We start from the raw sequence: 127,754 nt of genomic DNA on the forward strand, positions 1-127,754 counted from the left end.
GCAACTTGCCCCTTCCGGGGCCTTGTAGACGCCAGTGCGTTGGCGCGACGGTGCAGACGTTTAATTGTGCAAATGCAACAAACTAGGTAAAATGCACTTGCTAGCCATGTATGCTAACCTGATAGTGCCAGTGATCGAAAATTACAATGTTATCAAATACCAGGTGTGTTGCCGAGTGACTGTCAGATTTATCCCTTTTGATTTGGAGGAAACTGTCAAATGTTAACTTGTTTCATCCTTATATTCGCAAAAAAAAAAAACTTGTTTCATCCTTTGATTGATAGCTAACGAGTAATACTTAGAAAAAAAGAACGGTCCGAGATCGATAACAACCTAGTGGCATAGTGACAGTGGCATCTATGGTTTTCCTCGAGATCCATAAGCGGGCTATATAACTCGTAAGGGAACGTATCTAGTGTAAACCATCTACCCACGCAACCTTGGAATCTATGAATTAAGATCACAAGATGCTGATTCAATGGATAGGGTTAGTGAAGGGATTATTTTGCAGTTAAACCCCCTCCCCCGCCGACCACTTTTGCAGGTAAGAGGCGAAGGGGCAGGGGGGATTCGCAAAAGTGGCCGGTGGATGGGGGGCTTAACTGTAAAATAATCCCACCACTAATCCTATCCATTGGATTAGCATCTTGTGACCTTGATTCATAGTTTTCAAGGTTGCACGGGGTAGATGGCTTGCACAAGATACATTCCCAACTTGTAAGGCCCAACAAAAACTGAACCCACTTGCTGACTTGCAGACCTCAACAATTCGGCCCATACAAACCTTGGTGCCAACAAAACGTTGGAGGAAGTCATGAGGCTGTTTCGTAGTCTCCCGTGGAAACATCGCTTTGTCCGTCCTTCATCGTTGGTCCGTGCTCTGTGCATAGGATCCCTGCACTTGTGGATTGGCGAATGGTGATTGGCCCGCGCCTTGATATTGATGTACCATTGAAGAATTGTACTACTCCTTCCGTTCCAAAATGTTACGTCGTTTTGGCTTTTCTAGTTACATAGATTTTGTTATGTATCTAGACATAACTCTATATTTATGTGCATAGCAAAATCTATACAACTAGAAAATACAAAACGACCTACATTTTGGAATGGAGGGAGTAGAATATCCACCGCCTTGATTGACTGATTTTTAGGTTATTAGGCTTCCGCGGTAGGAGATCTCGTGGAATTTGAGAAAATTCAGCCAATCCGGCTCAGCAGCCACCGCCCACCAGCCCTAGCCGAAGTCATACAAATTACAAAATGCTTTCATAGGTCACGTGTTGGTGTATACTTGTAAAATAGATGATTTGTAGGGACTAAAATGTAAAGTATCAAGACTCAATAGATACAACCAGAGAAGGATTGAGAGGGATATCGATCCATTCAGAGTTCCCAAAATGTCACTTTTCATCCGCTTCTCCTCCTTACCCTAAATCCAAAATTCCTCTCGAATCCACAGATTAATCTTCAAGATGGTATCAAGAGCGGGTCAATCCTGTGATTCATACTCTGTTAGTTGTTGATTGGTTGCTAAAAATTCGCGTCGTCACCGTGGATTAGATTGCCATCGCTCACCGACGCTTAGTATGGCAAGCTCGCTGGCTCTGTTGTTTGTGGCCGTTGTGATTAAGGGCTGGCCGCAGTGATTAAGTGGCAGCAAGTAGCAGCTACGTGCTTGGCTGCAGGCATCCCTCGGCTGCCCGTCCAAGATTGGGGAAGCAGAAGCCCGCTGTGCTGAAGGAAACAGTAAGGTGTGTATATTTGCTCTATCTGTGGCTGCAGATTCTGTCATGTTCTAAAAAATGGGTACTAGCGGAGAGAAGGATGTTGATTCTAGTATTGGGAAATTATGTGAGATTCTTAGCAAAGTGATAAAATAACCGAAGGTGATTTCAGAGGCTGTCAAGTATGCCCTTGAGCCTAATCCAATAAAATTGATGGGATCAGAAAACTATGTAAGTTAGGCTCGTCATGCTCGGTTGATCTTGAGCTCTCAAGGGTATGAGACTCTGCTGGCTGCTAGTGATGGTGAGATTAAGGAAGAAATGGAAGCTCAGGCCAAACAAATTATGATAGAGTGCTTGTGTGGCTGTTGGGCAGTATGTAACACGTGGTTGGAGAACAAGTAGAAACAATGGTCACAGTTGCAGAAGTGTGGGGTGCTCTAAAGAATCAATTTACAGGTAAATCAAACAAGATGCAGGCTGCCCGTATCATGCATGAGTTGCTACACTTGAAGTAAGGCACAAAATCTGTGACTGGGTATGCTGGCGAAATAAAGAAGCTATACAGAGATTTACATTATTATCATCCATTTGAGCTTGTTGACCAAAAGGATATGACCATTCATCATACATGGTTCCAATCATTTGTGAGCAAATTTTTTCTTGATGGTTTGAATCAAGAATTTGACCTCCGTCGGCAGCTTATCTTCTCTACTTTTTCTTGATGGTTTGAATCAAGAATTTGACCTCCGTCAGCAGCTTATCTTCTCTAAGTCTGAATGGCCTACTCTTGATGAGATAATTTCCAACATCATAGAAGAGGAAACCAGACTGTCACATCCCAAAGTGGATGACTATAAAGTAGTTGATGCTAGTGCTTCCTTATCTATAAAGAAGAGCTGCACATCTGTTCCCGAGGGGACCAAGAAAGAAATAAGGTAATTTGTGATCATTGTGGATAAGGGGCATCCTATAGAGAGGTGCTTTAAACTGCATGGTTTTCCATTTAGCAAAGTGATTTGTAATCATTGTGGTGACAAGGGACATGCCATAGAGAAGTGTTTAAGCTACATGGTTTTCCACTTGGGTGGAAAACGGGAGGAAAATCTCAACCAAGGGGAGTTCAAGGTGCTAACTAGAATCGAGCCAATCATACTACATTTGAAAAGGAGCTTCCGGTGGTAGATGCTCAAGCTCTTGAGAAATACAACTCCAAGCTCAAGCTCTCTGAAGGCTCATCTTCCACTCAAGGTTCCTCTACTAATTCCAGTTACCATACTACTTACCAAGGTATAAAACTTGTTTAAGCCTACACACATAAAACTTGGATTATTGATTTTGAAGCTACTGGAGCATCCAATCTTTTCACTTCATATACTCCTTGTTCAGGTAAGGATAAGGTGCGTGTAATAGATGGATCTATGGTTCCTATAACAGGACGTGGATCTATCCGGCGCACCAAAACCCTATTCCTATCACCAGTTTTGCACGTTCCTGATTTTCCTATTAACTTATTATCAATTAGCTCTATCACAAAATCTCTCAATTGTAGAGGTTGGTTTGATCCTTCTCATTGTGCTTTTCAGGAGCTTAGGATAGAGAGAATTCTTGGGACTGGGACTGTGCATAATAGACTCTATTATCTTGATGAAGGGAGTGATGAAGTTGCTTTTGCATCCAAGATGTCTCCATGTCAAGAATTATTATTACTCCATCGCAGGCTTGGACACCCCTTTTTTGCTGCCATGTCTCGTTGTTATTCTTCACTTTTTAATGCATGTTCTAGGGAATCTCTTATATGTGATGCATGTGAGTTTGCTAAACATACAAGAGTTTCCTATCATAGTTTGGGTCTAAGAAGTAATAAACCATTTGATGTGATTCATTCTAATATTTGGGGACCATGTGAGGTGCACTCTATTTCTGGACATAGATGGTTTGTGACTTTTATTGATGGTTTTAGTAGGTATACTTGGCTTTATCTGTTGAAACACAAAAGTGATATTTTTGTTATTTTCAAAGATTTGTATGCCCTCATTAAAAATAAGTTTGGCAACACTATTAAGATCTTATGCTCAGAAAATGGTATGGAGTATGTTAACTAGGAGTTTGAACAGTTCCTTGTTTCTAATGGGATTGAACATCAAACAACATGTGTTAACACTCCAGAGCAAAATAGTGTTGCTAAATAGAAAAATAGACATTTACTTGAGGTTGCTCATTCTCTTATATTTACAAAGAATGTTCCTAAGTTTCTTTAGGGGGAAGTAGTGAAGACTACAACATATTTAATTAATTGCATGCCTCTTTGAGTTCTTGACAATAAATCTCCTGTTGAGCTACTTTTGAATTCGAATGAATTTGTTGTTGCTCCAAAGGTCTTTGGATGTGTTTGCTTTGTTCATGACTATAGAAATGATGTTATAAAACTTGACCCTCATGCTATTAAATGCGTGTTTGTTGGTTACTCTCCTACTAAAAAAGGTTATCGTTGCTGGTGTCCATCTGAACATCGTTTCTTTGTAAGTATGGATGTGATATTTTGTGAATATGAACATTATTATGAGCCAACCAATGATACTAGAATTACTCTTTCTGCACCTGAAGGGCTACAAGAGGGGGAGATTAATAGTGGAGGTATTCATATGGGCTCTATTCTTGTTCCTCCTTCAGTTGGTTCCTATGGGGATAATTCGGTTCATAGTCGGGGGGAGGAAATTAATAATCATAGTAAGAGTGGCAGTAATAATAATTCTTGCCATGAAGATATATAGAGTACTTTGCCTTCTCAAAATAAAGAGTCTCTTATGCACAAGGACCCAAGCACCAACTCACACTCTCTTAGTCCTAATGCTTCATCTAGCACTCTAAAGCTAGGAGATAATCAACCGTCTACTCGGCTTCCTCCTGAAAATGATCCACCTATAGCCGTAAGAAAGCCAACTAGATCCTCTAGATCCTCCAATATTCGAGCATACCTTAAAGATTATGTTGGGTACAAACATGACATTTCCAATTTTATCTCCTACAAGTGTTGTAGCCCATCCTTCCAGAATTTTGTTGCATCTCTTGATTCTGTGTCCATACCCACTAACTAGAAATTAGCTAAAGAGGATCCTAAGTGGAAGGAGGCAATGCTTGAAGAGATGAGAGCTTTGGAGAAGAATAGAACTTGGGAGCTTGTGGATCTACCGCAAGGTAAGCAAGGTGCAAGTGGGTTTTCACCATTAAACATACACCTGAAGGGAAGGTTGAAAGGTACAAAGGCCATCTTGTGGCAAAAGGATACACTCAAACTTATGGGATTGACTATGATGAGACTTTTGCACCTGTTGCCAAGATGATTTCAGTGAGAACACTTATATCTTGTGCTGTCAACATGGAATGGGATATATATTAGATGGATGTAAAAATACTTTTCTTCATGGTGATCTGCATGAGGAGGTATATATGCATATACCACATGGCTTTGAAACATGCCAAATGAAGGAGAAGGTGCTTCGTTTACATTGATCTCTATATGGACTAAAGCAATTTCCAAGGGCTTGGCTTGATCATTTTAGACAATCGATGCTTAAAAGAGGCTATCTTCAAAGCAATGCTGATCATACACTATTCTATAAGCATGCTACAACTAAGATAGCAATCTTAATAGTGTACGTGGATGATATTGTGAATACTGAGGATGATTCTACTGGATTTCTAATCTAAAAAGGTATCTTGCACAAGAATTTGAAGTAAAATATTTAGGCCAGTTGAGATATTTTCTTGGAATTGAAATCTCCCAGGGACCCAAGGGGATGTTTCTCTCATAAAGAAAATATGTTTTGGATCTACTAAAGGAGACAGGTATGCTTGGATGTCATCCTGCAGCCACACCTATTGAGCAAAATCATCGCTTAAGTAACGATGCAGGGACTCCCGTGGATAGAGAGTCATATCAAAGACTTGTTATAAGGCTTATATCTCTCTCTCACACTCGTCCTGATATTGCCTTTACAGTAAGTGTTGTGAGACAATTTATGCATGATCCTAAATCATCATATGGATGTTGTATATCGCATCTTGAGGTATCTTAAGAGTTGCCCAGGGAAGGGACTTCTATACACTCGCCAAGGAGATTTACAAGTGGAGTGTTATACTGATGCTGATTGGGCTGGATCTTTGGATGATAGACGGTCAACCTCTGGATATTGTACCTTTGTTGGCAATAATCTAGTTGCTTGGCGAAGTAAGAAGCAGAGTGTTGTAGCACATTCTACTGCTGAGGCTGAATTTCGTGCTATGGCTCATGCAGCGTGTGAGCTCTTATGGCTGCAGATCCTCTTGACAGAGTTGAAGTTATTTAAGTGCAAGCCCTTGATGTTGTATTGCGACAACAAAGCGGCTATCGATATAGCCAACAATCCAATTCATCATGGGATCGATCGTCACTTATTAAAGAGAAGTTGGATGGAGGAGCAGTTTGTCTACCATATGTAAAGTCAACTAGTCAGGTGGCTGATGTATTAACGAAGGGATTGCCAGAAAAGATGTTTTCTGTGTTCTGTAGCAAGATGGGTCTATATGATGTCTTTGCTCCATCTTAAGGGGGAGTGTTGGTGTATACTTGTAAAGTAGATGTTTTGTAGGGACTAAAATGTAAAGTATCAAGACTTAATAGATACAACTAGAGAAGGATCGACAGGGATATCGATCCATTTAGAGTTCCCCAAAATGTCATTGTTCATCCGCTTCTCCTTCTTATCTTAAATCTAAAATTCCTCTCGAATCCACAGATTAATCTTCAAGATCACGAAACAGCGTTGCTCATGACATTGACAGGGTCTTTTTCATAATGTATGGTGGCGGATCAGCGATCCTGTTACTAGTAATTCTACACGTGGGACTCAATAAATGTAAGATTATTTTCAAGGTCAATTAACATGTGGTTTCCGTTCTTTAAAACACATGTAAATGTGCATATACATGCACACATCCTCACCCATACAAGTGCATATATCATATATATTCACGCTATGCCTACAAGAAAATAGACCTGCAATCTTGCACCAAGCTGTTGATGTGCACATCATCTACAATGGAGAAAATAATAAATTAGCCAAATGCGCAAACATACTTGGGTGTCAAGGTTCTGCCAATAGAACCTAATCCGAGCCATGATTCTCATATGTTCACTCTCAAAATCATAAAATGCTACTAAGGGCTTGTTGGGGGGGGGGATTTAAACCCCTCAATCTCATCAAATCCTCTTCAATCCACAAACCCAAGAAAGCGTTAATGGAGTTAGCTATATTTTTCCTTATCATGAGGGATTTGTGATGAGTGGCCAGGTGAGGCACGCTACATGTGGAGGCACGACCCACAACATTGAACATCCCTTGGGCAAGCGCTCACTTCGCAATCGCTCTTGAAGCTGTAAATTTGGGTCACAATTGGAGGTGGGAAATCAGAAAGAAGATGTTTTTTAGAGAATTCTGAGTCCACTTCAAAATTTCTTACTTAAGATCGATCATGGACCAACATGGATGTTTTTTAAGTCATGTGAAACAAGAAATTAGTACTCCCTACGTGGACAAAAGGTTGACGTTTTAAGGGGTGTTTGGATCCTCGGGCTAAACTTTAGTCCCTGTCACATCGAATGTTTAGATACTAATTAGGAGTATTAAACTTAGACTATTTACAAAACTCATTGCACATATGGAGGCTAAACAGCGAACGATTTATTAAGCCTAATTAGGAGGTGTTTGGATACTAGGTGCTAAACTTTAGCAGTATCACATCAGATATTCGGATGCTAATTAGGAGGACTAAACATGAGTTAATTATAAAACTAATTGCAGAACCCCTATGCTAATTCGCGAGACAAATCTATTAAGCGTAATTAATTCATCATTAGCAAATGGTTACTGTAGCATCACATTGTCAAATCATGGACTAATTAGACTTAATAGATTCGTTTCACGAATTAGACTCCATCTGTGCAATTAATTTTGTTATTAGTCTATGTTTAATACTTCTAATTAGCATCCAAACATCCGATGTGATAGGTGCTAAACTTTAGCACGAGGTGTCCAAACACCCCCTTAGTCCATGATTTAACAATGCGCTGCTACAGTAACCATTTACTAATGATGGATTAATTAGGCTTAATGGATTCGTCTCGTCGTTTAGCCTCCATCTGTGTAATTAGTTTTATAATTAACTCATATTTAGTCCTTCTAATTAGTCTCAAATATTCGATGTGATACGGACTAAACTTTAGCTTACAAACACCCCTTAGGTTGTCTGCATTGCACAGTTTCACATAAACAAAATAGCACGAAGTTTTAGGTTGCGGGCACATTTAGACAATTGGACTGGTGTGAGTAGATTTATCAAGATCAGTTTCATGTTCAGAGTTGTGTATAGAACCATGTCAAATTCACCTGCTTGTGACAAATGGAGGGAGCACGAGTTCTCAAGGATCTGTTTCATGCCCCCCGTCCAAGCTCCCGGGATGCAACCTTGCTTTGATGGGTTAATTGCTTTGATTGGTTACTTGGACAAGCGCTTGGACCAGGCTCCGGTCATGCATCCCTACAGCTCGAGCCAGGCCCGCGGGAAACGTAGGAAGAATCGGGCATTTCTCGCGAGCATGCATGCGTGAGAAATGAAAGGCTATCGATGCAAGAAACGAGGAATTAGAGATGCGGGGCAGGCCGGGGACGCCCAGCCATCCAATCACGCCCTACATTCTCGGCAAGTCGGCATGACGGCATTGAACATTCCAAGTCAAAAGGCAGGTAAGGACAGGTAAGGACATCTGGACATACTTCAACTTTGAATAAAGCAACACATCGCAATCAAACTGGCGGTTACAAAAAAAAAAGATCGTACTAGATTATGGCTATCTTTTTCTTCTCCAGCTTTGCTCGCAAGTTGCAAATCTGCGGTTGATTCATTTGATTCGGTGCGCGGCCATGCGTCAGCGTGGGGCCCTTGCTCCAACGGCGGCCGCCAGCTCATCCAGCCCCACCGGCGAGCACGCGAGGATGGCGCGGCCTAGCGGCTCGGCCTGCACGGCGGGCGCGCACGGCACCCACTCCCACCGCGCCACGGCGGTGGCCTTCCCTTCCTCCTCCCGCAGCTCGTAGAGCACCGCGCCGTGCGACGGCTCGGCCGCATTGAACACGTACCCGCCCGCGGCGTTGCCGCAAACCCCGATGGACAACCGCTCGGGGTCGATGTCGTCAAGATCATCTTCGTCGTCGGTGTCGTCGCGAGGGAACAGCCTCTCCGACAACTCGGGCGGCATTGCATCGCTCGACGCGGAAGGGATGGGCTCCAGAGTTTCGCCGTCCACCTCCCATGCCTGGATGACGACCGTGCACTCTGCTTCCTTGTCCGCCCGATTCGCGCCGAACAGGACGAGCCGCTCGTCGGCGCCGGCGCGGCCTGGCGCGACGCCCCACGTGGTGACGGCGGGGTCGGGCCCAAGGCGGCGGGTGGGGCCCCACCGCCGCTTCGCCGGGTCGAACCAGCTCGCCCATCCGGTGGCCCTCTCCACCAGATACACCCGCTGGTCCGTGGCCGCCGCCGAGAGCCACGTCGCGGACGCCGAGTCCCTGAGCGCGTCGGGCATGGGGTCGCAGGCCGTCCACCCGCCGCCCTCGTGGACCTCCACCGCCCCTTCGTCCTCGCCCTCGGCCAGCGCGAGGCGGCACGCGCCGCCGAGCGCGACGACGCGGTCGCCCACCGCGGCGAACACCGGGTCGACGCGCCACACGCGGGGGGCCGCCACGGCGACGCACGCGGCCGCCCCGAGCGGGTCGCCCGCGACGGCGAGGCCCGAGAGCGAGAGAGCGCAGACGCGGTCCCCGCGCGCCCCGCGCACGAGGCGCACGTGCGACGGCGTGGCGTGGCGCGGCGGCGCCGGGACGGCGAGCCAGGCGCCAGAGCAAGGGTCGTACGCCGCGGCGCGCCGGCTACCCCCGCGGCCCTGGACGTGGGCCACGAGCCAGGGCAGCCGGCGCGGGCGGCGGCGCAGCGCGGCGCGCACCGCGCGGAGCCATTCCCGCGACACCCGCGCCGCGACGGCGAGGTCCGGCGCGGGCACCCGCTCCACCACGGACTCGAGCACGTCGCCGTAGAGGTACGCCGCCGCGAGCGACGCGGCGTCGGGCTCGCACCCGTCGTCCTGGTGCCGCCGGTGCTTCAGATCGTGAGCTCGAACGCCGGCGCCCATTTCCCTTCCCGCAAAGGCTTCGCAAGCACGGAGAGGTCAGCAGTGAGCGCAGCAAGTTTCGCTTCTTCTGTGTGTGGGCTGTGGCGAGTGGCGTGATCGATTCCGATCTGGGCCCAGGGGTGGCAGGCTAAATAGAGAGAGAGGAGCGGGGCCTTTGGAAAACCACGAGCGGACGAGTGGCGCCGCGGGGTCAATGGCTCAAAGGAGATAGGGCCCAGGGTGAAGCTCAAGCTGTGCTATCGGGCGAAATCAGCAGACGTCGGCAATTGGATAACAGCTACAGCAAAAACGACGTCAAGGCTTATCGTCTTGCCAGAGAATTGAGAGAAATGGAGCGGAACTTTCGGCGTTCGTTCATCACACTGACTGATAGTGCTCGCACATAGTGTAAATAATTATTCCACTACTACGCAGTCGGTTCAGCTTAGCTCGTCGTAGGAACTGTTCGCTTCAGTTTATAAGCCGGCTGAAAAGTTGAAACGACTGATTTATTGTGAGAGAAAAATACTGTTTGATGGCTGATAAGCCGGCTGAATAAGCTGAAGCGAACCGACCGATACCTCGCGAACAGCGGAACAGGCGCACTCTAATTAATGAATAATCTACTGCTGCTAAACTACTCCCTCTATTCTTTTGCGTATGTTCTTTTATGTTTGACGTTGATTACCATAACTTTGAACTAACGAGTGTCATCGTATATAAAAAGAATGGAGGCAGTATATAGCAGCCGTGTGTTTATTTGAAGAAAATATATTGCAGCCGTGCGACTCACGATGCGTAAATGCAAATATTGTCCATCGCTCGTTATAGCTAGATAAGCACCACCGGTTTTATGATCGACAGTAGGTGGTATCAGCTACTAAACGATGAGGACGATAAGATATTTTGAGTGCAGTAATGATCATAGTTGTTTGACGAAGAGCCAAGCCAGACACTCGTTAGGCCATCAAACCACAGCCCTGGCGAGCTAAACAGTTCCGGTGAAGCGGCAGATGGCTTGTCCTGTTTCCCCAACAGTGTGATCCACCCAATAAATCAGAGACTAATCTCCCACGGTGCCCGTCGCCGTCGGTGCCAGGCACTACGGGAGACAAGAACCACCCAAGTTCTCTAGAAGGATTCCATGCGCAGACGAACCTGTCGCTCTCAGGTATTGGTTGGCGCGCGCATCTTTTCCTTTCTCTTCTTAGTTTTTCCTTCAAAATTTTCGAAGCTGTGCCGCCACAATTTCCGCAATAAACATGCGTCGTTCCTGAATTTAGATAAGTGTCTGCACTGCACTTATCTAATGGATAACATGTAGAGCCGCCACATGGACTAACGGTTCAGGAGAGCGTGCTGGCGACCACCGGCTTGTTCGCTTCAGCTTATTCAGTTGGCTTATCAGCTATCAAATAGTATTTTCCTCTCACAACAAATCAGCCGTTTCAGCTTTTCAGCCACCTTATAAGCTGAAGCGAACAAACCGCATGTGTTTAGGCGACTTCGTCCATGGGGCGGGACGGCGGGTGGTTGAAGCCGCCAAACTTTTGACCACGTTCATCGTCGAGCAAAGCCTCTGGAGTTGCTGGGCTGGTGAGTGGTGGCCGCGTGCTTGCCTTGGTCAGGCCGGCAGGCCGAAAACGAAGTCAGATCGATCGATCCAATTATGCAATGCAGAGCACCTACTCGATCGCTGCAGCTTCCTAGTCTTCTTCGTCCATCGCTTGTCCGTGCCATAGTTACATTGTGTAGTTCCTGGGCAGTGCAACAAGGGCTACTACCAGGGGGGAAATTAACATCGCTATGAAAATTACACTTTGGGAACAATCAATCAAATCCGGCCGGCGGCGCCTTGTCGCTTCAGGAAAAACACAACTTTTCCCCTCCTCAAAATGAGGTCTACAAATCGAATAATTACTTCCGATCGAGTAAGTATCTTCCGAAACAAGAGTTAACTAGTAGCGCTCGCTACTTGCGCTTGTTCTTGGAGGCGAAGCGGAGGATGAGGTAGAAGAGGACGCGGTAGAAGACGGCCCATCCGAGGAGGTAGAGCACCATCCACCACTTGCGCCCGTCCACGGTGCTGATGCCCAGCTGCCGGAGGATGTCGTCGCCGGTGAGCGTGATGGGGGCCGTGGCGAACACCCGGCCCCCGTCGAACTCGTTCATCAGCAGGCCCTCGTACGGGTACTTCATCGTCGAGATGGTGTTCATCCACTTCCACGCCAGCGGGATGCTGTGGCTGCTCAGGAAGTAGCCGCAGAAGAGGAAGAAGAGCGCCGTGAAGGCGATCACCGCCGCGTACCTGCATTGTTGTTGACCCACAACAGAGAGACTCGCACGGTCACACACACATGACAAACGTCGTCGTGCATCGGACACATGGGGCTGTTGCCAAAGTATAGCTGGGCCGTTGTTTGGAATAGCCATGGGCTGGGCTCTCTAAAATGTTTTTTGAGGTCTGGCCCATAAAACCTTATGAAGCTAAGCTTGCTGGGCTTAGGAGAGGGCTAATATGATGAATTTGGCGAACACGTGAGATCCTGAATTTTTAATGTCGGTTTTGCTAGATTTTTGGATCAAAATCGAAACAGTAGTGTACTTACCCAAGGATAAAGTTTGGCACGACGGAGCTGATGAAGACGACGAAGGAGTTGGTGGAGAGGAGGGACGCGTAGAGCATGACGAGGAAGTAGAGAAACTGGCCGTGGAGCTTGAGCGCGAACCAGACGATGCCGGCGTATGCGGCCGACTGGAGCAGGAGGAACGGGAGGTAGGTGATGACCCCGGCCACGACGTAGGCGGAGGCGCGGTACGCGTTGTGCGAGGTCTCCCTGATGAATATGAATCGCTCCTGGATGAAGGCCGGCACGGCGTCGTTGGAGGAGAAGAAGAAGACGCAGACGGTGAAGATGAAGAAGCTGAGGCGGTTGGTGATGCCCTGCGGGTCGTCCTTGGGCTTGGTGAACATGGTGGCCATCAGGAACCCCATCACCGTGAGCACCATCAGCCGCGACAGGAACAGCTCCGGCGTGCGCCAGATGTTGGTGAAGTTGCGCCGCATCAGCACCCACACCTCCCGGAGGTACGAGTTGGCGAACTTGCCGCGGTGGCCCAGCGTGTTGATGCCCACGCCGGGGGCGCCCGTCGCGTTCGGCGCCGCCGCGCGGTGCGTCGGCGTCAGGTAGTCGTCCTCGTTCACCGTGTACGCGCTGCTCAGCGGCGTCGGCGTGCCCATCACGATCTCCGGCGTGTACCTGTGCTGGTCCTTGTGCTTGGGGCGCCGGGACGGCGTGAGCTGCACGCCGTTCCACGGGGACCTGGAGTGCTGGCTCCTCCGGCTGTGGTCGAAGCCCTCGTCGCCGGGGCCCGATAGCGGCGTCTGAGCGATGCTGGACACGGTGGAGAGCCCCTCTGCGCCGTAGGTTGCGGTGATCTTGGGCGGCTTGAGGCCGGTGAGGCAGAACTCGGCGAGCGCCTTGACGCCGAACTCCGACTGTTCGTACTCCTGGATGACGTCGAGGAGATGCTCGATGGAGTTCTCCCCCTTGGGCACCTTGCGCCCCATGCGGGCGAGGTGCGCCGTCACCTCCTTGGGCCCGCCACTGTACATGAGCTGCCCGCGCGCCAGGATGACGAGGTGGTCCAGCAGGAGCAGGATGCGCGACGACGGCTGGTGGATGGTGAGCACCACGGTGCTCCCGCCGCACGCGATGTCGTGCACCTTCTCGATCACGCTGTGCGCGCTCGTCGAGTCCAGCCCCGACGTCGGCTCGTCCAGGAACAGCAGCGCCGGCCCGTGGATGATGTCCACGCCGATCGAGACGCGCCGGCGCTCGCCGCCGGAGACACCCCTCGTGCCCTCATCCCCGATGTACGTGTTCCTTGATGACTGCACCGTGTACCGTTGATGTTCATGCGTGCTCTGTTTCGAAGCAGAGTGTATTCGTGATTATTAGTAGGGAACTTACGGTGAGGCCGAGCTGCTCGATGAGGTTCTCGACGCGGAGCTTCTTGTCGGAGGCGGAGACGGAGGAGCCGAGGCGGAAGTCGGCGGCGAACATGAGCGTCTCGAAGACGGTGAGCATCGGGAAGAGGCGGTCGTCCTGCATGACGTAGGCCGAGGAGCGCTTGATGAGGCTGGGGCTCATCTCGACGCCGTCCAGCGCCACGCGGCCGTCGAGGCTGGCGATGCGCCCCGCCAGCGCGTCCAGGAACGTGGACTTGCCGGCGCCGCTGGGGCCCATGACGGCTGTGACGCAGCCCTTGGGCGCGTACCCGGTGATCTCGTGCAGCAGGTCCACGTCCTTCTTCTCCCACTCCCCGCCGGCGCCGCGCTGCTTCTTGACCACGGTGTACGTGAGGCTGGTGAACTCCAGCCCGCCCGTGAACCCGAACCGGCCACCGCCCGCCTTCTCCGGCGCGTGCTGCGCCATGTCGATCACCGTCTCCAGGCGGTGGCCGCCGTGCCGGCCATTGTGCTGGTGCTGATGATGCGCCATGCTGTGCACCGTGCACGCACCGGTCTGGTCGCCTATGGATTTTGTTGCCATTCAGCTTGTGTACGCATATAAAAGCGCTAGCTTCTTGCCTGCGTGTCACTACCAGCTTCGTTAATTTGTCCGGTTGGTAGATACCTGGTTGTCGGGCGACAGAAATGAGGGCGGGCAATGCAGCGTGTCATCGGAGTGAACGTTTGTTACGGTCAGTTTATTTGGCCCGTCGATGGTGATCGGGGGCAACTTGTCCTCGACAGACGACAGTATCATGGCGAGGTCGAAACAAAAGTGGCGTAGCAAGGCTTATAGAAATGGTGGTCTTTTGGGGTTATAAGATTATATTTCTGCGAGCAAGAGAGGTGTTCTATGCTTTCTATGTTCTGTTCTTCTGAAATTACAGCACCAGTCAAGAGCACTTCTGATTAAAGGGGTGTTTGGTTTCAAGTACTAAAGTTTAGTCTATGTCACATTACATATTTAGATACTAATTAGGAGTATTAAATATATCTTAATTACCAAGGCAATCGCATAAAAGTGTTGCTATTGCTGTTCACTGAAAAAACTGAACAGAGAGGTTGCACCCTGAAGGTCGTCAACCTGTCACACTGAATTTGTAGACAAATTCGATCTGACTGTCAAACTAAAGTATACTGAAAAGGAAGCACAAGTAGATGAGCGAAAATTCTGTCCATTGTTCTCTGGGTTCGAAACTTCAACGAAGATCGTTCAAGTGAACCTCAGGTTCATTTCATCCCTCTCGGCGGACCGGTCAAAGTTCAGAGACTGCCGGCCTGCCGGGCGACACCAGAGTCCATAACGTATCCCCTCTTCCAAAAAGGCCCAGCCCAATTCCGCTCCGTGCGGTAGGGGAGAAAGAGGAAGCCGAGAGGATAACGGGACACGTCGCGGATTCACGGCCACCTCAGAAAACAAGCGAGGAAAAACGGCTCCCTCCGTCCGGAAAGGTCAGAACTCGGTGGCCCAGCCCAATTCCGCTCCGTGCGGTAGGAGGGAGAAAGAGGGAGCCGAGAGGATAACGGGACACGTCGCGGATTCACGGCCACCGCAGAAAACGAGCGAGAAAAAACGGCTCCCTCCGTCCGGTAAGGTCGGAACTCGGAGAGTCGGAGGCGCTCGCTTGGCCTGCGAGCCGTTTCTGCTCCGCCTCCTTTGCCTTCGCAAGCCTGCGCTCAAATCACGAGATGAGATAGCCGGTGAACGATCGGAGCCCCCATGGCGCCATCCGCAGCCCCCTCCTCCTCCTCCGCACGGCTCCTCCTCGCCTCGCCCCAGTCCCCGCCCACTCTCCTCCGGCTCCGCCGCGGCGGTCGCCGCACCGTGGGGCTGCCGCGCCGAGGCGGCGGCGGGTGCGCGCGCCTGCAGCTTGTTCGACGCGGCGCGGCGGACGAGGAGGCCGGGGCCGCTGCGCGGGGTCAGCAGGCGGTGGAGGACCCGGTGCCCGGCCGCGACCTCGTCACGCTCGCCGCCTGCCTCGTCGGCCTCCTCACTGGAGTCTCCGTCGTGCTCTTCAACCTCTCGGTACGGTAGCCACCTCGCGTGCTCAACTCTGGTTTGATCATTGGGTTTGGTATTCAGACTTGCGTGAGACGGTAGCCGTACTACTGTGGTACTAGGTTTGACATTTTGAACTATGGAGTTGAATTGGTTTGAGGCAACTGAACAGTGATTTGATCGTGTATATCGTGATTCCGACTTCTTAATCCAGTGTTGCTGAATCAGTTCGCCATGCTATCCAGTCATTTAGTGTTAAGTACCTCGTGCTACATCCTGTGACAGTGTGACTTAAGATGCACATTTTTTTGGCTATAGGTTCATGAAATACGTGACATATTTTGGGATGGCATTCCCTTGCGAGGGGCTTCGTGGCTGAGGGAAGAGCCGATCGGTGAAGTCTGGCAGAGAGTGATATTTGTTCCAGTCAGTGGTGGTGTTGTAGTAGGAGGATTGAACGCATTAAGAAGTTCTATCAAAACCAACTCAAATGGCCATGTGTCCAAGATACAGAGTGCAGTTAGACCATTCTTGAAAGCTGTGGCAGCATCTTTCACACTTGGAACTGGCAATTCATTGGGTCCTGAGGGCCCCAGTGTGGAGATTGGTTCTTCGATAGCCAAAGGATTTGGAAATGTGTTTGACTGGGAGGGTGGGAAAAGGCTGTCTCTTGTGGCAGCTGGATCAGCTGCTGGAATTTCGTCAGGTAAATTTTACCATCTAGAGCATTCTATGTTGTATAGATTTGTGCCACAGATATAATAAGTTTAAAATGCTGTGAACGTTCTCTGGATTTCTTCATGTCCATGTCAAGTTATTGTCACCAACCAAACATCTCAACACCAATATTTTTTTTTAGCAGACAACATCAATATTCCATGTCCTTGACCTATTGTAGATTATTTCCCCTAAATTTGAAAAATTGTGATGCTGGTTTATGATAATTTTTGAATCACCGATTATGAATAGATTGGTATGCTGGTAGCTATACATGATGTATCGGTTCATTGGTTATAATATATGGGGCATTTACCCTGTAGCTTGCATTGGATTCACCTTCCATGGACATTTAAAATGTTCCACAAATCAACATGTCTATGCGGCTTTCTGTCTTCTTTCTGATTTCATTTTACTTATATTTTCAGGTGATTGCCTTGTATTTTAGGTTTTAATGCTGCTGTTGCTGGGTGCTTTTTCGCGGTGGAATCTGTTTTGTGGCCTTCTTCTACGGATTCCTCATCCCTTGCCAACTCGACACCTATGGTGATACTCAGTTCAGTGATAGCATCTGTTGTTTCAGAGATTGGTCTAGGTTCCGATCCTGCTTTCACTGTCCCAGAATATGATTTTCGCTCCCCAACAGGTACTTTGATAATTGAGATTTCCAGCACTGATGATCCACTTATATTTTACAAAACCTCTAATGATTAAGATGTTTTAACCTGTTGCTGTTTCATAGCACTCTCTAAATAACTTTAGATGTCAAATAAAGTAGGTATGTCCAGCTGCTGATGTCAAAAGTTACTGAAACATGACACAAAATGTAATATTGCCGTAAGCTAGCTAAATTTTGGATTACTTTGTTTCAAAATGCATATGCTCTTGTCCTCCTCTTCTCTGAGAGTATATTGTCTCTGAGAGCACACAAACCCCCTCTTCTCTGAGGGCACTCAAACAGTCAAACCCCCTCTATCAGTCCAAATTTCCCAAAATGTCCCTTACAGTCGTAGAATTCCTTTACAATCCTCCTGATGGTAGGTTAGTTATGGTGTCTATTTTATGATATCCTCTTTTTACATTTTGTTTCTCGTGCTCCAGAGATTGAAAGTATGAGGATATTTACATGACTTCATAAATGTCAGAACTTCCCCTATATCTTTTGCTGGGTGTCTTCTGTGGATTGGTGTCAATCACATTATCAAAATGTACATCACTTGCTATGGAAACAGTTGAGAGATTACAAATGGCAACAGGATTACCAAATGCTGCATCGCCTGCACTAGGTGGCCTTATTGTTGGTCTTCTAGCACTTATGTACCCTGAAGTATTGTACTGGGGCTTTGAAAATGTTGATATCTTGCTGGAATCACGACCATTTACAAGCGGCCTCTCTGCGACTATATTGGTTCAGCTCATTGGAGTCAAAATATTAGCAACATCTATATGCAGGGCTTCTGGATTGGTTGGTGGTTACTATGCACCATCTCTTTTTATTGGTGCAGCTACAGGGATGGCATATGGCAAGTTCATGAGATTCACATTTACCTGTCCTGAACCACTCTTGCATGTCCCATTCCTAGATGTGGCATCACCTCAAGCATATGGCCTGGTAACATGTCTGCATTTTTTTCCTTCTTCTCAACTACCTTAATAACTGTCTCTTTATAGTGCTATGGTATTATTGTTATGTAGTTACTTTTCCTTCTCTGAAAGAATGTCCGTATGTTAACTAGTATTCCACTCCCTGTCTCAACTTACACATTATAATCTTTGATAACAATATTAGACAGTGTTAAGGAAAGAATATGATCATTTCTTATGTTTTCTTCCTTTTTGTATAATCTTCACAGGTAGGTATGGCAGCTACCCTTGCTGGTGTATGCAAGGTGCCTCTGACATCAGTCCTCCTACTTTTTGAGCTTACACATGACTATCGCATAGTTCTACCTCTGCTTGGGGCTGTTGGGGTATCATCTTGGATTGCTTCTCCTCAAAGGTTCTCTAAAAGCATCAGGAGTAAGCTGGATTCTCTGGAGGAGAAATCAAGTATTGCTCAACAGACAGACAGCATGCCCACTGAAAACAAACAAGTCAATTCCATGGATATAGCTGATTCATCTCAAGAATTATGTAAAGTTGAAAGCTCCCTTTGTGTATATGATGCAAACAATGATAATATGTTCGAGAATCTTACTGTTGCAGAGGCCATGAAAACTAACTATTTTTCTGTCTCAATGACAACCCCGTTAGTTGAGGCACTGGATCTTATGGTTGCAGAGAAGCAGCCCTTTGTTATGGTAACTGAGAGTAACTCATCTGTAATATGCTTGCTAGCACTAAAAAATATCCAAGATTTCTGCAGAGCTGCAAAAACTACAAGGGCACAAGCTGAGGTGAGATGTGATTTGGAGTTTTCCATAGTACATAGGTTATGCAAGCTGTCCAGTTCTATAGATCTTTTCGCAATGATGATGCATTGTCGTTTTACTTATGAACCTTCACCGGTTTTGTTAGATATAACCAACTTACACAGTAATTGCATCCATGCCAATTCTGGATTGTAGCTAGCATCTAGTTGGGAGTTGAGCATTCTAAGCCACATTACGACCCAGATGCACCAACCAAATACCTATGGAATAAATTATAGCTGATACATATGTTTTATATTCAGAAGTATCAAACAAAAAATCCCAAGTTTGGTTAGTTTTTGGGAGCACGATGATCTTTGGTCTCTCCTAGTTTCTCTAGTTTATGCATACTTCCAAGTTTTTCTTAAAAAAATAGAATGGATTTCTTGTTTGTTTGGTGACATCAAATGGTGAGTTAGAGGATATCTAAGTTTAGGTAACATTTATCGCCAGATGGTCATATTTGCTAACATCTTGGTAGCTTGCTCAATCTTGGTGCAGGTAAAGGAATTCCTGGTATGTCATGTTTACCAAGCAGGGAAGTGTAAATCATGCTCTGTGACTCCTCAGATGCCACTTACTGCTGCAGAGAAGATTATGGATTCTCATGGTGTGGATCACCTTCCTGTAGTCTCTGAACATGCTAATCTTCAGGACAGTGGACTTTTGATAGGTTTTGTAGACAGAGAATGCATCGCCATTGCTCGAAGGTAATTGTAGAATTCTTCTAAATTGAACATTGTATTGCTTGTATTCCAATTGCCAGTTTATACTCAGTGTTCCTATGTCTTCTGTGTTGTGTTCTCATTCAGAGCCATGGCAGTGAAAGAATTTTTCATTTCTACATATGAGATCAGAAAGGAAGAGAGACCTAGCACGGAAGGGAGATGACACAATTCAGGAAGACTTGTTACTTTGCAAGCTGTATGATATTTTTTAGCTTGGATAATGGCTGGTGAAGCAAGCAAACCTGGCCTGAGTTCATGTGGCATCTATTCTATAACTGGTGAAGACTCAAGAGCTAAGGCTTTATCACGTTGGTTTGCTAACTTCAGAGTGTGATTCAGATGTGTGGTTAAGGAGGGCCTCTATTTTTCTGAAAGCATCTCCCTTACCACCTTCTGTGTGTGCAGACATGAGTTTTTGTCACACGTGTGCTGCAAATTCCCGATCATTGTATCTTTGCAATTGATAAATTTGAACAATGAGATGCTGGGAAGTGGAAAGATTAGCAACAAGGTTAGGCTTTGTTACATTTCTATTCTTCTTTCCACTTTTTGAATAAGAACATAAATCAGAAATACTGGAGAGGTTGAAAAGCATTCACGTTCTTGATTTGCTGTCTATATCCTGTTCTCAGTGAGCCATTGGTTGTGCTCTTGTGCAATTACACGAGGTAAAATGGAAACCACAAAATGCGGTGCTATGGTCAAAATTAATACAGACCGACGGACTTACTATATAATTGAATATACAATTTTTTGCAAATTAAATTAGAATACTCGAAGTACAAGAAATTGCTGGTTCAATAGTTAAAACGTATGACCAGTGATGGTCTTAAAATCAACTCGACTCTGTAGGCTTTCTAAAGCGACATTTCAATTACATTTATTTTCCTGGCAAGTTGAGGGCAAGCTGCTGCCGTATGAATGGGAGAACTTTTTTGTTCCGCATGGTTGAATAAGAGTTGCAGAGTCTGAACTGTCAGGGGATTGCAGTCCAGTCCAACCTTGTTACAATTATTATCTCCGGAGAAATGTAGCTAATCATATTACGTGCGAATGCCGTGGAGTCGAAGAATAAACATGCAGCTGATTCGTTCCATACGTACGAATAAGAAAAATGAAGCAACACGAAAGGGACATGATGATACGTACAGTTTATATCACTATCAGGATTACAATTTTTTTCACAAAGAAATAGTGCTGCAGGACATACATGTCATCAAGTTCTGGTTAGTACTACACAGGCGAGTACTCTAAAGCTACCAGAACAAAAGAAAGATTCAAGTTAGAATGTTCAGAATGATTCAGCAAAAGTGGCCATCAGTACGTCGCCTAAACTTTAAGTACATGCGCGACCAGGCGATTGATTTCCTATGATGGAATCCAAGCATAAAACCACTTTGCATTGCCATAAGAGAACTGGGAAGAACAGTGCACAACGCGATCCATTTTGTACGAACACAAATACAAAACTTGAACTCTGCGATCTCTGATCATGCATGTATCCTATAACATGCTATCACGACAAGACCGAAGCTACTACCAGAGTAGCAGGTAGCAGCAACCAGCAAGAAGCTAACAGTAACTGGAGGGAGTATAGTTTGCATAGCCAGAGCTTGCTTGCACGCCCGCCAGGCCGAAGCTCGTCAGCGGCGCCGGCCCTTGCCGCCGGCGCCGCGGGCCGGCAGCTGCTTGTCCTTGCCGAAGATGCTGCAGAAGCCGCAGGCGGCGACGCGCGGGGACGGCGGGTCCAGCGCCGGCTGCACGTGGCCGGTCCTGTACCCGCCGTGGCCGCTGGATCCGCTCCGCCGCTGCTGTTGCCGCGCGGCCGGCGCCTCCTTATTGGCGCTCCGGGCCGGCCTGGCGAGCTCCCCCGACGCCGACTGGTGCTTGTCCTCCCACACCGTCCCCGACGACCCCGACCGCCGGAACGTCTCGCTCGACCGCTGCAGCCCCGCCATGGACGCGCGCGCGCGGGCGGCTGAGCAGTGCGTGCCTCTTCCTCCCACCGGGCCGGCTCGTGTGACCTTTTCTGCTCGTTGTTGCCGTCCCGTCCTCGCGGCGTCCGGTGCGGCGCCTATATACGACTGCACGCGCGGACGGGAGCTGGAGGAGTCAAATCAATCATGTGCGTCAGTGCGGGTGTGTACGGCAGGGGAGAACGCAATGGCCGTCCCTTCTCGCTCCGAGAGAGGCTGTGTTGGGCCGTGAACTGAGATCAGGACTGCGGGCGCATTAAGGGGGTGTTTGGTTCAAGCGACTTATTTTTAGCATTTGGAATGTTTAGATACTAATTAGGAGTATTAAATGTAGATTATTTATAAAACTCATTACACAAATGGAGGCTAAACGGCGAGACGAATCTATTAAGTCTAATTGATCCATCATTAGTAAATGTTTACTGTAGCAGCACACTGTCAAATCATGAACTAATTAGGTTTAATAGATTCGTCTCGCCGTTTAGCCTACATCTGTGCAATTAGTTTTATAATTAACTCATATTTAATCCTCCTATTAGCCTCCGAATATTTGATGTGACACGGACTAAACTTTAGCTCGAGAAAACAAACACCCCCTAAATTAAAAAATGAAAAGAAATGATTATTGGACTTGGACCGCAGAAACGAGATAAGGGTAGGAAGGATCAATGGAGCTGAAGCCTGAAGCTGAAGGAATGTGGCTTAAGTTTCCGCTTCGCCTGCGGCTGACCGACCTGCAATGGACTGACTGAACTGAACAGGTGGAGACGCGTTCAGGAGATGTGTGACTGTGGCCTGCTTCTCTCGCGCAAGCTTGCATTGGGTTGCTTAGCCTCATCAAGTTCCTGAGTCATGGCTACTACTCAACTCAGGTGGACTTTGAATTGGTTTATCATCTTCAGGAGGAGCCGGTCGTGATGGTTTCTGCTTATTCAAACCGCGCATGTACGGCATTAGTTGCCTCTCCTTATAGTTTATCCTTTTAAGAAAAAAAAACAAATGCTTACTTGATGACTGAAGTTGTGGTATGGAATGATTGATACATGCAAAGACGAGCGTGACACTGATTGCTACAGTAAATGCCACGACAAGCGGGCGAACTTCGGGAAGAGTATAGGAGCGTCAGAATGGAATAATCGTGCTTACGCAACAACACTAATCACATACGTAGGCATGACGCCAATTGGAAGCCTTAAATTGATTTTCATTTTTCGCATTGTTTGTTTGAATCGTTGCATGCTGTCTAAGCGCGGGCACCACCGTAGGACGTGAAATCGGCGGCAGGAATAGGATCCGCGATTTCCCGCTCCGGACTGCCTTGCGTAAAGCGTCAGAACTGAACACACAGAAATCGCACTTTGGTCGTTTTTTTTTTTTTTGGGGGGGGGGGGGGGGGGGGGGTGGATGAAGGAATTGTGCGTTGGGGAAAAAATTGCACGTTGTTGGACTCTCCGGAGGCCCCAGCACGGCCCGCTGCCATGTTGTACTTCGGTGGCATGACAAGAGGGCCTTTTTTCAGTCCAAATGAGGCCCAATCTTTTTCCTAAATTGGAACACCAATATCCAACAACATCCACATGAACTGTGTCGGGCCCCAACCCAAAGATCGTGCGCTCCCTGTGTCACGCCCACACGCAGCAGCTCCCGAAATTGCAGATCCCCGCACCTGCCGCCGGCCGGACTCAAACCCGTTCAACTCTCCTGCGAATCCAAATGGAAACGATACAAGTATACAACGAGATGGCGACAGATACCACCAGCGCCAAAACAATCACGACGAGCAGAGCAGCACGACCACCAGTTCACCACTGATTTGGGAAAACAATCCTTTGCTCACCAGCTCGTGCGCATCATCGTTCGTGCACGCGCTTTGCGACCTAGTAGCCACCATATGCCGCCTACCGCCTGCACTCCCGGGCGTCAGCATCCACATCAACTCCACCCGCGCACGCACTTCTCTGCCTCCTTCCTTCCTGTATATATTGCACACGACCTGCGATCGCTCAACGACACAACCCAAGACAAGGAACCAAGAACAGTTAGCGTATCAGTCCACGTCGTGCAATCTGATCGGCGACCCGATGGCTTCATCAGCTGTTCGTTCGCTTGTGCTCCTGCTGACGATCGCGGCGGCCATCGCCGGCGCCCTCTCGGACCCGACGCCGCTCCAGGACTTCTGCGTGGCGGACCTGCAGGCCGCGACGCCGGTCGACGGGTTCGTGTGCAAGCCGCCGGCGTCCGTGGAGGACGACGACTTCTTCTCCCGTGCCATCGCCGCCGCGGGCAGCACCAGCAACCCGTTCGGTGTCAACTCCACGCGCGCCACCGTGTCCACGTTCCCGGGCCTCAACACGCTGGGCGTCTCCATCACGCGCGTCGACCTCGCGCCGGGCGGGCTCAACCCGCCGCACTCGCACCCGCGCGCATCCGAGCTCGTCATGGTACTCAAGGGCGAGGTCATGGTCGGGTTCACGACCGCGGTCAACCGCCTCTTCTCAAAGGTGGTCAGGGAGAACGAGCTCTTCGTCGTGCCCCGCGGGCTGCAGCACTTCCAGCTCAACGCCGGCGCCGGGGACGCGGTGTTCGTGGCCATGTTCGACAGCCAGTCGCCCGGATTGGTCACGCCCACGTTCGCCATGTTCGCGACCAAGCCGGCCATGCCGATGGAGGTGCTCACCAAGACGTTCCTCATGGGCGAGGACGAGGTCAGCGCCATGAAATCCAAGTTCGCCGCCTTCTGATCACATTCAATATCACCAGGCCAGCAGCAGCTCATCTGCTAATTTATCCCATTCAGTCACGTCAGTACATGTATTCATTTGTTTTTCTTAAATAATTTTCTTTTCTTTTCTAAATTCGGTTTTTATATGTATTTGTGTTTCCGCCAAATTAAGTGTAACCCGAATGTAAATGTGAGGAGTGTGTCAATATACTACTGCCGTGCCCCGTGAGCACCAAACGATTATATATAAAAAAGGCAACAGCTACCTTCAACGTGCGCGCGCCCCTGGTCTTGCACGCTAGGTACGGGCCGGAGCTGGAGGCCTGGAGCTCCCACCGGCCACCGCAGGCCAACCCTGGCCAGTAGCAGTAGCACTGCAGCAGCCGACAGACGGAAGAAAAAGAGCTTCAAAACAAGAGTTGCCAGATCAATAGATCATCGACTCCACTGACTGAGGAATTATCACAGGCGCCTCTAGCTCCATCTCTTGCTTCCAATCAGTACGTTCCAGTGACTAATCTATAAATTACCTCCTTGGTGCTTACTTCCCCCGGTCACAAATAGAAGATATCAACATGATGTCTAACTTGACATTTTAATTGATACTAGCAACTATGCCCGTGAAATGCAACGGGAGAAAACATTGCTCGCCTCGCCGTCGTCCGCCCCGACCGCGCCGTCACCCCGCTGCCCCGCAGCTCCCCGACCTCGCCGTCGTCCCCGTCGTGCCCGCGCCGCCCTAACCTCGCCCGCCGTCGTCCATGCCTCCCGAACCTCACCATCGTCTGCCCCGGCCTCGCCGTCGTCTGCCTACCTCGCCTTCCCCGGCCGCGCCGTCGTTCCCATCGCGCACGCGCCACCCCGACCTCGCCCGCCGTCGTCCGCGCCTCCCCAGCCTCGCCGTCATCCCCGCCTCCCCGGCCTCACCGTCGCGCCCGCGCCACCCCGACCTCGCCCGCCGTCGTCCGCCCCGACCGCGCCGTCACCCTGCCGCCCCTGCACCTCCCCGACCTCGCCGTCGTCCCCGTCGCGCCCGCGCCACCCTAACTTCGCCCGCTGTTGTCCGTGCCTCCCGAACCTCGCCGTCGTCTGCCCGACCTCGCCTTCCCCGGCCGCGCCGTCGTTCCCATTGTGCACGCGCCACCCCGACCTCTCCCGCCATCGTCCGCGCCTCCCAGCCTCGCCGTCGTCCGCCCCGGCCGCGCTGTCATCCCCGCCTCCCCGTCCTCACCGTCAAGCCTGTGCCACCCCGACCTCGCTCGCCGTCGTCCGCCCCGGCCTCGCCTTCCACGGCCGCGTCGTCATCCCCACTGTCCACGCGCCTCCCCAGCATAAACGGACCGAGATAACTCTACGTATCAATGGCATGTGACACATCAAACGTTAATGTACTGCTGCTTGAGGGCCCACCTGTCAATGACATACGGGTTGATTATGGAAAAGGCGAGGGACTTTTTTGCAAAATAACTACGTTGGAAAAAAATAATGGCACTTTAATATTAGGTATATATAGAGAGAGAGTACAGATATAAAAATATTTTTTATTGTGAAAGTGTATTTTTCATAATAGATTTACTAATGAATTTTTTTGTTGTCAACATATATAAATATTTAGATACAAATAATAGTAGTCAAAGCAAAATGTAGTATACGACAACTATATTGGAGAGTTGGGCACCGCCACGTACGTATATCGGTATATGCATATGCATCGCATCTATATCAGTAACATTTAAACAAATGAACACTTTACACACAATCCTCGATATTCATGCGTGAAAGAAAAGGTCTCCGTCCGCTAGACCGCTACCAATCCGATCCAAACTGCGCCTTAGGTCATGTTTGTATACGTTTTTTCTAGTCACGCTTAGATTATAATCTAAGCGAAGATTTTCTCGCTTCTCGCTTTTCGCTTCTCGTAGTTCAAATCGTTGAAGCGGCTTACCACATAAGCGAGAATCGGTGGAAATAAGCAAAGCGTTTGGCGGGATTCTCGCTTATTTCCACCGTTAAGCCGCTTATAAGCGGATACAAACGGGGCCTTAGTCACCCCCAACTCCCAACTTTAACACTATGCAAAAAGAAGATTCCCCATCACATTAAATTTGCGGTATATGCATGGAGTACTAAATGTAGACGAAATTAAAAACTAATTGCACAGTTTTGTTGTACTCTGCGAGACGAATCTTTTGAGTCTAATTAGTCAATGTTTGGACAATAATTCATAAATACAAACGAAACGCTACAGTGTGCTACAGTGCTGTAACAGTAATTTGGCACCTCCAAACTTTGGCAACTAGGGTGTTTGAATCCCCGAGCTAAACTTTAGCCCCTGTCACATCGAATGTTTGGACATTAATTAGGAGTATTAAACATAGACTAATTACAAAACCAATTTCACAACCATTAGGCTAAATTGCGAGACGAATCCATTAAGTCTAATTAATTCATGATTTGATAATATGGTGCTACAGTAAACATTCACTAATGATGAATTAATTAGGCTTAATAGATTCGTCTCGTGATTTAGTCTAGGGGTTCTGCAATTATTTTTGTAATTAGCTCATGTTTAATCCTTCTAATTAGCATCCGAATATTCGATGTGACACGGACTAAACTTGCTCAGGATCCAAACACCCCCTAGGGCCTCCATATAAAATCTATCGCCTTTCTCTGTTTGGCATCTTCCCAGGCGCCCTCTCTGAAACTACACAAGTCGACGTACGTTACGCTACATCGCTAGTTACCCACGTCGCCAAAAAGGTACTGTACCTACAAGGCCGCGCTCCCGCTGCGCGCCTCCTGGTCTCCACCACCTTCGGCCGTCGGCCCCGCGCCCCGTAGCGTGCGGCCGATTCGCGGGGTCACGCAGCATGTACTCCCTCTGGGCGGTCGAGGCCCCTTGCCGGCTCCGATTAGGATGCAGTTGAAACGGTACTGCATAGCATTATATTTCAAACATAATAACATGATATTGAATTTTCGGTGGCACGCCTCTTTAAATAAGTACTCCCTCCGTTCCAAATTGTAGGTTATTTTGACTTTTCTAGGTCCATAGATATTATTATGCACCTAGACATATAGATGCATAATAATATCTATGAACCTAAAAAAGCTAAAATAATCTACAATTTGGAACGAAGGAGTACTCTATATATTTTGAGATGCAAATAACCTCTTACCTATACTGAGCTAAGAGGAGTACCATAGAAAAGGTGGTTGGAGCTTTGGCACACTGATTGAAAAAATGTAAGTTTTTGTTGATTGTGCAAGGATATTATGATTTGACTATTTTTATTGTTACTCAGGCAAATAAGGTTTGGTCGGTTGCTAAGAAATCATTGCTTGTTTGTCATAAAATTTTTCAGTTCTTTTATTGCATGGCACCAATTGGGTTAAACTTGAATCCAGTGGAACCTTTGTAAATTCCTACTTAAATTGCTGTTGTTGTTTTTAACAAAATATTCCAATAAGCTTTATGTACTGTTTTCAAAACATATGAAGGAGAAGGCTTAACTATTTGTGAACAACTTTTAATATTTATTAGTTGTAATTTGGTTCACTTATTAATTTTTGTTGCTTTTCAAAGAGTGTGGCCCCTGATATGTTTATTAAGGAGAAGAGCCAAGTTTCTAACATCATGATAGAAATGTCTTCTTTGCGTGTTGACATTCTGGTGAGTCTCCCTTTTTTTTTTTACATTGGCAACCTGCTTGAAAAGTTCTGTATGCACAAACTATTTGATGCTAACACAAAACTTGCTGATAATTAAATATATTTTCAATTTTATAATTAATTTGTTTGAAATGGGTATGTTGTTTCACATTTATGAATAAAGTTTGATAAGCCACTAGACAAAACAAAGTATTTAGGTGGACGCTAGTGCGTGCAGTAGGAGCACAGGTTTCTCCCACACTTACCAGGTTACCACCTGACGAAGATTTCTATACTACTACTAATCCGGTCTTAACCCTGCAAACAAATATACCCCAAAAGTTTTCCTTTGCCTCTTCAATCTTTTAGTTTAGTTATCTTTCTTTCTCATTGTTGGTTTGTCCATGTCTACATGCAACACAACCTGTCTCTTTAGTTCATATATTAATCATGCAATTTCTTATAGCAAGGTTTTCAAAAAGGATATACATTTGACATGTTTTTATTTTCACCTTGAACTGATGGAATATAACAAAAGAATCATTTTAGCACCAGACTACAAAATAATGAATACTATAATGGAGCATCACTGGCCCCAAATTAACTGAGTATTATTGCTGATCTTGTGCAACACTTTCTTTGAATTGTATACTGGCGGAGCTCGCCTGGAAGTAGTGTATCTTCGATGATCAACTAGTTGAATATTATCTGACTTAGTTGAAACTGCCACTAAACTAGCAGTAAAACATGGCTCCCAAACTAGCGAAATATCTTGAACAATGAAAGCTGAACGGTATATGTTGATTGCTCCTACAAACTTTTCTGATTGTTCCCAGCTGTTAACTATATTGATTATTTCCATACTAAATACCGAGCACTCATTTGATAATGTACTTGAGGTGTTCCAGACTTCCTGCAGTATATTGTCTTGTTCATATGTAACGTTATTTTTTATTTCCCTACATGCTGTCATCTTACGTCGAAATGATGCGATATTGGTTACTTTAAGTAGATCTGCATTGATCATAATGAACTTAATATTTAAACGGATTGAAATCGTTCACCAGATATGTCTCAATTTGATTTTCAAACATCATCTCAATGTGCACGAAAAGCAGAGGTAGCTTCTTATTAGTGTCCTCTTTCTTGTATCATGAGTAAGTTCAATAATACCCAAGCTCACTTTTCTCTCTCTTGTTTGGTGATTCTAGAATGTAAACGCCACAGAATTGGCACAATTGATCTGTGCAAGATCACAAAACGCTCTGGATTTAGCTTCCAAGGTCATGGTAAGTGACTGCAGCTACAATATTTCCCTCCTTTATTCCATGTGTTATCTATTTATTTACTTATGTTGCTTTTTGAACTTGCAACTTGAATTTTGTTGAAACAATTCGTCAGGATATTGCAGGCTTAGGCCTTCATGCTACAGAAATTTCTCAACATACAACAAACCAAGTAAGTTTATATCACTATCAGGTTCATGTCACTTTTCAATTGAATTAAAATGGTGACATGTTCATTTCTTCTTTAAATATAGATGGTTCGGGCATGCACATCTGTCTTCTGTAATGTTGCTGCGGATGCATACCATAAGAGAGTTAAGATGGAAACAATCATTTCATTTCTTGATGCTCTTAGAGGCTTAGGGGCAGTCTGTCATATTTTGGTAGAAGGTATAGTGGCTAAGCTCGAAGATGGACCTATAAGAAACATTATAACCTCTTATATGGATAAACATTCCCAAGAGTTTGATAACAAGGTGAATAACTTAAAAGATGAATTCAAGTTGGCTACCGAAATTCATGCACACAAGGTACACTCTTTTGCTCAATGGGTTTACTTGTGGTCACTTAATGCTAATTTTCCTTAATGATATGATACACATCCCTTTACCAATGTTTTAACGTGTTAGTGTACATAAATACCTCCAACAGATAGTGACAGAGATACTCTTCATAGGGACAACACATGCAGAATCATATGTTCGCCAAATGATCAAATGTCACAAGATAGCATTGCATCGCATTACAGGTTAATAAAATTACTTTATATACATTTTATTTCTTATTGCACTTATATTAAAACATGATTTGGTTCATTCTGCACTTTGATGATGATCACATTTAGTGCCTAATTGATGCAGGAATATCATATCCATGAGGCTCGCCTATTGCTGCGGGGATATGATGTCCAGGAAAAGTCTCACTTTGTTTCGTGTGAAGTGTTTCAGGATTAGAATGAAAAGCTTTGGCTAGAAGACTAATAAAATGCTCCACATTTTACACTTACGGATAATGTTCCATGCTCATATATATATATATATATATATATAGTTTTAGTAATCTTCGCTCATAAATTTACTTCATTGGTCCCTTCTTTTAAAAATATTATGTGAATGAGGGGTGGACCTAGCCTAAAAAATGAGTGGCGGCCTGCAAATGAAAACCCTAAAGCTTCATCATCTAGTCAAATGGGAAATCATTTGCAAGAGCAAAAGGAAGGGTGGTTTGGGGGTAAAAGATATAAAGAAACTGAACACAGGATTGTTGTGTAAATGGTGGTGGTGTCCTGACACACAGAGGAGGGGATCTGGCAAGACATTATCAGGGCTAAATACATTAAGGAGGGTACCATTAGCTCTGTGAAACACAGGCTAAAAGTAAGAAATATCTATTTAAGAGGGAGAGTTATTAAAGTAAAAAATGGCAAAAGATCCTCTTCTGGAAAGATAGATGGTTGGTAAAGATCCTTTTTGTATAATGTTTCCTATTATTTGATCTGTGCAATGAAAAGGATGTTACTGTGTTTGATTTCTTGTTGACACATGGTCAACTAACTTTTACTCGTTGGCTATCTAACTTCCTCTTTGAACAATGGATTGGGGTGGTTAGCTTACTCCTTCCAGTATGAAAATTCTAATGATGTTATCTTGTGGAAATGGACAAAAGGGGGCAAGTTTACTACCAAATCAGTGTATGAGTATTTGACAGAAGATGATTCAGGAGTTAATTTTAAACACATCTGGGAGGCTAAGATTCCATACTTATCTTGACTAAAGATAATATAATTAGGAGGAAGTGGGTGGGAGACCCATCTTGCTACTTCTGTTGTCAAGATGAAAAAGCTGACCACTTATTCTTTCAATGCCCCATAGCTAAAGTAGTATGGAGTGTTGTAGCCATGTGTTTGGGTGCAGACAATATTCCCTAGAACACCCAACAGTGCAGAATTTGGGTGAAGAAGTGTTTGCCTGGAGGCGAAGCGGCCTACACTTTTGGTTTTGCTGCAATATGTTGGGCCATCTGAAAGTGTAGAAACAAAGCCTGCTTTGATAAAAAGATGCTGAGAAACCCATCTGAAAATTCTGATCCATGGCTGTGCCTTTATAAACTATTGGGCAGCTTTGTACAACTCTGAATTTCAAGGCAAGCTATTGGAAGACGTCAAGACTCTGGTGGCATGCGCGTACAAGGTGATGGCGCAACACGCTCCTTCTCGAGCGAGGCTGCTACCAGCTGAACCACCGGAACAGCGTGAGGAGGGCGATGGGAATGGAGGAGCAGGAGCTCGAAGCATCAACAATTGTCTTCATCTCCTTTGCAGTTTGGGGCGACGAAAAAGAGCTTAGGGAGAATTGTACCTCTAGGAAACCTAGGGGTTTAGTGTATCTTGCCTGAATTAGGTAGACTAGCTCTCTCTTAAACCTCTTTCCTGTAACAGACAAGTGGAACTTGTCTTTCCGTTCTTTGAATGGAAATGGGGATGAGAAAAAAAAATTGCAATGTGTCTCGTCGCTAAGAGTATATTCGGGCTAAGTGTTCCATGTTGGTCCATCGGCTATCTGTCGTACTGTACTACTGGAGAATTTGGCCCTTGGTTAAGCAGACTGCTTTTGTTTGTTTCATGCGGTACCAGTGTTGTTCACTGCTGGGATTCATTCATATCATTGCTGAAATCAGTGTTATCATATACTTCATTGCTGAAATCAGTGTTATCATATACTTCAGTTTTTTCTGCAATGTCTGTCTGTTTATCTGAGACGGTACCATTTCTTGCGCATGCACCCGCGGATCTGCATTCTGTCTGTGAATTGTAGTTTGCAGTATGCTCTGCGCCGCCCCGAGTGCAGTCCCCGGCTTGTTTCCTCTCGATATTGAACAAAAGATCATTGTTTGTTTAGCATTCCAGTTTCATGCTTCCACTTCGATTGTGCTGGCATTTAGTTGGTACTTGGTAAGAAGTCTGTGTCGCGTCGCCTTGTTTTTACAGTGAATCATCTGTGTGCGCTCATTTGTGCTTATCTGTGTAAACTGAATATTCAATTTGCTGTTAGTGTCGTGCTGCCATACAATGAGGATGCTGATAGCTGCTAGCACCAAAATGCAAGGCAGCAAAGCAAACTTACAAAATCACAGACAGGGCTCAAACATAAACATTGCTAAACGGAAACAAAACACAAGCTTTTGCAACTTTATTATTTAGAAGGTCATGAAACGAAAACACAAGAGGCGTCCGGTTAGACATTGCCCCCTACATCACCTCTGTTCTAATAAAAAAGTTACAGACCTCCACACAGAACCGGGGAGTAAACACGGGTTGAAATCAAAGCAAAGTGAAACGCACACGTAGATATGTAACTGAAATTACTTTGAACCTAAACAAGATACACAGTTTGGCACCAGCACGGTTGCTATACCAAAAGCAGCACACGAGCATCTTAGTAGTCCCTGCCAGTGCCAGGCTTGTAGGTACTGGTGTCCTTGCGGGCATTGGTGGTGCCGTCGTTGTTCTCGCCGGCCATCCCAAGCGAGTTCACCACGGCGTCCTTCGCCCCAACGGCGGCGCTCACCACCTTGTCCTTGGCGCCCACGGCCGTGCTCATCACCGTCTCCCCTGCCTGCACAGCCGGAAAATATTTCAGACTTCACAATGCGCCATGCAGTAGTTTACACTATCGATGCGGTCAATTAGTAGCGTGTGCCACAGTGTCACCTGCTGCAGGATGGCGCCGGTCTTGTCCTTGCCGGCGACCACGGTCTCCTTGGCGTACTGCGCGGCGCCGGCGGCCTTCTGCTTCGCCGCCTCGGCGGTCTGCGAGACGTATCCCCCGGCCTGCTGCGCGCCGCCGCGGGCGCGGTCCCCTGCGGCGCCGGCCGACTCGGACGCATTGTCCCTGGCCTCGCGGCCCTTGTCCATGGCGCGGCCCGCGGTGTCGGAGGCCGCGTCCTTGGCCTGGTAGGCCTTGTCCCTGGTGGCCTCCTTGGCGTCGTGGCCCATCCCCATGGTGCGGTCCGCGGCCTCCCGCGCCTTGTCCCTGGTCGCCTCCTTGGCGTCGTGGCCCCTGCCCATGGCGCGGTCGGCGGCGTTGAACGCCTTGGACTTGGCCTCGCGCCCTTTCTCCTGCGCCGCGCCCATCACGTGCCCCGTCTTCTCCTGCAATGTGCCAGAGCAGAGAACACCATTGGTGAGTCTTGAGCAGATCTAAGAACCGTGGATCAAACCGCAGAGTGTTGTCTCTGCATGCGGTGTGCCAAGCAAGCGCTCACCTCGGCACGGGCCTTGGTCTCGCCGGCGTGGTAGCTAGCCTGCTCCTGACGAGAAGCCATCGCGAACTAGGACGAAAGCTAAAACTAGAGTGGTGGATCGAACGGAACTGGAAGCCTTGCTTAGCTCGAACGCTTCAAGACTGGAAGTAAACGGTTCTTGTTAACTTGTTGCTGTGTCTGTGACGAGCTGCTTTGGGTTCGGTAACATTTATACGGTGGAGCGGCGAGGCAGAGGATGGTTGGATGGGGTACGTGTCCTGCATGGGCAAGCGCTGGGTGCCACGTTGAGGGGACACGCGTTGCCACCGGCAGGGGCTCTCCAGGTGTCCGCCTCGGGCTGGCGCGACCGATACGGGACGGACAAAAAAAAACTGCACGACCAGGGATGCTGCGCGTCGCCGACCCAAATGGAAAGGGCGACGGGGCGGAGAGAGCTCGGGACTCGAGGGCGGGTGCACGTTATCCGCACCCTCCCAGCTCGCCAGCTCGGCGGCTTCCCCTCCTGATTCCTGAATCCTATGGGCTATGGACCCGGCTGTGGCCTGTGCTACATGCGGCTGTGGGTTTGCCACGTCGAGCCGTTTCCGCCGGGTTACGCGCGCGTGCCGCCGACCTGCCGCGGTGCTGCCTTCTTGGGCTCTTCTGCTCGGGCCCAGAAGCAAGACGGGCTGACGGCATTAACCTGCCGGCTGCGTGGTGGCCTGGTGGGTGCCTGCTTGGGCTCTTCTCTTCTGCGGGTCTGTCTGCTCGGGCAGCAAAGACGCGGCACGGATCTCCACTCTTCTGTCTTCGCGCACGGCGAGCGCCGAGGTCTGCAACGAAGAATTCTTTCCATTTCTTTAAAGTAGGAAGAAACTGCGAAGATTTTTTCTTTTGGGTACTAGGAGTCCCATCGAATACCCATCGGATATTCGGACGTTACCCTCCGGATATTCGGACGTTAATTAGTGAACTAATTATTTTATAACTGCAGAACCCTGTACTAATTCGCGAGACAAGACGAATCTATTAAACTTAATTAATCCATCATACGAATCTATTAAACCTAATTAATCCATCATATCATTAGCAAATAGTTACTGCAACATCACATTAAGTTTAATAGAGTCGCGGTTTAATAGATTCGTCTCGCGACTCCACCAGTTTTATAATTAGATTATATTTAATACTTCTAATTAATACTTCTAATTAGCATCCCGACATGGACGCCGCCAGTTTTATAATTAAATTATATTTAAAATATCTAATTAATACTTCTAATTAGTATCCAGACATGGACGCCGCCAGTTTTATAATTAAATTATATTTAAAATATCTAATTAATACTTCTAATTAGTATCCAGACATGGACGCCGCCGCCGGATGCAAACAAACCCTAAACCACGAAGATCTTCTAGCACCGGAATGTGGGCACCCGCGGGGCCGTTATGCTCTCGTAGGAGAGAGAGAGGGGGGGTAAGAGAGAGAATGTGCTCTCGCTTAACCAGCAACACTCTGTAACACGCAATTCAACGCTCGTGGGCCCGACAACGCCGTTCTCATCCCTTCATCTCTCTTTGCCTCAATCCGCTAGGATATCGTCGCCATGGCACCTGCGTCGCTGCTCGTCGGACGGCTTGGGGAGAGGAGCTAGCGCCGGGACGAGGGCGGGCGGGCGGGCACCGGGAGGACGGCCGGCGGGCGGGGGCAGGGCGGAGCACGGCCACTGCTGTCAAGGCGCGGGGGCAAGGGTGGGGCGTGGCCGGTGGCGCACAGTCGCCGACCGCGGACGGCGTGGAGCTGGGCCGCCGCTGCTGGAGCCGAGGATGTTGAAGGAAGATGAAGGTGGGGAGCGGGGCGAGGTGGCGCACGGTCGCCGGCCTCGAGCTGGGCGGAGCATGGTGGGGAGGAGCGCGCTGCCGGGAGCAGGGCGGGGCGGGCGTCGGCGAGCGGAAGAAGAAGAACCGTGCTGTGCTGGCCTGCCGGGACGCATGGCGGCGTGGCGCTCGGTCCAAACACGGTGGGCGGCGGCGGTGCTAGTGGAGATATTCTGATGGTGGGAACGAGGAAGAGATTTTTGCTCTCCCGTATGAGATGGGAACGGGGGAGTAAAATAGTCAAGACGTTAGGCCCACAATTTTCTTGGGCAGTGTTGTTAGAGATGAACCGATAGCGGTTGCCGCTTGTGCTATCTGCAAGTTGAGGTGGCAGGGACACGTAGATACTGTAGAGAGCAGTTGCCGATAATTGTTGCGGGTGCCCTAAGGTGTCAGGTGCATTTTGAGGGCTTGTACCCGCTCTGGCTTTATCTCTTTTGGTAGTTTGGTAAATCGAGATACTTTACGGTGAAGTTGTTTCACAAAACGAAAAAAAAATATTTTTTTGTTTTAACTTCACTTGTGAAGCCATAAATTCTTCTTAAGCGTTCGATCGTGTCTCCCATTTGAGCCAAAGCGGGTAACGGATGACAAGTCATGGTGAGCAGCAGGCAGCGTTTGTTGCAGAGCACAGCTGTACAAGGTTTAGGCCCTGTTTCGAACCTATCTAATTGCGCACTCCAAACACGCGGCGCGCTTGTTTGCTCCGGAACTTTTACATGACACAACAGGAGTGCACCCAGCACCCTTTACCTTTTTTTTTTGGAGGGCAACCCTGCGAACCCAGCACCCTTTACTTGATCAGCTTATCAAAAGCTAAAGACTTTAGAATACGATTTGTTTCATAGAGTAGAAGCAAACCTTCACTGCGTACATTCCTGCCAGCTCGTAGCAGTAGTCCCGAGGCGAATCCATTGAAATATCGTTACAACATGTCATGGGAACAACAGCATGGACCAAATGGACCCTATGATTTATCATGTCCTGATGAGGAAATGCCGAGCTGCTTTCACATTGTTTTGCACTTCAGATCATCATTCTGCTTGCTTGAGCAATATGGCTTCCTGTCAGCACCGAAGCAACAGACAGCCGCCCAAACAGAAAAGGAAGGCTCATTCACCTAGAGATGTTCTTGCGATGCTTCAGAGATTTGGCATCTTAACTTTGAGTTTTCCGAGCATTTTCTTACGGAATATATTGCAGAGAATTCTTGATTTACAGAATGACCAAAAGCCCTCCGATCCCAGGGCCGCTTCTATCTGAAAAAAGAGGCTCCCAGATTGTGCATCCTGCACACGCATAAATGTAATGACGAAAAATTAGAAGCCATAAGCATGACTACTGCATTAGGATGTAGCTTTGCTCCTCCACTTCACCCAATGATTTCTTGTAAACAAAGAAATTCCAAAAAAGTAATACCACAAACAGCATTAACAACAACATACGAATATCATCCTCACTCACTATCAGAAATACAGGAGATACAGAAAGTCAAGCACCATCAAGGAACTGCCTGAAGGCAACAAAAGCTATAAACTACTTTTCACAGCCTGAGCTGCAAGAACTACAAGTTTGCACCTCACAGGAAGTCTAAAAATAAAAAGTATGCGTCTAAAACCAACAGGTGTTCCAGTTAGAATTGACAGCAAAACCATTTTCGGAAGTTGGTTTGCACTAGGACAAAATGCTTTGAACTCCGGAAACACAAATTTTGCCCAAAACATGTTGTGTAACAAACATATGAGAAAGAAAGTTGCCTCACTGCTCAAAAGAAGGCTTCTAAATTTAACAATTGACAAGTAACCACTGATAGTGTTTCTGATTGTTCTTATCTAATTAACGCTATACAACTCGTGTAGGAAACAACTGTGCACTATTACGCGATTATCACCATGCTTTTACCTGGTGTCAACAAGAAAGTAATCATTTGTTCATGCACCACCTCCTTCCTAACCTGTTTGAAGTTCCTTATCTTCCCAAGTAAAGAGCTGCGGTCAGGTTCAAAAGTGTTGGTCAACGTCTAACCCTATAGTTTGAAATGGAACTTGTCTAAAGTGGCGACTTAATCATTTTCATGCAGTCTAAGTCTAATACTTGCATGCTGACATGTGCATCCTCACATACGTAACACCAATCAGGATACGATATGATGCTGAAATTTTCAGGTCATGATATAGCCTCTTTACATGTGCAGTCATGTTGTTCAAGAAAGACCTTTGTACGTGGTGTCACACACCAAGACAGCAAGGTAGTGGGGTTTCCAATTTCTAGAATCCAGCTGCACCTGAGGCTGTGAACAACCAGTGGCTAGAGTCAATAGTAAAGTGGTGACTCTGAAATTGGTCTCCTGTAGCATGCATTTTACTCTCGCAAAAATCTAGCTAGTGAACAAATAGATGGTCAACTAAGTAGAGGTGCTCGCTGCCTAGGATGACATAATGAGCGGCCAACAACACACCTGCATCTTGGTCGTGATCTTCCTAATTTGCACATATCGGAGAACAGTGGATATATGCGTGGTTAGGTCATAAAATCTCCCATAAAAAGAAGGTGCATGTGGCATGTAGCAGAAAGACAACCTAGACATATAACAAGACAAATCCACAGAATATGTGCATATGTCAATGCTATGAATAGCACTTGATAGGGAAGATCTCAAACAGGATCCCCCACAACACAATAAACCAGTAATTTTTTCTTTGATGGCGGGCCTTTTTTCTTAGGATGGAAGGGCTATTGGAGGGTACTATTGCACTTGCACTTGCAGTTCCCTCCATTTCCATTATGTTCCCTCACTCCACTATCCTCTTACACACTGTGGCATAGCAGTCAGTGTGCACTCACTCCACAAACAGTTCCTGACCCTTTAGTTATGCATTCACCATGCAATAGTGAGTGATTGTATGCTTTTTTGGTTATTTGATATGTTGTCACTCCTTAAAACAGATGCTCTGACTTTATACTAGTATATCAACATTTTGGTTATTTGACACATTTTCACTCTTACAATGGATGCTCCGAATTTATACTGGTATCACAAATATTTGGTTATTTGATAATTGATACAGTTTTAACTTATTAACATGGATGTGCTGATCGTATAATAGTATTTTTTAACTACTGAAAAAAATATGACTCAATATGGTCCTTATAATATGAACAGAATTATGCCACAACAATGACTAGGGACCTACTATGTAACCAACGTGCATCATCATCATTACATAAAATACTCTTTGCTCAAGAAATAATAGAGGTCTTTTAGAAGTTAGTATAATCGTGAGTTCATGAGCAAAGAATTCCAAGCATGCCTGATGCTATATAACATTCCAATATTAAAGTGTCATTTCATAATCTGGTACAGATTAGAAAAGAAGAATGCAAAAGGCACAGGAAATGCATCAACTACTAAAACAGGCTGGGTTGTAGTTTACTTTGGCCTTAGTTACTAGATGGCAGTACAACTTCTAAAGTAGCTTCTGCCAAATGTAGTTGACCTTGAGCTGTGGGATAATGTGTTTCATCATAACCCTGTAGAGCAATCATTACTAGAAGACCGTATCTAAAGTTACAGGTTCTTTCCTTTCTAGCTGCCGGACCCAGCATCCATGTATAAAAGGGGCAGAGGTGTAGTAGCTCCTCCCCAGGAATCCTCCTAAGGCAATAACATATTAGTAGAAGAGAAAAATATGCCTAAACACACTTTTGCACTCAGCGTCATCCTTTTAATCCTTCTATTCAATGCATCTGCAGGTATGGGATTTTCTCTTCCTTCTGAGCAATATATTATTTGCTAAATCATCAATTACACCTGAACATGTTCTTTTCTACTAATGCAGGCCAAACCATTGCAGTTGAAAATGATAATGCTGCTACTGCAAAGCTGATAAAGGTCTGTCAATTGTCTCCTCTGTTTGTATTTAAATTTGAGATGATTAGTTATTTGAGTTCCGAAACTCTTGACTTTTCACCTTAGCTATACATAATCATGCCTGAAACAGTCATATAACAATATCTTATAAACTGAAAATAATGATGGAGCCTGCTGAACCCTAAAATCATGTCAACAAATATCAGAATTGTTACTTTTAGATTTTGTTTCCCATTAGCTTAATCAAGGTATGTTTTTATCCTCTAAATACAGGGCCGTAGCAGAAAGATTCTTACAGAGGTTCAGGATTATGATTACGGAGGAGCAAACTCTAGGCATGATCCTCGCAGAAGGTCTGGGATTGGGGGCAGGAATGGCTAGACCACTATCTGCATATGGTCATGTGAAGATGCTACTACATGAATGGGGTTATATGAGGGAGAGTAGTCTCTTACTGCAGCTAACCTGCTACATGAATATTTGAACCCCTGTTGTGTGTTCCAATTGGATCAATGAGCCATATAGATACTCTTATCTGATAAACAGTCTAGCGGGATGAAGTTGAGACTAGCTCATATTAAATGGCACCTATATGTACTTTTTTGAGATACCCAACTATGTGTGCTGCTAAAGCATACGTGAGGCAGTGGACCATCTACGAGCCATTTTATGAGGTGATAAGTGTAGCACTGTACTTGTGAGTTCATTCAGTTTTCTTCAAATTTTGACTAAAACCAACCGTCTATCCTTTCACTGCATCTTGCATGTTAATTGCCAGCGAACCCATCACAGGTACAGCTGATGAAACAGACAGACTGAAAAGCAAGGGAAAAACTGTACAACTGATAATAAATGTCAAATGTGCTTACCAAGTAACATGTAATCTAACTCAGTGTCCCTCCTCTTTAATGAAATAAGGACCGGGCTTGATAGGATAAGGATAAAGATAACCCTCTGGCCGAGAAAACCCAGCTTCATTCATGCGGTCACTGAGAACATGCAGTATAGGTTTCTTCAACCCATACTCATGCCTGTTCTTCTCAAGATATGCATTAGCTTCTTCAGCCACCTCCATGGTGAAAGCGAATCTATTCTCTTGAGATAACATCAGCTGATTAATGTCCAAGCATACGATCTTCCCATTCTCCCTTACTTTTCTCACCTTCTCTTCTAAGAAAGGGATACGATCCAACTTGTAACGCAACATGTCATCCTCTTTGGTCTGCAAGGATGATACGTATTAAGTGTCAATGCATACAGGAAGATCAGGAAGCATTGCGAATTCAAAAGTGTGACAATAATTTCTCCCAAGCGCATAACCAAAAACAGATGTGACTGCTACTGAAAATTACGTTCCAATTTGCATTCCCTTGTTTGTATTAAATAAGTATGGCATGCCATAGTAGTGCCTGCTTGCCAACTTAACTGAAAGAATTGGAGAAATACGGCTGCATGGTTAACGAAAAACAGAAGTGGACCTAAAACTCGGTAGCAACCTAATACTGATGATCATGGAACTACAGCACCTATGATTCTTCTCAGACCTCTTAGACACCCCATCCATAGTTGCGAAGCAAAATCCTAATACTACAGTCCAGAGAGAATGTCGCCCTTCTAGACTTCTAGTTTTGCACATTACAGGACAGGGGTAATTGCGAAATTCGATAGGAAACGTATCTTTCCATAGCATCCTAATTGGATACCATCCCGAGTGCAACAATCACGAGAGGAGAGGAAACAGACTCCGTCATTGTTTGGTTACTGGCTTGCTGCACATACCAATTTCCGACGACGCCACACTCGCCGCCCGCTGCTGGCCCGCCCGTCCCCGCCTCCGCCTCCCCCTCCACCTCCGCTGCTACTCGCAGAGTCACCACTGCTCTTCTTCTTCTGCGAGAGAATCGAACAGAACAAAAGACAGACAACAGTGTGTGAATTGGGGGAGGAGTGGGAGGAGAAATAAAGAGAGAGGGAAGTTAGCTCAGTTGTGCGTCCACCTGGGCTCTCATGGAGATGGTGACGCCGCTGCGACCGACCCTACCGCGGTCTCGCGGGGAGGAGGGGAAGCCTGCGGCCAGGTGGCCGCCGCGGTGGTGAGAAGCGACGGGGAAGGAAGCCATTGCCATAGCCATTTTGCAGCGCAGGTCCCCAAGCCGCTGGAGTCCTCTCCCTCACCTAATCCGGTTTACGAGCCGTTGGCGTTGGCTGGAGATGGAACGGGCCGTTGGGCCAAAAGTAACGCGAGTTTTACTTGGGTCAGCCCACAATGGTCGAGGTGCGCGCTCGGATCATGGGCCGGACACTGCACAGGGAAATGGGCTACCAACAGCGAGGGGTCCCATGAATTGACGACGGAAGAGAAGAAACAGGCGACCCCCAATTCCCCATTCCCACCCCCATCGCATCGGCGGCGAAGAGGAGGAGCAATTGCAGCAGCAGCAGCGATGGCCGTGATGGGGAGGCTCAGGATCTTCGTGGTGCAGGAGCCGGTCGTCGCTGCATCCTGCCTCATCGCCGGATTTGGTACCTTCTGTTCCCCGTCAGGCCTTCCGCTCGAATCCTTCGGCCTCTACTCTGTAGTGTACGCATACGTACTGGGACCTGACCTCCCGGTCCCGGACGCAGGTTGCGCTTGTATTTTTCTACCATCCAATCCTATTTCGTCCAAGTTGCTTCTAGTTATCTGAGCTTGGGGTGCTTCTCGTTAATTAATTAATTATGCATCTGCGAAATGCTGGATTTACTTTAGTAGCATCAAGCGAGGAGCCTTGGACTGGGTCATGAATACTGAAAATGAACAGGATTTTTTATCTAAACTTGAAAATTGGTTAGCCAAACACCATCTTCTGTGTTCTCGTCAGGTCCTTAAGTCCTTTATAGGTCATAACACTTCTAGTGGCTCTCAGCGTGGTAGGTGTTCTACCATGGCTACATATGCTGTCGTCAGTGGTATTTGAAGCATGTTCTTGTTTAAGGATTAGGTACTAGATGCAGTTTTTACTTGTATCATGGTTACATACAGTCCAATAGTCCATAAGTGTAGGATACCGCGATTAATTGGTGTGCTCTCAATCAATTTCTTTCAGATGTTTTATGTTTCAGATGAACATATACCTTTTGCTCCCTCAACTGGCAAGATGATATTTCTTCCTTCTTCATACATTCTAAAGTGCTTGTCCGGTAGCTCTAGGTGCATTATGTGATCTGAAGTGAGTACCTGTGCAGTTGCTAGTTAAGGTTGTAGCATGTTACTGTTTAGAAATTAGGACCTTGAAAATTATTCGTATCAAAGTTGTGTCAAGTATTAGTTCCTTGTACAGTTTATAATTGCAAGGTGGCAAAGTCATATTGATGTGCTCTCAGCTAATTTCTTTCTGATGGTTATTTTTTCATATGGACCAGCCATTCTTCTTTGCTGTCTTAATTGACACAATACTTCTTCTTTCTTTGTCCGTTTCTAGCAAACTCTTAGCAAAGCTCAAGAATGGAATCTTTTTTCCTTTAAAGGCTATGGCAGTTAACTAGTCGAATTTGAATTTGAATGTTATGTCATCCACCATTACCTTTCTTTTAGGTATTCTGTGACAACTTTGGCAGCCTTGTTATTTCAGTGCTTTCATGCTAAGTCAATTGGTACCTTTCATTCTGATGTTTGCCCTCCTTCCTCCTATGCTAGTTAGCCAGTTTAGCATGCATTATTTTTAATATGTGATGATATGGATATACGCTTATTCGTTCTAAGATATTTTATAAACAGCTACCTTTATTCGAATGAAATGATCTGAAATGCAAATTGTAGTGCTTAGAGGTCTTATGCGTCAGGCTTCCTACCTTAGGCTAAGTACCAGATCACCAGATCATCTGGTCGTTGTCTTGCTTAGAGGTCTTACTCTGCTCTCCACAATGACTGGGTACTAGCTGTCTGGCTCCCGCTGCTCTCCCATTGAATTTCATGAGAAGTTTTCATTCTCTATGTTTATTTGCTTATGCGTCAATGTTAATGTATATTTTTGGGATATGTGATGAGAAGCATGTATAGAATCTCCAAGGCAAATATATATACAAGTATTGAAGGTTCAATTGGATTAATGTTTGGATGCAGTATTTAAAGACCTGTGGGAGTGTATTCTTGATCACTTGGTACGGTCCAAAGATATTGTCGTGTTTCTGTCCTATAAGACTTAAAAAGAATCACAAGTTTTATGCATAAAAGCTACAGATTGTCAGGGAATTTGGATTTATCTATCATGTAAAAAAGTTTAAGTTATATCTGGTTTGTGTATGGGTTGTGACTTGTGAATATGTTTGTTTGTACAACCGTTCTATCTGTCAAACTGATATATTTGAGGCGCTTACGATTCTTTTGATTTTCCCTTTGATTTCAGGTCTTTTTCTTCCAGCTGTTGTCAGGCCCATCTTGGATTCTTTTGAGACTGCCAAACAAGTTCCCCAACCAGCTCCGAGCGATGTATGCACCTTTGTCTTTAACACATTCAATTTGTCACATTATATTGATCCAAATTCTTTGAAAATGATGTATTGTTTTATCTTGAATTACCAAAATAATGCCATAAGGCCACCATCTTTTAATGAGAGCAAGTAGTGTAATACAAGACGTTTCCCAATTTCATCATGTGTCATCAAACATCTTCCTAGGAGGAACTCTACTATACAATGCCAGTGAAATATTCATTGACTGGAGCTCAAAGCATATGGCAAGCAGCTTCAATTGAAGTACCTGTAGTTATCTTCAGGACTTAATTCTACTTAACTGCTTTGTTTGTCTGAGCTTAGAATTGGGCTCACTATCATAATTCACATGTTTTCTGCATTTGCTACTGCTACTCAAGCATCATGGCATAAGCTGAATTGTTCTTCCTTTGCATCGTTTCTAGGGTACCCTGATGGCCTGATCTATCTGAGACTGCCATTTTTGTTGTTCCAATAATAACGATTTGCCTTTTGCTACTGCTGCAGGTGGTTGCTGGTGTCACTAGCAAGAAATAAGAGTTATTTTATTTTATTTCTTTTCTTTTGTTTGTGTGCGTTGGACTTGTGATGGTTTTACACCTAGGTGATAAGGCTCCTAGACTATTGCCACGTGCATTCGATATTTTTCAGAAGTTCAAAAGCCAGCACGAGTCCTCATGTTTGTCAAAGTAATGGTGGCAGCTGTTTTTTTCCCGCTGCGGTCTGGGAAAATTACAGAAAAAATGATGAACATCAATTGTCCTCTGAATACTGTGGTGTTTTGTCCGTTTAAGGTAATTTGAGAAAACGGTCGGCAGTGTGATAGATAGGTGGAAGAGATGCTTTTGTCCGCTTTGAAGTTTGAATCGTTGAAAAGTATATGTTGGTGTTGGTCCTGTTCTACCTTTAGACCTGATTGTTTGAAAACCCAGTCTCTAACATTGCATCTCAATCAGTCCTGGATTCTGCATTTCTTGAAAACTTTGGGCTTTGACTGCTCTATCTGCTGTATAAAAGCTGATCAGCTTTAAATTCCAGTTCTTCGTTCTTTTTTTCTATCGAAATTTCTCTGACCTGTTTTCTATCGAAATTTATCCGACCTGCAATTCTTTTCCATCCAAATTTCTCCGTAGCTCAAGGTCCCTTATCAACCAGGCGACAAAGTAAGACGTATAGAGCTAATGGTAGAACCGCAATCTCCTGCGGTGACAAGGAACACCGTAGATGTCATTAATTTGAGGAGCATGGCAAGAGTCAACGGTACAAGAGTATACAAGCTTTGCATAGGCTTGGACTTTCATATCCTGAGATTGTGGCGTCAACCGAGTGACAAAGTAACAGTACAACACAGACGTTCACACACTCGTTCCTACGAATACACGCACGCAACCTTACTCCTATGAGCACCTTTAGAAAACTGAGCCGGCAAATCCTCAAAATTGAGAAAGTCACCACTGACGTCTCGCGGGCACGTTGCCTACCATAGAAAGAATAGTGTCGGTTAAATTATGAAATAAATCTAAAAAATGCAAGCATCAGTACTGAGTCGAGGACTCGAACCCTGGTGGACAGGTTCCACCACAAGGAACCTTACCGGCCGAGCAGTTTGCCACTGCTTGTAATGATTTGAAACCATTGTTTTGAGATTGAGATGGGCGGATTTGGGCCCCGAGCTGCAGCCTGGGGTGAGGCCCAAGAAAATAGGAACAAGTTTCATAAAAATAGCATAAAAAGGCCAGGCAGCCCATTAGCCCACCCCGACGCGAAGTAAACCCAGCAAGCTAGAACCCTAGCCCTGGCCGCATGCCTCCTGTCCGCCCGCACTCGTCACGTCGCGCGCCTCCCGTTCCCGTGCGTTGTGCACTCGTCACGCCGCGCTGCCTCCTGCCCCTCCCCTGCGGCCTCGTGCCCCCGCCGGCCTCGCCAGTCGCCTTCACGGCTTCACGCCCCGGCCCCTGCGGTCCCGCGCCGCCGCTAGGTCGCCGCCTTACCGGTCGCCCTCGCCCTCACCACCCGACCCCCGCGGCCCCGCTGCCACGCGCCCATGCCCCCGCCGAACGCCAGCTGAGCGGCAACGCGCTAGCTCGCTAGGCGTCGGCCGCCGGCTGCCTAGCTGAGCGGCACTAGCGCACTGTGGCAGCACGCCAGGCGCCAGCGGCTGAGCCAAGCAGCAGCCAAGGAGGCAAGGAGCGGCAGGCAAGTGACTAGGTGTGATATTATGGAGGAGAGATATTCATTACTTTGCAATATTCATTACTTCATTGAGTATTTGAGTCTTACTTTGCAATAGCAACATTTCATACCTTAGAATGGAGAGATATTATGCTAAAAAAAGATGCGTCAAAGAGTAGTGCCGAAATTATAGAGAGCCGGGTTGAACCAAAAAGACCACGGATTGAACTTGATACGAGAGATATAGTTGCTGATCCAGGAGACAGGAAGCTAATTGATGATTTTCATCATGATATTAGGGATGAGGCTAGGAGATCATATCTACAAATAGGTCCATATAGGCCAGTTGGACATAAGTTTGCAAAAACAAAAAAAGATGGTAAAGGCCAATCAAGAGGATTTGTTGGGTCATGGTTTGATCAATATGATTGGTTAGAGTATAGTGTAGCTAAGGATGCAGCTTATTGCTTTTATTGCTATCTCTTTAAGCCATAACAAACTGGGTTTCATAGTAATGATACATTCACCAAACTTGGGTTCAGAAATTGGAAGAATGCAAAGGATTCTTTCAAGAAGCATGCTCAATCAATTGATGGCTTTCATAGTAATGCAAGAAAGCGTGCACTTGATTTCAAACATCAGAGGCAAAGTGTTCAACATGTGTGGACTGTTACAAGTGCAACAGAAGAGGAGGCATATAAAGCTTGTTTAACTATCATGTTAGGCATTGCTAGATTTCTCCTTTTGCAAGCTCTAGCCTTTCGTGGATATGATGAATCTAAAACATCAATAAATAAAGAGAACTTTATGGAGATGCTTGAATGGTATCGAAAGAAGGATCCTAAGGCTGCACTTGTGACCGGTGAAAATGCTCCATGGAATAATCAAATGAGTAGTCCAATGGTTCAGAAAGATTTGGCTAGGGCTTGTGCAGAGGAGACAAGTGAGTTAATTAAAAGTGAAATAGGAGATTATTGGTTTTTGGTGCTTTTTGATGAGGCTCATGATGCATCTATTAAGGAACAAATGGTTGTGATTGTGAGGTATATATCTTCTCTCCATTTGGTTATTTCGTTGGTTTTGATTTGTTTCTTTCAAATAACACTATTTTCTCTTTTCTCTTGTAGGTTTGTCAATAATAAAGGAAGTGTGATTGAGAGGTTTCTTGGCATTGAACATGTTTCTGACACCACATCACCTTTACTAAAAGAAGCATTGGATACTATGCTTAGAAGATATGGTCTATCTATTTCCAAGATTAGAGGGCAACGATATGATGGAGCTTCAAATATGAGAGGACAGTTTCATGGGTTACAAAGACTGGTATTGAATGAAAACCCATATGCCTTTTACCTCCACTATTTTTCTCATCACTTGCAGGTCGTGTAGTTTCTGTAGCCAAGTGTTGTGATTCAACTTTTGATTTCTTCAATTATGTCACTTCAATTGTCAATGTTGTTACTCCTTCTTGCAAGAGGAAAGATCAAGTCCTTCAAAGTCACCATGATAAGATTGTTGAGCAGTTAGATAGTAGTGCTATTTTTTCTGGGAGAGGATAAAACGAAGAAAATAGTCTTGCTAGGCCTGGTGATACACGGTGGGGTACACATCACAAAATATTGGCACGTCTTATAATCATGTGGTCCTCTATGCTGAAGGTGTTAGAGAATATTAGTGAAGATGGAACTGATAGGGAAAAGAAAACTGCAGCCTCTGGATTGATTCAAAAAATAAAGTCATTTGAATTTGTGTTCATATTACCTCTTATGATTAAAGTATTGGGGATGACTCAAGACATGTAACAATATTTGCAAAAAAAATCAAACCGTTGTTCGTGTAATATGATCAATTAACTCTGTGATGACAAATATGAATGAAATGAGGAAAAATGGTTGGGATGATCTTTTTGAAGAGGTAAACAATCGATTATGACATCAATTATGTCACTTCAATTTTTAATGTTGTGATTGATCAAGTTTATTGTGAGTTAAACAATCGATTTTTAGAAACATCAACTCAACTCTTGAGATGTGTTGCTTGTCTTGATCCAAGGGATTCTTTTGCCAACTTTGAGGTAGAGAAGTTAGTTGAGCTTGCTAAGATTTATAAAGATGACTTCTCTGATTATGATTGTATAAAGCCTGCGGGTGACCTTCCTATATTCATTAATGAAGTCACAAATGATAATATTTTGGCACTTGTACTGATCTTGGTAATCTTGCTGAGAAGATGGTTCAGACTGATAGACATACAACTTTTCCTTTGATGTATCGTCTCGTTAAACTTGCATTGATTTTACCAGTGGCAACAACAACAGTTGAAAGAGCCTTGTCTGGTATGAATATTATCAAGACCGAACCAAGAAATAAAATAAATAATGATTGGATGAATAATAGCATGATATGCTATATTGAGCGGGATTTGTTTGCATCAATTGAAGATGAAAAAATTCTAAATCGCTTTCAAGGCTTAAGAAACCGTAAGATGAATTTGCCAATCAAGGGCTCAAGGTGCGTGTCGAACTTGTATTAGTCTATTTCAATACATAATGTTATCTTGCTTTATAAAGAGCTGAGATTTTTAAAATTTTTATGTAGAATTGAGGATGTTGGTACAAGTGGTGTTAAATCATGAAGACATGTATGGGTTTTTTTTGTCATGGAAGACTCTTAATTTTGTACTTTTGAATATCTTCAATGTTTTACGTATTGTTTGAGTCTATTGGTTGAACACCTGGAATCAATATAATTATATAATTATTTGTGTTCTTTGAAAAATATGTTATATCTAATAGTTTATGGCTAGTAAGATTTTAAGTCTTATATTGGTTAGCCCGGGGCGGAGCCCGTTTCTGGATCCGCCACTGCTCGTCCGCCATGCGGCCCCTCCACCCCGTCGCCGTTGGGCACGGCAGCGGCCGCCCTGTCCACCGCGCGCCGCCAGAGCTCGCTCGACCTTGTCTCCGCGGTCCGCACCCGCGGTCGGGTGGCGGCAACCCCTCGCGAGAGCACGCAAGCAGTCAGGTCAGGGTGGGCAAGCCAGGGGTGGGCAGTTGCGGTAGGACGAGGTCGAGGCACCCTCTCTAGGCTCGATGGTGGCCGGGGCTGCTTCGTTTTGTGCGTGAGCAAGCCAGAGCGGAAGAGCGTCTAGGAGCAAACTCCGATGGCGCCATGGTCAGTGATGGTGCGATTCTAACAAACAGGATTGTGAATCGGGCTAGCGGCCAAGCTTAAGCGGGGAACGGGGACGATGCAAGCAGCAACGGCAAATTAAGGCAAGGAGCTCGCAGGTCACAAACAGTGGGAGAGGGTGGGGGCGAGCGGCGTGCGGCCGCCGTCCAGGCAAGATCTGTCACGGTAGAGTTGGAGGTGGAGGGGCCAACAGCGACGGCGTAGACATGTGGGCCCCACGGGTCGGCAACGGTGATTTGAACCTTGTGCGTGCAAATTAATTAAAGTCAAAATAGTTGTTTTGGTCCATGAACTCTACCAAAGGTCAAATTTGTCCCTCAACTTTCATATCGGCCAACCTAATCCCTCAACTTCCATATTTTGATCAAACTCATCCTTATGCTAGTGTAGTGCTCCATGCTGGTGGGAGACTAACCCTTGCTCCTCCTCAATTTCTGCTGGCACGTAGTGTGCAACTCTGGGTGCACTACATTTAGCGACTAACGGATGAATAAGAACATAATCTAGCTTGTACGTCCAAGGGAAAAATTATTGCAGTTGATTAAACAGCTACTAACGGGCCACTTGATTATCATGGTGCTTGTTTATTATACACTATATGGGAAGTGCATGCAAACCGTGTGCGTATGCACATCCATCATTAGATTGTAGCCCTGAGATAAATTGTATCTATATTTGCAACAGTTTATGTTCTACGAGTAGCCCACCAATTTTAGTGTTTTTTGTTTTTTCTCTCTCAAGTGGCCGACATTATTTCCAGCATAATTTACATCTTTCTCAACAATTTTATTAAATTACCAAAAAAAATTCCAATGTTGACAGAAATAGGAGAGAAGGGGAAGAAGAAACCAAGGATAAAAAGGGGGATAAAAAGGGCATTCCGTATATAGTCTCGCACTACACCAGTAAAAGATGAGTTTGACCTAAAAATACTGAAAGTTGAGGGACGAACTTGACCCTCGAGATAAAATTAAAAACTAAAATACCTATTTTACCTTAATTAAATAATAGTGATTTGGACCTCCCGTGAATAAAATCACTTCCCGTGAATAGATTAGCAAGTTAAGGATTTAAATGTGTATTTTGAGAATTCAAAAACTTAGATGGCACTCCGAGCTTGCTTCGAGACCGCTGATGCATTTTACTCTGAATATAATAACCTGTGGACTAGGTACTGATCGTTCGTGCACAGTTGCACACCAGATGCGAGGACTAATATCGGCAAGCAGCTGCTGCTGCGGCAGCTGCTTGGCCGGGCAGCCGAGTGGCTGGGCTACCAGCCGCAGCAGCTGTCGCATCCGGTGTGCAACTGTGCACGAACAAGGCTATATATTTTTTTTTAACTTATCTACATGCCACGAAAAAAAAGGAAAATATTTTTATAGTCCATGAAACATTCAAGGCCTTTACATGCACATCAAAGAAAATATTTATTTTGTTTTTCAGGCGGGACGATGGAACATCCACGGAAATACCATCACAACAGTTACATGTTTTTTCATTCAAATACATGAACAAAAATTAATGTAGATCTTTAAAAAAAATAACACACAACAAAATTGCCTATATTTCCAACTACTTGAAACGCAGAAATTTGATCTTACAAAAATCAAGCAAATTACAAATTGTTGCATAAGCAATGCCATACAAACTTCGTACAAACTTCGATTACAAATGTTACATATGCAACGCCATACAAATTTCGATTACACATTGGTATCTCTACACAAGGATTGACAAGTTCCAGCATGGAACCTCCTGCATTCAAAGCTACAAATCTCACACTGCAAAGATGGAATACACGGTTGCTAGCACTATTGCTCTATGAAAAAGGAAAGAAAACAGATAATAAGAAAATGAATCAACAGATGAACCATGCGTCTTGATTGATAAAATATTGAATCTTGGCAACATCCATGCGTCTTTGCAAAGAAAAAACAAAAAACAAAAAGGAATAATCAAATGCAGTGCATGTTGCCGGCCCTTTCTTCCCAATATATTTAAAAAAAGAAGAAAGGAGGAGAAAGCAATGGAAGCAACAGGAAGATTACCATTCAAGGCTGCAATCTGATCAAAGGGAGGAGAAGGCGAGATCGACCTGGTAAGAGAGGAAGATGAAATCCGCCCGATGATGAGCAACCTGGCATGTGGTGCCGCCGGATCTGGCCTCCTCCTCTGGAGATCGGGCATCCTCCTTCAACAAGGTGGAGGATGATCTCTCGCGGCCTCCATGGATCCCGCCGGGAAAGGTTGGGGAATCGCGTTGGATCTTGCCGGATGCGGACTCCGAGCGCGTGGCCTCCTCGGCGACCTCATCACTGTAGTTGCTCGACGCGCGGGGAGTACTGCTCCATAGAGACCAGCGGCAGCCGAGGGGATCCGGCCGGCTGCTCCATGGATCTGTCGCCGGTGAAAGGAAGAGACGAGAGAGAGACGAAGAGGAAAAGGCGAGGGGAGAGACTACCAGGTGTGGTAAATGGCGCCGGCTCCTTAATTACTTCCATAATTGCTCCTCTAATCAAGTGCTATCTCTCCAAGTAGCATGGTCGTTGATATTTGATCCTACGGCAGTAGGAAACCGCCTACGGGGTAGGCAAGCTCCGGAAGGGATTTTCGGGGCCCTCGTGCAATGGAAGCCGACGCCGAACCAGTTCGGCACGCATGGCGATTCCGGAGGGACAGAGCAGAGTGGCCAGTAGGTCACCGGCGTGTAGCCTTGGCCAGGCCATGGCCAGCCTTGTCTCCGCCACATGCGCACGTACACTGCACACTGGTACGTTTAATCTGTACAGAGTAGCGGTGCATGAGACCAAGAGTAGTACAGCGATCGAGCGAGCTCTCAGCTCAGCTGGGATCCGAGTGACCACCCGCCTAACTTCTCACGTGCCCCGTCCTGGCCACTTCGTCGTGTACGTACGCGCCAAACAGCGTCGCCGCGCATGCGAGCGTGACGTGCGCGGACGAATCGGAGTCATCGGAGTGTATAATCATCCACATCCATGATCCATCCCCTCCGGTCGTAGTATCAGTACCGGCGTACCAAGCAAGCTATGCGCTGTTGGCGATGGCACACGCGTTCCCTTTTTTTCTCTCGGGTACGGTGTACAATGCACAGGGCCACTTGGTCCCGTGGCGTGGCGCACGGTTACGGGCTACCACTAGATTCCTCGTCTCAGCAGTCACCGCGTGCAAGGATAGCACCAGGAATGGGGAAGAATGTTGCGACCGGACGGGGCTGCCGCTTCTCCGATCGCTTCGCCTGTTGGCTCCCACTGTACACGTCCCACTAGGAGAATAGAGTGCAGTGCACGTGCAACGCGACGTACGTACGTGCGCGTCCCTTTGGGCGTCGCCTGTTTCCTTCTCGAGCATAGTACTACTCCGTATGATCGTATCCACTACTAGTAGTAGTAAACAGTAGGCACCACCGCATATACACTGTTACGGGACGGTCCCCCCGGGCCAATAATCTCTCGAAGAACGCTTCATCAACGGAACCGCCGCACAGCTGGGTACTGTAGCCCGAAACCGATCCGGCGCGTTCCCGTTTTCAATTCCTGCGGCGACCGTGAGCCCGCCCGTGACTTCTCTGTCGACGACACGCATGTAGCGCTGCGCCGTCACGCGACAGTTCAACCCACTTGCGCTGCGCCCGCCGGTGGTTTCGCTTAACTTAGAGCCGGACACGCGTCAGCATGCGAAAGTCAGGGAGGCGCGTCTTTCTTTCGACCTCGCGGCGGCAGTTGGACACATCAAACCTACGACACGCACGCGAACAGACCAGACCAGACCGACCCCCCTGAAAGGCTGCCTGTTTAAGGTTTGTTCGCTGGCACGTAACATCCGATGGATCCATCCGCATCGGCCCGCGGCCGGCCGGCCGGCGCCTTCCGTTTCATCCCGCTGATCCCCACCCCGACCCCCCTGCTCCCACCGGTCCGTACGAGCGCGGGTAGGGTAGGGGGCCCCGCGCGGCGGCGCTGCTGTCCCGCGCCCATTCGCCCGGCGTCGCTTTGCTCGGAAGCTGCGATACGGCCGGGCCGCCCGGCCAAAGCGTTCGCGTCTTGCGTGGATCACGGCCGCCAGGGACCCGCGTCCGATCGGGCCGAGCGGGTCGTGGCTTTGCGGCGAACGACGACCAATTTGCTGGAGTTCTTGCTTGGCGATGCGATGCGGGATTGGAGCCGGAGGGTGGGTGACGCGATCTCTTTCACGGGAGGACGCGGTGCGTGACGCATTGGACGCTGTGGCTGGCTTGACCTCCACGCGCGGACGGCGCGCGGGTTTTCCTAGGGGAGGACGGAAACTTTCGGACCGGCCGCGATGTGAAACGCAGAAACGCGGCTGCCGGTCAGCCGGTAATCATCGGTTCGTCAAAGTAAACGGCACGCGTGAGCCTGATGTGCCTGAAACTCCACGGTTGCTTCCCGCGGAGCTTGAATCGACAGGCAAGGAACGCTCATACAGTGACAGTGTGACACGCCCATATACGTGCAAACCAAATGGAGCAGATTTAATCAAACATACACGACAGCTACAGGTGAAAACAACATCACTGTCAGACCTCTGCACACATACTATAAGTTAGCTACGAGAGGTTGGACAAACAGCGTCCAAGAAACAAAAAGTACTAGGAAATGCTGGCTTGAATTGTATACGTACGCATCTCATCTAAACATGTGGTGAAAGAAAAACTAGGGAAAGGAACAGTAAATCTGTGCCCCATTGGCCACTGCGTTGTCTGGGGGCTTTTACTACGTGGCCGGCATGCAGTCACAAGTTGAGAAGCTAGCACTAACGCAGTAAAGGTTGGCAGTTGCACGCACGAGACGCGCACGGTTACGACTTGCGGGCTACAGCTAGCGCGGTCACGGGGACGGGGTGGCGCTGGTCATCCCCCGTGACATGGCGGCGAGCACCGTCTCCGCGGTCAGCTGCTCTGGCCCGGCCGACCGCAGCACCAGCGTGTGCGTCACGGCGTCGTCCGCCACCGCCACGTCCGACGCCGCCACGCTCAGCTGGGCGTCCCTGATGGCGTGGAACACCCGGGAGACGGGGTGCGCGTACAGGGGCGTCGTCACGCGCAGCACCACCTCGTCCTGCATTGCCTTCACCTCCACGGCCGGGCTCTCCGCGCGCGCCGCCGGAGCGACGCCGCCGCCGCCGCGGAGCCGGTCCTCCAGCTCCTGGATGTAGGCGATGGCGTCGCTGAGCAGGGACGCCTTGTCCATCTTGGAGATCTTGGGGACCACCGCGCGCAGGGCGTAGAACCGCTGGTTCAGCTTCTCGCGCCGCTGCCGCTCCGCCTCCACGTGGTTCAGCGGCTCCTCCCGCCCGTTCGCCGGCTTCCGCCCGCGCTTCCGCGGCCTACGCTCCTCGCCACCGGCCTGCCCCGGCTTTCCCGCCTTGCTGAAGTCTATGCTCTTGGGTGGCTCCGGAGGTTTGGGCTTCGCGGCTTCCGTCTTGTCTGGGGGTGTGGACGCCGTGGCGTGGCCGCCGGGCTGTGGAGCCCAATTGTCGCCGGTGACGCTGAGCCCCATGGTCAGCGGCCGCGGCGTTCGGCTGCTGGGAGAGAGGTCCTTGCCGAAGATCCTCATGCATTCCTCACGTGGTGCGGGCGCAACGGCGAGGGCGGACTGGATGGCGCGCAGGGCCTCGGGGGTCTCGCGGACGGCCACGTCGGAGCCGAGCTCGAGGACGCCGCCCTTGCACGGGAGGAAGACGACGGTGCGGAGCCCCGCGGACTGGGCGAGGGACGCGCGGACGTACCACCCGGGAGCGGCGCCGGCTCCGCGCGGGTGGGGGTCGACGGCGGCCCAGGCGTGGCGGCCGGAGGCCAGCGCGTGGCCCGGCCCTCCCGCGCCCTCCGGGAAGGAGAAGTACATGGACGCCAGGAAGTACATCTCGGCGCCGGTGACCCGGTCGAGGCGGAGCGCGTAGTCGGCGCCCTCGTCGTCGTCCCCGCCGCCGTAGAGCGCGTGGAGCCGCAGCAGCGCGCGCTTCCGCGCCAAGCTCCTCTCCTCCCCTGCGGCGGCGGCGTCGTGCGGGGCGCCGCCGTCGCGGCAGTGGCCGTCGCCCCAGCCGAGCACGACGCGGCCGCCGGCGCCGCGGGACTCCTGCCAGAAGATGCCGTACGTCCACACGCCGCCGCCCCTCTCGACGAGGTCCTGCAGGCGCGCCTGGAGCTCGGGCGCCGCCGACGCCGGGGGTCCGTCCAGGTGCGGTGGCGTGGTGGCCAGGTGGTGCGCCGCGTCCCGCCCCAGCACCGCCGCGAACAGCGCGGCGTCCGTCTCCGACCACGCCATGCCTTGCTTCGAGCCCACTGCTACGCTCTCGCCAGACAAGTAAACTAGCCCCCGACTGGCCGACTCCTCCTCCTCACCGAGAAAACGCGTGGGTGACTTGGCTTGGCTACCAACGACACAATCTACGCTCATCTGCAGCTTGCGCTTTTATATATGCGAAAAAGTTGTGTGCGCTTGGTTGAGCGGCGCCCGCGAGCGTAGGAGCCTAGCGGTGGCCGTGCGCTCTGTGATTTGTGAATGCGATACGAGGTGAGTGAGGAGCGAACGCGAGCGAGAGGCCTCGTTAAAATACGGGGCGCGCGTACGGCCGGTACCGGGGTCCCTGAGGGTCAGGATGGGTTCGGTGTACCGGGACCGGGGGGAGTGGGGGGAATCGGACAGTCTTTGGAGCGACGCGTCGGCTCGCTCGCATGTGAATCATGCCGGCCCCCCTGTGCTGGATGCGATTTGCCAAAGAGGGGAAGGGGCGAGGAAGGAATTTGGGGAGCTGAGGGCTCGCTCGCATCAGTATAGATGCATGCAGTGCCGTCAGGGGACTGAGGGGGCGCTAGCATTCAAGTCAGCAGTTGTTTGTTCACTTCGTTTCGTCGCGTGATGATTTTTTTTTTGGGGTGCGTGTGTGTGTGTGTGTGTGGGGGGGGGGGGGGGGGGGGGGGGGGGGGGGGGGGGGGTGTTGCGGGCGGCGGGCAGGTTAGTTGGGGCGATGCACAAAAGGCCTGGCGTGCACTGGACCTCAGACAGAACCCACGAACCACACCCTAACCAGATCGACCAAGGGCCCTATTTAGTTGCCCAACTTTGAAGATGCAAAATCACTGTTGTAGTACTGTAGCACACTGTAGTGTTTTATTTGTATTTATTAATTATTGTCCAAATGTTGACTAATTAGGCTCAAAAGATTCGTCTCGCAAAGTACAACAAAACTGTATAATTAGTTTTTGATTTCGTCTACATTTAGTACTTCATGCATGTACTGCAAGTTTGATGTGATGGGAAATCTTCTTTTTACATAGTGTCAAAGTTGGGAGTTTGGGGAACTAAGGGCCCAAATATACTAACTTTGAAAGGAACCTCGATCCATTTTTGTATCAGAATGCCAACTACGAAGACTGTGGTCTACTAACTATGTGTTTGGTTGCATGCACAACATGATATATGTATGGATGATCATGTACGGTGGGGTTTGCTCATACCATGGTTTATTCCTACAAGTACAATAATAAGGGGGTGTTTGGGAACACCCTATTAAAGTTTTAACACTTGTCACATCGGATGATTGGATGCTAATTAGGAGTACTAAACATAAGCTAATTACAAAACTAATTGCACAGATAGAGTATAATTCGCGAGACGAATCTATTAAGCCTAATTAGTCCATGATTTGACAATGTGGTGCTACAGTAACCATTTGCTAATGATAGATTAATTAGGCTTAATAGATTCGTCTCGCGAATTAGCATAAGGTTCTGCAATTAGTTTTATAATTAGCTCATGTTTAGTCCTCCTAATTAGCATCCGAACATCCGATGTGACACTGTTAAAATTTAGCACGTCGTATCCAAACAGGCCCTAAATTAAGTAGAATGGCTTTATCCTGGATGAGTTGGTAGAATCCCCTCAAATTATTATTATTTTGAACCATTTTATACATGAACCAAATAATACAAATGACCAAACACATCATAAAAGTATTATACAGTTGAGGTGAAGACCTTATAGATATAGCCGTTGGAAATCCTAGCTGCAACCTGCTCAAGGAACCGAATCATAAGACGATCTGCGGTTACTAGCCAGCTGACAGGGGGGCTCGGCTCGATCCATGGACCACGCCACCGCTGGCATCATTGCTCAGCAGGGCACGGGTGATGCACGCCCACGTACGCCAGTCGCTACTGCCGGCCTCTGCTTTGACACACGCCTGCGCCGAACGAACGAGACGCAGCGCATGGCCGGCGGCACGCGCGGGCGGGCGGGCCAGCCAGAGCGAGGGGCATCATCGCTGCCGCCGCCTCCGGGGGCGAGAAGTCCAAGCTCCTGAAGCGCCCCCCGTACGGCGAGGACTCGCTGCACGTCCTCCTCGATCGGCGTTCGCCAGTGAGGACGCGATCGGGCAGACCGGACCTGATGATGGTAAACCCATGCATGTGTCTTGCTTTGGCGCGCAGCTTTTGCACGCGCGCGCGGGGGCGCGCTGGGGGGTTTCGATTCGACCTTTTGCGACTGGATCCTCGGCCAATCGGCCTGTGGTTGTGGTGGGTCAGGCCTCCTCGCCCAGATCTGAGCTCAGATCCGAGGTCTTGAGTTTTGATCATGGCTTTGCTTCTAGAGTTTGTACCTTTTGTTTTTTTGTGATTCGTACGTACCAAAGATTATGGGTTCTACCGACCGAAGTGTGGTAGGCGATGATACCACCCGGGATGGCTCTCTTTTCTCGTCGACTCGATCAAGCAAGTACCATCATTCACGTCATTATCTTTTTAGATTTACTCCTCGTTTGAAATCTCGTATCCGTTAACCATCCAAATTTATATAAAAAATGAATGGGGATGGGGATTTGGTTAAAGTTTGTAGGGCTTGGGCATACCTCAGTTATAGAGGAGCTCTGGTGGTGGCTTGCTGGCCAGCTGTGGATCGGAGTAGAGACGACGAGGACGTCACTGAAGCGATCCCCGATGATGCTGGAGGCGGGTGGGGATGTCTGAACCAAACAAATTAGCGTCGGATGGTGGAGGAGGGCAGTGGCGGAGGTGTGCGAAGGCTGTTGGATCCGGATGGGAGGCGGGGCAACGTCTTTGCGACGAGCAGCAGCGGGGGATTGCGAGGAAGAACCAGGTATCATTATCAGTTGGATCTAAATCCAACAGTAATGGATGGTGATTGATGGAAAATCAATTGATGAGGAGATAGATTCTTTTTTTTAGCATTGAGTTTGCTATTTTTCTCACACTACAAATGTCTTCATCGATTTTCAGTGAGACTGCAAGACTCCAAGGTCCAAGCCACTCTCCTTTCTCGTTTACATGGCTTACATCTAGATTCCGTGCTCCCTTACTACCGATCCCACCCAGCTTAAAAAGCCAACCTACAATCTCAAATCCTAACTCGAACCTCATACCTCGTGTCCTCGTCGGATAAAGATGAGGTGCACGCCATCCGAATAGAAAAGGAGTACGAGTATTCAAGCAAATCGAATTGTAGAAATTCGATGAGGTTCAGTCGTCACTGATTGTTGCTACTGCGCGGCAAACTTCCTCAAGGAGCAACAGTAATCACGTAAAGGGCCAGGCATGCAGTCTTAGATCTAACTACAACATCATTGGACCGATGTGGGTCACCGTTTCTGAGACCACGCACCAAGCTGTGGAGCAAAGAGCGAGCGAGCAAGGTCACGGTTTCATCCTCGTACCTTCTTTTTGAGAATGAGAATGAGATGATTCCTCGTGCCCCTTAAATCACCGGCGCGCAGGCGTCCTCGATCTGACGTCAGCACGGGACGGTGCGCTTACACAATCGAGCGTGGCGAAGGTGCCTGCACTGCACGCACCTCGTTCCTGCACCGATCGCGAGAAAAGGCCAGTGTGGCCCTCCAGCAGCGGCAGGTCCCCAGCTAGCAAGCAGGGCCGCCCCTTTGGGTGGGGTGGGGGTGGGGTTGGTTCCAAATCATAGGAGTGCAGTAATGTTAATATAATTCTTAGAGTAAGAACAATGCTTATGTTTCAAATAGTATTAAGGTGGAGGTTCAGAAAAAGGTAGTCTTTGTTATTGCCCTGCCCACAATAGTTCACAGTAAAAAGGTGACATTAAGGTGGGCCCACTTCATGGTTCAAAAAAGACCCAATTCATCTACCGCACCCCCTCATCCCTATCGTCTCATCTTGCCGCTGGTCCTCTCTCCCGCTCGCATCGCGTGCCCGCCGCCCCTCGGCAGAACGGCGGACGGGCGGAGATCAGATAGGAGATCGTCGATTCACTTATGTGATCAGGTGATTCAATTGCCAATTTTCCAATTCTCCATACCATTAATTATTAATTTACTATCACAAGTTATTTAATCTCAACTAATTTATAACTATTATATATTTATAATAATTTCAGCACTGTGGGATATCATGTCGTCTAGAAAATATGAATCAGGTAACAAGAAAAGGAAAAGAAAAGGACGTGTGAATGAGTTGATAGAATCAGGAGCTATGGATAAATTTTGCAAGAGTAATCACGGCCATGAGAGTAATACGGTAATATGTATAAATAATTTGATATGAATATTGCTTTTAGATATATTTAAGTATTTATTGGTAATATTTCATATATATTTATTATAATATTTATATTAAAAGGCTTCGCGTTTTACTTTTGCCCGAGCCTCCCAAATCTCAGGACCGGCCCGCTAGCAAGCCGGAGACGCAAAAATCACAAATAGCCACACGTGCCTCCCGTCCCGGTCGGATATGCACGAGTCATACGGGCGCATGGTGTGCAATGCATCCGGTCACGAAACGTGGAGACCGGCGGAGCCGGGGTGGTGGCCGGCCCACGGACGGCATGTGTGAGCTTTCGGTGTTTGGATACGAGGTGCTAAACTTTAGCATGATCACAGATGTTCGGATGCTAATTAGGAGGATTAAATATGAGCTAACTACAAAACTAATTACACAGATGGAGTCTAATTCGCGAGACGAATCTATTAAGACTAATTAATCCATCATTAGCAAATGGTTACTATAGCACCACATTATCAAATCATGAATTAATTAGGCTTAATAGATTCATCTCGCGAATTAGACTTCATCTGTACAATTAATTTTATAATTAGATTATGTTTAATACTTCTAATTAGTATCAAACATCCGATGGGATAGGTGCTGCAGTTAGTGAGGTATCCTAACACACCCGAACTCGCGGCAAGGAGGCGATAGGCGTCCATAACTGGAGGTGGCAGCGACGTCTAGAGCGAGCGGAATCGTCCCCATGCGGCCCGACAGCGCCTCGTGCCCAACCGGGGTCGCGTTCGGCAACGCGAGACCACACCCGGCGGCGGGTCACATGCGGGCGGGCGCGGACACGGACCGTGATCGTGGGGGGCCATGTAGACTGTGGACGCGCGCACGCGGGCATTGAAGGCGCAGCGGCGGCCAACAGCGAGTCAGACGACAGCGGAAAGCTACAGCTGTTTCGCTGCTGAGAGGAAACGGGTCATACTCCACAACACTACAACAGTATGTGTGCGCTACGCAATCCGAATATCTGATCTGGCCTTCTTGCTCTCGCCAGTCCCTCCACCACGTACTGGTTCAGTGAAAAAGGAAGCCCATGTTCCGAGCTGTTGTCAAGGTGAACACGGTGCGTTTCTTTCCCTTTCAGTGTCTCCGTGTTTCATGCACACCGTGTAACTCCTACTAGCTCTGCGATGACGTGTGCCGTGAAGTGGGATGAGGGCAACTCCAGCAGCGACAGGTAGTAGCCTCACACGCCCGCAGTACATCTCACATAGCCTTCTTGGGTCGGTTTCCTATCTACTCTAGGATATCACAGTAGGTCGTTTCATTCATAGAACCATCCATATTTGGTGTTGCTGTATTTCAGTCCCATCCGATTGTGGCCAACGCTTTTCCGCGCGCGCTCATTTCTAATTCTTCCACCAGGCGCATCTGCATCTGGATTATCCATCCCTGTGGCGCACGTGAAATCTGTGGCTTGAAGACTAGAGCGTCTGGATGCATGGTACCAAATCTGTTGGTGGATGCATGCATGGATCTAACGACCATCTTTGTGAATGAAGGATAAAAAAAATCAGAAAGAAACCGTGTCTCGGACTTTCTGTACATGACGGATCTACGAACATCTTTCAGCTTTGAGAACGCAGAAACCTTTAATAAAATTAAATCAGAGGTCTAGTAAATAAATTATAAGGAAACGGATTAAAAACGAGAACGACCTTTACACACTATATGTATAAAACAGAAATTAGTGGATTCACCCACGCAATTGGGAGACTAGTATGCTGTCAACCCTAATGCAGCTTACATATTCCTTCCATACCCATTTCAGCCTACTATGTCTCAATCCAGTGGCCGATCCAGAAACCGGTTTCGCCCCGGGCTAATAGCCATACACTATTAAATATAATATATTTTTTAAAGAACACAAATAATTATATAATTATATTAATTCCAAGTGTTCAACCAATAGACTCAAATAATACGTAGAACATTGAAGATAGAAAAGTACCAAATTAAGAGTCTTCCATGACAAAATAAAATCATACATGTCTTCATGATTTAACACCACTTGTACCGACATCCTCAATTCTACATAAAAATTTTAAAAATCTTAGCTCTTTATAAAGCAAGATAACATTATATATTGAATAGACTAATACAAGTAAATGACACGCACCTTGAGCCCTCGATTGGCAAATTCATCTTACGGTTTCTTAGCCTTGAAAGCGCTTTAGAATTTTTTCATCTTCCATCGATGCAAACAAATCCCGCTCAATATAGCATATCATGCTACTATTCATCCTATCATCATTCATTTTATTTCTTCGTTCGGTCTTGATAATATTCATAGCAGAGAAGGCTCTTTCAATTGATGATGTTGCCACCGGCAAAATCAATGCAAGTTCAATGAGACGATGCACCAAAGAAAAAGTTGTGTGTCTATCAGTCTGAACTATCTTCTCAGCAAGGTTACCAAGATCACTACAAGTGCCAAAATTATTATCATTTGTGACTTCATCAATGAATATAGGAAGGTCACCCGCAAGCTTTATGCAATCATAATCAGAGAAGTCATCTTTATAAATCTTAGCAAGCTCAACTAACTTCTCTACCTCAAAGTTGGCAAAAGAATCCCTTGGATCAAGACAAGCAACACATCTCAAGAGTTGATTTGATCTTTCTCGAAATCGATTTTTTAACTCACAATAACTTGATCAATCACGACATTGAAAATTTCATGATGAAAATGATAGTAGTAAGTCACTAATTTAGCACCACAACATCTCGAACGACCTCTAACTGGTATCATATCTTCCATATTAGGAATGTCTATGTTGTTGAGGAGGCAAAACTCCTTTACCTCTTCAAAAAGAGCATCCCAACCATTTTCCCTCATTTCATTCATATTTCTCATCACAGAGCCAATTAATCCTATTGCACGAACAATATTTTGATTTTTTTTTGCAAACATTGTTACAGGTCTTGAGTCATCCCTAATACTTTGATCGTAAGATGTAATATGAACACAAATTCAAATGACTTCATTCTTTGAATCAATCCAGCTGCTGTAGTTTTTTCCCCCATCAGTTCCATCTTCACTAATATTCTCTAACACCTCCAGTAAAGAGGACCGCATGATCATAAGATGTGCCAATGTTTTGTGACGTGTACCCCACCGTGTATCACCAGGCCTAGCAAGACTATTTTCTTGGTTTTATCCTCTCCCAAAAAAAATAGCACTACTATCTAAATGCTCAACAAGCTTATCATGATGACTTTGAAAAATTTGATCTTTCCTCTTGCAAGAAGCAATAACAACATTGACAATTGAAGTGACATAATTGAAGAAATCAAAAGTTGAACCACAACACTTGGCTACAGAAACTACCACGAGCTGCAATTGATGAGCAAAACAGTGGAGGTAAAAGGCATATGGGTTTTCATTCAATACCAATTTTTGTAACCCATGAAACTGTCCTCTCATATTTGAAGCTCCATCATATCCTTGCCCTCTAATCTTGTAAATATATAGACCATATCTTCTAAGCATAGCATCCAATGCTTCTTTTAGTGAAGTTGATGTGGTGTTAAACATGTTTAATGCAAAGAAACCTCTCAATCACACTTCCTTTATCATCGACAAACCTACAAGAGAAAAGAGAAAATAGTGTTACTTGAAAGCAACAAAACAAAACTAACAAAATAACCAAATGTAGAGGAGATATATACCTCACAACCACAACCATTTGTTCCTAAATAGATGCATCACGAGCCTCATCAACAAGTACCGAAAACCAACGATCTCCTATTTCACTTTTAATTAACTCACTTGTCTCCTCTGCACAAGCCCTAGCTAAATCTTTCTGAACCATTGGACTAGTCATTTGATTATTCCCTGGAGCATTTTCACCGGTCACAACTGCAGCCTTATGATCCTTCTTTCGGTACCATTCAAGTATCTTCATAAAGTTCTCATGTTTAGATTCATCATGTCCATGAAAGTCTAGAGCTTGCAAAAGGAGAAATCTAGCAATGCCTAACATGACAGTTAAATGAGCTTTATATGCTTCCTCTTCTGTTGCACTTGTAACAGTCCACACATGTTGAACACTTTACCTCTGATTTTTGAAATCAATTGCGCGCTTTCTTGCATTACTATGAAAGCCATCAATTGATGGATCATGCTCCTTGAAAGAATCCTTTGCATTCTTCCGATTTCTAAACCTAACTTTGGTGAATGTATCATTACTATGAAACCCAGTTTGTTGTGGCTTAAAGAGATAGCAATAAAAGCAATAAGCTACATCCTTGGCTACCCTATACTTAACCAATCAAATTGATCAAACCATGATCCAACAAATTCTCTTGATTGACCTTTACCATCTTTTTTCATTTTTAGAAACTTATGTCTAGCTGGCCTATACGGACCTATTTGTAGATATGCTATCCTTGCCTCATCCCTAATGTCATGATGAAAATCATCAATTGGCTTCTTGTCTCCTGGATCAACAAATATATCTCTCATATCAAGTTTAATTCGTGGTCTTTTTTCTCAACCCGGCTCTCTATAGTTTTAGCACTACTCTTTGATGCATCTTTTGTAGCATAGTGTCTCTCCATTCTAAGGTATGAAATGTTGCAATTGCAAAGTAAGACTCAAATACTCAATGAAGTAATGCATATTGCAAAGTAATGAATATCTCTCCAGTATAGTATCTCACCTAGTCACCTGCCTGCTGCTCCTTGCCTCTTTGGCTCCTGCTTGGCTGCTGCTTGGCTCAGCTTCTGGCGCCTGGCGCGCTGCCGCAGTGCGCTAGTGTCGCTCAGCCGGACAGCCGGCGGCCAGCGCTGGGCGAGCTAGCGCACTGCCGCTCAGCTGGCGGTCGGCGAGGGCGCGGGCGCGTGGCGGCATGGGGGCGGGCACGCGCGGTCGGTGGCGGCCGGCGAGGGCGATGGGCGGGGGCGGTGGGCGGGACACGGCCGACGAGGGCGCGGGCCTGCGGCGGCCGGGGGGTGAAGCTGTGAAGGCGACCGGAGAGGTCGGCGGGGGCACAGGGCTGCAGGGGAGGGGCAGGAGACAGCGCAGCGTGACGAGTGCGCAGCGCACGGGAACGGGAGGCGCACAACGTGATGAGTGCGGGCGGACGGGAGGCGCGTGGCCAGGGCTAGGGTTCCGGCCTGCTGGGCATACTTCGCGTCGCGGTGGACTAATGGGCAGCCTGGCCTTTTTATGCTATTTTTATGAAACTTGTTCCCACTGTTCTTGGGCCTCACCCTGGGCTACAGCCCGGGCAGCCTGGGGCCCAAATCCACCCCTGTGGACGAGGGCGTATGGACACCGTCGCCGTATGGACCACGGCCACCGCGCCCATCGACCCGCGCCGGCCACTCGTGAAGGCTTTAGCCGTCGTCCGCCTAAACATGCCGCGACTGCCGCCGCGCATCAAACCGCGACCACCGGCGCCGTCCGCCCACGCTGCGCTGCTACCTCGAAGGCCGTTTTCTCGGGCCGGGCTGCCCCTACGGGGTCGCCGTATGTGTAGGGCCGTGGCTACCGTTGTGGTCCGCCTGCGTTGTGGCATGGCCCTAGCCGCCCGCTTCTTCCCCAACTGTGGTGGCCGGACCATCAAATGCTCGGGGAGATGGCCCCCAGGGATGCTCGGTCGCACCTGCACTCTCCTCTGCCTGCTGCTTGTGGGGCTGCCGCCGTGCTGCTGCTACTGTGCTGCCTGAGGAAGAGACGAAGACCGAGACAAGGGAGAAAGAAAGGGAGCGAAATAAAGAGAGATGGGTCCACTTGGGTGCACGTCAGCGTACACGTGGCCTATTTAATCTAAACAACTGTGATTTAGACTTCGCGTGAACCGATTAACAAGTTTAAGAACTCGGATGTGTATGTTTGGAGTCTAGAGACTTGGATGGCACACCAAGCTAAGTTCGAGATCTGGCGATACATTTTACTCTTTATTCATAAGCAAATCCATTAACTTTGGTAACCACTCCTACACCAATCTCAAAGTGGAAATCTGACGGTGGCTGAAATGCCTACCCCGGCACACAAGCTCCAAATTGCCTTGTCCCTGCAGCCCTGCTTCTGATCACTCGCTAGCATCCTAGGGGTATTTGGATACTATATGCTAAACTTTAGCAGTGTCACATCGGATGTTCGAATGCTAATTAGGAGGACTAAATATGAGCTAACTATAAAACTAATTGCAAAATCCCTGGACTAATTCGCGAGACAAATCTATTAAGCCTAATTATTCCATCATTAGCAAATGGTTACTGTAGCACCGTATTATCAAATCATGAACTAATTAGGCTTTTTTTAAATAGATTTATCTTGCGAATTAGACTCCATCTGTGCTATTAGTTTTGTTATTAGCCTATGTTTAATACTCCTAACTAATATCAAACATCCGATGTGACGGGTGCTAAACTTTAGCGGGTGGTATCCAAACACCTCCTAAGGTGCGGTAAAGTTTCTCAGGTCACATCGGATGTTTGGATATATGAGTATTAAACATACGCTAATGATAAAAATAATTGCATAAATGAGGGCTAATTGGCGAGACGAATCCATTAAGCCTAATTAGTCAATGATTAGCACATGTGATGCTACGGTAAACATGTGCTAATCATGGATTAATTAGGCTTGATATATTCATCTTGTGAATTAACCCGATTTATGCAATTATTTTTATTATTAGCCTCTGTTTAATACTCCTAATTAGCGTCCAAACATCCGATGTGACCCGAACTAAACTTTAGCCAAAGATCCAAACACCCCTTGAAAGAACTAAGGGGGTGTTTGAATACCCCCGGTTAAACTTTAGCACCTGTCACATCAGATGTTTGAATACTAATTAGGAGTATTAAATATAGTCTAATTACAAAACTAATTGCACAGATGGAGTCTAATTCGCAAGACGAATCTATTAAGCCGAATTAGTCCATGATATGATAATGTGGTGCTACAGTAACCATTTGCTAATGATGAATTAATTAGTCTTAATAGATTCGTGTCACGAATTAGACTCCATCTGTGCAATTTGTTTTGTAATTAGCTCATCTTTAGTCCTCTTAATTAGTATTCGAATATTCGATATGACCTGCTAAAGTTTAGCCCCTCGTATCCAAAAACTGCTCCGTTTTCCGTCGACTCCTTTCCCCCTATCGAACAAGATATTGTTCGTATCATTCATACTTTGGTGGCTCATGCAACCACCGTATTAGAATCTTTTATTGATCGTCATCCCTAAGCGTGCATCCATGATAATTTGAGGATAGCGCCGAGGACATGGGACATGTGATGGGATCAGATCAGGAACCAAATACACAGTACCCATGATTGCTTTTGGTGGCTCATAATAACCGGATTAACAGTACCATTATTAGGTGGCACAGGCGCAGCGAAATGAGGTCGCTTCGCTTCGCCACCTAGCCTACGTGCGCATTGCGAGTTCGCTGTCCATGAACAATCTATGTCCCGGTGCAACAGATCGATCAGACGACGGTACAGGCTAGGCATATGCATGCATCTCGATGCTGCGATGGGCCTGTGCACGGGTTCATTTCTGCATATGCAATGCGTGCCTCAAGAATCTTCTCTTTATCCATCCACATCTGGAAGCATGGAATGGTTAAAAACATAAACTGATGACGTCATAGTTAGTTGGCCACCGGTGCCACCACGCACGCATGAACTTCTAGAGAGCGTTGAAACGTTTCGTCCTCGTCCCTGTGCAGCAGCAGGCTCCCAGCCGTAACTGAAGACTGAAGTGCTGCAGGGCAGGCGTACTTACAGGCACGATGCAAAATGAATCAGAGATGTACAGTAGACTGCTTTGGTGCCACAACTCCTTCGTTCGCTGGATAATGTCTCATGTGGGTCAGGCAGGTGCTTGTATCAGCCATGCTCGAGGCATGTAAATATCACGTGTCTAATAAAGGTGGATTATATTCCTGAGTATTTTAATCACCAGTGTCCTTGTCAGAATGCGCTTTGCTGCCTGCACTGCGCGCACGCCCTTGGAGATGTTTGTTAATCCTTGACATGACACGGGGGCGGCGGTTTTATTATTCGCTCGATCAGCAACGTGCAACTTGTGTGGCGTGTTTGTAAACAAATGGAAAGATACGTGCGGGCATTTTAGTCTTTGTTCTTCACTTCTGTCCTTGTCTCTTGCGGAATAGTCTGTGGCTTCTGCTTGTTGGCTCGCGATTGGCAGATTAGTGTTCCAGCACCCCGCACGTATTGAAGGAATAGTTTGATTCGATTCTTTTTCTCTACTCGTGCGGAAATTGTCCAATTTTATGTGAAGCGCATAGGACATTACCGTGGTCTTCCAAACCGGACGTGAGTGCCAACAACTCATTTTTTTTTAAAAAAAAAGGTGCCAACAACTCACACGATGAACACAGGGGATGTAAAGATAATCGTTTTGATATAATTAGGCCTGCAAGCTCTTGTGGGAAAAATAAGTTCATAAACAAAATAAGTTCATCAAAATGCTGCAGACTAGGAGGGTATTTGTTTGGACAAAGCCGACCTTCCATCCAACTTCAGGATGTGAGTCACTCTCCCGAGCCCCATCTTTATGAAGAAACTATTCCATCAACCCGTGCTTTCGAACGAGCCAATATTTTTAAAAGGTATCACATTTAAAAATTATTTAGAAATTAAACTTCTAACTAATAATTAAAAAATTTACCTACTACTCCCATATTTTTTCAATACTTCAACATAATACTCATATAGATGTGCACTTATCTTTATCCAGTTGTGATAGATTTTTATGTAGTAATTACTCTTCACACTTTTTTCATCCACATTCATACTTTTTTTATTTTTTATTGCACCTCCACACTGTATATTGTGTTTATCATAAAAATCAATATCTTTCATCACTTCCCCACATACATGTATAAATGGTCTACATGGTCACACTCATTATATCTATATACCTTAACTTAGTATTTCTATATTAACAATGACATAAATAGGTAATTTAGAATCATGTATTAGTTTACTTTTGGACATTTCTGTGTGATGCATGAAGATAATTAAATCAAGATTTAGGTGTTTACTTAATTTTTAATAACACCATACGTGGGCAACTTAGATACAAATCTATAATGATATTTTAAGTTATGCTTTATAATCATATGCATGAGTAAATTGGATAAAAATTATGGGATTACTTTAGATTATTTTTATAGGCAATGCTCGGTAATTTAGATATAGGTTTAGTGTATATTTTAGAATATTTTTATAATGATGGTGGAGGGTAAATTTTTGGAAAATATAATAGACCGATGACTATGATTATTAGAGTTTACAAGATTGAGAATTTCTAAGATGTGTCTTTTTTTTTCTAGCATGTCTCATGTGAACAAATGTGGAGTCTTCAATGGAAAAAAAAATGAGGCCACATTGCTACAAAAAGTTAAAACTATTACCCCGAGCAACTTCTCATTTGTTAAATATTTGAAGACAATACTTATATATATATACTTATTATCTTCGTCCAATTATGATAGATTTTATGTAGTACTCTACAATATTTTCATCCACATTTATAACCATTAACTTTTCATTTTGCATCGCAAATATGCGCTTGAATTCGTTTAACGGATCCTATGTTTGATCTATAATTTTAACATAGAATTCTGTTTGGACAGCACGAATGAAACAACTTTACATTCCCATCACTTCCTCTATATCTTTATAAATAGTAACACATATCGTGCCTATATACCTTAATTATTATATCATATACAAATAGTGTAAGATATAGATGATTTAGAATTATATTGGTGTATTTTTTCAATTAAGGTGATTTGGATTCAAATGTATGGTTAGCTTATGTTATTTTTAATAATAGCATACGTGGCCACGTGGGTAATATAGATGTAAATTTAAGCGTTACTTTAAGTTATTTTTTAAGTATTAGTGGTGGGAAATTTAGTTGCAAATTTAGAGGTTTATTTTAAATATTATTTATAATAGCATAAGTGGGTAATTTTGATGAAGATTTGGGGGTTACTTTAGTTTATTTTATATAATGGCAGAGGTAGGTAATTTAGATATAAATTTAGAGGGTTACTTTAGACTATTTTCATAATGTCATAGGTGAGTAATTTTTTAGAAAATATAATAGATCCAATGGATATGATGACTTGAGTCTAGCGATTGATGGCTGGATGTTTTGTTTTTTGAGAGAATTTCTAGAATTTCTCTCTTTTTCTAGAGTGTTTACGTAGGAATCCTAGTTGGTTTCACCTGGAAGCATTAGAAGGAGCCTCAGATTCAATTATGAAGGCAGGATGGATAACAACCACCCACATGACTGATAGTGATATGTAAACTTTCAAAAAGACAGATAGTGGTATGTGGCGGCGCAAGGCCCTGAAGCGAACTATGGGCAAAAGATCCAAATTTTCAGTACCTAGTAGCTATCATAATTTCGCATCACGGTCCGGTGATTCAATTCGTACGCAAGTAATTGATGGTTGTTTGTTTGTTTCCTCCGATAATCTCTTGTGGTCAAGGAGGCAGTTCAAACCAGGCAAAAAAAAATCTCGGTGTCTCTGCGGCCTAGAGGCCCTAGACCGATTTTTTTTTTACACTCTCTTATTTTCACAGAACTACTACCTGACTACTTTCCTAGCGCTCATGTTTGGGACGCAGAATTTCACATCAAACAATAATGTTCTCCTAGAAATTAGGAAGCTATATATATGTTCCAGGGATTTCACGTGAAGCGTAATACAGCGCTCTAGAAGAGACATAGGACCAAACACACAGTGCTTCGGTCCTTGGCTAGTGGCTACACAAGTTCACATCGCGGAGTCCCTGTAATTCGTACGCAACTAATTGATGGCCCCTTTTGTTTGTTTCCTCTGATAAGCTCTTGTGGTCAAGGGGCCAGTTCAAATCAAAAGGCATGGGTGGTTTCCATGCGTTTATCCTGTACACCCTAATAATACACCCCTCGTACGTTCTGGGTCAGAAAGAGAGTGAACAACACAAAAGCTTTCGCCTGCTTCCCCAGACGTGCAAGCAGAGTGCAGAACTGTATCAACTCATGGGAGCCCAAGATGCCATTTCTTGTTGTCACTTGTCAGGGACTGAAGCCCAGGACAACTACTTCCAGCAGGTAGCAGGGAGCTTGTCCCTAGCACGATGTCATCGCAGAGTACTCCTTGCGTCCCTAAATATTGTCATTTTCGCTTCCCAAGAAACAACTTTAACTAAATATATATAAAAATATTAATATTTATGATACAAAATTAATATCATTAGATGGATATTTGAATCTAGATTTTTAATAAATTTATTTGAAGATACAAATGGTGCACGTAATTTTTACAAATCCAGTCAAATTTACGGAAACCAAAAGCGACGGTTATTTAGGGATGAAGGATGAACCTTGGATGTTCTATGTGCATGGACCTTGGAGAATACGAAGCTCAGTCTAAGCATTTGGACAATGTAACAGCCATACGACAGTTATTTAGGGACGAAGGACACGTCTAGTCACGCATCTTGCTAAATGCTAATCTCCTTTTTAAACAGAACATGATTGCTTAGAGCTAAACAAACTAGTGGTATGATCCCCCGGATAAAACTAGCTGGAGGCTGCCATTGCTGACGCAACATGAACTTGAAGCTCATATGATGACAAGAGACTTTACGAATAAGATAGTCCGTTGATCATTAATGCAATCCACGAGAGATTATGTACCCGACACCTGTGACTCAAGTGTGATAGAGACTCATAGCACATGCAACACGAACGGGAAAGGTGGGTTTAACTTTCGCCTGTGCCTTTGTGTGGTGGATTGTGTTGACTTGCTGACTTGCTGTGTGCCTCTGTTTCCTTTGCCAGATGAGCCGGAGTACATGTCAATTTCTCTCTCAAGACCCTTTGCGATTACTAGATTCCAGAACATTGTAGAAGTGCTGACTGGGAACACTATCGAACGCGTTTATAATTCAGAAAGCCCCTGGAACCTCGAGCTATGTACATCACGTCCAACTATGGGGCCGCTTGGAACTTTTGCCCGCTTGCCTCGCCTCGACTCGCTGGGCAAGGTTAGCCTTGCCAGCCGAGGAGAGCCGAATCAGCTAGCTTGCTCGAGCAAGGAAAAAAGCGCAGGTAACGAGGAGAGCAGCAAAAGATCCAAACGCTGCTAACTTTGCTGGACCAGGCGAGGCGAGCGCTGGCGATCGAACCAAGCATCCCCTATCTTCATCGAGACCCTCCACAATTCATCGGCGTCCAATGCGGAGCCCGGCCGGCTACCGCTACGAAGGGCTATTTTGGAACTTTGCATGATCATAAAACAATAGGACGGAAAGAACTGGATTGAAACTTCACAAGCTTGCTAGCACACATTCCAAACTCTTTACACAATACTGGTGGATTACTCGTTAGCAAATATTTCCGAACTGTCTACAGTCTACCCTACAGATGGCACTAGGCAGTTTGACCGAGCGAAACCTTTTACAGAAGTTCATAGGAGCTCTATAGCTCCATGCGGCACTTTCAAACCGCGTATGGCCCTTATCAGGGGCCAGAATGGGCCTTTTGATTTGGTACAGGCAAAAGAAGAGGCTTGCAAAACATGTTCAGTCTGAATCTTCAAGCTTCTTTATGGCATCCTCTATCGCAGGTACAGCATTGCGAAATGCTTCCCACTGCTCAACTGTCATACTTATGCCTGCACTATGTGGAGAATGTTAGTAAAGAAATGAAAACAATGAATGAAACACTATACAATGGGATGAAAAAACGAAAAATGCCACAACTAAAACCAAGAAGAAATCACAGATATATAAAACATCGGCATAACTAATAACCACATAATTCCTGTTAAGATGATATAACATGCACCTACCAAGCTCTTCATCTGTTTAGAAACATAAATTGTAGCAATGTGACAAATGGGAATTGTATTTAGTCTAATTTTAACAAGGAGAGTCAAAACACACTAAAAAAACTACAAAAATCTGGCGCAGTACATAGCAGAATTGTTGCCCCTGATATGGAATGTGAAGATAATATGAAACAATAACCAGAATCTGACATCACCATAAGGAACACAACTGATAACTGCTTGCTCTTAATTACAGAATGCCACGCAGATAAGACTGACAGCTTTAGTTTCAAAATAGGTGTTAAAACTAAAAAAATAACATACCATTTCCACCAATAGAAATAAAGGAAGCAATACAAGTTGTAACATAACAAAAGGGAGAATTATCAACTGGTTTGTGAACCAAATATTACAGTAGAGGTAAATGCGGTGCTTATCAACTGACAACTGGTTTGCAAACAAATATTATAGTGCAGCTTTGGTTGTGGGAAGATACTTATTAAAATCAGTAGCTAGACTTCTCAGGTTCTTCAGTTAATCAGCCAAATTTAGGAGTAGACAAACATCATTGGTTCTTAGTAAACTGAACTTAATGTTGCATTAAGATGTCATTTAACTCGTATTCAAACAACTCACAAAGCCATTAAAACCTAATCCCGGCAATTTTCTTGCTTACTAATTGTGTTCTGCTAGACATCAGAGGAGAAAGGAACTTCTCCAATAACTTTGTAACTGTGCTAAAAATTTTGAAGATAGAGGACCGACAGCCTACGAAGAAAGTCGATATCAATAAATCATAATAGAGACCATAATGATAACTAGATACTGCTGCTGCAGCAGGACAGGCACCCTAACTGCAATTATGCGGTGACAGATGGAAAACCCAATTGTGGTATTTGCAACGTCTCTATAATATAAGGAAAAGAGTTTATGGAAATATGGACAACTGATAACCTCAGGTATTGACAAATAGGTATGCTGGCTTTGAAAAAGAATGCTGTCAACGAAATTAGATGAGAAATTTTGCAGAAAAAATAGTGGTTAAATGGTTACATAAATTGGAAGACCATTAATCATCTTAACGCTGTATATCACAATTCATGCATTGCCTATTATCGTCCCTTTGCTTATGCAGCAATCCTCACTTGTCATTACTTTGGCACAAACCATAACTAAGATTTTCTAAATATAAGCAAGACTCAAACCAGACACATTCTGAACCCGGAAATAACACTGAAAATGACCACACAAGGCTTTCCTATCCAGTTCTGAGTTCTGAGACAAATTAGTCATGTGGGATTCCGTTTCAGGAAAACTGAGGGATTCCATTACACTAAGAGTGCAAAGGGCTAAAGGTGGGGCAGGATCTAGCTGACATTGCAGAATGCAGCAAGCTTGCTAACACTAGGTATAGTGGCGTTCAAATGTTGAAAGACACCAAAATTGCGCTATGCTCAATACTCGAGTTCGCAATAAGCATGAATATATTAAGGTCCATTTTGAGTGGAGGGCATCACAACTATCATTCGAGCAATAATCGAAGGTTGCAGCTCGAGGAAGATCTGAGTCACCTTTACTGCTCGGCAGCTCCTTGCCGTCCTTCAGGTAGAACTCCCGGATGGACACCAGCGTCCTGCCCTTGAACTCCGACAGCGTAACCCTCCTCTTGGACGAAAGCTGCACGCGCAAACCCACATCACGCCACAAAACCCTAGCACCCGGATCGATCGAACAAAGGGCGAAGGAGAAGAGCCTGAGCGTTCGAGGCACGGGAGGAACAACTCACGCGGCAGAGGATAAGGTCCCCCTGGTCGTCGTATTCCCTCTTCCGCGCACCTCCCTCTTCCTCCTCCTCCTCCTCCTCTTCCTCTTCCTCCCCCTCATCCCCCTTCGCCTCCTCGCCGTCGCCGCCCTGCTGCTGCTGCTCTTCCTCCGCCTCCTGGGAGGAGAGGGAGGTGAGGTACCCCTCCACGACGCCGCGGACGAAGAGCTTGCGGTCAGGGGCGGAGAGGTCGATGCCGAGGCGGGCGGCGGCGGCGGAGCGGACCTTGTACTCCGTGACGGACTCCATGTCGGAGCCCCGCAGGATCCCCAGCACCGTCTCCTCCACCTTCTTCTTCGTCGCCTCGTCCATCCCGACGCCGCCCAACTGACGCCGACGGTTCGGAGCCTTCGCCGGAGTTCGAGAGAAGCCTGCCGCAGTTCAACTCAGGTCTCTCTGCGCGACGCCACGACACGAGAGAGAAACCGCCGTTGGTTGGGGGAAGACGAGCGGACTCGTGGGCCACGTGCCGAGGTTTGGGCCGCGCGATTGCAAATCATGGGCCGTAAGGATTCCAACCCATCCATTTCGATGTGTTGGGCTTTTGTTATCATTGTGTTTGTTGGGGATAGATCTCAATACCCCGCAGGAAGGAAAAAGATAGTTACGGACTTGGTACACCGAATTAGGGGACAGATTCCAGTACTGCAGGAAGGAAAACGATAATTATGGGCTTGGTACACCGAATTATAGAAACTATAGCTACGAATTTTGTGCACGGAGTTCCGGAAGCTCCGCCACACGCTTGTGTTGGCGCTAGAAATCGACTGACCGAATCCCCAGCGTCTGACACACGACCCGGGAGAATCTGCTTAACTCCTGTTCGGGTGATCGCCCTGGTGCGGTTCGCGCGGCGTGCCAGCCAATCTGACCTGTTGATTGGCAAGGAAAAAGACGTGTCAGATTCCAGAGGTCGCGATCGGCTAAGGTTCCGATCTCGAGAAAGCTTATCAGCGAATCGGCCAATTTGCCGTAATAAAGAAATCGGCTATGAAGCAGCTGATCACCGGGCAGCGTTAATAAAAACTGCTGGAGCAATCTATACAACGCTACAGTAGCAACACTAGGAACAGATCTAATCGGTATCCACAAAATAAGTAAATTAAATGACGAAGTACAAAGAAAACCCAAATTGCCGATTCCTAGCTGGATAACTGGTGATAAAACTAGAACAACAGGTAAAACCTAGAAGTCTAGTAAATATCGATAACTGATGAATTAATCTAAACGAAACGACAGCGATACGCCCGAAGTTAAAGCTTAGAATTTACTCGATAAGCGGAATTTACAAGATCGGCCGGAGATCAAGTTGATGCAGCCCCGCCAACCCGTACGAACTCGAGAAAAGAAGAAAAAAGTGTTGGCGAAGTCGCCTGCTTGAAAGTAAGTACGAGGAAATAGTAATTTGTTGTATTGAATTGATAATCATTACAAATCTACAAGGGTGGCTATTTATAGCCCCGTACAAACGACTTCTTATCCGACTAGAACTCTATCCCTAATTTAAACAGAAAACGAATATTTACAAGTACGATTCGTACTAGGTTGATTATCACGCGCTTCATGGGCTGATTCCCTCTTCATCTTCATAATCCTTTTTAAGCCCACACCAGCCCAACTATTCCAACCTCCTAATCGGCTGATCACCTCATCGGCAAGGGGTAACCGATCAAGACCCACATGTCGATGGCTCAGACTTACTCCGAGGCAGAGATCCAAGGGTCAATCGATCGATCTTCGACTGTAGCATTAATCGGCCGATCCTCGACTGTAGCACCAATCAACCGATCCTTGACTGTAGCATCAACCAACCGATCTTTGACTGTAGCACCAACCAACCGATCTTTGACTGTAGCACCAATCGGCCGATTTCCAATCGTCGCCCTTGTATCTCGCCATATCTTCTAATTTCTTCCTCTCCTAACGCCGATTTCACTCGTGTCGAAATCTGGCGTCAACAGCTTGGTACACCGAATTAGGAGGCTCTACCATGAAGTTTGGTGCACTAAGCGCTGAAGGCTCACAACGGCTATACCCTAGGCATAAATCCTATGCGCGACAAACGCGTGCTCTCCTCCTCGAAAGGTAGAGAAGTTTCAAAGACTACTTTATGCGCAATCACGCAGTCTTTTTTGTCGCAATACCGATTCCTTATTTCCACTATCTTCCCTTAGTGGTCACTAATATCCTCAAGTAGAACACCCGTGAAAGTCTCGGATCTTCTAATGCTAGGACATGTACACGAGACAAAGATCTCAAACGCGTAGCAACAGTGTCAGTATGCGTACACAAGACAAAGATCTCACACATAGTGACAATGGCTAAATAGGGATAGAGAGTCTAAACATAACTACTTGGGAAAATATAGCCGAAACAATAGCATGACACACAACATTTACATTATATTCATCACTGAATAAATTTCATAATATATGCATTTTTTTCAGGTCAAGTTTCGACGACAACTCTCCAGGACGCTTAGCGTACCTCCAATGGCTCAGTTAGTTCCCAAACTCAGGGGCTAAGCATCAATTAGTACTCGTAATATTTCCAATGGCTCAACTAGCTTCCAAGCTCGGGAGCTAAGCACCAAATAACTACTCGATATGGCTCCTACGGCTCACCTGACGCATAAGCTCGAGGGCTTGACGCCATGAAACTACTCAAATGATAATTTTGTGAGGACTGAATACCCTCGGATTGATTATTTAATCATTCCAAGGTTTGAGGATCGATAAGCTACACCCAACAGTTGATTTTTTCAAGATGAAAGAAAAAGATTCAGGATTTTATTGACCCTCAGCCTAATTCTTCGATTCAACCTAAGACTCGGGAGCTACTCTATATGGAGTGCAACTTTCGCCGCCCTCCATATCTTAATGAAGATTACAAAATTAAGATGATCAAGGGTTTTGAGCACACCATAGCCTCATGGAGCTTTGAAGAACTTTGAAGATTCAGCCAGACAAAGTACTGAGAAGCACTAGACTACTCGGTGAGGATTTGAAAAATACTCGAAGACTGTTGCATTCGACTATGAAGCGCTTGGGGTCTTGTCAGGGATAGATCCCCAGTACGCGTAAGGAAGGATGAAGACAGACTCTTAGGCCCTGTTTGGCAACATACCCATAAACTTTAGTACCTGTCACATCGGATGTTTGGATACTAATTAGGAGTATTAAATATAGTCTAATTACAAAACTAATTGCACAGATAGAATCTAATTCGCGAGACGAATCTATTAAGCCTAATTAGTCTATAATTTGGCAATGTGGTGCTACAGTAACCATTTGCTAATGATAGATTAATTAGGCTTAATAGATTCGTCTCGTGAATTAGTACAGGGTTCTGCAGTTAGTTTTATAATTAGCTCATGTTTAGTCCTCCTAATTAGCGTCCGAACATCCGATGTGATCCTCATAAAGTTTAGTACCTCGTATCCAAACACCCCCTTATTAGGATTTCCCTGTAATCCTACTAGGACTTATATCTTGTGATCTTACTAGGATTTCTCCATGTAATCGACTAGTAATCCCGCCCCTTGAGGTATATAAAGGAGGGTAGGGATATCTAGATTGGCAGCTCAGAACCATCATCAATAGCTAAAAAACATGCTACACAACATCCAAGCACAGGGCGCAATATACAACATCTAAACATAGGACGTAGGGTATTACGCTACTCTGACGGTCCGAACCTGTAAATCCATGTCTTGTGTCTTCACTTTTATCTCTGAGTTCCGTATTCCCGTTAGATTGGGACAGCGTTGGACTTTTTGGGCTTAACAACATTTTATCTCCACTCATTTTTCCCCCTCCAAAATAAAAAGATTCGCATTTTGATTCCTTGCCGTTGTCACACACCGCAAATGTTGGGCCTGTTCGCTTCAGCTTATAAGCCGGCTGAAAAGCTGAAACGGCTGATTTGTTGTGAGAGAAAAACACTGTTTGATGACTGATAAGCCGGCTGAATAAGCTGAAGCGAACAGGCCGGTTGGTGCCTTCTGCCTTCATTAATTTTGTGGTTACACCGGTATCAATGTTGAAGGGAGCATCATCACTCGTCAGGTTGGCAGCCTTAATAACTTACGGACTAAGTTTGGTGGATTCAGTTACATGTCCATGTGACGGACAGTTGCTCTGTTTAGCCGGTAGTGCAACTCGTATGTTTTTTTAGCACCACCTATACGCGTTGTCTCTCCGTGTTGACCTTAAACATGGAGCATACAGCAGTGCGACCGATGATTCTCAACGGGGCCTGCTCGTATTGCTGAAATAAAATCTGCCTATTCGGGGGCCTCGCAACTCACATCTGACCAAAAATTAATTAAGCTTGGCACTCAATCTAGCGAAGCTCAATCGCGCGTCGCGCCGATGCACGTCTAGTCTAGAAGCCTGAAAATGAGGCTGACACTTCTTTCGTGAATGGTCAACTAATGAAGTGTCAAAATCCGCTAGTACAAATCCGCTAGTACAAATCGCAGACGGGCCATACGCCACCGAGACTTTTCAACGCGCAAAACACCAAACGTGCGACACCTGGCAGGTGTTTGATTACGTGTACCATATGATGCATTTATGGATGATTCTGGATGGTATGGTTCAACCAATTTATTTGTACTATGGTTCATTCTTATTCTACGAATAATATATTAAGTGGAACGGCTTCATCCTAGATGAATTGATACAATTCACCCAACCAAATAAAAAATTATTATTATTTTGAATCATTTTGTACATAACAAATACAACCAAACAAGCTCTAGGAAACCAAGCCGTGTTGCTACCGTGAGAGGGCCGAGAGCTCTCGACCAAACGTCACAAGCTCTGCTGCACATCAACACGGAGAAATTTTGTTCGAAGCTCTACAAACACGGAGGAACTTTCCAAACAGGCTGAAGATGCCCCCCGTACCGTACTGCCGGCGACGATTATACCGTCAACAAGGCGCAAATCCAAAATCCCCCAGCGCCCGGCCACCGCTCGTTCCAGTTCGCAACAGAAGGTTAGCATGGCCGGTGTCTCGACCCAAGCGTCACGCGCCGAGCGAGCGCCTCGAACCCGTCGCGCTGGGTCAAGGTCAACCAACGGAGCGCGCACCCGCCCCAAGCCCCCAACCGACGAGGCGACGACGCGGAAGCGAAGCGGCGAGGAAGGCGCCGTTGGGCGTTGGCCCTGCCGGGTGCCGGCCGTGCGTGTGTCGTCGCCCGCACGGAAGCAAAGCAATCCCTTCCCACGAATAAACGATTTGCTTCGCTCGGCAAAAAGTCTCGTCTCCCCCTCCTTCTTCCTGTTCGGTTCCCCTTGGCGGCAGGCGCCCGCGTGAGGCTCGAGTCTTTCCATATTCCAATCCACCGCAGCAACAAAAGCGGCGCATCCGATAGGTGGGGTGTTGGCAGGTACTACCCGGTGGCGCGCCTGTCTCCCACGGGGCCGGTTGGATTCGGTTGGATTTTCGAATCAATCAAGCCGGAGGAGAGGTTTTCTTCGCGCGGCCACGGCGGCGGCGGACCGAGGCGGCGGCGGAGATGCACAAGACCAAGGGGAAGCTCTCCGGCGTCCTGCACAAGGGCTTCAAGCCCGACAAGTGGTCAGTCCACCAGATCGGTTTCCGTTTGCTCCCGCGCCGCGCCGGGGTGCGGAGGGTGTGGGAGATTCTAACGTCTGCTTTGGTTTTGTTGTGGTTTCCCCAGCAAGACGTCGCTGCGGATGGCGGTGGCGCGGATCAAGCTGCTGCGGAACCGCAAGGAGGTGCAGGTGCGCCAGATGCGCCGCGAGGTCGCGCAGCTGCTCGAGGCCAACCAGGACATGACCGCGCGCATCAGGGTACGTGCTTGGCTCATGGCCTCCCCCGTCACCTGCTTCCCTCGCCACTGCATCATCCCATCATCATTTGTCATTTCACCCCCAGCCATTTGTCCGAGTTGACCTGATGCGTCTCCAGTGCTTGGCCTGATGATGGTAGAGTTGGGTAATCGGGTCGCGTGGACTCGACTTCTCGAGCTCAAGCCCTATGGCCTCGAATTGAGCACTACGTTAGGTATTTGGTTGTGCAATTGCACGAATTGGCTGCAATTTGGGATGAATGTGAACGGTTGGACCCCTCTAGATAACCCATGGTCTGTCACTGTTCAACAACTACATACTGAGCTGCAAGCCTGCAGCGATTGTAATTGACTGGGACTTATGTGATGACATTGAGCGTTGGTTGTTCTTCCATGCTACACGCTTTCCTCCTTGGAAATGCTGGAGCTTATCCTTGGAGCCTGATTTTAGTTCCAGTGCCATTTGTCCACTGCACTCACTTCTAGCACAATGCTTACTTGGCTACTAAACTTTCCAGTTCCCAGTGCTGCGTTGCTCCATTGGAACTCTGATGTTCCATGGGAGCATTGAAAATCTTCATCTGATCAATGTGTATGGTTTTATTGCTTAGCCAATGTAAACCAATAATTACAGGGTTGCGTTTGTTCCATCTTACTTTAAGATGCCTCTTTGCTGCAAACATCTGTGTGCAAGTATGGTTTATATGAAATTGTCTTCTCCTTTGCAGGCAAACTCTGTTAGGTCTGAAGCCATAGAAAATGAGCTTCTTCTCAGTTCAAATGAAATTTACACTTATAACAGTTTAATGTGTCTTGATAGTGCTGCGTCGGCATGAGGCTCATTACTCCGTACTGACTGTTTTGTTTCTCCTGCAGGTTGAACATGTCATAAGGGAAGAGAAGTTCATGCAAGCATATGACTTGATTGAAGTATACTGTGAACTTATAGTGGCACGCCTGTCCATTATCGACTCACAGAAGTAAGCCAGTTTTTTCTTTCTTGTATGCAAACCTTTATTCAATGGTTCATGTTTTTAGTTTGCTCGGAATTGTTTCTTTGTCACAGAAATAATACAACACCTTGTGTTAGCTGGCAATGTAACTTAGGTTTCATTGTGGGATGATTTGTTTAGTTCATTGGATTTATTTATTTTTCCTTATGACAGTTTTCCTGCATCATAAGAGTTATCCTTTCCTTAGCAGCACATCATGATTTAGTCTGTCTGTTTGCACATCTAAATAGCATATGTGTTTTATTTACCTGAATTTTAGGGCTTGCCCCATTGATCTGAAGGAGGCAATAGCCAGTGTTATATTTGCGTCGATGAGGTGTTCAGATGTCACGGAATTAGCAGATGTCCGGAAGCATTTCACAAGCAAGTATGGCAAAGAGTTTGCCGCAGCAGCCCTTGAAGTGCGCCCTGACAGTGGTGTAAATCGTCTGGTATTTTTTGCTGCCTTTAAAAGCTTCAAATTTTATGAAAGATTTTCCTTATTTCCTTTGTCACGATGCCACTTTTAGCCTAGTCGGTTTATACAGCTATGTTTGTTACAGGTAATTGAGAAACTGTCAGCAGGAGCACCTGATGTACAGACCAAAATCAAAACCTTGACCTCAATTGCGGAGGAGCACAACATCAAATGGGAGCCTAAAGCATTCGAGGAGAAATTGCAGAAGCCAAATGAAGATCGTCTGGTAAATAACTGATTTAGAGTATTTTGTATTTTTCACCTTTTTCAGTCCTGATCGGAAAATTGTGGCCCTAATCTGTTTGATTATTTTGTTTGCCAGCATGGGTCTGCAACATATTCTGGAGGAAATATTTCAACTATGGGGTCATCTACTTCTAGCATGTCAACACCACAGCCCACATACTCTGGTGTTCCTGCAGCGACTGTGTCGGCCACTTCTCATGTGCCAGCGGGACCTTATTCGCCTGTAGATGTCTCCGTGAATAGAAATTCTAATGCTTTCTCACAAGAAAACCTTCGGAATGGTTCCAGTGCTTCAGTGCCCCCTAGCTCCCAACATGGTGCATCTGCTTACTATTCGACACAGATTCCTGGTTCCAACAGTATCTCTCATGGAAATACTGAAGCTCCACCTTCCACTCAATATGGCACAGCAGTCCCAGGTATAGAGAGAATGTACTGTTGAATACTTGTCAGTTTCTTTTTTCTTGTTCATATTCCCATTGACTGGTTCAATCTTTCTCTTCAGACACAGTGTCCAGAAATGAAGAGATGAACCAATATAGGGAAAGAAAATCTTCGGTGAGTGGTGCCAATTGGAATGTGGAATTCAAAGATGCAACATCTGCTGCACAGGCAGCAGCAGAGTCTGCAGAGATGGCAAGTATTGCTGCTAGAGCTGCTGCTGAACTTGCTAGTCGTGGAAACTATTCTGGTGATCAAAGCACTGGAGCTTATGAGGCAGCTGCTTACAGTCATGAAAATACACCAAGGAAGCAACCGGCTAAACATTTAGTGAAGGATGAGAAGAGGAGTTTCCATGACCATAGCTCAGGTGTAAATGATCCAAGGGGGATGCCATATGCAAGAAAAAGTTCTGGAAGAGCAGAAACAAATCGTGTTGAAAGCCAGAATATGTCAACAGTTCATGCCCCTTCTCAAAGCCAGAATATATCAACAATACATGCCCCAGCTCAACAATTCCACTCTTACAGTCCTGAAAGTCCTGTACATGAAATGCCAACTGAACCACCTCGTGCTGATTCACCTGAGCCTCCACATTTCTATGATTTATATGAGAGAGAAAGCAACATTGGAAGATCTGAAGTTCATCCGTTTGATTTTCCTGGGGAAAAGTTGCAAGAAACTGGACCTTGTGGGCGCAACGTCAAGGATGTGGAGATCAGGAAACCTAGCTTTGATCAGGAGAGCACAAATGACTACTATGGCAATTTCAGTTCTTCCCAAGATACATTTACTTATGGCAGCAGTACTTTCTGGGACAAGCAGAACGACAAAACTCAAGACTCTTCATCTGTTGTCTTTGATCAATATGATTCTGATGTTGAAGAAGAGAATTTGTTGGATACTTTCTCCTCAAAGCACACTGAACAGCCACCTGGTGTCCAAGATCACATGGCAACTGTAGATTGGAGTCAAGAGCGTAGAAGTGAATCTCCTAACCGTAGAACTTCAATGCTATTTTCCAGGACAGAAACACAAAAATCTGATAATTTAGGATTAAACAGAAGGGATGTTCCTTCACCTCGTACTTATGGTAACTTGCCTCCTACATTTGATTCAGGTGGTGGTAGTTCTGATGAGGAAATAGCCACAGCCACGCGTACAGAGTCTTTGAAGTCTGCTTCGTCTGGCCTGAACAAAGAAGCTAACAGAATTTCTGGAAAGATTGACCCTGATGTTAAAGAAAATATTGAAGATTATGAGTCTAGCTCCAGCAAGAAATACGTGGTGTCGTCTGGTCTTAATCTATCATACAAGGAGCAACACACTGGTGGGACTGGTGGTTCACCCATATCTGATTATTTAGGGACAGAGGCACAGAGGCACTTGAACCGTGTACAAAGCAGAGATTCTGATCTTTCGGATGAAGAAACTGAGGCAGATAAATTTGAAAGTGCATCATCACCAGGAGCAAATAAGAATCAGTCCTTGCCTTTTGCCATTCGGACTTCAGCAACTTCTAATGATAAGGATGGTGATCTTGGCCTTAACTTTGATAGGTTAACTCCTGGACTAAGAAACAAACCCAGGCAACCTCCACCATACACCAAACGTTCCAGGGAGTCCTTGCCTAAGGCTTCTGCGAGCACTGAAGAGCCAGTTGCTTCGCAAGAGAATACTACTCCATTTGAACAGAACAGAAGTAGCCCCAAAAGCTCACTCTCAACCAGGACTTCTTCAGGTGGAAATTACAATAGTGAACTTTATGACAGGAATCAAATTATTGGAACACGTGGGGAAGCAAGATCAACCGTGGCAAGAAATTTCTTCGATTCAGATGATAATGAGAAACTATATGAACAATCTGTTAGTCCAAGTCCTCTCACCACTAAGAGTTCTGATCGTGTGAATTCCAATCAAGAGCTTTATAATGAAAAATCACGTGGGGAAGCAAGATCAACCATGGCAAGAAATTTCTTTGATTCAGATGCTGATGAGAAACTATATGAACAATCTGTTAATCCAAGTCCTCCCACAACTAAGAGTTCCGAACGTGTGAATTCCAATCAAGAGCTTTATAATGAAAAACCAGGTACAGGAGCACGCCGGGAAATGAGATCAAGGATGGCTAGAAATTACTTTGATTCAGATGACAGTGAAGATGAACTGGAGCAACAGCAGACTACTCAGCCAAAGCAGTCTGGAGTGCAGATACAATCACGCAGAACACGGGATGTAACATCAGACACAAAGAGAGATGGTCATGTCCGAACTGGAGCACGATATGCTGATGAAACCGTGAGCTTGCCAAAGGAGACAAAAGCTCCTCAATTGAACAACTCAAGTACTGAACAAAGGAGGGTTGCACCTGTGTACCCTAGGGTTGCAGTACAACGCACTTCACCTAAAGATGAGAATGTCGAATCTCCGATGGTGGCTAGAGGGAAGTCGCAAGAAGCTGAGATGAGTAGAACCTCTGTTCCAGGAAATGTGGGAGACACAGAAACCTCAGCAGGAACTCTGAAAGAAAGCACCCCGAAAACCCCACCTGCACATGTTCACCCCAAGCTTCCAACGGACTACGATTCGTTTGCTGCACATTTTATGTCGCTTCGAACAAACCGCCGCTAGGTTTACAGTTTCACACCACATATATACGCCTGGTGTTTCACCAAGTCATATACGATAGACACATATGTTTCATAGATATTGAGTTGAGATCTGTACAGTATAGCAACATACAATGTTGGGTTTTATGCGATGCTAGTTTTGAGCCTACAATTCTTTTGTTCTCTTGTGGCCTCATATATTTCAATAGATTTATAATGTAAAGACTTCATTTCCTGTTGGTGCTTGTTAATAAGCACATCATACTGCCAGCAATATGGAACTTCTGGGTTCATTCATTTTATTTTAATTTGTAATATTGGTTCTGAATCGTATTTGGTATTCTCATGCTATGCATGAATTATGGAAGGGATTGTTCCATGATTTCTGCAGCCTGGTCTGTTGTCGGTTCATGAATAGCAATTGGTGCCATATTTGGTGAACTGGATGTAAAGCCATTGGAAGAGATTGAACTTCCAATGGGTAATTTGGCTAATTTAATGCAACTGGTAAAATGTTGGGACGGTAAACAATTTGACCATACTAGATGATTACGTAGGCAGAGATGAGATGCCCATGGTGCTGAGCAACTGTTTCGGCATAGTGCTGGCCAATTGTTTAGGTTGATAGTACAGCACTTTCCATTCTTATCTTTCACAGTTCCACTTTTCTCGCCTAGAATTAGAAGGAACAATTTGAAAGAAGGTTTCATGCTTATCTTTCACAGTTCCACTTTCCTCGCTTAGAATGAACAATTTGAAACAAGGTTTCATGGATTTATCCTACTTCCAATGTTCGCTGCAGCCAGTAAATTACGAATGGCAATTCATGCTCTAAAATAAAATAGCATCGTAGGGAAAAGAAAAGAAAAAAGTGACCACAGGAAATGTATATGGCCAGCCAGCCACAGGGCATGTCACGGCATGGGCCGGCCACTTGTGTGGTGCCGGCCTGGGTACGGCCCATTTAACAGGCCGGCCCGTTGAGGGCCCGCACCCCTCCCCATCCCACGGCTCTCCCATTCCCATATAGGTTGCCCAAACCCTAGCCCCCTTATTTTTCCACTTCCCGGCTCCCAAGCAGCCGCCGCGCGCTGCTCCCTCTGTTCACCCCTCCCTCTCGTCTCGGTCTTTGCAGGGCCCTTTGCCGGCGACGAGCACCCACCTGGTATGCCCTCCCCTTCTCTTCCCTTCCTGCTGTGCGAAACGGAGCACCCCAAATCCTAATATAAGCTATCTGTATTCGGATCCCACCTTACAATATATAGCTTCCATTTTGTTTGCAAAAATTATCGGGTGTACATGTTATTACACCCATATCCTATGCTGGGTCCGCCCCTGGTGGAACAGCAGCGATCGTGTAACTAATATGTTCTGTGTTGCTATCATTAGTCTGATAACTCTTAGCTGTGGTACAATTGCTTGTGAGTTTGCTATTTCAATGCTTATCATTAAGTTGCTCCTGTTAGCTGATTGGTTGCATGTTGTATGGTTGGATTCGTGCTTTAGGCAAGCTTAAATGGCGACGGTTCCGGATTCTCTGGTATGGGAGATCGTGAGGAAGAATAATTCCTTCCTGGTCAAGCAGTTCGGGAACAGCAATGCCAAGGTTCAGTTCAGCAAGGAGCCCAACAACCTCTACAATGTCCACTCCTACAAGTACTCTGGTTAGTGTTTATTTCCCAGCTTGTTCATTTGAATTGCGGATGCCATCAGTGGCACTGTTTAATTGCAGGATTGGTTTCTTTACAGGCCTTGCCAACAAGAAGACCGTGACAGTGCAACCGGCCAGTGGCAAGGAGATGGCGGTGGTCCTCTCCACAACCAAGACAAAGAAGCAGAACAAGCCTGCCAGCCTCTACCACAAGTCTGTCATGCGCAAGGAATTCCGCAAGATGGCCAAGGCTGTCAAGAACCAGGTATAGAACAATTACATGTGTCATTGTTCTCCTATGATGTTTTGCTCCGGTGAGGGGTGTGTTTTTTTAAAAAAAATAATTGTGGGTGAGCAATTAGAAATTGTTGTGATTATCCTTATCATGTAACAAATTCACATGTCTGGGTCATCAATTAAATACACTCGTTACGCATTGTTGAATAGAGTTTGCCATAATTGTCATGGTCCTCTTGACCTGTTGTTTCAAGTTGGAGGACTGCACATGCTTGTCATACCATGAATCTTTTTTTGTCCTTGGTTCACATTTGTAGCTGTTTCTAAACTATTAGGTACTCGCCAACCTATAAAACTGTATTCTAGATTAGTAATAGTATCATGTGAGAATCATTTCTGAGAACCCTGCTTGCCCTTGTGGATATAACAATTTATAAACAGTTGTGATCCTTAACATGTCAGAAGATTCATTCAAAAGGTTGAATCTTCAATGAGATATACTTGTTACGCTTGGCTTCTGAGCTGCTTATTTCAATCAGAAGCATGCTTCAATCATAAGCCATTTGTTTCAAGCATATGCATAGACCCTTAAACATAAAACATGGTGCTGCTTGCTTTTTACCACAATACATCCCTTTTTGAATGAGAAATTATGTCTGACCAGACATGTGAGTTCTTGTTTGACCAAGTTGGCATCATCGATTGTCATAATGGTTTTGCTTCCTTTTTGTTCAGGTTGCTGACAACTACTACAGGCCTGATCTTACCAAGCCAGCTCTTGCAAGGCTGAGCGCAGTGTACCGCAGCCTCCAGGTTGCCAAGTCTGGTGTCAAGAAGAAGAACAGGCAGGCGAACTAAGTCACAAGGACTTGTTATGATGGGTGGTGTTTATGTTTCCAGGTTTCTAGATTTGGAGTGTGATGGTTGATGTGCGTTCTTAGACTGCCACAAACTTGCAAATTAGGTTCCACCTTGTACCCATGACATAATTAAGCCTATGAATATGGAATATCCTTTTAGTAATTATTGGCATTCGGTGGTTGTGCTGTTAACATCTGAATATGGCAACTTTCTTGCTCCATTTGTCTGTGATTCAAGTTTTAACCTGTATTCTTGTGACGTTAAAAAAACTAGGGTTCTAAAAGGAATGCGAATTGAACGAGTTCCGCCCCAGTACTGCTGAATTAGGTGACTTGGAAATTCAAAGTCTGCAACCTGAATTTGACTCGTGATTATCCCGTGGATATTCCTCTGGGCTCTGGACCTCTGGTCATGTGATACATTTTCAAGCATAGGAGTTACTCTACGACTTTTCTTTTACAAGCTGCAACTTTTGCATGTTACTTTGCTTTGGCAGCTTGATATTTAGCTAACGCATTTTCAAATTTTAGTCACAGTTTTCACAAAAAAAAACCCCTCCGTTCCCGTCTGCTCTCTGGGCTGGAGCCTGTATTGAAATATATATATAAATAAATAAATAAGTTCATACTTTTTTTTGCGAATAAAATAAGTTCATACTAGGGATCTGTCCGTGAGCTAGCCTTGCGTGCACAGGAATTCGCGAAATCTGGTATCCACTGCTGAAAAATCGATGGCTTGGAAGCGAGACCTTGGAGCATCTTGGAAGGAACCATGGAGCGAAACTCACTCTTACCAGACGTGCGGGACACAGACATCTCTGCCCGGACCGGTATAAAACCGAACTCCAGCTCACGATTCACCGGGGAAACCGGCGCTCCGACGAGACATGTCGGTCGGCAAGAAGACGGCCGAGGCATCGGCCAACGGCGGCGGCGGTTGCCAGCCGACGGCGCCGTCCCGCGGGAGCGCCCGGTTCGAGCGCCTCCTGTCCGGGCTGGGCGCCGGCCCGCTCGTGGACGTGGAGCCCGACAAGGTCAAGGACGAGATCCGGCGATGGGCCAAGAAGGTGGCGGCGCTGGTGCGCCAGCTCAGCTTCAGTGCCTGGCCGGAGAAGAGCGGCGGCTCGTCGGAGGACCAGGGCGCAAGCGATGATGCGTCCGAAAGCTGAGCAGCTAAGCTGAAGAAGATAACTTTCCCAGGCGGGCAATAAGAAAACAACTCCGCAGAAATGGTGGCAACCGTCGACGGGCACCATGCACCAGCAGCCCAGACGCCGCAGGCGACATGCAAAATGGAGAATTCATTAATCACCTTCGTTCTTTCACTCATTCAGTGTGCTGATTTTACCTCCATTCTGTCAAACTCAATAAAATTTCGCTGCATGTCATGCACGTGAATAATAATAAATTGCAGCTGGCATATTTCTCCAGTAAATTGACGATTTTCACACACAAGGGCTTTTCCACACACCTTCAGTTAATTGTGCTTACTTTGTCAACTACAACGCTACTCTAAGCAATCACCCACACACATTACATGGTCTGAAACTTGTCCAAGTTTCAGTTCAACTCAACAGAGCAGTAAAATCAAAAGAAACCAAAAAATAAGTTGCATTCTTACATTGAAACTCATTCTGCTCTACACATTTACCAGTAAGTAAGGTGGCGATAAGCCGATATCTACACTTAGCAGAAACAAGATGTTCCATCCCTGCAGTTTGTCAGCTTTGTACTATACAAATCCCGCTCTACCTAAGCTACAAAACTAGCGTTGCCTTCTAAACTGCACATGATGTTTCTCAATCCAGTTTTGCATCAAATTTTGAAATACTCCTCAAAAGTTGTTTGGAGCAGACGTTTTGTGCCTGAGCTACATATCGCACTCGATTTGCTTTCACCCAAGCAGGCTCCTAATTGACAAAAGGAAACCAAGAAACCACATATCGGTGCTTCAGTTATAAATAAATAATTAGAACTGCACAGAGGAAGCAGATAAGTGCAGAAAATCACCTCAGGCACGAAGTGTGAGAAACCAAACTTGATTAAGAGGAGAACATGCTCCATTATGAGGATTGCTGCAAGTCCTGGCTCCATCCTCCAGTTTCCCTCCTCGTCGTAGAGACAAACAAGAAGCAAGCAGTTGGTGCATATGGCCATTACCACCAAGAACTGAAAACAAACTCAAGACTGAACATCAGGGACATGCATGTATACCCACTAGGAGTCAAATAAAAAGTTCAGAAAGCAAACCTGGAATATATTCAACCATGCTCCAATTGTAGCTGCAGCTCGGGGGACAGGTCTTTTCAACATGACTAATAACTTCAATGCATCTGCTCTGATTTCAGTAACATTGTTCTGAAGTGAAAATAGTTCAAAACATTAACAGATTTCCATCAAAGCAAGACGGTGATTTTGTGATAGATTCCACATACCAGAGCAGCAAAGCAGAAAATCAACGGAAATGCACATGCAAACATCATGATCATTCCAAACTGTAGAGTTAGCTCCAGAAAGTCTGTGATGGATTTAATATTGTAAGCACAAATGCCATCATTTTTTTGTCCATTTCTTCGAGAATGCAAATGCAATGACTGAAACTCAGCGGAAGTGCTATACATGAACCACATCCAAATCAAAGACAGACACTTACCATCAAATAAACCATCTTCAAGTTCTGCTCCAATGCTTGCAGTATAAGAGGGTTTTAAATATTCTTTCTCCACTCTTGTTGATAACCGGACTGACTTTCCTGATGGTGATTCTTTCTCATGCTTTTTCTTGCTACAACATGGGAGAGAGTTCATGTCTTACTTTATTGATCTGGGAATAAGGATAAGGCAAAAGGGTCCATGCGAAACTTACTGAACAGCAATGTACTTTTTATAGCTGTACTTGAGGTAAGGAATGGAATTCTCAATCAGATTTTCTAATACCTAAAGAAAAAAAGAGCAAACACATCATCAATATGAAACTATGGTACAATCAAACTCAACAGTAAAACAATTATGCTGCAGACATGCCTGGGACACAATGAGACGCTGGATGAGAACTTGCCGGAGGGCCAGTATATCGCGATACAGAGAAGCATGGTAAAATAACCCAATATATGACTGCATAAAGTAAAGGCCAAAGACCTGCATTTCAAGAAAAGGGAAAAAAGTGAGAAGCCAAACTTCACAAACGTATCATCTTTCAAACTTCATGGTATTTACCTTATAAACTAAGCTAGCAGAACTAGATTCTTCTCCTTGGTTGTTTTCATACTTTATCAAATTGACAGATACCTTGCCACCAATTCTGGTGTAATACTGAATTGCAACAAGATATACTGCAGTCAACAAATACCTGTATGGTATAACATTGATCAGAGTATTACAATGTAGATCTTAATGGCAACCGGAAATGGCAAAATACAGAGAGAGAAACTGATGTGAAGTACTAGGGAAGGAAACCTAGCTAGCAAGTCAGTTGCACAATTTTGGGGTGACCCTACTAAAGATGGATCATCAGAAATACCGACCTCATCACCTCAGTTTCTGTAATCTCATATAGATGAGCATATGCCAATTCAAATGGCAACTGAAGACAAATGATAGCCAACACAATGATAGCATTGTTTCTTATTCTAAGGAGGACACCAAACCATTCATTCCTTTGCAACTTTCTTTTCTCAGCAGATGCATCATCAAATTTCTTTTCCTCAATAGTAAGAGAATCGCCCAAGGAACCAAGTTCATTGTCAAGATTTTTGTATTCAGATAAGGAACAATTAATACCCCATCTGTCGGAGGCCATCTTAAAGAGGTCAGGAAACAGTTGTGAGTAAATTAGCTTGATATGTACAGATCAAATGTGAATCACATGTCTAACCTTGCAAGAAGTGCTGAATTCTTCCGTTTCCAAAATTGCAAGAAAAAGACGGCCCAAGAAATAACAAAGATAAAGAAAGCAGGAAGAACCAACCACTGCAATGACCTGAATTTCAAAGTGCAGAGGAGAAACTTAGAAGAACAGAGGGGAAAAAAATTAATTTCATATTTTCCAAAGATAGTGGCAACTAGTAAGTAAAATGCATACCCAAAATCTATAAGTTGAGTTGCCAGTCCGAAAACAGCTGGGAAGAAAAGCCATCGTGTATACATTCCTAGGAACGCAAAGTATGTTGCAATCTGCAATACAACTTGAAACGGAGTTTTTACAAAGTAGTGGGTAGAAAAATTACTACCTTCAGACAGAATGGTACATAAACTAAATATGTTATTAGGTGTAAGCTGTGCTGAACACAGTTGTACCTTCGTTCCAAAGTACGAGTAAATTTCATCGATAGGTTGCCATGTGAAATCAAGCCAATTAAGTGCCCAATTTCTCAGGAGTTGCTTCCTTTTAATTTCATCTGCAACAAAAGTTTTAGCCGGCTGGGATGAGCTTTCACCTGTGGCATATAAGTAATTTGCCCTCTCACAAAATACGAGTACAAGTAGAATTTAGGTTAGTGTACCATGCAAAGGGAATACTAGCTTTACAACTCCTTCAGATTCCAGCCTTGTCAATAGTGACTCATTTTCCTTCCAATGGAACTCCTTGTCATCAAATTTAAGAGTTATTTCAGAGTTTGTCTTGTTCACCTGCATTAATCAATTCCAACTTGCTATCACATAACTATATCCAAATAGCAAAGAGCCAAACACTTCGTTCAAGAAAAAAAAAGAATGAGAGTGCACTGATGTCAGAAAATAGGATCAATAATGAAGCGTAGTGCATGAGAAAGAGCACAAAGCTCAATGGGCATATACTTGGCCACTGGTAGTTTTACAATGCACACAGAAACAAGCATTATCAACAGAACAATAGGCAACAAATCTGTAGGCATATCTACGATTTGTTGCAATCTGGAACAGCAGCAGCTACACATGAGGACAGTTGTGCACTTACTATGCCATATATCAAGTAACGGAAGCAGAAATATCGCTCTCTCCAGCTGAACAGGGACCCATCTGGCTGCCTGACAAATGCTGCGACCTGGTCCCATTCAAACTGCAGCTCCATTCCTGAAACTCAAATTAACAGTAACATGAACACATCACCCACCCCCAACGACATTTCACCAGTGTTACAATGCTTCAAGGTAGAGCCAAGTTACCGATGTAGGTTAGCTTCTTCATCTGCATCTCAGCAGCCGCTCTCCCAAGGGTCCCCATTGGCGCAGCCAGCTAAATTCAAACAGCAGGCTCACAGGCATTAGAATTGAAACAGCAAGCAGCACACCGCCCTGCATAATTTCCAGAGCGAGGCAAGCAGATCATAGGGCTCGCGCTCCTCCGAATCGCCTCCTCGTCTCAAACTAAACCGAAGGCACGACCACAGTCCGAATTCAAAAGGGAAAAAAAGCAGCAGCAGCCAGGCACCGACCTTGATGAACTCGGCGGGGACGCCGCGGACGCGCTCGACGAGCAGCCCGGCGCTCTCGAGCTCCCGCACCAGCCGCACCACGCAGTCCTCGGCGGCCCCCGCGGCGGCGGCGGCGCGGGAGAGCTTGGGCACCACGATGCCCACCTCGAACCCCGTGGCCTCCTCCACGGCCCCTTCCCCTCCTCCCGCCCCCATCCCCAACCCCACGCCCGGATCAGATTCGGGCGCGGGCGAGGCGCGAGACGGCGGCGGATGCGAGGAGGCGGATCCGCATGGGCGGAAAGGGGAGAATGCGAGGAGGAGGAGCGGAAGAGTAAACAAAAGCAAAGCGGGTCTTTGGGAATGGCGGAGGCGGAGGCGGAGGGGGGGGAGAGAGAGAGAGAGCGCGAGGCGAGGACGGGGAGGCGTGGCGGGGGGTAACGGATTAGGGGGCCCGGTGTCCGCGTCCATTCGATTTGATTTCGTTTCGCGATTAAATTAAATTAATCCGGTGATTAGTTGGCGTCGTAACCGCCTGTCTGTGAGCGGGCAGGGCCAGGGGCAGGCAGCCAGGCAGCGCTTGCGGGCGTAATTAGGGGTGGGAATTCGAAACGGAGCGGGGCCGTGGAATGCAAATCGTGCGTGCGAGTAGAGATGGACGACGGCACGGCAGCGATGCGAGGAACGGGAGGCCGTGATTTGAAAGCCGTGGGGTACGCGTGGGGGGCGGTGGGACCCCTGTGAAGCTCGGAAGCGAGGGTCATTAAGCGTGGGCCCACGTACGGATCGTCGAAGTGTCATGGTGTGGTGTGGGGCTGTGGGCGGAACGCGAGAATCGGCGGGAGCGTTTCGCCGTTTTCCTCCCTCCATTCCGCGAGCTGCCGTGTCGGTTCAGCCTGTCCGTTTCCGCGCGGCGTGTCGTCCGTTTCATTCGGCGGCAGCGAGGGGCCATGAGGGCATGTTTGGTTAGGACCCTGAATGGATTGCCTGAGCTGCCTGTTATTGAGAAGCTTTTTGCCTGCCCAGGCACACGTGAACCAACGGTGTTTAGTTGGTGACTGGTCTGTGAAAACGTAAAATGAAAAAACTGCAAACGAAAATCATGCTATCCATCTGCTTTTTCGAGGTGAGCTCCTTCGCCGCCTAAACCTGCCATCAAATCTTCTCAAATCCATCGCTATCTTAAGCCCAATCCAGAAATTGATGCTTCAGATAGCTACGACGCTTCTTTGCGATTCCGTATTTGTCACTTTCGTAGGGCAAATTCCCACCGAAGCTGCTACCGGAGCCGCCGTTCGTGTCATCGGAGCTCAACTTATTCCCATCGATCTCCTCCAGCTGCGGCGCCTGATGCCTTCGGCCATGACCCATGAGTGTGTCCGGCTGTTGATTCCTCAGCGTCCTCCTCTCACCGCGTCGCGCGTGCGCCTCCTCGCACAGCGCGGCAGCGTGGAGCCCAGGCGACCGATTTCGTAAGCCTGGGACTTGTGGAGGTGCCTGGGACAGGCAGCTTCTCAGGACTGCAACCAAACACGGTTCAGGCAGCTCTCAGGGTCGCTCCAGGCACAGGCAGATTTCTTCAGTGCCCGGCAGATGGCGGTCGGCGTCATCCGGCTGCCGCCCCCAACGCTTCTGACGCGAGTTGTCTCTGTTTCGCTAGTGGTTCGCCTGTGCGGCAAACTTTCGTACTGTAGTTGAACCATCCTCACTCCTCAGTCCTTCACTGGATTACAACTCTCAGTAACGTGACTTGTTCTTAATCTTATCCTTTCATAGCGTGTGAAACACTTTACGTAAAGTTGCCTAATCTTACCACGTGATAGAGGAATAGGCGATCGCTCACTCTGGTTCTTGGAGCCCTTTCCGGCCCAATGGAATGCTTCGGTGTGCTTCGCTTCAGTTATAGTAACAGTTATTTGTAGCACCACTCGAACGGTTTCTTCTTGCTCTGATGATGATGCCGCGGCCGCGCCCCGTCGTCGCCGCCGTAGACGAAGGAGCGGTACGCCGAGAGGCCGCGCTCCTGGACCACGTCGCAGAGCGTCTCGGCCCGCAGCGCCGCGACGTAGAGGCCGAGCGCGTCAAGGTGCCAGCCGCTCCTTCCCATGAACCCGACCACCACGGCCCCTTCCATCGGGTACGAGAACGGCACCCCGTCGTCGGCGCCGCCCGCGCCCCCGAACGGGCCGTGCACGACCCCGCGGCTGGTCTCGAACGTCAGCGACCGCACCACCGGCGGCGACCCGCCGTGCGCCGCGCAGTAGCTCCCGCTCACGCCCGTCACGAACTCGTACGGGAAGTCCAGCTCGATCCTGGCGGAGAGGCTGCGGCCCGTCCCGCCGCCGTGCTTCTCGCCGAGGACCGGGCGGCCGTTCCTGTCGGCGTACTCGGCGCGCATCGACTCCAGGAAGCGCCCGTACGTGACGGTGATGCTCCGGACGCCCCGGTGCGGGCCGTCGTCCCAGGGGCTCCCGCCGTGGCCTCCCCACGGCCCGACCCTGATCACCTTGCTCGACGCGACCATCCTCCTCTGGTGAGCAGCAGGTTGCTGATCAGGAAACGAAATGCACATGTGTGTTCATCAGAAATATGAAATGCCCCAACAACGAAATTAAGAAACCATGCTGAATGAACGACAGATGCCCATTACCATGATTGATAGCTTGTCACCTGAAACCGGAGGATGTGAAACACAGGAACTTCACACCTTCAGAGTTTAGTGTGCAGAGATACGGGCAGGACGTAGCGCGCTTGTAGCAGCACTTATATACCACAAATCCGGAACTCAAATGCGGATTAATATGTGTGAGTGGTGAGGGAATTGGATGCCCGTCGTATCAGGACCAGCATGAAATGCTCATCAGCGTACTTGTTTTCCACACGAGGGCGACCTGAAAAAGGCTGAAACTTGATAGTCAATAAACGATGCAGATAAAGGCTTACGACCGTACAAGGTACTACGCAATAAACTGACAAGTGACGAGCTAGTATTGGACCGGCGAATACGATACCATCAAGTGAGTGGCTGTGTGCTCCCGGAGTATTAGGTCGGGGGCATCATATGATTGGCGAATATGTACCAGTACTTTAATCGTTTCATGGATGGTTTAACTCATTCGCAAGCAATCTGAGCTTTCAGGGAATTCCTCGTCGACGTGTCCAGTGCGCAGTGTGGCGGAATGATGGTCTGATGAAAAATCTTAACTATGAATTCCTACTTAAAAGATCTTCTTTGAAAAAGTTTCCAAAGTAGAAAATTTCAAATAAGAAAAATTATATAAAATGAGAATCCGAGGAGTGGACTTGGGACCATTAGTGCGCCAAGAATTTCAATGTGAGATGAAATGAGGTTCCTTAGCGCGCAATTAGGTGCCCTTTGGCACGGCTTATGTACAGCTTATGGGAAGCCGTGCCAAAGGTGTCGCTCAAACCGGCTTCTAGGCATAAGCCCCGCAAAATATGGACATCGGCTTGTACTACTGGGGCAAGTCAGTTTTTTAGCTTCTTGCGGCTCATCCTTACCTTACTTCACGTAAAGACGCATGTACCCATGGGCTAGGTCAAACATAGCACTAGGGAGAAATCGGAGAGAGAAAAGGAAGGAGGACTGCAGCATCGCCGAAGAAAGAAACCGGGGAGAGAGAAAGAAAGGAGGGGAAAAAAGAAAAGAAGAAAGGAGGGAAAAAAAAGAAAAGAAGGGGAGAAGGAAATAGAAATAAGAAAGGAAAGAAAAAAAGGAAAATAGGAGAAAAAAAAGAAAAGAGGAAGAAAAAAAGATGAGGGTACTATGGACATTTGACATCTCCTTTCCAATCTAAAAACTATGAGAAGTCGTTCTACCTAACATTTTTCTAACAACACAAGCCAGAACTAGAAAAAGTCACTTTAACAGAGAAGCCAGAGCTAAAGTCATTTTTACAGCAGCAAGAGCCATGCCAAACGAGACTTTATTATACCTCAAACTCATGAAGGGGACCCGATAAAAAGACCTGCAAATAGTCCATCAGTCCATGCCACACGGTTCGCAAAAACTTAACATACTAATTGTGATCTGAAAAATTATGACCTCGGTTGTAGTTTGCACTTTCCAGCGACCTAACAGCAGCTCAAGAACACAGGTGTTGCTTTCTTCCTCTGAACCTTACTCCTTCAGCAAGGACTCACTCATCCTCAGTGCCAAACTAGCTATGGCATATAGGAGTATCATTTCGCTTCACCACTGGTAGTAATGATATCAATCGTGGCTTCAAGTAAATCTGTTCTTCAGTGACAGTTATGTGTTAGCTGACATTTCTTGTTCCCTAGTGCACCAGCCTCTTATTGCCGGACTGATTGACTGGCTGACAGTTGAAGTGTTGAACTGCTCCCACGATCAGCTAATCAACCCAGTGATCAACATCCCATTTGCGCTGTCAAGTGGCCGATCCTCCACTTTGCCAGGACACTCCACCACATATCCACTGTTAGTTGGGGGCCCTGTGCTGCGGTGTGAGATTCCTGGAGCGGTTCAGGTCACTCATTACTCCTGCTTCTGCTTGACAATTGCTTACCTTTGTTTGGTTGTTCCAAAGTCAGTAGTCAGTCGATAAGCAAATCATCAGCAGGGCAAACCTACTGTCCCCATCCAGGATTGCTGGGTGTTATAATTTGGCGTTCAAGTTGTAACAATCCAAAATAGTTAATCATGTCATGGAGTATACATGTGCATCATCTCTAGCACCATTGCATCTTTTGAGCTCAATTGATTTACCATTGGACTTGAAATTAAATTAAAAACTTGAATTTTAGCATGTACCTTGTGAAGCAACATAGATTTCTACTATAGAACCTATACTATGGGATGGCTTGATAAATTAGTACTTCTCCAAACTTGAATTTAGGTAATTTGTTCCCTGATCTTTAGAGACCATCTTGAGGCCAAACAACTTACCCTAAGACTCAAAAGTACCCTTTCGGGAAGAATTTTCATTTCAAACCTGCAATAGCTATGATGCCAGCTATGAGCAAAATGGATCGCCCTTGATTTATCTCCTTGATTTATTTCACGATTTTGGGAGATCTCTAGATGGTCTAATTTGAATCGCTATGTTTAATCAGTTCCATGGGTTTCGTTTCGGTCTCGGCAGCATCTTCTTCCTTTAATATTTATAAATTCATCCAAAACTCTTTGAATACCTATTGTTGATGTTTTGTGCGGAGTTTTTGCAAGTTTTGCGGAATTTCCGCAGGTTTTTGCGGAGTATCTGAAGATTTTTGCGGATTCTCCGAAGTTTTCTCTTTTCTGGGAGAGTTGCGGAAACTGCGTAACTTTTTCCGGAAAACTCCGTAGTTCCAAAAATCTCCGTAGGTGTCGATTCCCCTGGTTCTGTTCGTCTGACGCCGTTTTCTCCATGATGCGCTAGCCGTTTTCTATACCACGTGGCTTCAGCCTGTCCGCCAGGCACCTGACGCCGTCCGCACCCTTCCCACAAAACCTCTGAGGCTCCCCCTCCTGTTTTCTCTCTCCCTCACTCTCGTTTCTTCCTTGAGCTTCTGCCACTCCTCCTGCTGCTCACCTCCACCATCGCCCCAGGTAGGAGCTGGCTGGCCAAGCCTTGGCCAGGCTAGGGACGAGCTCCCCCTCCTCCACGTCGACCTTCCCCACGCAAGAATTAGCATGCAACAAGCTATTCTTCGAGTTCTTTTTCTTCAACTCTAGTGACGCAAGTCCAAGCCCGATCTCCTCCATCGTCGCTCTACTCCAACTTGTGGCTCTCTAAATCATTCTTCCTCATCCTTGGTAAGGTTCCCCTATGGTTTCCTCCTCCTCTCTCCTTCATTGGAAGCTCTTCCATTAACCTTCATGGAATCTTATCTCCATTGATGTTGCATGTCATCCAAACCTCCATGCATGTTGTTGCTATGATCTAAAACTTAATCTCCATCACCTAAGGAAGCTCTAGGGTCAAACCGCACTGCAATCGGTCGTCGGAATCACCGGCAATGCCATTTTTGGGAACTTGACGAGTTATTTACAGTTCTGCCATCGAGGGAAAACATGAATATATCCTGGTTTTGAATTGGATTTAAATGTTCTATCATAGATGCTTTGAATTGGTGTAGTTGTATGATAAAAATAATTGACATTCTTCTATGCACTCATAATATCCTAAGATTTGTATTGTTATGTATGAGATGTTAAAAACATGACTAATTCTCTAATGCTCTAAATATTAAGAAACAAATTCTACTAGTTTCGTTGTGATGTTTACTAACAATTAAAAATATGTTTGCTCTAAAAATTAGTACTTTAATCTCTAGTTTAATTAAATATATGCTTATCTTGTTGTTTGCATAGTTAATCATCTATTAGTTTAAAAATTATGAAACCAACTTTAGTAGTTTCCAAATGACATTTATCATCTAGTAGAAGCGTTTGTTTGTATAAATCATGTGTAGACAGTTGTAACTATGTTTGCTTAAACCTAGTTAATTAGTAAAATGCATAATAAGTACATATGTGTTCCAAAATTAAGAATTAGTTTTGTTAGCCTTGGTGGACTCTTATATACCGTATAACATGAGTAACACTCATACTTCATGTATTCATATACTTTGCAATTTCCTAAATAAATGTGCTATGCCTTTGTGATTAGAAACCTCCATGTTATAAACTACTAGAATAATAATGCCTGCCTTAGTAAGTGTAAGTTCTCATTTAGAAAGTTATATTTTTACTCCTATTTCAGATGTGGTGCAGCATCTTATAATTAATTCTTGAATTGTCTAATGTTAGTTAACTAGTGTTACTAGCTAGCTTACTTGAGCATTATCAATTATTTAATATTGTCAATTATTTAATTTTTATAAGAATCAAGAAATATTCCAATTGATGCTTTATGTTGTGACAATTTAATTATATGATAGTTCATATGGCAACTCAACAAGTAGCACAACTAGTGTTAATATCCTTCTTATACTACCACTTGTCTTAATTATATGCACGTGTATGGCCTATTATTTTAGTGCCTTCTCTCTATGTTGTGCTTGTGTGCCCTACTTCTAACCTTTGATTGCTTGCTTGATGACCTGAAATCATCTTAGCCTTTACTTCTTATGAGTCATTGAATCTCGTACGCATGTGTATTCATAGCATCTTTTCTAATTCATGCATTCATATCTTTTTCTTAGAGAACGACGTCTTGGAGTGTTGCGTTTTTGGAGCATCAATCTCAGGCAGACACCTATGTATCTCAACTCTATTTTCTAAATGTAAAAGCTATTATTTATTAATGGTTGTGCATGGGCTTAGCTCTATCTAGACATATGCAATGTGTAGATCCTACTAGAACTCTTGGAATTACCTCAACTTATTTAGAGAAAATATGGATGCTAGAAACTTCAATATATTTGTTTCGCCATGCTTAGTTCTCGGTAGAAGTCGAGAGGTGGCAATGTCACCACCACTCGTGAGAATTTGGATGTTTGCTTATTTATACTTGAGTAGTTGAGAAAGCATAAAATATGAGCAACATGAATGATGATTCGAGACTTGAGCAAGTGTGTTAGGGCCATGTTGAAAGTGGAATCCAAGTGGCATAGGCTTGCTTGAGTTGGTTAAGACCCGGTCGTTATTGCTGTGATACTTGAGCACCATTCCGTACAAACCACATACTTAATATGGGAATGGTAAGCGAAGTAGCATAAGTCGCACCTTATTTTGACTGGATTCGGCGCGAGATGTGATGATGTGTGATCGGCCGTATCCGGTGCATCTATACATTTCCAGCCATTCGTTCATAGCCGGGTGTGGGTATGTGAACGGTCAGGGGCATGAATCAACACTTATCCTAGGCCAAGGGTATAGTCGTTGGTTTTGCGCCTCGTGTGGAAAAAGTTGTACACCCATGCAGGGTTATAATCTATTGCAATAGTCGCGCTCCCAGTCAAAGAGCACGCTCATGTACTTGGACTTAGAGTTTTGTGAAGAGCTTATGGAAGATTGGGCTCATGACTACATGCTCACTTTACTACTTATGCAATTGTATTGGTGCTTGATAGAGAAAGTAGATGCCATGTATTTTGCTTATTCACTTGAGAAATTATGCTAGCATTTTATGGTCTAATGTTAAAACTTGACAAGCCTCGTGCATCCACTAAATGTGTAGTATTATGGATAAGTCCTGCAAGTACGCAATGTACTTACGGTGCTGCCGTTAAGTTGTTTTGCAGGTTTTCTTCTTGTGAGTGATTGCCACGTTCATTCCATCAGAGCCGGCAATGTGGATGAATGGTGGATATCGCTCTAACCTTGTGCTGGTGGTGTCTTATGGGCAAGAACATCATTGTTGCACATTATTAGTTTATATCTCCGCTGCGTTTTAACTCTCAATCTAAGAAAAACATGTTAGGATAGTCACTTAGACCTAAGCTAAATCTTAGTTGGTTAAGAACCTCATTTTAATCGGTGAAACTCTCATGTTCTAGTTGCTTATATGTTGTAATTATAATTTATGAATTTTTGTAAGATGATCAAGACTTGTAAACAAGGTTTAAAAATTTACTCTCATATGTAATGGTTGCTATGATTAAAAAGCGGTATGCGGGTTGTTCTTGAGTGATGGTCCAGGCGCATGCCAGGAACTAATTAAGTTGGGTCGATCGATGAATGATTATCCGATTTAGGTGAGATAATTTGGGCAGTTGCAAGCTCAGCTCAGCCCAAAATCGTCTCGGTAGCAACGACACGCCGAGCCGCTTTCTGAAAGGCAAGTTGGCATTCAGCTAAGGAACAGGTACGGCCGCCACAGACACGATCCATGAGAACCATCGCCCGGCTCTCAAAACCTTCGCCGGCCTGTCGCCTTCGTGCACGGCGCTGGCGGTGACGACGATCGGAAGGAAAACGATGGAATCCAACACGAGGACACGCCGTGAGATACGAGGCCCACTCACTGTCACCGGCTCACCGCAATGGGGAACGGTATGGCGACTTGGCGAGGTGGCATGTGGTGCGCGCGGACCCGATCGCCTTTCCGTTGGCTATTGGCTCCCATAGTTTTTCCAATCAAAGTCACCTCGCTACGGGCTACGCCTTTTTTTTTTTTTTTGGCAGAATGCCTGTTGGAAACAAAGCAATAGAAATTCCAAGTTTTCTTGACAAGGGCTCGGCTCACCCGTTCACCGTTTCACGTACGTGATGGATGCAGCAGCGCCTGCATCTGAACTTGTCCGTCGACCGTTCTGGCGTTCTGTACTGGTGTGCTGTGGCAGTGTCAAACGCATTAGCAGCTAGTACTAGTAAACACACAGTGCTCCGCAGTCTGCACCTGCAGATACATGAACTGATGAACACGCATGTCATCGATGAACACTGAACATGCAGCTACTAGGCCATGCGTGCCCGCATGCAGGGGCCTACCGGCCGTTGATCGTGAGCTGTCTCGGGGACGCAGGCATGCCAGGCCAGGCCAGCCAGGCTGCGAACGTGGTGGTTCCGGCTCCAGCCTCACGGTCCTTTCATCAGCTATAAATAACAGGCGCCGTTCATCTCCCTACCACACACCAGTACGACACCTCCTCCCTCGCGCGCTCTCTCTCTCTCTCGGTTTCTTGCTTTCCAGCGTGCACGGAGCAAAGCCTGCAGACGTTTGCTGTAAGCGAAATGGCGTCCAAGGCCTTGCGCCGCGCCGTCGTCGTCGCTGTGCTCGCCGCGTCCTCCCTCGCGGGGGTCGCCATGGCCGCCGACGAGCCCGCGCCGAGCCCCACGTCCGGTGCCGCCGCCGTCTCCTCCTCGCTCGCCGCCGCCCTCCTCTGTCCCGCCGTGGCGCTCCTCTTCGGCGGCCTGCGCCGCTGAGTTCGAGGCCACCGCGTGCGCGTGGTGTTGCTGTTCTTGCATGATCGACTGCCTCATGTGCCCTTTTCCCTCCCCCATTCCTACATGTGTTTAGGAGCTCTGTTATTGTACAAGTTTGATGCGTTTTCTACATTCTTGTGCGGACCATCTTCTGTAATGATTCAGATATTTCATATCAGCATTTGCTGTGTTAGTGGCTTGGTCAGATATGGTGTCTCCAGTGGCATTTAGCCCCTGCAGTTTCACTTGTTTCGTTTCATTCGATTCCGTGCAATCTTCCAAACTGTGGATGTGCTGAGTTTGACCACAAGCAGCTTTACAGCCCACGTACTGAGCAGCAGATCAGTCAGGCTACATGACTACATCTGAATGCCGAATTGAATCCCAGCACCCCAATGCGTGGCAAGTACTCGACGATGGCAGGCGCCGCCTGCGACTTGGGCCTTGTTGAGCTCATCGAGCTGCCTTGGGTGCGCCGTGCGCGCGACCGAGAGGCCTATACGCTGCCGGCGCCGTGGCCGCTCCGAGGTCGCGACAGGCCGCGCAGTACAGACTAGAGGGCTACAGCTCGTCGTGGGAGTCCTCGGGGCCGCTGGACGCCGCGCGGCGCCGCAGGTACCCCGTGGCGAGGTTGGCGTGCATCGCGGCGCCGTAGGGGAGCGCGTCGTCGTCGATGAGGAAGTGCGGCGAGTGCGCGGCGTGCACGGACCCGACCTCCTCGTTCCCTATCCCGACGAAGTAGAAGTGGGACGCGGGCACGGCCTCGGAGAAGGCGGCGAAGTCCTCGCTCCCCATGCACGGCTCCATGGCGCCGCGGACGTTGCCCGCGCCCACCGTCTCCGCGGCGACGGCCTCGAAGTGCGCGTGCAGCGACGGGGTGTTTACGGTCGGGGGGAGCAGCGGGCTGCCCCCCACGCCGAAGTCCACGGACGCCGCGCACCGGTGCACCGCGGCCTGCGCCACGACCACCTCCTCGATCCGCCGCTTCAGCCGCGTGAACCCCTCGGCGGAGAAGCACCGGAACGTGCCGCCGATGGTGACGGAGTCCGGGATCACGTTGAACGCGCCGCCGCCGCGGAACCTCGTCACGGTCACCACCTGCGAGTCCAGCGGGTCGGCCTCCCGCGAGACGAGGCTCTGCAGGCTTAGGACGACGCTGGAGGCGGCCACGACGGGGTCGACGGAGCTGTGGGGGATCGCGGCGTGCCCGCCCACCCCGGTGATCACCGCCTCGAAGAACCCGCACCCGGCCAGCAGCGGGCCGGCCCTGGAGCCCACCACGCCGGTGGGGAGCATCACGGTGACGTGGAACCCGAAGATGGCCTCGACGTTGTCCACGGCGCCGGCCTCCACCATCTTCTTGGCGCCAATGCCCACCTCCTCTCCTGGCTGGAAGAGGAGGACCACCGTGCCCTGCACAAAAAATTAGAGCACTGGCTATTATTATCGCCTTCTCTTGCACACTGTGAACTCCAGTCCGAAGATTCTTGCAAGATTCTTGCAACTATCCGTAGGAAAATTCTCAACGACAACAACGACAGAACTAAATGAAAGGAGCAACAGATCTTCTGACTTTAAAAAGGCGAGAGGAACTTGAACTCTGCCTTCAACTATAAACCACGTGCTCTATCAGTAACACTTCTTCTTCGCGTCCATTATTACATGTTGCGAAGCCTAGTTTTCAATAGAAAAAGAAAGGACTCTTCTTCAGTCCAAGAGCTAGTTGAACAGTGCCCCATCAGAAGAGACAGTTCTATCAAATCGGAGTCAATTAGGCGTGTACTATATGAAAACGTCTAGCATTCAAGGAAAAACAATCATAAATACATGACGAACACCCACTTGCTCGACCAGATCACGACATCTCCGGAATAGTTCGAAATCCGCAAGAAAACAAAAGCCTCGCTACGGTTTGATCCATGGACTGCCAAACATGTACGTCTTCGTTGAGAAAGAATGTAATGGACAACATGGGACACAGGCCAGTATTGTAGAGAAAGACGTCTGGCGTTGTCTCGTGGAAAATATCTTTAGGCTAATTCCAAAACTCATGGTGTCTATAGGTAGTGTTAATCTTGCCAAAATCACTCCAACCTATGATTTCTTCATGTGAGACCGTAATAAATTTTCTCTCATTTCTCTTATTCTTCGTTGGAGATCGCGTCAACATCATATCTTGCATGAAACTTGGTTTCTCCATATTTTTATCTCTCTCCTCGTTAACTCTCTTCCCACATGACACTATATTTAATGCTATGGAAACCAGCTGAGGTGGGAGGTTGGAACTGGCCTTAGTTTCTTGTTACAATACTGACGTGCACCTTTTTTCAGATAATAAATCAGACCAGGCATAACACGCGTGTGCTCACTCCAATAGCTTGTCCATTATATTCCATTTTCTTTCGTCCCATCAACTGCCAGTATATTAACTAAAAACGACTGTTTCCAAGCAATAAAGTCTAAGCAGTGACGAGACAAAACCAAATCCCAGCGCCAAATTACCACATTTTCTAAAAAAAATAAAACAAAAGGAGGACACCACAAAGAAAGATGTTGAGGGGAATTATGTTGGCAATTGGCAGGTTCAACTCGATAGCTTAATTTGAGGAGGAGCATGGACATCTGAAGCATCAAGGGCGAAAATGACTTGGCACCAAACTGTTTCCTGAATGAAATAAATAATTGCGCGGACTATATGCAACCGCGCAACGTGACAGTTCAAGAAATTTCAAATCAGGCGACTCGAAATCCAGCAACCTGTTAGATGGTGACGCGCGCACAGTTTACTCGTCTACTCGACGACAAATGAGAAACAAATATTATATGATGCCGTTGGGAGGATAAGCCGGCTGAAAAGTTGAAACGGCTGATTTGTTGTGAGAAAAAAATACTGCTCGGTGGCTGATAAGCTGAAGCGAACAGGCTGAAGAGCGGGAGACGACAGTGAACCTGCAGCTCGTGGCGGCGCTCATGGAGGATCTTGGCGGCGCCGAGCAGCATTGCGGTGTGCGCATCGTGGCCGCAGGCGTGCATCTTCCTCGCCTCCTTGCTCTTGTGCTCCCACTCCACCTCCTCCTGGTCCACAGAAATCGAAAACAGGTTTAGTTTAGAGGCCATGGGGGTTAAAGTTTGATTTTGATTAGGGGAACGCAATGCAAGTAGTGTATGGTGTGCAGCTTTGGAGCAAAAAGAGAGTTGATGAGTCAACTTGCTGAGGTTAACACTGCATGTGTCCGGATACAGGCCTGCTTCCTGTTTGGATAAACCTTACCGGTTGTCCGGTTGTACTTCGCTTCCCCCAAAGTGTATATTCAAAGATCAAGATGATGTTAGCTTGCTTGACTTTGCACTTTACACCACGAAAAGACACTTCGGCCGTAGGCATGGCTTTTGCATAGCTCGATTTCTAGCGGCATTTCTTCCTTTTCTATTCCTCCTTTCGAGATGAAACCTAGTGGTATTCTAGTAGGCTTTTCCAGCAGCTCGAACGGCACTGCACATCACAGATATCGTCCTCCCTAGGCGCCTGAAGCTATCGTCCAATTTGCAGCGGGAAGTCATGGGATGAAACCTGGGCGCGCTGTTCATCTTCGTTTCACTTTCACACCACAAGACTCCTAAATCGATCAAATTCCAAAACGAAGACGAGAAAAACAGTCTGAAGAAAGAAGTTCGAGACCTGGAGCGGGAGCGCGTCCATGTCGGCGCGCAGCGCGACGAACGGCGGTCCCCCGGTGCCGACGGCCGCGACGACGCCCGTGCCGGCGACGGGGTACCTGTACGCGACGCCCATGGCGTGGAGCTCCCTCCGGACCAGCGCGCTCGTCTCGTGCTCCTGGAACGCCAGCTCGGGCCGCTCGTGGATGGCCCGCCTGACGTCGGCCATCCACGCCGCGAACTCCGGGCGCTGCGCCCGCCGCAGCACGTCGCTGCTGCTGCTGCCGGCGCCGCCCGCCGCGGACGCCGCCGAGGCGCCGAGCCACGCGACGGCGGCGGCGACAGCGACGAGAGCGAGCAGGGCGGCGCGTGAGGCCGCGCGCGGTGGCCACGGCCTCGGCCTCGGCGCGGGCGCGGCCATCGGGGGCGGGAGCGGGATGGGACAAAGGCCGCGCGGCACGGTGCGGGGTGGTGCTTGTGGCGCAGGCGGCGCCCGCGCGCTTGTGGTGGGTTTTATACACGCGTCTCCGGCGCCGCGCGCGACGTGTGCGCTGTATGGCCCTGTTTTGCGCTGCCTTTGCCTTCCCTGTCTCAGGAGCCGTGGGATCGCCGGCGCACGTGGCCAACGTGAGAGCACGGCCTCGCTGGATTCAGCTCGAGCACGTGCCCGTAGAGGAACGGCCGTGGCGTGCCGGGGGCATTGCCATTGGTAGAAGTCGTTGCGGCCTGACGAGGGAACCGAGCCTAGCTAGTCACGAACCAGTCGTGCCGTGCACCGGCGCACGACGGAGGTTGTGGCCGATCGGGCGCTATTCGTGGCTGGAGGGGCTGCGACTTGTGTGGCAGGTTTAAGGAAATGCGCCTCCTTTTGACCTCTATGTCACACGGCGTTCGAGTTGAAAAGTTCAGGCTGAACCGGGCAGCAGCTCGCTGCTCGCGTGGGATTATTGGCAGCGTGGCTTCATTCAATTCTGCATGCGATTTATTGACAAAGCTATCGAGACATTCTTGACGTTTTCCTATGTTTTTTTCCTTTTCACGAGGACGTTTTCCTATGTACTAGAGCACTTTAAGCATTCGGTCCGGTAGGTCACTAGGTCGTAGTTGTAGTACATACCAAGTTGGTAATCGCCGAGTGCGTCAAAGCAGCCCGCGAAAAATGCGGCAATCCAACTACTATCAGAGATAAAACACTCATAATATACCCAGATATAGGTAAGCTATAAAAATGAGAGTGTTATGCAACAACCAAATGTCCACCACGTGTCCATGGTGAGGTGTCGGATTAATTAATATTATGACCACGGAACGTTTGATTAGAAGCGAGTTTGAGTTCAATCAGGTGAGGAAAGAGACGGGAAATGCACCTCGTCACTGTCACTCTCATATCAAGACTTCACCAAGCTTCCGACATGGACTTCGCGGGCTGCAATATTCTTGTGCTGTCTTAAATCACCTCAACCTATAGTACCATCAGTTCCACACACGAAACTGTTGGCCAACAAAAACTGGCCGGTATTCATGAAATGCGCATGCGCGACAATACGCTTCACCAGAAATGCAATCCATATGCACTGCACCTTGTGGAAATGCAATCCATATGCACTGCACCTTGTGGTCAAGTAATAAAGACCAAGGGACTATTTGGTTGCCGTGAGGAGTCTAGCCTGGCTCGCACCAGCCAGCTAGGCTCTTCAGAGCCAAGCTCAATGCATGCAGGAGCATAGTGTTTGGTAGCCAGGCTATCCCGAGAACCTGTTTAGTTACTCGTACGAAGACGGGTTGCATAAGATGAAAATATATAAATAATCATCGTAACGACATTATTACAAGAAACTATTATCTTATAGCCATTAGGTTATCTTATTACTCCTTAGTATTAATCGAAATATGTTAATATCATTTAATATGTGCTAATAATACATTAATAATGTCATTAGATGGCTAATTACCCGCACCACGCGAGCCTGGCCCGGCAGAAACAACCGATTTCTGCGTTCCTCCAGAACCTGACTGCGAGAGATTTCATACACGCGCGGAGCTTAGTCGAGCAGATACGCAAACCAAACAAATGTGTGTTCTCGCACCGGCAGAGCCTGGCTGAGAACTGATGCAGGCAACCAAACGCGTCCTGAACAGAACGCGACCTAACCAGGCCAGGTCACAAAGTCATGGAGTCGTTCAAAGCCAAGATCCAAGGACGTACACAATGCAAAAATAGTGCAACATGAGGAACGCATGGCAAATGGTAGCAGTAGTGCGCAGAATAGCTTTGGGTCATATCCACAGTACAAACTACAAAAGTAGTAAAGACTAGACCAGGCCATTATTTTCAGCTGCTCCAGCGTTATAGTACATCAGGAGTCAGGACATGAGGGCCACCGGTCACCAGCCACCAAGATACATTTATCTCGCTGCCTGCCCGATCTTCGGCATAGGCACCAGGCGTGCACAGGACGCCCCCATTCCTCCTCCATTTTCCACGTGCAAACAGAAACAGCGCACCAGGCCAGAACGATATCTCCGACCCTTGGATTTGCTCGCACACTGTAACACCATCGGATGTTTGGATGCGAGGTACTAAACTTTAGGAGAGTCACATCGGATGTTCGGATGCTAATTAGGAGGACTAAACATGAGCTAATTATAAAACTAACTGCAGAACCCCTGTACTAATTCGCGAGACGAATCTATTAAACCTAATTAATCCATCATTAGCAAATGGTTACTGTAGCACCATATTGTCAAATCATGAACTAATTAGGCTTAATAGATTCGTCTCGTGAATTAGACTCCATCTATGTAATTAATTTTATAATTAGACTGTATTTAATACTCCTAAACACCTAATGTGACATGTAGTAAACTTGAGAAACTTGAGGGTTGTATCAAACACGCCCCAGTCGGCATCGTTGATTCAGGGCCGTTCTTAACAAGAGCCACTGCCAGTTCACTCAGAGTCGTCAGAGCCTACGTGCTGCGCATCGTGTCGTGCTGCGACGACTGCGTGTAACATGAGGAGCGCAGGCATTAGGCTGTGCCTGTGCGCGATCTGAACAAGGTACGGCGGCCTCCTATTCCCTGTTCGGCGGCGTCTCGTCCATCAATTTGATGTAACCGAGCGCCAGGAAAGGACGAGCAACTTGATATTTTGGCTTAGGTTACTTTTACTTAAAATATTTTAAGCACGTGTTAGATACTAATTAGGAGTATTAAACGTAGGCTATTTACAAAACTCATTACATAAGTGGAGGCTAAACGACGAGACGAATCTATTAAGCCTAGTTAAGCCTAATTAATCCATCATTAGCAAATATTTACTGTAGCAACACATTGTCAAATCATGAACTAATTAGGCTTAATAAATTCGTCTCGCCGTTTAGCCTCCACTTATGTAATTAGTTTTGTAAATAGTCTACGTTCAATACTTCTAATTAGTATCTAAACACGGGTGCTAAAAAGCAAAGAAACCAAACTAGGCCTTATTTGGTTGAGCTCAAAAACGGCTCCAGGAGCTGTTTTGGTAGAGCCAAACCAAAAGGAGAAAAATAAAAGAGTTCCTAGGGAGAAGCCACCTGAAACTGGAGCTCTTTTTACACACAGGAGACGGAGCTGTTTTTTTTTTGGCTCCGTCGGCTCCATCCCGCACGCCTAACACAACGGTTACCAAAGTGCCCCTTGAGTTAGCCAATATTACGCTAAAATTGCCACCGCACCATTAGAAGCGCGTGCGGCTCCTGTCATGCCATCACATGCGCTCGCCTCCCTCTATCGCACGCGCCCATCTCGCTCCCCTCTCTCCTCACCTCGCCTCGCAGAAGAAACGACGGCACCATGAACCAGCTCCGGCGGTCGACGGCGGCGCGCAGGGAAGCTACTCCGGGCGGGGAAAATAGCGACCGACAAGATGGTGGTGGAGCCCGGGGGCGGCAGCGAGCCGAGGCAGCACGGCACTGGGGGACCCGAGGGCCGAGCGGCAACCCGAGGCAGTGCGGCGACAGGGATGGCAGTGGATCTCGGGGGTGGCAGCGAGCCGAGGTGGCGCGGCGCCAGGGGACTTGAGGGCCGGGCGGCGACGGGGGATGGGAGCTGGACGGCGGGGCGCGCGCGGTAGGTGAGAGAAGGGCGGCGGAAGCTCAGAGGAGATGGGGAAAAGGAAGACCGGTCCACTGGATGGAGAACGTGGAGAAAAAAAGAAAAGGAGAAGAAAAAAAAGGTGAAGGAAAAAAGAAAAGGAGAAGAGTCCCTTTTCATTTATTTTTTTAATTCAAATGGACTTAAGTTATAAACTAATTAAACATTCAATTCATCTATTAAAAAATATATATCCAAGGGTATATAGGATATTTGACCTCTTACATCCATTTCTAAAAATACAGAAAAAGTTGTTTTGCCAAACATTTTTTAAAACGGCTCCATCTACACTAGAGAAGCCGCTCCACTAGAGAAACCAGAGCCGAAACTGTTTAGGAAGGCGGAACCCTACCAAACTGTCCCTTCATCTGCGCGTGCCGGCCATGGACAATCGAGTTTGCACTTCAATCAACCGAGTGTGATGTCTTTGCTGCTAGTTATCTAGTGCTCCCTTTGTCCCTGAATAACTGTCACTTTTAGTTTCCGTGCCGCAAGTTTGACTGGATTTGTAGAAAATACGTGCACCACTTGTATCTTCAAATAAATTTATTAAAAAACTAGATTCAAATATTTATCTAATGATATTAATTTTGAATCATAAATATTAACATTTTTTTATATATATTTAGTTAGAGTTGTTTCTCGGGAAGCGCTCATAAATATTAATATTTTTATATATATATTTAGTTAAAGTTGTGTCTCGGGAAGGCGAAAGCGCCAGTTATTTACGGACGGAGGGGAGCATCTATTACCTTATCGGACCTGGCTAACGTACGTACGGAGTACGGCCGTAAATTTAGGCCGGCCGCACGGCAGACCCTTTTTTTGGAAATCGGAATCATCAGGTACCCGCCGCTTTCCTCTTCCGGCAAAAAGCTGTTCCCACCGTTTTCTATGTGCAGAACACTATCATTGGTGGAGTGCGGTTCCCCCACATGACCACACAATTTTTATGCAAAAAATAGAACCGCATGCATACATTTGAAGAAAATCTCGGCAGAACAAGAAGCACGAGCAAAAAAAAGTATCTGAATCAAAATGACGATTAGGAATTCATCTGCCCAAAACAAAGACAGTCAAAGTTCCTTTTCAACCACGTGAAAATCTAGATCAAATAAACAACACATCATCCGTGCACAATTTCTGCTCAACATTCTCCCCAACGTATTTGCTTTCCTAAACAGGCAGTACATCATATTTTTGCTGGCCCTTCAGTTTGCAATTCCATTTAATACTGCAATGTAGTGATGAAAAAAAGAAAGAATCAGAGAACATGTAACACGTACCAAGTGAAAGAAACGTACGATATTACCGTTGAAATAACTAGCCTTTTTGTATGCATTACAGGGATTCTTAAATGCTTATTGAACATAATTAAACTTCTTGCTGGGTAGTATTTGATTGCCTATTGAATATATTCAAACTGCTTTGTAATGAACATGCATGGAGTTTTATGGCTCAAAACGACTTTGAATACAGTTATCGCGAGGGTTGCTACTAGCTTATTACGATGTAATATGTGCTGTAAGAGCATCATTGGTTGTATGATTAAAGTGCAGAATGTTACCTTCCTGGTTTATGACTATTACTTGATCTCCACCCCGCTGGAAGACTTAGGAACCTGCAATTTAAGAACAGAACAAAATGAAGAGCAGTTAGATAGGAAAATTTGCCTAATGATTTGTACTGTTCTGCTTTGATCTTGCCACAATATTGCTTGATAAGAGTACATTTATTTGGCTATTCTCATGGATAGTATTTTTTTCCTGCCTAATGAAGTTCAGAAACTAATTAGATGCACCTGTAGCTACATCGTTTTTTGGTATCTCAACTATAATCCATGATACCCCAACTTATCCAGCTGCTACATCGCCAAAGATGAACAACCCACCAAGATCAAAAGTGAAAAGGCACAAAAACGGAAAATAGACTAACTAGTGGGATGAATGCTCAGGCAAAGAGGAAGAACAAAAAGGTGCAAGATTTTGCAAGTGAAGTAGTCCACCAAGTCACACTGCTCCAAAATGTTTAGAGAAACAAGCAAAGGGACCTTAGACTCAGGAACCACATTGTTCAGTTTATTTAAAAAGCTTGTGTTGGTTTAATCTAAAGGAACCTAATCTATTTGGCTTCTGATTTTATCTATAATGGTGTAAAAGATGCGGTTACAAACAAAAAGAGTGTCTATCACATGAGACATGGAATATTCAAAAAAATTGCTTAAGCTAAACATTTTAAATGCTATTTGAATAATATTTAAATGCCTACGGGAACTTGTTAAAATGTTTCCCATAATGCTAAGGAAAAAGGTGTCAGTAGCATGCATTCAATATGTAGTTTTGCACTTAATTTGTCAAGCCACCACGCTGAGAAGAATAACCTGCTTTTGAGTAAAACGCACTAAGAAATTTAGATAGCTAGACTGATTTACAAAGCATCAGTAAAGAATAAAATGACATACAATTGATATGAGTAGATCTTATAAGAATGCTATATAATGACTAAACTTGCCCCTAAGAACCCCCCAACAGTTGGCACACAACTAATTAAAAAAATGATAAAATGACTTGCCTAATGAAGTACATTGTTTTGCATACTGATGAACCATATTATTACCTACTCAGGGTCATATTATTGCGTATTCAAGTATATTGTTTTGGATAACTAAGAAACATATTATTTCCAAATTCCTATCCATATTATTGCGTACTTGAGCTCATGTAGCCGTAGATGAATGAACTATATGGCATGGCCATGGTGAGAGAAGGTACATCATCATACCAGAAGTCATCATTCATCTGGTACCAACCAAAGTATTGTGCTGCACAAACGAATTACTCAACTGTCAGCTCTTGTATCAACAAACATTTTGGTTCGTGTATGTGTCAGGTTGACCTAGAAAAATGCTAAATATTCCATGCCTCGATACAGATAAATTTATAGTTTTCTATGACCACCTTCTGTTACCATCCAACAAAGCTACATACATAAATCCATAAAAAAATAAGGTGCAAAAGGTCTGGTGCCGTTGGAACCAAAACTCTGAACTGTAAACTTCCTGAAAATATCATCAGCTGGTAAATATGCTTCAATCACAGGTTTCCACCGCTCTTGCATGACCACTCCAGAAAATTTCCTATGCATATCTGGGAAAACCCATTACATAACCCATTACATAAGTAGAGGCTAAACGGCGAGACGAATCTATTAAGCCTAATTAATTCATTATTAGCAAATGTTTACTGTAGCAACACATTATCAAATCATGAACTAATTAGGCTTAATAGATTCGTCTCGCCGTTTAGCCTCCACTTATATAATGGGTTTTGTAAATAGTCTACGTTTAATACTCCTAATTAGTATCTAAACATTCGATGTGACGAGTGCTAAAAATAAGTCAGAGGAACCAAACACCCCTAAAGATGATAAAACCTTGCCAACACATCCAGCAACTAATTCATCATCATGAACGAATTCATGATGGGAGCACTGGCAGGTCTGCTTCAGATTCACAAAATTGCAGATTTTTCCTGCTGACCAATCACTGCTCCTGGAAAAGGAGTTCCGCATCAGCTCACAGAGGCAAAGCTGTGTGATCTGTGAAGCTATGGGCGGTGGGCCAGGTGAGTTTTCCTAATGTGCCAGGTGAAATTGGGGGAGGGCGAATCGATTTAAAATCGCATAGACCAGAAAATAGAACAAACATACGCAATACGATTCTGATTTGAACGTGTTCAACAGAAAACCCTAGGAAAGGGATAGCAACCAAATGAAGTAAACACGAATCAGATCCGAGACTCACCTCCGTGTGCACTGCATCCTCTTCATCGTCAAAACAAATTTGAAGTTTCCTCGAAATCCAAAAGTGAACAAAAATATCAGTAGCTTCACAGAAGAGGGAGGTCAACGCAAAAATAAATCTCCACAATCCTGATGAAACGAGTACTCACCTTTGTCATTGTGTGCATCGCTGCTACTCATACCTCCTGATTTGCACTTCACTATCCCCTGAAAATCCACTGAAACATGCCCCCGGTCAATCAAATTTCACAAACAAAAAGAATGCAAAAAAATCCCCATAAACAACAAATAAAGCGGATTACTCTCCATCATGGTCGTCAGTCCTCATCAACCTCGCTTCACTATCCACCAAAGATCTGGAAAAAAAAATTCAAATAAGTCGATCTGCACAGAACGCGGAAGGTAAAACCCCCCAAAAAACCACGATCGAGGACTCACCGTCAAGCGCAGCCCCACCTCGCCTCCACTGATTTGCATTTCCCCTCCAAGTTAAATGGATCCAAGTGGTTCTTAAACCAAATCGCCAGCAAACGAGACAGAGAGAACCTAGGGGCCTGATTGGTTTTCGGACCAGCGTGGCCTGGCTCGCGCCACCCATCCGGGCTCCCGCCGGCCAGACTCGCCAGATGCACCTCCCTTTTATTGATGTTTGCATGCAGCCAGCCAGGCTCACGTGGGAACTTGTTCGGTTGCCTGCTCCGAAGCTCTAATCTGTTTTTTTCCCCCTGCGCGTTCGCCCCATGCGTCAGCCGCCGCATCCCGGAGCGTGGCTTCGGGAAAACGAAAGATCCGGCCGCACCTCGGGAAACCTTTTGCATACCGCGGCCCAGGCCGAGTTCAGGAAACCAATCGCGCACGAAGGTCGCACGCGGGAAGCCTGGACGCGAGGGTGCCGCGAACCAATCGCACGCTAGAGAGGGAGGGGAAGGGGAAATGAATCGGTGTGCATCTGAGGTTTCGGGATAGCTCTCCAGTCTTCTAGCTCGTGGGCCCAGTACAGAGGCGATGCACGCGGGGCTCCTGAAAGGCCGCTTGCAAATGATCTCGCCGATCGTGGATAGACGATGGATGTCACCGGCCGTTTCGGAAAACAAAATTACGGCCGGTCATTACCTTATCTTTAATACAATAGTATTAAAAAACCCACAACGTTCGTCAAGAGGTTTAGAAATTCCCACATTAATTATAAAAAAGAGAAGAATATAAATCGTCCGATTTTATGAAGATCTAACGGTCCTATAATAATTAGCTAAGATTAGGAATAACAAATAGGAAAAATGACGTACATGCACCTACCGAAATTGTAAAGTCATTTTCCTGAAGTAACGTGAGAGAAAGGTGTCCATCCACCATATATAGGAAAAGATGGTAAAGTCCTTTACAGTAGGTTACATGAGAGATAGATTAATTACCGTGAAGTTAAAAGACATATATGGATTCATCCGATGCTACAAATGAAAGAAAACCGAGAGTAAAAATAGATTCCACCTTTTTTTCGAAACACGGTACAAAGCAGACGCTCACGGATATACACACATACTTAACCCTATGAATACATGCATGCAATAAAACCCTTATGAGCACTAACAATGCAACGAGACACTGAGCTGTCATATCCTTGAGATTGACAAAGTCACCACTGGCACCTGAGTGTCGGCAGGTACGTCGCCTACCACTGAAAGAAAATAATGCCGGTTAAATTCTTAGATTAATCCAGAAAAATGCAAACACCTGTGCCGAGTCAAGGACTCAAACTCGGGTGGGCAAATTCCACCATACGGAACTTACCAGCTGAGCAAGCTCAATTCGCAAAAAAAAAAAAAAAGACTCCACGTGATGCCAAGAGAGAAAAAAATATCTACCACTTGATAAGAAGGGTCACGAATGAGATCAAATAAGCAATCTTTACAATAGTTCATCCAAACACATTCGTCGAGGGAGCTAAGAAGTTATTGTTTTAATTAGAAAAAAATACACCGTGTAGACTAAATAAAAAAATCCAAGTCAAATACGGCAAACAATATAAAAAAAATCAAAATCTAAAAACATGGAAGTTTGCAACTGATTTCTATGCAAATTAGGAAGCAATACAGGTAAATAAAGAGTCCATGCCAGATGCAATAATAACTAATTAAATTCAGAATAAAAATAATGACAAAATTGGTTTTTAATTTTTATATTGGAAATAAATTTCTTGAATAAAGAACACATTTCGAGTTAAATAATTAGTATCTAAATTTTATATTAAAAAGAATAAAAATATTCTAATACCATATAAATTCAATCAAAGTGTAAAACTAATGATAGGAAAAGATAAACAATAAAATCCAACATGTGGTGTTAAAAGAAGCCATAACATTCACTAAGAGAGGCCAGAAACTGCCCCCATTAGTCGGTGAAAAAAAATAAGAATAGTCTATAAACAGATGCAGTTGTGGGCTCAAATTATAATGGTTTACATTCATATTTCTTTCCATGTCAACTCATATATTTGTTTCCTCCCCTTAACATGATAACAATTGAAGCTTTGGCAACACAAAACAATGTGTGACAACGGATTCGATGAGCACCCATTGATATAAAAAGTAGTGAAAAAACATTCGTGGGCGCCTTTATGCTTGCCGGTGCAAATAGAAGCACCAGCAATGTTAATGCAGGTGTGGCTGTGGAATCGACACCCCGTTGCACAAAATCAAAGTTTTAACGTCTCAGCTTCAAGACCAAAGCTTTGCGACAAAATTGACGCCCATATATAGAGATTGAATTGTGGAAGCTGCAAAAATCAAAGCCTCAATGGCACTAATCGATGCTTGTGGACATTACTATATACGCCCGGCTATACAAATTGAAGCATTGGAGGACCGAATCCTCCTCCGAATCCATCCGTGCTGGTGAAATGAAATCAATACTCCCGGTGCAAATTAAATCCTTGACAGTGCCCATGGAATCTTTTTGTGGTGGATGAAATCAAAATCAAGTCGCTAGCCAAAGATGCAATGAGGTCGATGTGTCACCCTAGAGCTATGTGCCGCCTATATCTACATCGATGCTGAGAAATAGTGATGTCCAGTATGCGTCCTACATGTGGTTGCTGATTCAAGGCCAATGCGAATCACCGAGCATGATGAGTTACACATCATTGATGCAATGTTGATGTAGGTCTCCAAGCTAGATGAATGTTAGGGAGTCCAAGATTCATTATTCATGGAGTCGTTCTATTCTCTTCGTGCCGACAAGAAGCTTCTTGAAGCCGATCAGCACTGTTCAACCCCCACGTTCTAACCACAGCAGTAGGAAGGGCATTTGGATGTGGTGAGCATGGCGCACGCTCAATGGCCCCAGCGTGTAGGATCTAAGATGATGAGGCAGTGGTCATCAACTATGTATTGATTATTATAATCATTTCAACTTTGACAGCAGCAATATTCAACCCATGGATTTAGGGAGAGTGTACTCACCTCTGGTTGTATGTGGGTTGGATCTACAGCGTGTGAGATTGATTTAAGTGGCGATCAGGTGCTCGATTTCTAGTAGAGAGAAGAAGCATTTACCCTGCTAGCTCAGACATACTCTCATTAGCCGATGGGGATGAGGGTGGAATGAGTGGATCTACCGAGCAAGAGCAATCAAGAGAGGATCGAGAGAGGATATGTGAGTAAGAGAAACAGGCAGTGCAGGCAAAGGTTCCATAGATGGGGTTTGAAAAAAATAGGGTCATCCACCTCATAGTGAGTCGTGCCGGTCACGTTGCACCTTGCGGCATGTGTGAGCGAGAAGCAAGCAAGCAAGTTTAATATTAAGTTATGATAAAAGTAAAAAATCATTCATATCTAGGATTTTATTGACATTTGGTAGAGAAGATGTGCTCATTGCATGTAGCCGTTTTTCTTGATTCTCATTTTCAACCTTTTTTCCTTGATTCTCATGTTCAACCTTTTTTTTCCCCTCAGAGACCATTCAAGGAGCTTCATTTCTTAGAAAATGGCATGTTTACAAGCCATGTATAAATGGGAAAGAAAAAAAATTAATCTACACCGTCAATTATTCTCATCATCTAATGGTTCGAGGCTAAATCAAAAGGTCAATGTCAAGTCGAAAAAATATAGCAAAATTTATAATCAACAATTATATAAAATAAGTAGATTGATTTCAATATACTACGTACAACAAAATACATAAATAAAGGTTCCATATAAAATATATAGAAAAATAGTAGTCCAATTTTTAATAAATAGGAAAAAGGGCGTGTATGAAATACAATTTTGAGTTATTGAGAATTCAGAGATTCTATATCTCAAGATTGTGGCAATGAACGGGCAGAAAAGGTATTACACTTACACAGCTAGCAGACCACGTTTGGGGCTGCGTCCACCGACCACCGTCGAGGAGCCAATGCCATTTGACAATTTGATTAAAAGGGTATCTAACCCGCGCAATTTGACTTTACTAGTTATAGTTAACCGAAGTCTAAGACTATATCAAAACTGTTTTAACTTACTTTCCTCTCTTATTTGTTCATATATAAACCCAACACCAACGTAGATGTTATCTTATCTCTAATCCGGTGAAAGAAAAAGTTGTGCCTGTTTGGATCCGCCGTTCTAAACTTTAGGACATGTCACATCGGATGTTTAAATACTAATTAGAAGTATTAAATATAATCTAATTACAAAACTAATTGCACATATGGAGTCTAATTCGCGAGACGAATCTATTAAGCCTAATTAGTCCATGATTTGATAATGTGATGCTACAGTAACCATTTGCTAATGATGGATTAATTAGGCTTAATAGATTTGTCTCACGAATTAGTATAGGGGTTCTGCAGTTAGTTTTATAATTAGCTCATGTTTAATTCTCCTAATTAGCAACCGAACATCTTATGTGACCCTTCTAAAGTTTAGCACTTGTATCAAACACCCGGATCCTAATACCATTAAAGTCGACCTCATACATAGCGGAGGAGGCCTAAGCACCCGGCCTCAAGCAATAAAAAAACGGAAGTGTTAGCGTCCGGACGTCCGATAATTTTATTTTATCGGACACTCCGTCGCAACATTGAAAAATAACTATTGAAATATCAAAAATCAACACTTGCAACACCGAGGATTGCAACACCTTTACGTGCATGAAACATCCCGAATTGCTTCGTGCAATATTCAAAACAGACACATTGCAAAAAAAAATATCTCTTACAACATTGCAACAACGAAAGAAGAAGAGACGAAACAAAGAAAACAACTATATGCAACATCATGAACAAGTTGGTGTAACACCCGATTGCTGGCAAGTCAGACTGTTGCAAAACAGATGAAACACCAAAAGCCACCGTTGCAACATCCAAAAATAACTATTGCAACACCATGAGGTACCTATTGCAACACTCAGATCCACGACAACTAGCCTGCCGCCGAAGGTCGTCCACCATGGCCACCGCCCGATCCTTCCCCGCTCGGATCTCGCCAGGGTCGAGGAGAGGGCCACCAGATCCGGTGCAAAACAGATGAAACATCAAAAGCCACCGTTGCAACATCCAAAAATAACTATTGCAACACCATGAGGTAGCTATTGCAACACTCAAATCCACGACAACCAGCCTGCCGCCGAAGGTCGTCCACCATGGCCGCCGCCCGATCCTTCCCCGCTCGGATCTCGCCGGGGTCGGGGAGAGGGCCACCGGATCCGGTGCAAAACAGATGAAACATCAAAAGCCACCGTTGCAACATCCAAAAATAACTATTGCAACACCATGAGGTACCTATTGCAATACTCAGATCCACGACAACCAGCCTCCCGGTTGGTTTAGGACGCCGGAGTGGGGGGAGGGGCGCCGCCAGGGTGGGGGACGAGGTTCCCGGAGTGGAGGAGCGCGCCGCCGCCGGGGTGGACGAGGAGGACGCCGTGGTGGGGGAGTGTGCCGCCGTTGGGGTGGGAGACGAGGCCACCGGAAACTTGCTGTGTGTGTGGAGAGAGAGAGAGCTGTTGGAGGACTATCTTGTTCGGTGAATGAGATCATGGGAATAAATATACGAAGGGATAAGATTCACGTGAACGGGAAAGAGCCACGTGGCGTCCGATATTTTGCTGGCGTCGGACGTTGCGAGCTTAGCATTACCGATAAAAAATCAAAGGAAGGGAGGAAGGCAGCGCCGTCCGCTGCCCGTTTGCCTCGTCAATACCTAGCTGAGCTGCAGGACCTGGGTGCTGGGTGATTTTTTTATTCGGTGTGGGTCCCACCCTTAAGACCGGCCTGGGTACTATACGTAGCAGTGCCGACCTCAACATTGCGCGGGACCCACCATAAGACCGACGTGGACATTATACACTCCTGATGCCCTAAGAGGAGAGAGAACTTAAAATCAATCATTCACTTATAACTTACTTAGGATAAAACATAATTATTCTATTTAGATGTGCGGCTAAGGGTTACTTAGTTTGATTGCACAAACTTACAAAATAGTTTTGCAATCTAGTCAATTATATCTATAACTATTCTATAAAATTAAGAAGATAATAAAAGCACATCTTCTGCCTCGAGCATCCGTACAACCTGACCCATAGAGGGTGTAAGTATGAAATATAGAAACGTAAACACGATGAGTTAGAGGACCCCACAAAACGATTTATCCCATAGTATCGATGGCAAGTAATGCATCATTCCACATTTGAGTTCCACCAAGAATACTCCTGATCATTGAGTTTTTCTCGGCCAGGACTCATGGACACCACTACAGAAAGATGAGAGCTAAGCCACATGAATGAATTACCATGGTGGCAATTCTTCGCCTCATGGCTCGCGGCCAGTCATTTGACGACCACCTATGGAGTTGGCTCCATGAAATAAAAAGGGTCTCCTCATCTGAAAGAGCTCCACACCAAGTCCAAGTTAGAGGGTTGCAAAGCTTGCTAACAAGCTAACGCACTTCAATGTGCTAATGCACCAAGCTTATAAGTTCAGTTCACTCCTTTGAACCAAGCACAAAGCAGTATGACATTGCAATCACTTTCTTCAAGTCAAATTAGCACAAATTACTCACTATTCATTTGCTATTTGTCTTGAATGATCAACATGAGCACTTTATTGTTTTGGATCAGGGGGCGGACTCAAAAGGCACGGCGAGCTTGGGTGTCTGTCCTGGCTCATAGCTGATCGTTAGTAGACCTTCTACATAGTTCAGACGGGTACAAACAGGATATGCTCGGAGCCGCAGACCAACTCAAACACTTGCAGCTTAAGGGCCTGTTTGGATGTGACGTTATAAATTTTAGGACATGTCACATCGGAAGTTTAGATACTAATTAGAAGTATTAAATATAATTTAATTACAAAACTAATTACACAGATGGAGTCTAATTTGCGAGACGAATCTATTAAGTCTAATTAGTCCATGATTTGACAATGTGATGTTACAGTAACCATTTACTAATGATGAATTAATTAGGCTTAATAGATTTGTCTCGCGAATTAGTATAAGGGTTCTGCAGTTAGTTTTATAATTAGCTCATGTTTAGTCCTCCTAATTAGCGTCCGAACATCCGATGGGACCCCTCCTAAAGTACCTTGTATCCAAACATCCCCTAATACAGCTTATTCATGATGTAAAAGCTCACTCGAACACCATGAGAGAAAGTGGATGGGGTGGCTTATTTGGTGAAGCGACAATTTTTTGGAGTGAAGGTATTCCAGTTCCAAATAGCGTTTCCAAATAGCGTGTCCAGTGATGTTAGATATATGGGTTTGGACCATATAAATAATTCTGAATAAATCTTAAAAGTCTATTAGCGTAATAGGGTACATCATCTATTAATCCCGTATTACTAATAGACGAGGATGTTGGAGTTTTTCTCCCTATAAATACGGACCACCCCTCTCATGAAAAATACGCACCATATACTACTATACGGGAAGGTCCTAGGTTAGGGTATCCCTAAGGTGGTCTATATGAGTTAGGTTTTGCCTCTTCTACACTGCTACGCCGCCACTGTAGTCTTCTTCATTCCGTTGTGTCGACGTGCACCGGCGAACGGGAGAGCAGGTCTCCGGAACCGATCATTCTTGTGATCTTGCACTAGGAACGAATAAGGTTTTTGGGAAGCGCTCCGCGCGATTGCTCAAGTTCATCGTCACGGCTCGTCCTCCGTCCAATCTTCGTATTGCAACGTACCGTCGTCTTCGACATCGGCTGCTGCGATCCGTCCACAACACCGTCGTCGTTCCATCAGCGCCGTTCGTCATCACTACTTCTCGGTACGTGTGCCGTGATCTGATTTGGTTGTTAATCATGTTTTCTAAGATCATGATTATGATATTCCTGTTGTCTAGTGTGTTAGAATTTTGCATGCTAGAATTGTCTCTTGTCATGATTTATTTATTTCAAAAATTAGTACAGCAATTGCGTAATTATCCAACAATCCAAAAACCCTATAATAAGCAATTTGTTGATTTTTCGATGGTTGGTTTTGCTGAGTCATTGAGGCTAGAAAAGTTTTCTGGTGTGAACTTTAAGAGATGGTAATCAAAGGTCCGTATGTGGCTTAATGCGATGCACATCTAGGACACGACAAAAGGCAAACCAGAAGGCGAACTAACTGCTGAGCAGCAGAAGAAGTTCGCGGATGCCAATAATCTTTTCATGGGATGTATCATCAGCGTGCTCTCTGACCATCTGATCGATGTCTATGTGGACTCAACAGATGCAAAGGAGTTGTGGGATGCTTTGGTTACAAAGTATGGTGCAACAGATGTAGGCAGTGAACTGTACCTCATGGAGAGCTTCCATGACTACAAGATGGTGAACAACCGTTCTGTGGTAGAACGGGCGCATGAGGTGCAGTGCATGGTGAAGGACCTTGAGCAGCTCAAGTGGGAGATACCTGACAAGTTTATGGCTAGATGCATAATTGCAAAATTACCTTCCACGTGGAAAAATTTCGCCACAACTCTGAAACATAGGAGACATGAGATATTAGTTGAAAACCTAATAGCATCTCTTGATGTTGAGGAGAAGGCTCGGAAGAAAGATGCTGCTGATAAAGGAAATCAAGGCCAGTCAAGCGCCAACATGGTGCAGAAGTTCCAAAGCAACAAGAATAAAGGGAAAAACAAGGTCATTAAGACTACTACCTTCAAGAAGAAGATGATGAACAAAGCCGAGTTGTCTTGCTATACCTATGACGAGTTGGGACATTTCTCCAAGGATTGTCCAGATCACGCAGATTGCAAGGATAAAAAGGCTAATTATGGATCTGGATCCAAGGATGTCAACACAGTGACCAGAGGCAACACTAGAGAAAGGTATGGTAATTTATTACCTACTGTTCTTTCAGTTTTTCAATCTACCAGTTGGTGGCTTGATACGAGTGCTAATGTTCATGTGTATGCTGACATATCTATGTTCTCTTCTTACCAGGTCGCTCAGGATTCCTCCATCCTGATGGGGAATGGGTCACATGCTTCCGTTCATTGTGTTGGCACGGTAGATCTGAAGTTTACTTCGGGAAAGATTCTGCAGCTAGGAACGTGCAGGTTGTCCCTACTATCAACAAGAATCTTGTGAGCGGCAGTGAGTAGCACCGCAGCCATTGGATTGGGTCATGCTTGTCATCGTACTTGGTGATACCCGGAGGTTTAAATTTTTCGGGTAGAATTGTCCTTCTTACTCATCTTGAGAAGGCAGGGAACCCGGCAGAATCCTCTCCTGGGTACTCGACTTCTTGCTCGCGCTCGCGGCGGCGGCCGTCAATGATTGTTCGGGCGTCGTGGCTGGCGTTGATCTTGTTACGGAGATCTTGTACTGGGTGTTCAGGCTCTAGGTTGGGCCCACGGTGGCCATGGCCTCCCGAGGGTCCTGCCCCACTACCCTCTGCTCTAGCTTGGATTGGTCTGGCGCCTCCGATTTGACTTGGTTTGGATGGATTGCGCCTATGGCTACTGCCATTTTGACTACGCTGGGATTGGATGTGTGGAACTGAATGTATCGGGTTTTGCTGATCGAGTTGTTTGTACGCGCGCTCTGCCAGTTCAACCAATTGTTTAGTGTACTTGTCATGTGGCATTGCGTAGATAATAAGATTAATGGACGCCATGGTGGCAAGGGGAGTACGATGTTGATGCGATTGAACTGCTTCAAACACGTTATCCAAGTTTATGATTGGCAAGTCTGCTGCAAAGCGGCGGCGGCGCTCTGCTCTTGCGGCGTTTCTGGCTCGTCATCGAGTTCTTTGAGCTTCAGTTTCCTCTACAGCAACATTGGCGGTGAGCTCATCCTGTGAGACATCATCCGAGTGATGTTCATGCCGCGAATTCCTCTCTGGTTGCTCTTCATCTTCGCCCTCTTGTCCAGCAATGTGAGCGAAGAGTTCTCGCTTCGAAGAATAGCTTCCCGAACTTGACGTGATGATCTTCATGGAGCCGCCTTCTTCGTAGATGGGCGACAAAGGAGTTCCCTCCTGGTACGGGAGGGTATCAAGGTAGGTGATAAGGCATGAATCGTCGTTCCTGGCAAGAGTAGGTGGCTTCATGTTGGGCTAGTAGACGAATCTGCCTTGTGGAGCCGATGTGATTACTAGACCCTGCTACGGACCTGATAAAGGGGTCTCCTCGTTCGGGTCCGAGTAGTAGTCAGGGTCCTCAATTGTATCCGTGTCAGATTGTGATCTGGATAGGGTAGTTTGGTAATTAGCAACCGTGTTTCGGAGTTCCAATAGGAATCAACTTGAGTTGTAGTCCGATTCGCACGATGGCTTAAGCGCCAGCTCGTGAGAATCAGTCCGACTAGTGGGAGAAGTCGAGTTATACTCGAACTCGTCCTCTCAGCCTCTGACTAGGTCAGAAATTACAAATTCAGCGAAATTCTCGACGAGATCCTCCAGGGCTTGACGCTGGAGCTTCAACGTTTGTTGCTTCTTCTCCAGGGTCAACGCAATGTAGTGGTGGAAGTTGTGAGCGTCGTCTACGACTCAAACCCAGGAGCCGAAGATGAATGTCGCACCCGCTTCGAATGTGACAATTGGCTTGATGATGACTTGGGCCATAGAGTTTGCCAGTGGATTCTGAATAAGAGCCCCTACCTGGCGCGCTAGCTGTCGGTGTTTAGACCCAGCAACCTAATGATGGGGGTGCCCGAGATAGTGTTTGGTTTATGGGGCTCGCCGATATTGGAAACTCGAAGGTGAACATAGACACACGAGTTAGACGGGTTCGGGCCGCTTGATCACGTAATACCATACGTCCTATGTATTGGTTGGATTAAATTGCTTTGGAGGGGGTCCCTACCTCGCCTTATATTGCTGAGGGTAGGGTTACAGATCGGTTGTTTATAACAATACTAGTTGGATTCAACTAGGCGAGTCCTACTCTAATTGCTACGAGTAGTTTTCATAATCCTCGACTAGTTCCTGTCTTACGAGGTAGACTATGCCGTCCTACACTGTAGCCTTCATGTCTAACACGTCTCGGTGTCCAGCCCTTTATTTAGGACTGTCCAAACCTTCTGGTGGGCCCATAGATGTATGTACGACACTGTGCAAGGACCGATTTAAGGTAATGTTAGAGTCCAATAAACTAGTCATGTTGAAATATGGACAATTTGTTGCCTTGTTGGTAAAGGTTATTTGTTTAGCTTTCCTTGAAGATTTTTGTAATAACTCAGTGAACCATATTTGTGGCAATTTTACTGATAGTGCGAGTACTTGGCATTCATGTCTATGTCACATTAATTTTGATTTGATGTCTCAGATTTCCAGCATGTGTTTAATTCCGAACTTCACCATTGCCAAAGGTTCTAAGTGCCATAGCTGTGTGCAATCGAAACAACCTCGGAAGCCTCACAAGGCGGCTGATGAGAGAAACTTGGCACCTCTAGAACTCATACATTATGATCTCTTTGAGATGAATGGTGTGCTGACAAAAGGTGGAAAGAAATACTTCATGGCATTGAATCATGATGCGACTAGATTTTTCTATGTTTATTTGTTACAAGGATGAAACGTTAGACTACTTTAAAATCTATAAGGCAGAAGTTGAGAATCAACTTGAGAGAAAGATCAAACGTCTAAGGTTAGATCGTGGTGGTGAATATTTCCCTAAAATCTTTGATGAATTCTATGAAAAATATGGTATTATTCATGAGTGGACACCTCCCTATTCGTCCGAATCAAACGGGGTTGCTGAGAGAAAAAATCGCACGCAGACTGATCTGATTAACGCCATGTTAGACAGTGCTGGTTTATTTAAGGCATGCTGGGGGAAGGTTTTATTGACTTCATGTCATGTTCTGAATCGAGTTCTAAACAAGAATAAAGGACAAACTCCATAAGAGATGTGGGTTGGGAGAAAACTATCAATTTCTTATTTGCGCACTTGGGGGTGCTTGGCGAAAGTCAATGTACCAATTTCTAAGAAGCGCAAGTTGGGACCTAAGGCAGTGGATTGTGTCTTTCTAGGATATGCTCAAAGGAGCATTGCTTATAGATTTTTTAGTAGTTAAATCAGAGTTACCTGATATGCATGTTGATACTATTATGTAATCTCATGATGCAATATTTTTAAAAATATTTTTCCTATGAAAGATATGCATAGCACTTCTAGATTTTCTTCTGAGATAAATACTAAACCAATTGCATATATTGAGTCTTCTGAATAATCTGATGAGCATGAGGAGGTCATTGAGAATGATGACAGTGAAACTCCTAGAAGAAGTAAGAGACAAAGAATTGCAAAATCCTTTGGCGATGATTTCACTATGTACCTTGTGGATGATACACCCACATCCATTGCTGAGGCATTTGTATCTGCAGATGCAGATAATTGGAAAGAAGCTGTCCATAATGAGATGAATTCAATTATTTCTAATGGAACTTGGGAGCTCACTGAACGATCATGTGGCTGCAAACCAGTGGGTTGTAAATGGGTATTCAAGAAGAAGCTTAGGCCTGATGGTACTATTGAAAAGTACAAGGTACGGCTTGTGGCCAAAGGCTACACACAAAAGGAGGGTGAAGATTTATTTGATACTTACTCCCTTATCGCTAGATTGACCACAATTCGAGCACTGCTTTTTTTTTGCTACCTCATATGGTCTTATTGTCCATCACATGGATGTAA

The 127,754-nt window shown here is 46.0% G+C and overlaps 16 protein-coding genes, 4 long non-coding RNA genes and 1 other non-coding gene across 25 annotated transcripts; 8 read left to right on the plus strand and 13 right to left on the minus strand.

The window, feature by feature from the left end:
• Positions 1 to 8,514: 8,514 nt before the first annotated feature.
• Positions 8,515 to 10,156, minus strand: LOC117855132 (F-box/kelch-repeat protein At1g23390). The gene has a single exon (XM_034737411.2). The coding sequence runs from the start codon at positions 9,949 to 9,951 to the stop codon at positions 8,692 to 8,694; it is 1,260 nt and encodes a 419-aa protein (XP_034593302.1). The 5' UTR covers positions 9,952 to 10,156; the 3' UTR covers positions 8,515 to 8,691.
• Positions 10,157 to 11,655: 1,499 nt separating this feature from the next.
• Positions 11,656 to 14,934, minus strand: LOC117856471 (ABC transporter G family member STR2). Its single transcript, XM_034738829.2, has 3 exons — positions 13,905 to 14,934; positions 12,540 to 13,825; positions 11,656 to 12,238 (listed from the first exon to the last, which is right to left on the minus strand). The coding sequence occupies exons 1-3, from the start codon at positions 14,484 to 14,486 to the stop codon at positions 11,902 to 11,904; spliced, it is 2,205 nt and encodes a 734-aa protein (XP_034594720.2). The 5' UTR covers positions 14,487 to 14,934; the 3' UTR covers positions 11,656 to 11,901.
• A 563-nt stretch (positions 14,935 to 15,497) lies between these two features.
• On the plus strand, positions 15,498 to 20,418 carry LOC117857788 (chloride channel protein CLC-e). 2 transcript variants are annotated; one of them, XM_034740644.2, is made up of 7 exons: positions 15,501 to 15,971; positions 16,263 to 16,650; positions 17,110 to 17,307; positions 17,807 to 18,273; positions 18,515 to 19,057; positions 19,574 to 19,782; positions 19,885 to 20,418. In XM_034740644.2, the coding sequence occupies exons 1-7, from the start codon at positions 15,666 to 15,668 to the stop codon at positions 19,961 to 19,963; spliced, it is 2,190 nt and encodes a 729-aa protein (XP_034596535.1). In that variant the 5' UTR covers positions 15,501 to 15,665; the 3' UTR covers positions 19,964 to 20,418. The 2 variants fall into 2 exon arrangements, with proteins under 2 accessions (XP_034596536.1, XP_034596535.1); XM_034740645.2 differs by lacking the exon at positions 19,885 to 20,418 and having other exon boundaries at positions 15,498 to 15,971; positions 19,554 to 19,693.
• Positions 20,419 to 20,936: 518 nt separating this feature from the next.
• Positions 20,937 to 21,981, minus strand: LOC117857789 (uncharacterized protein At1g15400). Its single transcript, XM_034740646.2, has one exon. It carries the CDS (start codon positions 21,756 to 21,758, stop codon positions 21,444 to 21,446), a length of 315 nt encoding a protein of 104 aa, XP_034596537.1. The 5' UTR covers positions 21,759 to 21,981; the 3' UTR covers positions 20,937 to 21,443.
• Positions 21,982 to 23,669: 1,688 nt separating this feature from the next.
• Positions 23,670 to 24,935, plus strand: LOC117859276 (germin-like protein 1-2). The gene has a single exon (XM_034742488.2). It carries the CDS (start codon positions 23,858 to 23,860, stop codon positions 24,515 to 24,517), a length of 660 nt encoding a protein of 219 aa, XP_034598379.1. The 5' UTR covers positions 23,670 to 23,857; the 3' UTR covers positions 24,518 to 24,935.
• A 7,665-nt stretch (positions 24,936 to 32,600) lies between these two features.
• Positions 32,601 to 34,087, minus strand: LOC117857453 (uncharacterized). The gene is made up of 3 exons (XM_034740108.2): positions 33,702 to 34,087; positions 33,148 to 33,588; positions 32,601 to 33,052 (listed from the first exon to the last, which is right to left on the minus strand). The coding sequence occupies exons 1-3, from the start codon at positions 33,759 to 33,761 to the stop codon at positions 32,873 to 32,875; spliced, it is 681 nt and encodes a 226-aa protein (XP_034595999.1). The 5' UTR covers positions 33,762 to 34,087; the 3' UTR covers positions 32,601 to 32,872.
• A 2,294-nt stretch (positions 34,088 to 36,381) lies between these two features.
• Positions 36,382 to 41,599, minus strand: LOC117857459 (protein PLASTID TRANSCRIPTIONALLY ACTIVE 7). Of its 3 annotated transcripts, none has more exons than XM_034740114.2 (4): positions 41,426 to 41,597; positions 41,208 to 41,318; positions 40,298 to 40,650; positions 36,382 to 36,846 (listed from the first exon to the last, which is right to left on the minus strand). In XM_034740114.2, exons 1-3 carry the CDS (start codon positions 41,558 to 41,560, stop codon positions 40,318 to 40,320), a joined length of 579 nt encoding a protein of 192 aa, XP_034596005.1. In that variant the 5' UTR covers positions 41,561 to 41,597; the 3' UTR covers positions 36,382 to 36,846; positions 40,298 to 40,317. The 3 variants fall into 3 exon arrangements, with proteins under 3 accessions (XP_034596005.1, XP_034596007.1, XP_034596006.1); XM_034740116.2 differs by lacking the exon at positions 36,382 to 36,846 and adding an exon at positions 37,525 to 37,545 and having other exon boundaries at positions 41,426 to 41,599; XM_034740115.2 differs by lacking the exon at positions 36,382 to 36,846 and adding an exon at positions 38,855 to 39,212 and having other exon boundaries at positions 41,426 to 41,599.
• On the plus strand, positions 39,199 to 40,101 carry LOC140222730 (uncharacterized). Its single transcript, XR_011898184.1, has 3 exons — positions 39,199 to 39,310; positions 39,397 to 39,449; positions 39,702 to 40,101. It is a non-coding gene; the product is annotated as an uncharacterized lncRNA (long non-coding RNA).
• A 189-nt stretch (positions 41,600 to 41,788) lies between the features above and the next one.
• On the plus strand, positions 41,789 to 44,807 carry LOC140222729 (uncharacterized). The gene is made up of 3 exons (XM_072293674.1): positions 41,789 to 41,951; positions 43,814 to 43,896; positions 44,406 to 44,807. Exons 1-3 carry the CDS (start codon positions 41,873 to 41,875, stop codon positions 44,433 to 44,435), a joined length of 192 nt encoding a protein of 63 aa, XP_072149775.1. The 5' UTR covers positions 41,789 to 41,872; the 3' UTR covers positions 44,436 to 44,807.
• Positions 44,808 to 50,805: 5,998 nt separating this feature from the next.
• Positions 50,806 to 52,985, minus strand: LOC117857463 (uncharacterized). The gene is made up of 2 exons (XR_004640772.2): positions 51,313 to 52,985; positions 50,806 to 51,183 (listed from the first exon to the last, which is right to left on the minus strand). It is a non-coding gene; the product is annotated as an uncharacterized lncRNA (long non-coding RNA).
• A 764-nt stretch (positions 52,986 to 53,749) lies between these two features.
• LOC117857456 (transcription factor MTB2) lies at positions 53,750 to 55,841 on the minus strand. Its single transcript, XM_034740111.2, has one exon. The coding sequence runs from the start codon at positions 55,696 to 55,698 to the stop codon at positions 54,130 to 54,132; it is 1,569 nt and encodes a 522-aa protein (XP_034596002.1). The 5' UTR covers positions 55,699 to 55,841; the 3' UTR covers positions 53,750 to 54,129.
• A 16,315-nt stretch (positions 55,842 to 72,156) lies between these two features.
• On the minus strand, positions 72,157 to 74,917 carry LOC117857460 (RNA polymerase II transcriptional coactivator KELP). The gene is made up of 3 exons (XM_034740118.2): positions 74,458 to 74,917; positions 74,243 to 74,348; positions 72,157 to 72,515 (listed from the first exon to the last, which is right to left on the minus strand). The coding sequence occupies exons 1-3, from the start codon at positions 74,803 to 74,805 to the stop codon at positions 72,424 to 72,426; spliced, it is 546 nt and encodes a 181-aa protein (XP_034596009.1). The 5' UTR covers positions 74,806 to 74,917; the 3' UTR covers positions 72,157 to 72,423.
• Positions 74,918 to 79,629: 4,712 nt separating this feature from the next.
• On the plus strand, positions 79,630 to 85,385 carry LOC117857454 (uncharacterized). Its single transcript, XM_034740109.2, has 7 exons — positions 79,630 to 80,082; positions 80,186 to 80,318; positions 81,194 to 81,297; positions 81,590 to 81,761; positions 81,873 to 82,013; positions 82,110 to 82,452; positions 82,539 to 85,385. Exons 1-7 carry the CDS (start codon positions 80,021 to 80,023, stop codon positions 85,103 to 85,105), a joined length of 3,522 nt encoding a protein of 1,173 aa, XP_034596000.1. The 5' UTR covers positions 79,630 to 80,020; the 3' UTR covers positions 85,106 to 85,385.
• Positions 85,386 to 86,093: 708 nt separating this feature from the next.
• Positions 86,094 to 87,994, plus strand: LOC117857461 (large ribosomal subunit protein eL28z). Its single transcript, XM_034740119.2, has 4 exons — positions 86,094 to 86,248; positions 86,590 to 86,747; positions 86,833 to 86,999; positions 87,707 to 87,994. Exons 2-4 carry the CDS (start codon positions 86,600 to 86,602, stop codon positions 87,827 to 87,829), a joined length of 438 nt encoding a protein of 145 aa, XP_034596010.1. The 5' UTR covers positions 86,094 to 86,248; positions 86,590 to 86,599; the 3' UTR covers positions 87,830 to 87,994.
• LOC117859374 (small nucleolar RNA R24) lies at positions 87,409 to 87,497 on the plus strand. The gene has a single exon (XR_004641172.1). It is a non-coding gene; the product is annotated as a small nucleolar RNA R24 (small nucleolar RNA).
• A 513-nt stretch (positions 87,995 to 88,507) lies between the features above and the next one.
• Positions 88,508 to 89,266, plus strand: LOC117857462 (uncharacterized). The gene has a single exon (XM_034740120.2). It carries the CDS (start codon positions 88,719 to 88,721, stop codon positions 88,998 to 89,000), a length of 282 nt encoding a protein of 93 aa, XP_034596011.1. The 5' UTR covers positions 88,508 to 88,718; the 3' UTR covers positions 89,001 to 89,266.
• Positions 89,230 to 93,649, minus strand: LOC117857455 (anoctamin-like protein Os01g0706700). The gene is made up of 16 exons (XM_034740110.2): positions 93,244 to 93,649; positions 92,975 to 93,044; positions 92,767 to 92,882; positions 92,333 to 92,459; positions 92,127 to 92,227; positions 91,912 to 92,003; positions 91,705 to 91,809; positions 91,355 to 91,615; positions 91,047 to 91,179; positions 90,855 to 90,968; positions 90,697 to 90,767; positions 90,485 to 90,615; positions 90,267 to 90,349; positions 90,082 to 90,189; positions 89,842 to 90,000; positions 89,230 to 89,741 (listed from the first exon to the last, which is right to left on the minus strand). Exons 1-16 carry the CDS (start codon positions 93,436 to 93,438, stop codon positions 89,631 to 89,633), a joined length of 1,977 nt encoding a protein of 658 aa, XP_034596001.1. The 5' UTR covers positions 93,439 to 93,649; the 3' UTR covers positions 89,230 to 89,630.
• A 1,314-nt stretch (positions 93,650 to 94,963) lies between these two features.
• Positions 94,964 to 96,401, minus strand: LOC117857457 (jacalin-related lectin 19). Of its 2 annotated transcripts, none has more exons than XM_034740113.2 (2): positions 95,873 to 96,401; positions 94,964 to 95,752 (listed from the first exon to the last, which is right to left on the minus strand). In XM_034740113.2, exons 1-2 carry the CDS (start codon positions 95,873 to 95,875, stop codon positions 95,135 to 95,137), a joined length of 621 nt encoding a protein of 206 aa, XP_034596004.1. In that variant the 5' UTR covers positions 95,876 to 96,401; the 3' UTR covers positions 94,964 to 95,134. The 2 variants fall into 2 exon arrangements, with proteins under 2 accessions (XP_034596004.1, XP_034596003.1); XM_034740112.2 differs by having other exon boundaries at positions 94,964 to 95,770; positions 95,873 to 96,214.
• Positions 96,402 to 103,266: 6,865 nt separating this feature from the next.
• LOC117859185 (IAA-amino acid hydrolase ILR1-like 2) lies at positions 103,267 to 107,536 on the minus strand. The gene is made up of 3 exons (XM_034742385.2): positions 106,737 to 107,536; positions 106,007 to 106,132; positions 103,267 to 104,470 (listed from the first exon to the last, which is right to left on the minus strand). Exons 1-3 carry the CDS (start codon positions 107,133 to 107,135, stop codon positions 103,619 to 103,621), a joined length of 1,377 nt encoding a protein of 458 aa, XP_034598276.1. The 5' UTR covers positions 107,136 to 107,536; the 3' UTR covers positions 103,267 to 103,618.
• Positions 107,537 to 111,861: 4,325 nt separating this feature from the next.
• LOC117858297 (uncharacterized) lies at positions 111,862 to 115,552 on the minus strand. Its single transcript, XR_004640944.2, has 6 exons — positions 115,088 to 115,552; positions 114,952 to 115,005; positions 114,651 to 114,867; positions 113,559 to 113,669; positions 112,416 to 112,469; positions 111,862 to 112,082 (listed from the first exon to the last, which is right to left on the minus strand). It is a non-coding gene; the product is annotated as an uncharacterized lncRNA (long non-coding RNA).
• Positions 115,553 to 119,774: 4,222 nt separating this feature from the next.
• Positions 119,775 to 120,774, minus strand: LOC140222990 (uncharacterized). Its single transcript, XR_011898387.1, has 2 exons — positions 120,408 to 120,774; positions 119,775 to 120,246 (listed from the first exon to the last, which is right to left on the minus strand). It is a non-coding gene; the product is annotated as an uncharacterized lncRNA (long non-coding RNA).
• Positions 120,775 to 127,754: the final 6,980 nt, after the last annotated feature.

Source organism: Setaria viridis, chromosome 5 (genome assembly GCF_005286985.2).
Source record: "Setaria viridis chromosome 5, Setaria_viridis_v4.0, whole genome shotgun sequence".
Taxonomy (NCBI): domain Eukaryota; kingdom Viridiplantae; phylum Streptophyta; class Magnoliopsida; order Poales; family Poaceae; genus Setaria; species Setaria viridis.

Bases quoted from the DNA above. Each gene is read 5' to 3' on its own strand.
- LOC117855132 (XM_034737411.2), bottom strand. From the start codon at position 9,951: ATGGGCGCCGGCGTTCGAGCTCACGATCTGAAGCACCGGCGGCACCAG.
- LOC117856471 (XM_034738829.2), bottom strand. From the start codon at position 14,486: ATGGCAACAAAATCCATAGGCGACCAGACCGGTGCGTGCACGGTGCAC. The intron at 13,826-13,904 runs GTAAGTTCCCTA...TACACGGTGCAG, and splicing joins TCGAGCAGCTCGGCCTCACC to TCATCAAGGAACACGTACAT. The intron at 12,239-12,539 runs GTAAGTACACTA...ACAACAATGCAG, and splicing joins GTGCCAAACTTTATCCTTGG to GTACGCGGCGGTGATCGCCT.
- LOC117857788 (XM_034740644.2), top strand. From the start codon at position 15,666: ATGGCGCCATCCGCAGCCCCCTCCTCCTCCTCCGCACGGCTCCTCCTC. The intron at 18,274-18,514 runs GTAACATGTCTG...TAATCTTCACAG, and splicing joins CACCTCAAGCATATGGCCTG to GTAGGTATGGCAGCTACCCT. The intron at 19,058-19,573 runs GTGAGATGTGAT...ATCTTGGTGCAG, and splicing joins CTACAAGGGCACAAGCTGAG to GTAAAGGAATTCCTGGTATG.
- LOC117857789 (XM_034740646.2), bottom strand. From the start codon at position 21,758: ATGGCGGGGCTGCAGCGGTCGAGCGAGACGTTCCGGCGGTCGGGGTCG.
- LOC117859276 (XM_034742488.2), top strand. From the start codon at position 23,858: ATGGCTTCATCAGCTGTTCGTTCGCTTGTGCTCCTGCTGACGATCGCG.
- LOC117857453 (XM_034740108.2), bottom strand. From the start codon at position 33,761: ATGGCTTCTCGTCAGGAGCAGGCTAGCTACCACGCCGGCGAGACCAAG. The intron at 33,589-33,701 runs GTGAGCGCTTGC...GGCACATTGCAG, and splicing joins AGACCAAGGCCCGTGCCGAG to GAGAAGACGGGGCACGTGAT. The intron at 33,053-33,147 runs GTGACACTGTGG...CCGGCTGTGCAG, and splicing joins CCGGCGCCATCCTGCAGCAG to GCAGGGGAGACGGTGATGAG.
- LOC117857459 (XM_034740114.2), bottom strand. From the start codon at position 41,560: ATGGCTATGGCAATGGCTTCCTTCCCCGTCGCTTCTCACCACCGCGGC. The intron at 41,319-41,425 runs GTGGACGCACAA...ATTCTCTCGCAG, and splicing joins CCATCTCCATGAGAGCCCAG to AAGAAGAAGAGCAGTGGTGA. The intron at 40,651-41,207 runs GTATGTGCAGCA...TCATCCTTGCAG, and splicing joins TGTGGCGTCGTCGGAAATTG to ACCAAAGAGGATGACATGTT.
- LOC140222729 (XM_072293674.1), top strand. From the start codon at position 41,873: ATGGCCGTGATGGGGAGGCTCAGGATCTTCGTGGTGCAGGAGCCGGTC. The intron at 41,952-43,813 runs GTACCTTCTGTT...CTTTGATTTCAG, and splicing joins CTGCCTCATCGCCGGATTTG to GTCTTTTTCTTCCAGCTGTT. The intron at 43,897-44,405 runs GTATGCACCTTT...CTACTGCTGCAG, and splicing joins CCCAACCAGCTCCGAGCGAT to GTGGTTGCTGGTGTCACTAG.
- LOC117857456 (XM_034740111.2), bottom strand. From the start codon at position 55,698: ATGAGCGTAGATTGTGTCGTTGGTAGCCAAGCCAAGTCACCCACGCGT.
- LOC117857460 (XM_034740118.2), bottom strand. From the start codon at position 74,805: ATGGACGAGGCGACGAAGAAGAAGGTGGAGGAGACGGTGCTGGGGATC. The intron at 74,349-74,457 runs GTGAGTTGTTCC...TTGCGCGTGCAG, and splicing joins GGGACCTTATCCTCTGCCGC to CTTTCGTCCAAGAGGAGGGT. The intron at 72,516-74,242 runs GTGACTCAGATC...CACATAGTGCAG, and splicing joins GGAGCTGCCGAGCAGTAAAG to GCATAAGTATGACAGTTGAG.
- LOC117857454 (XM_034740109.2), top strand. From the start codon at position 80,021: ATGCACAAGACCAAGGGGAAGCTCTCCGGCGTCCTGCACAAGGGCTTC. The intron at 81,298-81,589 runs GTAAGCCAGTTT...CCTGAATTTTAG, and splicing joins TCCATTATCGACTCACAGAA to GGCTTGCCCCATTGATCTGA. The intron at 82,014-82,109 runs GTAAATAACTGA...TTTGTTTGCCAG, and splicing joins AGCCAAATGAAGATCGTCTG to CATGGGTCTGCAACATATTC.
- LOC117857461 (XM_034740119.2), top strand. From the start codon at position 86,600: ATGGCGACGGTTCCGGATTCTCTGGTATGGGAGATCGTGAGGAAGAAT. The intron at 86,748-86,832 runs GTTAGTGTTTAT...GTTTCTTTACAG, and splicing joins CCACTCCTACAAGTACTCTG to GCCTTGCCAACAAGAAGACC. The intron at 87,000-87,706 runs GTATAGAACAAT...CTTTTTGTTCAG, and splicing joins CCAAGGCTGTCAAGAACCAG to GTTGCTGACAACTACTACAG.
- LOC117857462 (XM_034740120.2), top strand. From the start codon at position 88,719: ATGTCGGTCGGCAAGAAGACGGCCGAGGCATCGGCCAACGGCGGCGGC.
- LOC117857455 (XM_034740110.2), bottom strand. From the start codon at position 93,438: ATGGGGGCGGGAGGAGGGGAAGGGGCCGTGGAGGAGGCCACGGGGTTC. The intron at 91,180-91,354 runs GTCGGTATTTCT...TATACCATACAG, and splicing joins ACAGAAACTGAGGTGATGAG to GTATTTGTTGACTGCAGTAT. The intron at 90,001-90,081 runs GTTTGCTTTCTG...GTTTGTTTTCAG, and splicing joins CATGGTTGAATATATTCCAG to TTCTTGGTGGTAATGGCCAT.
- LOC117859185 (XM_034742385.2), bottom strand. From the start codon at position 107,135: ATGGCCGCGCCCGCGCCGAGGCCGAGGCCGTGGCCACCGCGCGCGGCC. The intron at 106,133-106,736 runs GTCTCGAACTTC...TCTGTGGACCAG, and splicing joins TGGACGCGCTCCCGCTCCAG to GAGGAGGTGGAGTGGGAGCA. The intron at 104,471-106,006 runs GTTCACTGTCGT...TTTTTTGTGCAG, and splicing joins AGCGCCGCCACGAGCTGCAG to GGCACGGTGGTCCTCCTCTT.